This window comes from Eptesicus fuscus, chromosome 4, assembly GCF_027574615.1.
Source record: "Eptesicus fuscus isolate TK198812 chromosome 4, DD_ASM_mEF_20220401, whole genome shotgun sequence".
Lineage (NCBI taxonomy): Eukaryota > Metazoa > Chordata > Mammalia > Chiroptera > Vespertilionidae > Eptesicus > Eptesicus fuscus.
In genome coordinates this window covers 19109228-19237771 of record NC_072476.1, presented here as the reverse complement: position 1 = coordinate 19237771, position 128544 = coordinate 19109228, and the positions used below count along the sequence as shown (strand labels likewise).

The 128544-nt window shown below is 50.0% G+C and overlaps 3 protein-coding genes and 1 non-coding gene across 5 annotated transcripts; 2 read left to right on the top strand and 2 right to left on the bottom strand.

Annotated features, from left to right (window-relative positions):
• Window positions 1–13505: 13505 nt before the first annotated feature.
• LOC114231621 (U8 small nucleolar RNA) lies at window positions 13506–13641 on the bottom strand. Its single transcript, XR_003617605.2, has one exon. It is a non-coding gene; the product is annotated as a U8 small nucleolar RNA (small nucleolar RNA).
• Window positions 13642–30716: 17075 nt separating this feature from the next.
• On the top strand, window positions 30717–60570 carry TVP23A (trans-golgi network vesicle protein 23 homolog A). The gene is made up of 8 exons (XM_008141758.3): window positions 30717–30725; window positions 31010–31089; window positions 56703–56847; window positions 57377–57466; window positions 57654–57782; window positions 58770–58898; window positions 59772–59831; window positions 60545–60570. The coding sequence occupies exons 1-7, from the start codon at window positions 30717–30719 to the stop codon at window positions 59829–59831; spliced, it is 642 nt and encodes a 213-aa protein (XP_008139980.1). The 3' UTR covers window positions 60545–60570.
• Window positions 60571–60652: 82 nt separating this feature from the next.
• NUBP1 (NUBP iron-sulfur cluster assembly factor 1, cytosolic) lies at window positions 60653–76978 on the bottom strand. Of its 2 annotated transcripts, none has more exons than XM_008141760.3 (11): window positions 76852–76966; window positions 76670–76774; window positions 74241–74374; window positions 69407–69475; window positions 67368–67400; window positions 66665–66755; window positions 65928–66082; window positions 63327–63437; window positions 62993–63095; window positions 61664–61747; window positions 60653–60926 (listed from the first exon to the last, which is right to left on the bottom strand). In XM_008141760.3, exons 1-11 carry the CDS (start codon window positions 76868–76870, stop codon window positions 60820–60822), a joined length of 1011 nt encoding a protein of 336 aa, XP_008139982.1. In that variant the 5' UTR covers window positions 76871–76966; the 3' UTR covers window positions 60653–60819. The 2 variants fall into 2 exon arrangements, 1 of the variants encoding a protein (XP_008139982.1); XR_003617539.2 differs by having other exon boundaries at window positions 60839–60926; window positions 62989–63095; window positions 76852–76978.
• A 13166-nt stretch (window positions 76979–90144) lies between these two features.
• Window positions 90145–127772, top strand: TEKT5 (tektin 5). Its single transcript, XM_008141592.3, has 7 exons — window positions 90145–91144; window positions 94358–94441; window positions 95046–95116; window positions 99829–99972; window positions 103959–104181; window positions 124044–124198; window positions 127456–127772. Exons 1-7 carry the CDS (start codon window positions 90569–90571, stop codon window positions 127670–127672), a joined length of 1470 nt encoding a protein of 489 aa, XP_008139814.2. The 5' UTR covers window positions 90145–90568; the 3' UTR covers window positions 127673–127772.
• The last annotated feature ends 772 nt before the right edge of the window (window positions 127773–128544 follow it).

The following is a 128544-nucleotide window of genomic DNA, read 5'->3' as shown; positions in this document are numbered from 1 at the left end:
ATGTAAGACACATTTTAATAAAAATTTTGTAACTTAATTTTTATAATATCCCATTATACATAATTACTAATAATGAACTACAACGTTCGCTAGTGACTGATTACTATAATCGTGTTGCATTCATTTCCCTTATGCGCCTTATGTGCAGGCGCACCATTTCTCTCCACTAATACTAGCAGCGAATATTTTAGCAGCCGATTGCCACATCATTAGTCTTGGACTGACTTGTTTTGTGTGCACAACAGGAAATATTTTGTTTTCGGAGAACAAGAAAAATAGGTTTATTTGCGTTATGCATATTAATTTGTGCAGTTCTTCAGTGTCTGGTAAGTTAATGTTCAAGAAAAAATATTAATTTTTATTAAAATGTTCTATTATTTTATGTTAACAATTACTCATTTATTTCAGCCCTTTGTATTCAGCATGTCTCTATCGAAATAAACCTACGTTTCTATGAAAATTGAAGCTTTTGTTTTTTTGCGGCCCACATAAACTTAAACCTTGTTTATTTGGCCCGTGTTAGCCTTTGAGTTTGACATGCTTGCACTAGAATGTCTAAAATCAAGAGGATGAAGAATAGAGAGTGTGGATAAACTGGAACCTCCTACATTGCTGGTGGGGATGGAATGTGGCGCAGCTATTTTAGAAAACATTTTGGCAATTCCTCAAAAAGTTACATGGAGAGTTACCATGTGACCCAGCAATTCCACTCTTAGGCACATACCCAAGAGAAATGAAAACATGTACACACAAACATTTATACACAAATTCAAGAAGCTTGACATCTTACAACGTTTTTCACTGATCAGACAGCACACACTGGGGATGCTGGTAAACCTCTTCCAGGCTTTGTGACCTTGGGCAAGTTAATTGACTTCTCTGAGCTTTGTCTGTGAAATAGTAGCAGAAATAAGTCGCTGTCTCGTAGGGCTGCATGGGCTAAAATGAAGCATGGCAAATGAAACACCTGAGCCCAGCACATAGTAAGAGTCCAATACAGATTATTATTTATTACTAGAGGCCCGATGCACAAATTCATGCAGCGGTGGGGTCCCTTGGCCTGGCCTGCGGGATTGGGCCAAAACCAGCTCTCCGACATCCCCCGAGGGGTCCTGTATTGTGAGAGGGTGCAGGTCTGGCCAAGGGACCCCACCGGTGCACAATCAGGGCCCAGGAGGGACATGGGAGGTTGGCCAGCCGGGGATGGACCGCAGGAGGGCTCCAGAGCATGTCAAGCCCATCTCGCTCAGTCCCAATCGGCCGGACCTCAGCAGCAAGCTAACCTACCCTTCAGAGCTCTGTCCGCTGGTGGTCAGTGCACATCACAGCGAGTGGTTGAATGGCCTTAGCACATCATTAGCATATTATGCTTTGATTGGTTGAATGGACGACCGGACGCTTAGCATATTAGGCTTTTATCATATAGGATTATTATTATTATCTCCAAGTAATGCTGCCACATAGATCCTCGGACCTCCACTTTACAGAAGAGGCACTCGAGGAGCACAGGGATGGAGCAACGTGTGTAGACCACAGCAGCGAGCTGGAACACAAACCCAATTTCTGGCCTTTTGCTCTCCTTCCCCACGCCTTTTAGGGATTCTGTCTGTTTCTCACATTGTACTTTACGCGCACTGGCGTTTGTCCCATGTGTGAATTTTGAGTCATTCTCGGATTTCAGGTTTCACCAGCACCGATGACAATGCCGGGCTTTCCAGGCTTTCGTGACTTTTGAAAGCACACCCATCTAGGTTATTTACACTACACGGGGGGTAAGGGGAGTCCTCATTTCACAGACAGACAAACTGAGGCTCAGAGAGGCAGGGCCCCTTGCTCATGATCTCACAGCAAAAAAGTGGAAAACCCATCGTTAGAACGATCCCAGATTCACCCTCCACAAACCCGTGCCTTGCCTCTTCCCCTCTCCCTCAGCGGGCATGTAATTATTGAAAGGTGCCACCTGAGAGTGGGTGACAACGAACGTGCACAAGGCCAAGGACCATCTACAGAGACACCGAGGAAAACCCCAGAAAGGCAAGTGGGGGTGAGCTGTGCCTCAGACTCACTCGGCCTAGAAATTCTCCTGGCCCTCGCCAGGCCGGGCCGGGGCTCCTCCGGGCATCATCTGGACGGGGGAAGCTAGGAAATTCTAAGTATCCAACATTTTTTTGGGGGGAAAGTGTTTCGAAACAAGTTTTGGTTGTTTGTTCTTTCCGTGGAACTTCCTCCCAGGAGGGAGGAACCACAGGGTTAAGTTCTCCTTTCCAAGTAAATTCATTAATCTGCTTCTCCAAATTTGTCCTGAGCCTGGGACGAAGATCCACCCAAGTTCCAGCAGAGTCCAGCTCCTGTCATCGAGGAAGCAGCCTGGTTTATTGCTCACCGTCCTTTAATCAACAAACACAGGGTCTGCGAGCGTGCAGGGGGGCCTGTGCTTAGCATGCAAAGTGAAATGTTTTCATGCGAAGGACCGTGTTCTGGGGGAGAAGGAGGATGTTTTGGACTGAATTGGGCCCGCTCCCCAAATTCATATATTGAAGTGCTAGCCCCCAGCACCCCAGAATACGCCTGCATTTTTAGATGGGGGTTTTTTAAGAGGTAATTAAGTTAAAATGAGGTCATTGGTGTGGGCCCTAATCCAATGCGACAGGCGTCCTTAGGAGAAGAGGAGATTAGGACACAAAGGGAAAACCCTTGTGAAGACACTGGGAGAAGACGGCCATCCACAAGCCAAGGAAAGAGGCCTCAGGAGCAACCGACCCTGCTGACACCTTGATCTTGGACTTGTAGTCCCAGAATTGTGAAAACAAAATCCATTTCTGTTGTCTAAGCCACACGGTCTCTGGTACTTTGTTGTGGCAACCCCAGCAAGCTAATAGAGAGAGAATGCCCTCCTTAGCTGGACACAATCGCCACCACCCTCTATTGCCTTACACACGCCTGCTTTACTCACGTACACTGCCTCTTTTGTCCTGATGGTGTGTGAGTTCCTACCTGCTAAAGGGTTCCTTGTGGAAAGTTAAAAAAGTAGCTACTTTTTTCCTCCCAGTTTTTCATTCATTGTGGTAAAATGCACCTAATATAAAATGAATCATCTTAACCATTTTAAGTGATACTAGATACATTCATAATGTTGTGCTACCATCACTAGCATCCATCTCCAGAACTCTTTTCATCTTGTAAAACCGAAACTCTGTACCCATTAAGCAGTAACGTCCCACTCACCACTTCCCCTCGGCCCCTGGCAACCACTACCCTACTTTCTAGCTCTATGAATTTGACTATTCCAAGTACCTCATATAAGTGGAATCTTACAGTGCTTGTCCTTTTGTGACTAGTTTATTTCACTGAGCATGATGTCCTTAAGGTTCACCAGGTTGTAGCATGTGTCAGAATTCCCACCTCTTTTTTAAAGGCTAAATAATATCCATTATATGAATACACTACATTTTGCTCATTTACTCACTCATTGATAGACACAGGTTGCTTCCACATTTTAGCTCTTGTGAATAATGCTGCCACGGCCTTGTGGCTCAGTTGGTTGAGCACTGTCCCATGTACTGAGAGGTCACCGGTTCGATTCCTAGTCAGGGCATATGCCCAGGTTGTGAGTTCGATCCCAGGTCATGGTGCAGGTGGGAGGCAGCCCATTGATGCTTCTCTCTCATCTACATTTCTCTTTCTCTCTCTTCCTCTCTCTCTCTCTCTCTCTCTCTCTCTCTCTCTCTCTCTCTCTAAAAATCAATAAAAACATTTTAAAAAATAATGCTGCCGTGAACAGGGGTATACAAATATCTCTTTGAGATCCTGCTTTCAGTGCTTTTGGGGATATGTCTAGAAGTGAAACTGCTGGATCATAGGGTAATTCTGTTTTTCATTTCTTATGGAACTGCCATACTTGTGTTCCACAGCGGCTATACCATTTTACATTCTCACCAACACTGCACAAGGGGGCCAGTTTCTCCACATCCTCAGCTTCACTTGTTTTCTTTTTTTATAGCAGCCACCCTAATGGTATGAGGCGATGCCTCATTGCAACCTTGGTTTGCATTTCCTTACTGGTGAGTGACGCTGAGTGCCGTTCATGTGCTTACTGGCCATTGGCACACCCTCTCTGGAGAAATAGCTGTTTAAGTTCTTTGCTCTTTTGGATCAGGTTATTTTGTTGTTGAGTTTTCTATAGAGTTTGAATAGTAATCCCTTACCAGACACATGATTTGGAAATATTTTCTCCCCTTCTGTGGGTTGCCTTTTAAAACTGCTGGTAGTGTCTTTGATGCACAGTTTTTGTGTGTGAAGTACAATTTACCTATTTTTTCTTTTGTTGCCTGGGCCTTTGGTGTCATATTCAAGAAATCATTGCCAAATCCAGTGCTGTAAGGCTTTTGCCCTATGTTTTCTTTTAAGAGTTTTATAGGTTCAGGCCTTGCATTCAGGTCTTTTATCCATTTTGAGTTAGCTTTTGTAGATGGCATTAGGTAAGAATACAACTTCATTCTTTTGCATGTGGATATCCTAGTTTTCCCAGCACAATTTGTTAAAAAACAAAAAAAAAAACAAAAAAACAAACAAACCAGAACTGTCCTTTGTCCATTGAGTAGCAAGGGTTTTGACACCCTTGTCAAAAATCATTTGATCATATATATGAGGGTTTATTTTTGGGTGGTCTATTCTATTCCCTTGGTCTATATGTCTGTCTTTATACCAGTACCACACTTTTGATTACTGTAGCTTTGTAGTAAGTTTTAAAATTGGTAAGTGTGATTTGTTCCTTTTAAAGACTGATTTGGCTCTTTGGAGTCCTTTGATATTCCACATGAATTTTAGGATGGATTTTTCTATTTCTGTTTTTCTGCAAAATAACCCATTGGGAATTTTGATAGGGATTGTACTGAATCTGTAGATTGCTTTGGAGAATGCTGACATCTTAACAATATTAAGTCTTCCAGCCCATGAATATTTCTTTCCTCTTTAATTTCTTTCAGCCATGTTTTGCAGCTTTCAGCATACAAGTCTTCACCTCCTTTGTTAAGTTAATTCCTCAGTATTTTATTCCTATTGATGCTATTATAAATGGAATTCTCTTCTTAATTTCCTTTTGGGATCATTCATTATTAGTGCATAGAAATGCAACTGATTTGTGTGTATTGACTTTATACCCTGCTACTTTGCTGAATTCATTTATTAATTATAACAATTTTTATGTGGAATCTTTAGGGGTTTTTACATATAAGATAATATCATCTGCAAAGAGAGGTAAGTTTACTTCTTCCTTTCCAGTTTGGATGCCTTTATTTCTTTTCCTGGCCTGATTGACCTGGCTAGGACTTCCAGCACTATGTTGAATAGAAGTGGCAGAAGAGGGCATTCTTGACTTGTTCTGATCTTAAAGGAAAATCCTTCAGTCTTTTAACATTGAGTGTGATGTTCATTGTGGGTTTTTAATATATAATTGTTATTAATTTGAGGAAATTTCCTTCTATTCCTAGTTTGTTGAGTGTCTTTATCATAAAGGTTGCTGAACTTTGACAAATGCCTTTTCTGTATCAAATGAGATGATCATGTGATTTTTTCCCCTTCATTCTGCTAATATGGTGATTACATTGATCAATTGTTATATGTTGAACCATCCTTACATTCCAGGAATAAATTCCTGGAGTGGTATATAATCCTTATAATGTGCTGCTGAATTTGGTTTGCTAGTGTTTTGTTGAGGATTTTTGCATCAATGTTCATAAAGGATATGAGTCTGTACTTTTCTTTAAGTTTCTTTGGCTTTGGTATCAGGGTAATGCTGGCTTCAAGAAATGAGTTTGGGAGTATTTCCTCTTCCTCCATTTTTTTCAGAAACATTGAGGAGGATGGGTGTTAGTTCTTTAATTGTTATATTAGTTATAGAGATTAATTAATTATATAGGTCCAGAACTTTTCTTTGTTGGGAAATTTTTGTTTACTGATTTAATCTCCATATTCTATATAATAAAAGGGTAATATGCAAATTGACCATCACTCCACAACAAATATGGCGGTGCCCACAGCCAATAAGGAGGGAATATGCAAATTGATGCAACAAAGATGGTGGTGGCTGGGCCGGGATGCTTGCATGCAGGCATTTTGCCCCGCCCTGGCTGCTCCAGGCCTCTGGGCAGCACATACACACAGGCGCAGAGCGGCCAGGGCAGGGCGGGATGCCTGCTATGAGGAGGGGCTTGGGGTTGGAGTGAGCTACAGGAGGGCAGCAGGGCCAGAGCAAAGGTGGAAGGCAGCAGCCAGAGTGAAGGCCCGGGTCCCAGGTGCCAGAAGGAAGCTGGTGCCGGCAGCCAGGGGAAGGAAAGCCTTTTCTTGCACGAATCTTCGTGCATCAGGCCTCTAGTTAGTTATATTTCTTTATTATTTAGTCTTGGTAATTTTGTGTTTCTAGAAATTTGTCCTTTTTATATAGGTTGTCCAATTTGTTGGCATACAATTGTTCATAGTACTCTCTTATAATACCTTTTATTTCTGTAGAATTAGTAGTAATGCCACCATTTTAATTTCTAATTTAGTAATTTGAGTCTTCTTTTTTCTTAGTTCATCTAGTTAATGGTTTGTTGATTTTGCTGACTTTAAAAAACACATTTGGTTTCATTGATTTTTTTCTATTGTATTTCTATTTCCTATTTTGTCTATCTCTGCTCTAACTTTTATCATTTATTAAAATACTAGAGGCCCGGTGCACAAAATTCATGCACAGGGTGGAGAAGGGTGTCCCTCAGCCCAGCCTGCACACTCTCCAATCTGGGACCCCTTGGGAAATGTCCGAGTGTCGGACATCCCTCTCACAATCTGGGACTGCTGGCTCCCAACCACTCGCCTGCCTGCCAGCGTGATCACCCCCTAACTACTCCCCTACCAGCCTGATTGATGCCTAACTGCTCCCCTACCAGCCCGATTGCCCCCAACTGCTCTCCCCTGCCAGCCTGGTCCCCCCCAACTGCCTTCCCCTGCAGGTCTGTTCCCCCCCCCCAACTGCCCACCCCTGCAGGCCCAGTCACCCCTAACTGCCCTCCCCTGCTGGCCTGGTTTCCTCCAACTGCCCTCCCCTGCAGGCCCAATCACCCCCAACTGCCCTCCCCTGCAGGCCTGGTCCCCCCCAACTGCCCACCCCTGCAGGCCTGGTTGCCCCCAACTGCCCTCCCCTGCTGTCCTGGTCGCCCCCAACTGCCCTCCCATGCTGACCTGGTCACCCACAACTACTCTCCCCTGCCGGCCATCTTGTGGCGGCCATCTTTGACCACATGGGGGAGGCCATCTTTTGCAAGGGCATGAGGGTCAATTTGCATATTACCTCTTTATTATATAGGATATTTATTATAATGTTTACTATTAAAATATAATAATTTTAGTATTTTCTTCCTTCTTCTAGCTTTGGGTTTAGTTTTCCTAGTTCCTTAAGTTGTAAAGTTAGGCTATTGATTTGAGATTTTTTTTTAATGTAAATGTTTATAACTATAAATCTCCCCCTTAGCTCTGCTTTCACTGCATCCTATAAAGTTTTGATAAGAATTACTTTTTAAAAAAGTCTTCATCTGATGATATGTTTTTATTGATTTTGAGAGAGAGGAAGAGAGAGAGAAACATCAATGTGAGAGAGAAACTTTGATTGGTTGCCTCCCATACACACCCAAATAGGGATCGAACCCACAACTTGGGTATGTTCCCTGACTGGGAATCAAACCCGAAACCTTTTTTGGTGTATGGATGGACACTCCAACTGACTGAGCCACCCGGCCAGGGTGGTAAGAATTACTTTTGATCCTCCACCTCATAAGATTGCCGAACCCACTGTCTCCAGGGTGCTTTCTCACCACATTCACTGGAGCAAGCTATTATAAGAACCATTGTTCATCCACTACTCTGTTTCCTTCAGTTCCAGGAAATTTTCTTGTATTATTTCTTTGGTAATTTCCTCCCTTCTGTTTTTTCAGTTCTTAATTTCTGAAACCCCTTTTAGTCAGATAGCAGGCATCCTGGATCGTTCCTCTCATTATTTTACCCTTTCCTTCCTGTTTTCTGCATCTTTGTTCGTTTGTTCTACTTGCTGGGAGGTGAGATAACACCAACAGTGGCATCCCTTCACATCAGTTCTCAGATGGCCCCTTCCCCTGCCCTGCTAGTCAATCACCATCTATGAGCTTTTTACCTTCCAAAAATGTGTGGATTTCTCTTGCCTGCTTTTATCTCCTCTTCCATTCTCTTTTGCCCCCCTTCTCTCTCTGTTTTTTCTTTCCCCTTCCTTCCTTCCTTCCTTCCTTCCTTCCTTCCTTCCTTCCTTCCTTCCTTCCTTCCTTCCTTCCTTCTTTTTTTGCCGTCCATTCCTGTATAAGTTACGCTGATAAAATATGTTCACACAGAGGAAAAAAATGGGTAAAGAGGCCCACCTGTCTTATGTACCTGCTCAGGCTTCTGCCCCAGTCTCCCTCTTGCTCTATGTGGAAAGCGGAATGATGGAAAATAAATAAAGACGCCCCATGATATGTTCAAATCCTAACCCCCAGTACCTATGAATTTGACCTTATTTGGAAATAGGACTTTTGTAGATGTAATGAAGGATCGTGAGCTCAGCCTAGACTTAGAGTGGGCCCTAAATCCAAGGACTAGTACCCTATGAGAGAAAGGACAGGAAGATCTGAAACACAGAGACACAGAGAAGAAGGCCATATAAAGATGGAGGTAGAGACTGGAGCTATGGTGCCACAAGCCAAGGAATTCCAAGGGTTTCGGCAGACATCAGAACTGGAGGAGGCAGGGAAACACTTTTTCCTAGAACCATCACAGGAGGCATGGCCTTGCCGACTCCTTGGTTTTGGACTTCTGACCTCCAGAGAGAATACATTTCTGCTGTTATTACAGAATTTGCTATGGCAGCGCTGGAAGCTAAAGATAGAGCTAGAATCAAGTTTGTGGGACCGTGAGCAATTCACACTATTTTTTGATACATTAGTTCCCACCTCCACGAGATGGAAAGGGAGACAAGAATATTCCCTCCCAGGGTTGCTGGACTCTAGCATGCCATTGGATACCTCAGAGGGCTTGTTGAACCCCAGATTGCTGGTCTCCAACCCCAAACTTTCCGGATCAGTAGGTCTGGATGGGGCCTGAGAACCTGCATTTTAAACAAGTTTCTAGGTGATACTCATGCTGTGGGTCCTAGAACACACGTCGAGACTCGCGGCTACAGAGGATCCAAGAGCGGGGCCCATTAGGAAAATGTCAACCCCAGAAAAACGAAGAAGAGCTAAGAGAAGAAAAAGAGGGCACAAGCAGGAAAGCCAGTGGGTTGTGCTTTGGTAGGAGGTTTACGAGAGAATTTAGAAGAGTGGTTTTCCATCAGGGATGACTTTGCTCCCCCGAGGATATTGGCAATGTCTGGAGATATTTTTTGGTTAATAAAACTGGAGAATGTGGCACTACTGGTATCTAGTGGGTGGAGGCCACGGATGCTAAACATCCTTCGGGGCACAGGACAGCCCATGACCAAGGAGTATCTGGCTCTGAATGTCGGTGGTGCCAAGACTGAGAAACAGACTCAGGGCAATGGTTCTCACCCGCATGCATATAAGACCCACCTGGGGAGTTTTTAAAAGGTCTGATTCCCAGGACGTACCTCCACCCATTAATCAAACTCTCAGGAGTTGGGATCCAGGCACCTGGTGACTCCAATGAGCAGCCAAGGTGAGACCCACTGATTGAGAGTTGAAAGGGGAACGTATCCCCACAAAAATCTTGCAGGAACCTTGCTGAAAGCAGCTTTTAGCTCCGTGGGCCTGGCCTGAGGTTCTGCATTTCCCATAGGGGATGCCTGGCATGAGTGCCTTGGAGGTCATCCCTCAGAGCTGGGCTGTGGGCGGCCCTGAGCTCCAACTGAGGCTGGAGAAAAGTTTCTAACTCCTTTCTCTGACTTTTGAGATGCAAAGATTTCCACCCAAAACGGTCTCCTCCAGGACCTGAGTTGTCTATTTGAAATGCAAACATTCAAGGAGAGAGAAGGAGAAGGGCCTAACCTTGGCACCGGCTTCAACGTGCACACCGCCTCCAGTCATTACGATAGCAGAAGTTGTTTCTCCTCCAGACAAGCGTCATTTAGCAAACCCAAGTGACCTAGTCACATGGACAAACCCCCTTCCAATCCCTCAGTGCCTTTCCCTCAGCAGAACCCAGCCTTGCATCGCAGGGAAGTTGCGTCCAGTTCACCTGGCCCTCTGGCTGATGGCAATAGCATCACTGAATAAAACCCGGCCTCAGCACTTTATTAACTAGTTCCTCGTTTGTTGATTATCAATGGAGGGAGCCAGAGGAATAACTACCTCAAGCTCAGTCTCATCCACCTTCCCATCTCCTGTCTGGATCCCCATTGGCCAATGGAAGCCGAGGTCTTGGGAGCTAATCTTTTGATTGGTCCATGCGGGCCAGCCCCCTGTGCAGAGAGCAGGTGGGGAGGGGTGCAAAGGGCACTCTCTGCTTCCTCCGGGGTCTCCCCCTTGCAGTCTGACAACATCCTGCTATCGCTTTACCTCGGCACAGCCCGGGAAAGGCCTCCCTTCTGAAGAACGTGCTCCCAGGAACTGATCCCCCACTCCCACTCAGCCATGTCTCAGGCACACTGACATCCGGGCTCTCCAGGTGCCTTCTGAAGTCAGGAGGAAGGTGCACCATCCGTGCCTCTCTGGCCTGGCATGCTACGCCTTTGAAGCTCTTGTGTCCGGCCCAGGCCCAAATCCCAGCCAAGACAAGTAGCCGTCCAGTCCAGGCCCCAGCTTTCGGTTTCAGGCTGAGTGTGGGAGCTTGAGGCCAAGCTTAGACCAAGGACTAGAAATGTTTCCTGATTCCACAACCTGAGGAAATCCCCGAAAACTCCCAGCAGGTGGTTGGGTGCTCCAGACTTGGGGGTGTGGCTTCTCTCTTGGCACATCCCCAGCCTGAGGCCACCCAGCCTCCCTGGCTTTCCTACCTCCTTCCTGGGGCTTGGAAACAAGAAGAAGGGGTCCGTGGGAGAGGAGGTGGAAGTTGTTAATGAACAATGATCTGCCACTCCTCATCGTGTGGAGAACATTTTAAATCCAAAAAGAAAAACAAAACTGTGCCATTAGAAGGCAGGCAGGGTGCCCCTGGAGGGAGGGGCCTGAGGAGGGCCAGGAGGGCTGGGAGCCGCCTGGGTCTTGATCTGGGGGCGGGTTACACGGGACGGCTCAGTGTGTGAAAACGCATGGAGTTGTAGTTTGCACTTTTCTGTATGCAATGTTGTGCTCCCATTCATTATTTTTTTAAATTTACTAAGGCTCTGGAGAACAGTCTGGCAGTTCCTCAAAAGGTACAAAAGTTTGGAATAAATGGTGGTGGAAGGAGACTTGACTAGGGTGGTGGGCACACAGTACAATATACAGATGATGTATTATAGAACTGTACACCTGAAACCTACATCATGTTATTAACCAATGTCACCCCAATAAAGTCAATAAAAATACATAAGCAAATTTGAAGAAGAAAAAGACACAAAGAGTTACCATCTGACCCAGCGATTACATTGCTAAGTATTTACTGAAGAACAATGAATTTCCATGGCAGCGTATTCATAACAGCCCAAAGTGGACACAACCCAAATGTCCGTCAATGGGTGAACGGATAAATCAGGTGTGGTCTATCCATGCAGTGGAGTGTCATTTGGCGATAAAAAGGAACAAGTGCTGACATGCTACGCCATGGACGAACCTTGAACACATACGTACGTGGTGAGAGAAGCCTGACACAAAGGCCCACGTGGTGTGTAATTGCTTTTATATGAAATGTCCCGAGTGGCACATCCATGGAGACAGAGTGGACCGGTGGGTGCCTGAGGCCGGGGGAGGGGGAAGTGAGGAATCTCAGGAATAACGAAGAAGGGGTGCAGGGTATCCTGGGCTAATGGAATGTCCTAAAATTGATGGTGGTGCTGGTAGGACAACTCTGTTTATACACTAAAAGCCACTGAATTGTCCCCTTTAAATGGATGGATTGTGCGGTGTAGGAATTACATCTCAATAAAGCTGCTATAAAAAGGATACCCGACATCAGAATGAACACCAGCGCGGACCAGGTGACCCCAGCCATCGGGCAAGAACGGGTGGTCTGTTGGCTTCTCAGGCCCAGGAACACTTGGGAGTGCAAATGGGGTTGAGAATCCTGAATGCCGGGAAAGCAGCAAATTGGGCCCAATCCATGGGCCCTCTAGAAAGGGAACCTGAGATAAGCATGTGGGTGGAAACAGTTTATTTGGGAAGGGACTACAGGAAGAAAAGGAAGAAGGAAGCCAAACAGGAGATGAGTAACTGAGACTCAGTCCCAACTTAGGGCAAGGGAGCCGGCATATTTATCCTACACCCCAGTGTTGCTTGCGAAGCCTCACTGCTTCCCCCCCGCCCCCCCTGCCAACCACCTCCCCTCCGTCTCCCTCCCCCCCCCCCCCCCCCCCCGTCCCCATCCCCACATGGGCTGAGAGCCATGGGCGAGGAGTGGCTGGTATCTGCAGTGAGACGCTGGGCCTGTGCTAGGCTTGTATGTGCCGAGGGGTGTGGGAGGGCAGCCCTCAGCCGCGGGGAACCCTGGGTAAGCCCTGTCCTGCAGGCCTCCGTTTCCCTTTCTAGAAAGTACACAGAGAAGGTGATGAGGGCAGCGTTCTCCACCTTGGGATGCTGTGCCCCTCGGGGGACACTGGCCATCTCTGCAGACGTTTTTCCTTGTCACAACCGAGTGTGGGTGCTCCTGGCGTCTAGTGGGTAGAGGCCAGGGATGCTGGTGAACATTCCGCAACACACAGAACAGAACCCCGCGGCCGTGTTATCCGGCCCGTGTCCCAGGGCCGGTGGAGAAACCTGGGCTGGGGGAGCTAAGGGTGAGCTCCAGCTTGAACGTGCGGAGCCCTGAGTCACCCAGAGAAGCTGACCTCACGCTAGTCAGCAATGACCGTCCCCTCAGCCGTCCCGGGGCCCTGGGCTCCCAGCTGTAGACCTTTTCTGCCCGCCTACCCCCACGACACCAGAGACCCCCCAGTGGGCAATGAGGACAGAAGCGAGGACCATCGCTGGGGCCTGCAGCTGGTCCTGGAGGCCCCCACTCCTCAATCTGAGCCCCGACTTTGAGGCAAGTGCAGGCTTCGGGTCACACACGCCTGGGCTCAAGCCCCAACTCTGCCTCTTAGCAACCGGACGGTAGCCGTGTTGCTCAGCCCCTGGCCGTGGGAGAACAGCACAGCTGTAAGGCAGCTCTCAGGTTCCGGAGAGTCTGCCCTGGGGCTTTTGATGGGGACTCATGGAAACCTCGTGGTTTTTTTTTTTTGTGGCTAGCATCTTAATCCTGAAGATCCCTCTCTCCATCTGGCAGTCCCGAGAACCTCTCAACATGGCCGGGTTCTGCTCCCCTGGAGCCTGGGTGACTGCCTGTCTCTTTAAGAGGTGGCCCCAGACTTGGGTCATGGAGCCAACATTTTTTTTTTTTTTTTTTTGCAATCAGGGTGTCGCAAGTCCTAATTAAGCAGAGATGTTAATCACGAATCATGCGATCTCCAATCATCATGTTCCAATCTGCCCTCCAAAAAAAGGAACAGGTAAGGATTATCCTACCTGAGGGTAGGAGCCAACCTTTTGAACTCAAACCACCCCAGTGTAAGCTGGCAGTGGATGCATACCCACCTGGCCTCTTCTACGTGAGGCAGTGCACAGGCCATTCAGAACAAAGGAAGTGACTCCCCGGAGAAACCCAGGCCCGCTCTCTGGCTTGGCTTTCCCATCTTCTCTCATGGCCTCCACCTCGTGATCCAAAACGGCTGCTCCAGCTCCTGTCATCACAATTGCGTTCCACCAGAGGGAAAGGCATAACCCCAAAGCAGCACAGCTGACCTCTGCTAACTGGGTCACATGACCTCACTAACTGCAGGGGAGGCCGTGAAAGCTGGTGTTTAGCTGATGGGGGCATGAGCCAACTAAAAATTCTCTCTCAATGTAAGAAGATACTGGGGTTAGCGAGTCGTTTCTGCTGCATCTCACAGAAGAACAGAGACCATTTTACTTTTATTTGTGTGGCTGGATGAACACTCAGACCAGGTGGTGTGAGTAGAAGCCCCCAAACCCCAGCAGGGGAGTGGGCTGGAGGCAGGCGCAGGGCCTTTGGGGACCCTGTCAGTGCTTTTCTTGTGTCACCAACGTGCATCTACGTTGTACACAACCAGAGCAGGTGCTGGGTGTGAGGAGCGGGAGGAGGGGAAAAGCCTGGTTGTTTCTAGCTGACACGACTGCCAGCTACTCGTGTGCCTTTATTCGCTCCGCCTGCTTACTACTATGTGTACTACTATGTGTACTACTATAATGCCAGGCCGGGTGGAGGGTTCTGAGAAGGAAACAAACCCAATCTGACCCCGAAAGACTCTCACAATGAATCTGCAGCGCCCACAAGCCACCTGGGAAAGTCCTTCTGTTAAAATCATGCCTGCTGGGAGGTTGACAGGGGAAATGCCTGGCCTGATGCCTGGACCCCGCCCCACCTCCACACAGCCCAGCTGTGGCCCCGCCCCTTTTCTGACACGCCAGGCCTGGGGCAGGCACCCCTGAGTCTCTCCTGGAGGCAGTGGTAACCCCTTCCTCTAAAGTGGCCAGGACTAAGGGTGTGGCTGACAGAGTGGAATATCACGCAGGTGGCTTGGGGAACACCTAGGGTGACAGACTCCTCGTCTGCTGGGACAGCCCTGGTTTTAGGACCACAAGTCCTGAAGCCAGGAACCCACTCAGTCTGGTTAAACTGGGATTCTGGGTCACCCTGGAACTCGGACCCCTGTCTTGTTCCCTTACTCCCACCTCCCCCCAAACCAGTGCTTCTCAAGCCTGGCTGCACATTGGCATCACCTGGAAGAACCATTGAAAATGCTGCTGGGGTCCCACCTCGGCCCACTTCACTCAGAGCCTCAGGGGTGGGCCCCGGTTTTGTGAAAAAATCTGCAGGGGATTCTAACACGCAGCCAGGTTGAGAGCTCCTGGCTGGAGAGCGCAGCCGTGCCAAAGCCAGCTGGGGACGGTTTTTGTCTTCTATTTCTGTTGTTGTTGTTGTTGATCCTCATCGAGGATATTTTCCCATCGATCGTTCAGAGTGGGAGAGAGAGGGAAAGACAGAGAGAAACATCCCTGTGAGAGAAACACATCGATTGGTTGCCTCCCGCATGCAACCTGACCAGGGCCGGGGCCGGGGAGGAACCTGCAACCGAGGTACGTGCCCTGGACCAGAATCGAACCTGGGACCCTTTGGTCCGCAGGCCGATGCTCTACCCACTGAGCCAAACTGGCTAGGGCGGTATTTTGTCTTCTGGATGAGGTGGGAGCTGAGCAGGAGTGAGCAAGGACCACTGGACTGGGGTTCATTTGGGTTCACTGATCAGTTATGTAGAGAGGGCCTATCATGGATCCGGCACTGTCCTGGTCTGGAGATAGGGGTGGGGGGAAGGGGATAGTGAGGACCTCTTTCATTCTGGTGGGGGACACAGCAGATGCCACCTGGATACTTCCAGGGGAAGACGCTCAATCGAGCGATGTGCAGAGCAACAGGAATTCATTCTCCAATGGTTCTGGAGGTCAGGGCTCCAAAACCAAGGGGTCAAATGGGCTGGTTCCTCTGGGGCTCTGAGACAGAATCTGTCCCATGCCTGTCCTGACTTTCGGGGGCCACCATCAGTCCTTGACATTCCTTGGCTTGCAGAAGCGTCATTCCAACCTCAGCCTCTGTCTGCACACGGCGTTCTCCCGTGTCCTGGCATGGCCTCCCTCCCTCCCTCTGTGTCCTCTCCTTATAAGGACACCAGTCGCTAGATCCTGAATTACATCTGCAAAAAAACTTTATTCCAAATGAGGCCCCATTCTCAGGTTCCAGGGGTAAGATGTGGACACAGCTTTTCTGGGGCTACAATCAACCCCCTACAGACAGGGTGGGCAGGGAAGGACTTGAAGACGAGACTTGATGTGAATCTTTCCAGAAGCCAACTCCAAGGATGTGCGGAGACTGCAGAAGGTGATCAGGGCAGAAATAGAATGTTGGGGACCAGCTATAATGATAAGAAATCGTAATCGTGCTCTGTTAACCGTGACTGTTTTGTTCTGATTAAAGAAAGCACATTCTAACCTGGCTGGGAGTTGCACAAGGGACCTGGGAGCTCCCCAAGAAATGAGGCCCATCCTCCCCATCCGGGAGCTGCCTATTCTCATGGAACGTTAACAAGCTTGTTGCAGAAGCCAGAGCTGCCCGCCCTTTGAAGACCCCCACCCTTTGCATACCCACAGGCCTTTGCAAATCTCCAGCCTGCATTACTTGTAAACTGCCCATTTGGCATACCCTTTTGCCTATTTCCCCATGTAATCTTTGTCCTTTTCCCCAATATAAGCAGCTGGCTTATGACGGGGGTGGGGCACAGAGCAGATTTTGTGGGTGACCTGCTGCTCTCCCATCCTGATGGCAGTATGGGAATAAACATTCATCTATGATTCAACCCTGTCTCTGCTTAATTGGCTCAAGCAGTGACAGGCAGCCCGGACAGACCCCTTGGTTGTCTAGTTACATAATTTCTGTTGGGAGACAGGGAATGGGGGGGGGGGGAGCAAATTTGGGGTGTGTTATTGAGCAGATGACCACTGTGGGCAACTGGGGCTCAGTCCCACCGGGGACCTCTGGAAGTTTCCATAGAGCAGGAGCCTTGGAGCTACCCACCCCCTGGGGGACGAGGGTGCTAAGCAGTCAGACACCAACTGCTGCTAGTCATTGTGGGAGGAGCTCCCGGGGCTTTCCCACCCCCTGCTGGGCTGGCAGGTTCTGGAGGACAGAGCAAGTTCCCTGCAGAGAGTGGAGTGTGTTTGCGGGCCTGGGAACCGGGAGTGCTGAGAGGTCCGGGTGGGACCCAGCTGCAGCTGCCCCAGGAAGTACCGCTTGAGCTGCCATCTGAAGGAGATGGGTACAGAAGAGCCAGCGACATGTGCCCAGCATGCCGGGCATGTGGAGACAGCAGGGCCAAGTCCCCGAGGCAGGAGCAAGCGCACGTGCTCCAAGAACAGCAAGGATGGCGGCGTGGCGGCAGTGGGTGGGGTGGGGCCATGGCGGGAGGATGGGGGAAGTCTCTGCGGGCGCAGAGCTGGGGTTGGGTGTGGGACAATGAGGCCTTTGGAGAGTTGCAAGCAGGAGTGGACCGGATCTGGTCACTGTTTGGTCTGGAGGAAGCCTGCAGGGAGGGAGGCCAGGCAAAGCGGAGAAGCCGTGTGTGAAGCGCCTGGCTCCGTCTCTACCAGCTGCATGCCTCACCCTTCCCTCCCCTTCCCTGGCCTTCACTTCCCATTTGAAGAGTGAGGCCAACAAGCCTGGCCTGTTTCAGAAAGGTGCTGGTGACTGCTGAGATCACGTGAGCAAGAATCCCCCCTTGCTCAGGTGCGGGCCCCCTGGCAGTGGCCGGAGCAGAGGGAGGGGTCTTGGAGCCCCCCAAGCAGAAGTGGCCTTGCCTGGACCAATCCAGTCAGAGTGGGCCCTCCCCTGTGTGGCTGATTTTTGCCCAAAGTGAACTCAGCTAAAATTATGCATGACGAATGCCACGTCCTGGAGGCGTGAAGAACAAGCTAGTCTGAGAAATGAAGACTGAGTCTTCGGGCGCCTCGGCACGTCCTAAGAGCCCTGGGTGGCTGGTCGTCCTGTTCGGGGCTCTGAGGGGCAGGATCGGCAGCTGACATTCTCTGTAACTGGCAACACGGCGCTGACTCAGCACTCGCATCTGAACGTGGAGAACGTTGAACTGAATTCTCAGAGAGCTGTGTAACGGTCAGTTTCCCCCACAGCACCCAAATGGTCATGTTGCAGTTAATGCCCCAACTCCCAATATGCCCAGACCGTCCTGTTTGGCTACCAGGAGGTCCAGCCCTGTCCATGGTCCTCCCCAACTACATCCAAGAACCTCAAGGGTAGCTACAGGTCCCCGGTAATGCTGGGTACCCATCTCCCCAGGGTTTGCCCTGTGTTGGGTACTGTGCAAAGCATTTTGTATGAGGAAGGCTGGTCATCGTTCTCATTTTAGAGCGGAGGAAATGGAACCCCAGAGACATTAATTCACCTCGTGGAAGATGCTGATGGAAACCATCTCTTCCATCCTTTATAAAAATAGGATTATAGTCAAGCACACAACTAGACTACATTTCCCAGCCTCCCTTGCACTTGGGTGTGGTCATGTGCCCAAGTTCTCTCCAGTGGCACCTCTGCCTTTTCTGGGTCCCTTGAGAGAGTTGGGCCTACCTCCTCTGTATTCCTTTCCTCCACCACTTTCTGGGGATGGAAGACAACAGGGTCTTGGGGTACAGCGGACCCCCCTGATAGAAAGAGCCTGGGCTCTTCCCCGTGGAGAACTGCCCTGCCAGCTTGAACACTAACCGGGGGCTGTTAAGTGCTGTTCTGTTAAGGCCTGGAAAATATAAAGCCTGCATGCTACCGCCGCCAACCCAGGCGTTTCAACGCTCAGTGCCGGAGCCGGAGCGGGCTGTCAGGCTCCAGGAGTCGTGTCAGCTCCTACTTGCTGCGGTGCATGGTCGTGGGGATGGTCCTACAGCACTGGGCCCCAGCACTTCCAGCTGCGGTTCATTCTGTCAGTGCTGCTGGCCTCAGCCACGCTCCGCTGCTGGTGAGTCTGGAGTTAGGGGTTCCGAACTGCTGTCTCCCCCACACCCCCCCCTGCCCCGGCTCTGCAGAGGGAGGAGCCAGGACCATTTCACCTGCCCCCGTCGGGGGAGCTGGACAGGTCACCTGGCCGTGCTGCTTAGCAAGCTGGGACTTCCAGCTCAAGGCCTGGTGCTCTCGGGGGACGAGGCTGCCATCCGCCACCAGGCCGCCCGTTCCCTCTGGGGCACATCTGTGTGCTCTCCCAGACAGCAGCGCTGCCCTCTCCACGGTATGCTCCCGTCCCAGGAGGTGCCCCACCGCCACGCTGCCTGGGCCCCCAGATCCTGCAACAAGCACTGCGTGCCAGGAGACCGGAGCCACCTCCCCCGACCCCAGGCCGCCAGCTGAGTCAGATTCCGCACCAGAGGATCCCATTTCCGCCCTGTTATCCTCAGTCCTGGTGCCCTTTCCCGCGTACAGATGCCGCGTTTCACGAGTTGCGTTTGAACATCCCTGAGCATCCACAGGGCGGGGTTTCAGAGCCAGGGCACCCGTGTCTCCCAGGGCTCCTCGGCCCCTCTGTAAGTGAGGCCCACGGGTGTGAGGTCTCTGCACACCTCCACCTGCCCACAGTCCTGAGTGCCAGCCGGGTCAGGGTACACGTGGGTTGGGGTGAGTGGGTATGGTCACCCCAGTCCCCGGCAGCTCCAGTTCCAGTCTGTACATAGAGAAAGGAAGGCACCAAGAGGCCAGGGACTCATTTAGGGTCAAACCTCACCAAGCAAGTGGGTGGCAGGTGTGGGGTGAAGGCTCTGCCTTCAGTGCATCCAATGGATGGTGGGTAGCATCCTGCAGACCCCTTTCCCACCTTCATGCCCAGAGCCCTCTACCCCCTCAACAGCACCACCTGTGCCTCCACGATGAGGACAGCCCTCATGCCTGGCCTGTTGCCCAGAGCCAGAAGCACCGGGAATTCCTGTCCCTGGCGGGGACAGCCCTTGACCAGGGGCTGATGGTGAGGACGTATGACACCCCCACTCCCTCACCCGAGTAGAGACTCTGAGTGAGCCAGGGTGACCTTCCGCTTGGGGCTGCACCGTGCCCTCCCCGACCCCAATTCGCAGGTCGAAGTCCTAACCCCTCACCTCTCAGAACGCAACTGTATTTGGAAATAAGTCGTGGCCAATGTAACTAGTTACGATGAGGTAACGCTGGAGGAGGGTGGGCACGGCTGGTGTCCTCATGGGAGGGGAGGTGTGGGAGGCACTAGGGAGATGCCATGGGGAGGGGGGAGTGATGCTGCCACAGCTCCAGGCACCACCAGCGGCTGCGGGAGAGGCGGAGCAGCTCCTTCCCCGCTGCCCTCGGAGAAACCACGGCGCTGTCAGCACCTTGGCCTGGACTTCCAGGCTCCAGGACTAGGAGACAAACCATTTCTGACGTTTAACGCCTTCCATTTGTGCTGCTTTGTTTCGGCGGCACCGGGACGCTAATGCAGCTTCTGTGGGGCTTTACCCAATAGCCCGTGGCTGCGTGGCCTCTCTCCGTCCTGGCACACCTCCCCACACCCCACACCCCGGGGTGCTGCCTAGTACCTCCCGCTCACCTGAGTCATTGCCACAGGTGCCATCTGCTCCTGGGAAATGCCGCCTAAGACCGCGGGGCCTAAGGAGCGATGGCACTTTACCAGGGCAGATGGAGAATGTAAATGAGGGAGCTGGGTACCGGGGAGAGTGGACGGAAGGGGCCAGCCCGCTCAGCTCCTGCCATGGCGGCTGCAGACTCAATGTTGCCTGAGCTTCCAGTTTCTTAAGAGAAACCAAAAATGTGAATTTTTTAAAAATAGCGACATCTGGCTTTTAAGTATTGGCAATTAACTCCATTTGTTTGTTCGTTCTTTTAAGCTATTGCTCAGCTCCAACTCAAACATGTCTAGAGGTCAGGCCTCGGGTCAAGAGCTTGGCAGGGAGCGCACACCCGCCTTGTGTGGCAAGAAGAGCTCTGAGCCAGAGGCCCGAGACGGACTCAGGGGTCTCCCACCTGCTGGCCGGACACACACACAGACATGCACACACACACACCACTCCCTGAGCCTCAGGCACTTGTCTGTAACATAGGTACCATCTTGTGTAGCTTGCTTACTCCTGGGCTGGTCATGAGGGCAGATTGACGTAATTTCTTTTGCAAACACCACGTGCAAGCAGTGCTCTGAGCATGTGGTCAACTACTAAGTCTTGGGCTCCTCCCCCTCCCCCCCGCCCCACGCCCTTAGAAGGAGCCACCATAATCATCCCAGCTTCACACACAGAACTGAGGATGAGGGCTCACTGACTTGCCCAGGCCTCCAGCTCAGGAACCAGGTTCAGATCCAGGCAAGCTTCCTGCAGGTCAGTGCTCTCAGCCAGGGCACGTGGCTGCCCCTCGGGATGCATTAACATACTTTACCAATGGAGTCCTCTCTCTCCGCCCCCCGCCCCCGCCACCTCTCATAAATGGGGAGGAAGGAATGGGTGAGCGGCCCTGTCTCTTGGCCGGCAGCTGCTGCTCCAGGAGGAACTAGCGTTAGCTGATGTGGTTGGACAGGCTTCCTCACTGTCTGGACAGGGGCCAGTGTGAGGCCAAACTACCAGCCACCCTTTCTCCTCAGTCGAGCATTTCCCGTAAGTGGTGGCTCCCTGCCTGCTGGCTGGTCCGCAGCCAGGAGAGGCCTGGGGCTTGCACGCCGCCGGGCCCGGGCCGCCTGGCCCCCCCTGCCTGCCCATCCCCATCTGGGTCTGTGCTGTGTGTGTGTCTTAGAAAAGCCTGGATCCAGACCGAGCCCCAGGTGGGTGTCCAGGCCTCTGTCTCCCTGACCTGAAGAGTCCTCACTGCACGATGGGCAGAGCTTCGCTGCCCGCACACCTCAGAGCTGGTCATCTCGTCATTCAGTGGCTCCCAGGCACCTGTCCAACGCCGCTGGGAGCCCAGCGCGGAGCTAGGTGGGCGGAAGGGGCACCTGCTCTTATGAAGATAGTACCCTAGTGAGGGAGTGGGGAGAAGCAAGATTGCTACACTAATAAGAAAACAAGAGAATTATAGATCATGGAAAGTTTGAGAAAGAGGACAAAATACGGCTAGATCCCAGACCCCAGAGAGGGACTGAGTGATGGGCTGGGATGTGAGCTGGGGGTCAGGGAAGGGAGACCTCAGATTTTCAGTCCTAAGAAAATCTGGAGGGGAGGGGCATTCCTGGGGGGGAGAGGGGAAAGCAGAGGTTCCACAGCCCTGGGGCAGGGAGGGGTTGGGAGTTTCTGGAACTCTGACAGTCTGGCCTGGTGAGTGGGAAGGTGTGGGGTGGGACAGGTTGGCAGGTCCCAGCGAGCAGGGCCCAGTGGGGGCACGGTGGTGGGGGCCACCTTCCCTGGTCGGGGACTACCCAACAGGGCCTCCGGCTCCTAGGGGTGAGACCAGCGCTCTGATCTCCCCACAATGACCTGTCAGCGGGACCCGCCCAGCTCCTGCCACTCCAGGCGAGGCCAGAGCTGCAAGACGAACAGGAACCATGCCCACCCTTCGAGCTTCCAGAGAAGGCCCTGCTGTGGGCATGGCTTTCCTGCCCCTTGTCCCAGCCCCTGAGCGACACGGAGCTTTCTCTGGCCTGTTTGCCGACTCCTCTCTGGCCTGGCCGGGTGGCAGGTTGCTTGGGAGGCAGGCGGGACACAGCAAAGCTGGGCCGGTATTGCCCCTCTCTGGGGATGCCAGCTGGCCTAGCGGAGGCCTCCCACGGCGGGCAAGGGCAGTCTGGAAGGGGAGCAAGCTTCCAGCACAGATGGGCAGCATCGCGGGCCTGCAGGAGAGGAGGCCCCCAAGGGTGGGAGCCGGGAGAGGCCGCACGGAGGGGACAGCGGTGGCAGCTGCGGAAAGACCGAGCACGTCTGTCAGTGCCAGCACCTGACACAGACCAGCCCATCCATCCCCACGCAACCCCCCGGCAGGGCTCGTGTCCTTAGACCACCACCCGAAGGGAAACGGAGCCAGGGCTCCAAGACGCGCAGACATCCTGCTCTATGTGGGACACACTTATCCTGAAAAATACATCAATCGTTTATCTCCGGCTCATATGTATCTGCTGTCCTATCTTTCTTGTTTTTTAAAAATTATTTTTATTTTTATTTTTTTCAATTTCTTTATTGATTAAGGTGTTACATATGTGTCTTTATCCCCCCCCGCCCCCCCACTCATGCCCTCACCCTGCTGTCCTATCTTTCATGTGGCAGCCCTATGACTCCAGGCCAGGGTACATCCAGGCCCATGAAGCCTGGGGCTCCCCATCCCCCCCCCCCCACCCCCACTCCGGTGTGTGGGCAGCTGCCCCTGCCTCTCTCACCCTCCATCTCCTGCAGAATTGTGCCTCTGCCATAGTGTTCCTTCCACCTGACCCGGCCTCTGGCCTTCTCCTCACTGGCACCCAAGGCAGGGGGCCCAGGAAGGCAGCGCAGGTTGCCAAGAGAAGAAGGTGGGGTCCTCCCGTGGGCTGTCCTCAGGGCCCCCGTTCACCTTGCTGGGGACAGATGGTACATGGAGTGAGCCCTGGATTCTACCCCGATGGACCTCAGCTATGCCCGGGCCTCCACCTACCCATCTGTGAGGTGGGGAGAGAGTCACTGCCCTGCCCACCCAGGCTGGCTGGGGTCCTCACCCACTCACCCACCGATTCTGTGCTGGATACACTGGTCCAGGCACAGGGGTGCAGCCCTCAGTGAGGTACTGCCCGCTGAGGGCCAGGGTTCTAGTTGTAGGTGAGTAAAAACAACCAAGTGAAAAAAGAAGTCACGTGAGCTTTTAGAAACAAGCACTCAATGCCTCAAACAACGCTGAGCTGTGCAGTCGGGAGCCACAAGTCCCTGTGGGCCCTGGACATGCGGTGAGCTGTCCGTGTAAGCACACATGGCTGGAAGACCTCATAGAAAAATATAATATAAAATGCCCTTTTCGGAATTTTTAAATTGCTTACATGTGAAAATGATCATGTTTTGGATGCACTGGGTTAAAGAAAATTATGATTATAATCAATTTCTCCTGTTCCTTTTTACTTTTCTAGCGGTGGTTCCTAGGCGATTTAAAATGACACATGTGGTTCAAATTACATTTCTATTACTAGAGTGCCTGGTGGGAATCAAAAGGAAAACAACGTTGCTCTGAGCCTCAACATTTAAAAAAAATTTTGTGCTCAAATTTAAACAGTATAATAAAGCCCCACATACTCATCCCAATACAAAATTCTCAGCGTGCGCAGCCTCTTTCTTGGCATTAATACATTCCCTACTTCCCTCTCCTGTATGATTTTGAAGCAAACTCTAACATCATGTCACCTGAATTTTTTGGCATGTGGCTCTAAAAATGGATTCTTAAAAAAACAAAGCCATAAGCTATTCAACTCCCGGGAGGAACCCAACACAAAACCTTGCACAGGAATGTTCACAGCAGCATTATTCATAGTAGCCAAAAGGTAGAAGCAACCCAAATGCTCATCAATGAATCAAGAGATAAACAAGATGGGCTAGACCCGTACGATGAATATTGCTCTGCAATAAGAAGGAGTGAAGTACCAATGCATGCTACAACATGGATGCACCTTGCACACACCGTGCCCAGTAAACGTAGCCAGATGCAAAAAGCCACACATGATCCGATTCCACTTACATAAAACGTCCCAAACAAGCAAACCCATAGAGACAGAAAGCAGACTAGCGGTTGCCAGGGCCTGTTCTAATTGCTAATTAGTACAGTTTCTTTTTTTAGGGTGAAGAAGCATTTCTGGAATTAGATAGTGCTGATGGCTGCCCAACTTTGTGAATGTACTAAAAGCCACTGTATGTGACACTTTAAAAGGGTAAATTTTATTATATGAGAAATGACATTAAGTCCTCAACGCCTTTGATAGGTTCTTGACAACTGTGACTTTAAGTGAAACCACATATCATGAAAGCAATTTTCCCCTAGGTTAATTGATAGAAAAAAGAGTTACGTTCCTATGGTAAATTTCTAGTCACAAAAACATCACCAATCTTCTAAATAAAGACCCAACACGGCCCTGGACAGTTTGCTCAATGGTTAGAGCCTTGGCCTGTGGACCAAAGGGTCTTGGGTTCAATTCCCGTTCAAGGGCACGTGTCTGGGTTGCGGGTTTGATCCTGGGCCCTGGTCAGGACGCATTTGGGAGGCAACCAGTCAATGTGTCTCTCTCATGTTGATGTTTCTCTCTCTCTCTTCTCCTCCCTCCCTTTCACTCTCTCTAAAAATCAATGGAAAAAATATCCTGGGGTGAAGATTAACAAAAAAATAAAAAGACCTAAAACACTTCTAATATTAAACTTTGAAATCAGTGTGAGCTAAACATAAACTTACAAACGATTAATATAAACAAGTAAGGAAGGTCATGATTTTCCAACATGCTTATTCCACTTCAGGGCTATGTATGGGGGCGGGGGAGGGGCAGAATCTACCGCAGCAGCTCAGGGCCCCGTGAGGGACCCACCCTGGACAGGATGCCCGTCCACCGCAGGGCCACTCAGACACCCACAGGGGCTCAGCCTGGGGCAATGTGGACATGCCGTTCACCTCAGGTGCACGTCTTCGGGATGTGGGGGAAACCAGAGTCCCCCGAGAAAACCCACACAGGCATGGGGAGAACACGCCAACTCCACACAGATAGTGGCCTGGGCTGGGGATCCATTTTTTCTCCCTCATCAACGTTATAACAAAACGACGCTGCACGAAACAATGCTTTTTGAGGACCTGCTGTATATATCAATTTTTAAAAGCCACAATATCATGATCATGTCTTAAAAATGAATAATAGTCCTCAGTGTTACCCAACACCTCATCGGGGCTTATTCCCTGATTCCCTCATATTTTTACTTTCCCGTCTGTTCAAATCACATCGGAACCAGGCCCACACGTGGCGTGTGATAAATCTCTTTAAACCAGAAGGTTCCTCTCCCCAACCGTTTTCTTGCACCATGTTTAGGGGAGGACCTGGGCCCTTTGCATCTTGCCACAGGCTGCGTTCTGTTGCAGCCCTGGGGTGGGGGACCCCACATTCTCAGCCTGCAGGGAACCCCACCGCACCCCCAGGGGCAGCTGGCTAGATGGCAGACGACTTACCAAAGAAATGGCATATCCAGGTTGGGCCTGGGACGAGCCGGCGCAGGGGAAGGGGAAGGGGAAAGGGAAGGGGAAGGGCTGGGCCTTACCTGCTAACTGTTTGCAGAATGGATGGTGGTGGTTGTCAGACCAGGAGTCCCCAACACACAAGACCCTTCCCAGGCCCGTACCTTCCCAGGCCCCGTACCTCGCAGGGCCCACCCATCCTGCCAGAGCCCTCCCTGGTGCAGTGCGGGAGGTGGGGCGGAAACCTGAGTCTCTGTCCTCCATCAGGTGCTTCGACCTTCCCCCGCCCATCAGGTGGACGCCTAACTCCCCTCAGGCCCATAAGGCTTTGCGGGGCAGGCTCTGCCATGCACTCTGCTATGGTAGGCAGGCCAGATGCGATGATTCTGAAAGGCATCCAGGCCCTTCCCTCCTCAGAGCCTTTGCACCTGCTGTTCCCTCTGAATCAAAGCTCAGCTCCTCCACGTCATACACTCATTTTCCACGGGGCTGAAAAAGTAGAGGCTCAGAGCAGCTCTTCCTGACCTCCTCCCTAAGTCCCACCCACCACTGCCTCTACACCTCTGCTCTCTCTACTCTGAGTTCCTGAAAGACCTTTCAGTCTTTCCTAACTCTCTCTCTCTTTCTTTGCCAGGTTTGGCAATTCTTATTCTCTCTTAACTAGAATTTCATCCCACTGAGGGTGGGACTCTGTGCTTCGACTCCAGCACACAGTAGGTGGGTGAGTGGGTGAGCAAAGGCCCCCCGAGTGGGCAGGGCAGTGATTCTCTCCCCATCTCACAGGTACAGCTGAGGTCCATCTGGGTAGAATCCAGGGCTCACCCCATGTACCACCTGCCCCCCGGCAAGGTGACTGGTGATACCAAACAAGTTTGGCTGCCTGCCACTCTAAAGCCAATAATCAAGAGACAAGGGCTGGTGGAAGGAAAGTAAGTTTATTAAAGAGCCAGCGGCTTGAGAAGTGACTCAGGTCACCGACCATCTTAACATCACAGCACAGGCAGGTGTTTTTGTAAGGAGGGAGACAGAACGAAATAAAAACTAGAGGAATCAAAAGAGTTCTCCATTGAGGGATTACAGGCCAGCCAACATAGTCTGTCCTTCTGACAACTGGTTGAAGGTCAGCAAATCACCCTGAGCTAAAATGTCTGAAGGTCAGAGTCTGCTTCTTCTTTAAAAAAATACATTTTTTTGTTGATTTTTTCTTTTTTTTGAGAGAAAGAGAGGGAGAGAGAGAGAAATAGAAACATCAAGAACAGAGAAACATTGATCAGCTGCCTCCTGCACACCCCCTACTGGGGATCGAGCCCACAACCCAGGAATGTGCCCTGACCAGGAATCAAACAGGATGCATGGGATGATGCTCAACCACTAAGCCACACTGGCCAGGGCAGTTTGCTTCTTTTGAAGGTAGTTCCTAGAATCCTTAAGCAAACAGGCTATTTATCTGCAATCACATATTAGTTAACAGTCACCATTTACAGAAATAATGTTAAAAGACTGGTGGGCTGAGTTACTTGGGGATCCTGAGGGGAGCCCACGGGAGGGCCACACCTTCTTCCCTTGGCAATCTGCTCTGCCTTCCTGGGTGCCCGCGTGGCGAGAGACAGGACTGGTCAGGCGGAAGGAACAGGGGGACGTGAACTCAGCTTTTGCAGGAGGCGGAGAGTGAGAGAGGCAGGGGCAGCTGCCCAGACACCAGGGTGGGGGCCCCAGGCCTGGAGTCACAGGGCTGCCGGATGAAAGACAGGACAACAGGTAAATGTGAATTGGAGCCAATTGATGATTTTTTAGTATAAGTGTGTCCCAAATATTTCATGGGACATACTTACACTAAAAATTATGGTTGTTTATCTGAAGTTCCATTTCTCTGGGCTCCCCTAGTTTTATTTACTCGATCCGGCAACCGTATCGGTGGAGGGGGGATGGCAGGGCCTTTGCCAGGTGCCAGGTGGGCAGATCTGAGGGACTAGCGGGATCTTAGGGAGTGCCACCCCCGGGGAGCGCGAGGCTGAGGATGTGGAGAGGCTGCTGGCCCGGGAATGACAGGCCTGGGGTGCCACACCCAGCCGGCCTGAGGGGAGAATGGGTGTAGCTCAGGGCCTTTTCCAGCGCCAGGTCTGATCACACACACGTCCTGCTCTCACTATTGAACTCTGTGCCAAGTGCCCCTTTCCCACAGGATAAAGAGCAGAACATCTGTGTGGCCTGGACCCAGGCATGGTCCAGCCATGCCCACACCTCCTGCCTCCCCAGCCAGGGTCCGGGCTGCAGGACTCAGCCACATCAGTTCACACCCAAGCTCCTGCCTCCTGGTCCAGGGCGTCTGAGGTCCCATCTCGGGGGAAGGGCTGGGTATGACTCCCTGTCCCAGATGTGTTTGTCCCGGGTACAAGCAGTGTGGGGCCCATGGTCGGTGCTCAGGAAACAGCCCACTGAGCTGGATGTGCAGCGCCCATTCCTCTATGAAGACAGATGCCCTTCAGTGGGAGTGACTCCGGCATGAGGCTCACCCACTGTGTTCTGCAAGGCCCATGGGGGTTCCTAGGACCCCAGGCCTCTCTGCTGATGACCACAAGTCTCTGTCACCAAGGCCACTGTTCTCTGAGCCCCTACTTGGAGGAGGCATTTTACACGTGTTTTCTCTAGTCGAGGCAAAACCCCTGCTGGGTGGGGGTAGATACGGCCCCATTTTACAGATGTGGAGACTGGGGTCAGAGAGGTGAAATCTCCTCCTCAAGGCCACCCAACCAGGGAGTGGTGAAGCCACTTTCCCAGCCAGGCCTGCTCAACTACAGATGTTGCCCTTCAAGGGCCATCCAGAGGCCAGTGGCTGCCTAAGCCTGGAGCCCCTCCCCTGAGTGATTCTGGCTCCAGGGCCAGGGATCAGAGATGAGCTGCCCCTCACAGCTCTGCTCCCCAACCCCCTTCTGGGCCAAGACGAGCAGAGGGTGGCTTGTGTCAGGATCCCAGTGGCCATATTCAGTGGTACCAGTGTGAGGAGAGGTCGGTATTTCCTAAAAGCCTCTGATCCCAAGAATTCCCCGGGGCCCTATGAAAAGCAGATTCCCAGGCCTGGTCCTGTTGATTCTGAAGCTTGGAGTGAGGCCCAATCCACTGCAGCTGGTTTCAGAGTCAATGACGAATTCCCTGGAGAACCTCGGGCTCTCGGCCCACACCCCCAAATCCCGCAGAGACCCCCAGGGCCATCCTGGTGTGTGGGCAGGGAGGGTGCTTTCTCCTGGGAGGGGATACTGGGCCTCCCAGGTCTGGCCCCGCCATCTGCATCCTCAGCCTGTGCCCCCAGGTGGACAGGTTGGGGGTTGGAGAGAACGGCATGACCCATTGCCTGTGGGGTGACCTCCACGTGCTGGGAGCTGTGGCTGTTTCTTGAGGCACCCCTAACCCGATGGCTGACAATGACAGTTGGTCCCCAAAGGGGGCTTCCAAGGGGGTTTTCCTGCCTCTTCACCCCGTTGGGGACTCTCTGACCCCCAACTTAACAGATACCAACAGCTGGTGGTTCTCAGGGTAGGAGAAAAAGCCCCTAAATGTTCGGCAACGGCTTCTCACCTCCACCTGCCCCCGCAGCTCCTCCCAGGCAGCTGGGGCCCAGCTTCTCAGTATGACACTCCTCTGTGCCTGGAACCAGCTTTGGGTTAGAAGAGCCAACAGCCTTTCTAGGAGACCAGGCTTTGGCGGCCTAATCATTACAGTGGGAAGGGTGGTCCGGAGGCCAGCGGCATCAGCATCACCAGAGACCTTGTTAGAGCTGCAGCACCCAGGCCCCACCCAGACCCCCTGCCCCCTAAAGATGACATTCTAGCCCCACATACCCTCCCCCGACACATACCCGCGGGCCTTTTGTGGGGCAGTTGAGGGAATGAAGGGGAACCTACCCAGAGATCAGAACTTAGGCAGCTCTGCTTCCTCCTCTCCTCCTGGGCACATCCCCGGCCATCACTAGGGGGGCAGCAGAGGTTGAGGGTGTCAGACGCTTGTACCGGCAGCCCTTCTCTGGGTCACCAGGGATGGGGGACAGGGGCCTATTGCCTGTGGCAGGAGGGCAAAGGGCAGGACTAGGGTGTTGGCATCTGGACTCTCAGCTGGGCCAGGAAAGACTTTCAGGTGGCAAGCCTTCTTTCCTGGGAGATGCCTGGGAAGGCCCTCACACCCAGAAACACTGCTATTACAGCCAGTAATAGTTACTTGGTGCTCAGTGTGTGTCTGCACGGATGCATGCAGCTGTCACTGTGGTCAGCAGTGATTCCCAAGCTGTGGCTGCAGCAGAGTCTGCTGTAAAAGGCAGATTCCAGGACCCCACTCCCGGCTTCCGAATCTCCAGGGCCAGGCCTGGGAATCTGCTTTTACTAAGGAGCCTGGGAAATTCTTGGGATCAGAGACTTTTGGGAAACACTGACTTCTCCAAACTCTGAGTGGGGCTGCCCAACACTGACATTCATTCACTCATTCACTCATTCACTCGCTCATTGGAAACTTACGGAACATCCACCTCATTCATTGATCCAGCCCCTGTGTTCCTCCCAGGATCACTGTTCAAGGTCCCCAAGTCCCTCTCTGAGTCCAAATCCTTCCCTCCCTGCCACCGCTGTGTATGCGCCCCATCTCTCCACTCCCCAGTGAGTACCCTGGCCAGGGGCCCCCCAGGCCCCGCCCCATCCCGCGCGGGGAGCCCACCTCCCAGCCTGCGACTGCGCTCTGGGCCCGCGCGCCCCGCCCCCACAGGAGACCTGCGCGGAGGCGGCCCGCGGCCGCAGGCTGTGACCCCACCAGGTCTGCTGCCAGTGGCCTGAGGGGCAGCCCAGCTTTTCCGCGGCGAGAGGCGGCGCAGGAGCCTGGGGCTGGGCTCCAGGTGGGCTCCAGGGAGGATGAAGCAGGTAGGGCCGCGGGGATGCTGGGCGTGGAAGGATGATGGTGAGGATGGGAGGAGCCTGCGGGAGCGCAGAGGAAACAAGGAGGAGGAGGAGGAGGAGGGATACGCGAGGCGGCGGCCTGGGCCGGGCTGGACCCCAGATGGGCATGAGGGTGGAACCGGCCTTGAGTCGCAGCCGAAAGGGAGGGGCCCGGTCTGCAGGAAGGATGAGGGTGGGCTCTGCACCACGGGCGGGTCTGTCACTCGCCTTTGGTGTCCCCCCCACTCCCACCTCCACCCCCATCCCAGGCCCTGGTGGACGACACTGAGGATGTGTCCTTGGACTTTGGCAACGAAGAGGAGTTGGCCTTTCGGAAAGCCAAGATCAGGTATGTTTGGACTGGCTTTGGGCAAGCATCCCCTCAAAGCTGCAAATTCATTCCATGTTCATTCATTCATTCACTCACTCATTCATTCACTCACTCATTCATTCATTCAGAATGTATTGAGCACCATCCTAGTGTGTGCCAGGCATGGGTTAGAGAACACCCTGGACAGATATAAGTTCCTGCCCTCCTGGCAGGAGGCTGGAGAGGTGGACAGGGCTTGGAGCCTGCAGTCTGGGGTGGGGGAAGACCTAACATTGAACAGGCAAACAAAGATATTTGGGAGGAAGTCAGCAGTGTGACTGAAGAAAGAGAAAGTAACTGGGCAAGACCACTTGCCTTAGCACCGTCAGGGAGGGCATCTCTGGAGAGGTGACATTTGAGCTGGGACCTGAATGATTAGATTTCCACCCGGAAGGAACAGCAGGTACAAAGACCCTAAGGCCGTGTTGGAAGGTCATAGAAAATCATCTATGTCTGGAAGGTGATGGGAGAGGAGAAAGGGGTTGGCAGGAGGCTGGAGAGGTGGACAGCTTGGGTTTTTATTCTAATTCCTGCTTTAGTTCCAGCCAGCCAGCCAGAGTGTCCTGGGTCAAATCACTTCCTGCCTGAGGCTCAGCATCACAGGAAGTGGCAGGACTAAGGTGTGAAAAATGAGCCATAAACGTGATTGCTGATGACCCAGCAGCTGCCACATTAGAAACACCCAAAGCTCAGCCACACTCACTCACCTGCGCCCCATCTCTCCTTCCAGCATCAGAGCCAGCAGGCGTGGGGACCTGGCATCTACATGCCATTCCTTTTATGTTCTCTGATCCAACTCCAATAAAGCTCAGAATGGAATAGGACAGTCGTAGTTTCCCAGGGCCACAGTAACAAATCACCATAAACTTGTTGGCTTAAACCAACAGAAAGTATTCTCTGACAGTTCTGGAGGCCAGAAGTCCAAAATCAGTTTCTCGGGGCTGAAACCAAAGTGGGTCAGCAGGCCCCAGGGAGAAATCTGTTCGTTGTCTTTCCCAGATCTGGTGGCTGCCGGCTTGGGGCCCCTTCTTCCATCCTCAAGGCCAGCAGTGTAGCATCTTCAAATATTCTGTGCCCCATTTTCACATTACCTTTTCCCTCTGTGTCAAATCTCCCTTTGCCTTCCTCTTATAGGGTTAAAGGACCATCTGAATGATCTGGGATAACTTTCCTATCTCAACCAACTTAATCACATCTGCAAAGTCCCTTCTGCCATATGTGGTAACCCTCACAGGTTCCGGGGAGTAGGACCTGCATGTTTTGGGGGGCATTATTCAGCCTACCATAATGATCAGAGATTGTCTTTAAGGAAAGACATTGTGAAAGAACTGGGTTCCTGGGGCAAGAATCTTATACAGCATCTAAGCTCAGTCTTTATTGAGCACCTCCTGTATGCCAGACTCTGGGCTGGTGACTGGGACTGTGCGGTATAAGGACACCTCCCCCTGCCTTTATGGAGTTGCCCGGTCAAGAGCAGAGATGGTCAACCTCGACACTGCCAACATTCTGGGCCAGGCACTTCTTGCTGTAGGACGGTCCTGTAAGGGCCGTCCCGGGCATTGTAGGATGTTTAGCAGCATCTCTTGCTTCTACTCACCAGATGCCAGAAGCACCCACCAATAATGTCTCCAGGCACTGCCAGATGTCCCCCTGAAGGCAAACTTGTCCTCGTTGAAAACCAGTGGTGTGGGGTATAGGGTGTAGGTATGCCCATGGCTGCTACGACAGTGTTTCATGCTTGGGCACTTGTCCTGGGCAGGGGAAGAAGTGACAGCTGAGCTGAGACCTGAAGAATGGGGGTGGGGGGAAGTGGGAGTTAGCTAAAGCAGGGAAAAAGAATGGGGTGTCACATGCATAGGCCTAGAGTTAAGATGAGTTTAGGGAGCTGAGAGTGGTTTACTGGGGAGCAATCTGGGCAGAGACTGGAGCCCACACCCTGAAGAGAATGGGAATCTACCTTATCTGTGCTGTCAAATATGGTAGCCACCAGACACATGTGGCTGCTGACACTTGATCTGTGGCTGGTGTAACCAAGGGCCTCCAATGGGTCTTTTAGCATTAATATGCTAACTGCTGTTTGCTTTAGCCTCCGGCATTAAATAGCCACAGGCGGCTACCCTATTGCACAGTGCAGTTCTAGAGTTGGAATTCGTACAGGGCAGTGACATGATCAGAATCCTAGCTGGAACTAAAGAAGGATACAAGGCTGTGACACGGCATCTTCATCTCCTTGGGAGACCCAGCCCCCACCCCACACACATTCCTGGTGTCTGTTACCTACCTGGGCCAGGTTGGGCTGCCAGAGGCCAAAGCCAGGGTGTTGTGGGTCACCCGGAAGCCTAGAAGCTTCAACCTCTGTTTCCTGAAAACCTTTCTATGATTCTGTTCACCGAGACCCACGGCTGCCTGCCAGCCCAGCTCCTCCAACCCAGGGGCCGTTCCACGCAGGTCACTCCCAGGCAAGCCTGGTGTTTACCCTTTGTTTACAGTGACCTTGAACAAGTCAGGGCACCTTCCGGATCCCCATTTTCTCATTTGTAAAATGGGGACGATGTTAGTCCCATCGTAGGGTTGTGTAAAGAGGACTAAATCAGGTGACAAACGTATGTCACAAGACCAGCGGGAGCCCTGACACCCCTTGTGGGCTTCATACCTGTTATCTGACCCCAGTGGGGCTTCTGTGTCCTTGGGGCAGAGGCACGTCCTCAGCTGGAGCAGGACGTCGCCCTGGGGTTGTCCTTGGAGCGGGAGACTGTCCCTCCTGTGGAAAGTTTGTTTATGCTTTGAAGGCACTGGCTTCACAAATTCATTTAGACCCAAAGGTCATGGATTTCAGTGGATTCCCACCCAAAGCAGGATGGTCTCTTGCCTCAGTCAGGTCCCTTGGACCTGGTTTGGGTCTCAATTGTTAGGGTTGGTTTGGTCAGCGTTTTGTGGTTGGTCCTCATTCAGCCCAGGGGGCATCCAATGAGAAGAACGCCATGGGGAGTCACAGGTTAGTGGGGACCAGGTCCCTAGGCAAGACCCACATGAAATCAAAACTACCTTTGCAAATCCCTCACCAGCATCTCAAGTAGAATAACATTTTGTCTTTCAAGTAGTCTTGCATGTCAATTTATCTTCCCACATTGGTTACAAAAGCTGTTCCTCAAAATGAGCTGCTGATGAAATTGTTGGCTGTGTTTTAGGGGAAGTGATTTTGAATGAAAACAGTAATAGCAAACACTTTCCTAGCACTTATATGCAGGCACTATTCTAGGTGTTTTGCTTATTATAATTTATTTAATCTGTATTACAAACCTATGAGGTAGATACTATGATTTTTATTGGTTTCAGGATGAAAGAAATTGAAGGAAAGAGTTGAGTGACTTGCCGAACATCACACAGCTGTTAAGTGGCAGGGTGGGGAGTTAGGCTCTAGAGCAAGCATGTCAAACTCAAAGCGAACACGGGCCAAATAAACAAGATTTAAGTTTATGTGGGTCACAAAAAACAAAGCTTCAATTTTCATAGAAACATAGGTGTATTTCGATAGAGATATGCTGAATACAAAGGGCTGAAATAAATGAGTAATCTTTAACATAAAATAATAGAACATTTTAATAAAAATTAATATTTTTTTCTTGAACATTGACTTACCAGACACTGAATAACTGCACAAATTAATGAGCGTAATGCAAATAAACCTATTTTTCTTGTTCTCCGAAAGCGAAATACTTCCTGTTGCATACACTAAACAAGTCAGTCCAAGACGAATGTGGCAATCGGCTGCTAAAATATTCGCTGCTGGTATTAGTGGAGAGAAATGGTGCGCCTGCGCGTAAGGCATGTAAGAGAAATTAATGCAACACAATTATAGTCATCAGTCATTAGCGAACGTTGTAGTTAGTTATTAGTAATAATGTATAACAGGATATTGTAACAATTAAGTTATGAATTTTTATTAAAACATTTCTTGCATACCGTTATATTGGCTGGGCCACAAAAATATTTGTTGTGGGCCGCATGTGGCCCGCGGGCCGCAAGTTTGACATGCTTGCTCTAGAGTCCGACCTTATATTACACTGTGCTTAGGAGCGACACGGGGGTGAGCGCTGCAGTGGGAGCAGCATTTCCAGGGCTTCAGTCTTATGCCTCGCCCCCTCCCCTTTTAGAAGAGGCTTTCTAAGCCTTGGCTCTGTTTATATTCGGGGCTGGGTAGTCCTCTGTGTGGGGCTGTCCTGTGCACTGCAGGGCTTCACAGGATCCCTGGTCTCTACCACTAAGTGCCAGCAGCAGCGCTCCCCCTTTTCCAGAGTTGTGAGGGGAGGTGTATTCCTAGGGGCAAAGTGGACCCTGGTTGAGAATCCTGACTTAGGTTATTATCTCTTTCTCTAGGGCAGTGATGGGCAACCTTTTGAGCTTGGTGTGTCAAACTTCTCCAAAAAACTGAGCATAACTCGGGTAGTGTGTCACTTTGAGGAAAAAACATTATTTCGCAAATGTTTCATCCTCAGGAGCAGCAAATGTTTCATCCTCGGCATGCGGCCGCCTCAGCGGCTGCGTGTCATCAGAAATGGCTACGCGTGTCAGTGCTGACACGCGTGTCATAGGTTCGCCATCACTGCTCTAGGGTGTGGATTTGGATAAGTAAAATTTGCGTTTAAAGGAACTCCTTGCATTCCTGACACCTCTGTGTTTGACACTGACCCAGGGAAGCCGCTGGGGTGGGGGGCAAGGAAGGAGAGGGGACAGGTTATGGTACAGATGTTACATTAGTGGCTGCCCATCATTCTCAGAAATCAACATAGGCACACAGGCACACGCAGACACACACAGGAATATACACAGGCACACACACACACAAGCACACACACAGACATCATGCTCCAACACACTGAAGAGAAGATTTTGGTTGTTATTTGTTGTTATTCCAGGAAGTGTGTTTGCCTCAATAAGTGAGGACCCCTTGCCCTCTGGGTTCCCTCTGTTCCCGTTGACTTTGGGGAACAAGTCATCCTGCCCCTCTCTCACTCTAAAAATACATTTTAAAAATATAGAAATGTGACACATAAGCAGGTCTCACCAAGAGCTGATTATTTAATTTTAAGGAAGGCCTATGGTTACCAAGGAAAAGAACCCATAAAATCAGGGAACTAGACAAATTTCAGTTCTCTTTGATTAAGGCACGGAATTACACATTTTGAAATTAACTCCTTATATTTACAGCTGCTTAGCTTCCTCTTATTTATATTTCTTGTTAACATGAAATTGAACGCTGTCCCAGCAATCAAATCACTGAAGAGGGATTTCTGGTGAATTGTGACCTACACAATTAAAAGGAAGTTGGTGGTCAGAGGGGACATTGGTCAAGTTCTTTGATGTTTGATATTGGACAGCTTGACTGCATGCACCCGGAGGATTTAACTCATTCATTCATTCATTCCAGTGTTGACGCTACTGACGTTCTGGACTGAACATCCTTGGTTGCGAGGGCCGTCCTGTGCACTGTAAGATGTTTAGCAGCATCCCTGGCCTCCACCCACTAAATGTTAGGGGCAGCCTCCCAGTTGTGACAACCAAAAGTGTTTCCAGACATTGCTGGGGACGCCCCAAATCAGCTGCCTTTTGAGAACCACTGGTTCGTTCTTTTTCCCACCCATTTACTCTTTGAATCAACAAAAATGTTCAAGGACCTTTGTGTGTCAAACACAGTTCCAGGGGACACAGAGGCCCCTGCCCTCCTGGAGCTGACATTTTAATTAGGGGTAAGACAGTGAACATGTAAGTAAAGATCCAAACAAAGTAACATCAAAGAGTGGTAAGTGCCACGAAGAGGAATGCGAGAAAAAGGGGTCCTGGGCCAGGGGGCTTCTCTAGGTCATGGAGGGCTCAGAGGAGGCCCGAGGAGGTGCATTTGGACTGAGACCTAACTGCGAAGGAGGAGCCAGGCATGGAAAAGATCCACAGGAAGAGAGTTCTGGCAGAGGAAACAGCAAGTGCAAAAGCCCGGAGGTGAGGAATATTCCAGGGACCGTGGGAATCAGGCCAGGGGGAGAGTGGGAGGAAGAGGCACAGTTTGAGGTTTGTTAGGGGAAAGGATGTGGAGGGCTTTGAGGATTCCCCTGGAGGGTTTGGAATTTTGCCTGCTTTTGACGGACAATCTTTGTAGATGAGCAGGGGGTGGTCAGATCTGATTGACACTTGAGAAAGCTGCCATGTGGCCTGTCGGGCAAGAAAGGAAGCAGTGAGGTCTGTTAGGCGGCCCATGAAGGGTGAAAGATGCCGGTGGGTGGGACTGGTTGTGTTCCAGGGATGCACAAGGGAACTCGGTTCATGCTGACCTTTGTCCAGATTCTTCCAGGTGCCGGTCTGGGGCTTCTGAGGTTGGAGAGAGGTGGTGGAAGGCAGGGTCCCAGATGCAGGTCTCAGGTCTGCATTCCTAGAAAGTCTCACCTTCATCAGCATTCCCAGGGAACTCAAACAAAGGAAGGGCCGGAACTTCTCTATGGGAACATGCTGACTCAGCAGGTGTTGGTGTGAAAGGCTCCTGCTGTGAGATTCTGCTGTGCTCCCAGGGGCTTGGAACATTTTTCCAGGCTGTCTATTTCTGGGTAAATCCTAGTCTGGAATGCTCACACTGGTGCGTGTGTTTCACTTTCGTTGGGGTGGGGGTAGGTTTAGCCATATATTCTGGCAAGTGATGATGCCAATGACATTTCCTTAGTAAAGACCAACTCAATGAATACGGGTTGGAATCCAAGGGGAAAAGCCTAGGGCTGGCCCTTTGCCCGCCCCAAGGAAATGCTCACAGGGGCTCACCCTGGAGTGTTCCATGGCCAATGAATCACTCCTCACTCATCACAGGAGCAAGGAGGCTTCCAGAATGACTCAGAAATAGCCACAAATACGTTAATAGAGTCTCACATTTTTCCTGCATCTCAATACAGATAGATGTATCTGTCCCCTGAATTTTGAAATACTTTAGAATAGAAACTGCAAAAAAACAGTCAGCTGACTGCCTCTAAGCCTCAGAGATACTCTTAGTCCAGGGAAGTATTTTAAATGAATGTGAATTTAAATCTAAAAATTGGAATGGGTCACATTTGAAATCTGACTCAGCACAGAGACAAAAGGCAGACTGGTGGTTTTCAGGGGTTGCAGAGGGAAGAATGGGGGAAAGTGCAGCTATGTGTGGGGTTTTACTCGGGACTGATGGAAATGTTTTAGAACAACATTGTGAAGTACTAAATGCCACTGAATTGTTCACTTAAAATGGTTAATTTATGTGATGTGAATTTCACCTCAATAAATTTTTTGTTGTATTATTTTTATTTTCTAAACTTTCTTTTTTAAGTAGTTTTGGGTTCACAGCAAAATTAAGGTGAAAGAACAGAGATTTCCCATATACCTTCCTGCCTCTTCCCACACATAGCCTCCCCCATTATCAACATCTGCACCAGATGAAACATTTGCTACAATTGATGAATCTACATTGACACATCATAATCACCCAAAGCCCATAGTTTACATTAGGGTTCACCCTTGGTGGTGTACATTCTATGAGTTTGGACAAATATAATGATATGCACCTACCATTACAGTATCACATAAACTATTTCCATTGTACCCCCCCTCCCCCGAATCCTCTGTACTCCACTTGTTCACTACCCCCTCCAACCCCCGGCAACCACTGATCCACTGTCTCCTTCGTTTTGCCTTTTCCAGCATGCCATATATTTGGAATCATATAGTATACTAGAGGCTCGGTGCACGAAATTCATGCATGGGGGGCCCTCAGCCCAGCCTGCACTCTCTCCAATCCAGAACCCCTTGGGGGATGTCCGACTGCCAGTTTATGCCTGATCCCGGGGATTGGACCTAAACCGGCAGTCGGACATCCCTCTCATAATCCTGGACCATTGGCTCCTAATCACTCACCTGCCTGCCTGTCTGGTTGCCCCTAACTCCCCCCCCCCCTCGTGCCGGCCTGATCGCCCCTCACTGCCTCTGCATTCCAGCCTGATTGCCCCTAACTGCCCCCCACTGCCAGCCAGGTCGCCCCCAACTGCCCCCTCCGTGCCGGCCTGGTTGCCCCCAACTGCCCCCTCCCTGCTGGCCTGGTCGCTCCTAACTGACCCCCTTGCCAGCCTGGTCACCCCTTACTGCCCCCCCTGCTGGCCTGGTCACCCCAAACTGCCCCCTTCACCAGCCTAGTCACCCCTCACTGTCCCCCCTGCTAGCCTAATCGCCCCCAACAGCCTCCCCTGCTGGCCTGGTTGCCCCCAACTGCACCCCCCTTCCCCCACCAGCCTGGTCACCCCTAACTGCCCCTCCGCCAGCCTGGTCACCTCTTACTGTCCCTCCTACTGGCCTGGTTGCCCCCAACTGCCCCCCTCTGCCAGCCTGGTCGCCCCTAACTGCCCCCCCCCCCCCGCCAGCCTGGTTGCTCCTCACGGCCCCCCCACTGGCCTGGTTGCCCCACACAGCCTGCTGTTCAGTCATTTGGTCGTCCCTCACTAAGCCCCTGCCATCCTGGTCACCCCATGCAGCCTGTTTGTTCAATCATTTGGTCGTCCCTCACTAACCCCCCTGCCGGCCTGGTCGCCCCATGCAGCCTGCTTGTTCAGTCGTTTGATTGTCCCTCACTAACCCCCTGCCAGCCTGGTTGTAGGCAGCCATCTTGTGAGGGTGTGAGGGTTAATTTGCATATTACCTCTTTATTATATAGGATAGCCTTTGCATATTACCTCTTTATTATATAGGATAGGCTTCTTCCACTTAGTAGTATGCAATTCAATAATTTTTAAAAATCTGGACTTCTTTTGAGAAGCCATTAGAGTTGAGAGGGTGGGCTGAGTTGAGTTGTGGGGCCTGCCCCTTCTGGGTGAGCCCCAGCCCTCACCCACCCAGTTGACTCATTTACCAGCTCAGGTTGGCCCTGTAAGCACCTGCGTTTGCAGCCTCCCTACCCCCACTCCACCTCTTGAGGACAGTGAGGAGCAAATATTACTCCATCGATAGCATCTCTACACTTTCAAGGGGTACGAGGGGCTTGGAGTTCGAATTCCTCTCTAATGCCATGGTTTTCTCCCCAGACCTCCAGAAGCTGTGGCCAGGGAAGGGAGGGGCCTGTCTGTGAGGGCCCGACCTCAGGGGTCAGGCTGTGCCTGGCCATTCGAGGCTACTTACCCTGAGCCCCCATGTTCCTGCTCATCCCCCAGTCTTTGTATACCCTTTGCTCTCTGCTGCCTAAATTTGTCCTTTAGATCTTAAAATGTCTTTAAAACTTTGTTTTTAATTAACATATAATCCACACACCATAAAAGTCACCCCTTTGAAGTCTACAACTCAGTGGTTTTTTAGTACATTCAAAAGGTTATACAACCATCGTCACTGTCCAATTGCAGAACATTTTAATCACCCGCTCCCGAAGAAATCCCATATCCTTTAGATCTTAATCCTCATCACTGCTAAGAAGCACCCCCTATCCTGAGCCATGTGCCCCTTCTCCCAGCCCCAGCAGCCCCGTGTCTGACTCCAGGCCCAATGACTGACTGTTGTGTCCACATCTTGGGTTTTCTTAAAAATGTCAGTAACGACCAAGAACCGTGTAGGTGCCCTGCCTTACTCCCATACTGAAGGGTTGGCACCTGGAACAGTATGGACAGCTGGTGGGACGCTGCACCACCATTCTGATTGGACAGTGGCCATGCTGTGTGAGTTGTTGGAAATTCTGATGGTGACTCTTCTTACCCCATTAGTGACACTTTTCACACTGAGTTGAAATTGCCCGTTTGCTTCTCTGCCCCTTCCTCCTCCAGAGACTGGTGATGTCCGCGAGGGCAGGACTGGGTCCATTTTGTTCACAGCACTTGGACCTAGCACAGTGCCTGGTTAAATATTAGGGTTTTTTTAATGTGGTGCTGCTGCTTTACGCTCCATTTATTAAAATTGCATACTTCTAAAACGATTTTGAAAATCAACTGAAGACATCTATGTGTTGATTACAAATTCAGTCCTATATCCTTAGACAATGTCAACTACAGTTTCAATTGCAGTGTTAGTCATTGTTTTGACTACCAGATTCATCTGCAAACAATAAGTTCGCGTGCACGGCAATTATACAATGTTCTGCTTTCAGTGTTTTGGGAGTGTTGGTGGCTAATGGATCCACAGATGAAAGAACTGTAAAATACAGCAACAAAATATGTGAAGTTGGAAAATAATATTTTGAATCAATGTCCTTGTAAAGACTTAAAAAAAAAACACCCTCTTTTTTTGGAAATAGTTTCAGACTTACCAGAAAATAGCAAGAATAGTACAAAGAACTGACAAGTGTTAACACTTTGGTGTATGTGAGTGTATGTTTTCTGAAGCATTTAAAAGTAAGTTGCACATACCATGCTTCCTGACCCCTAAATACTTCACTGTGTGTTACAAGAACAAGGCACTCTCTTATATAAGCAAAGTATGATGGAAACTGAGAAATATACCTAATCTAGAATTCATAGTCCAGTGTCTTTTCCCCCAGTTCAAGATCCAATCCAGGCTTGCCCATTGCAAATCGTCATTCTGGAACAGTTATCAGCCTTTCTTCTTTATCTTTCATGACATGAACAGCTCTGAAGAGTGGTGGCCAGCTATTTTGAGGCATGTATCTGAAGTTGGGTCTGTCTGATGTTTCTCATGGTTGGATCCAACTCATGATTTTGGGAAGAAACACTAGAAATGATGTTCTGTTCTAAAAGAACATGTGTTTTCCAGATCTGTCACTCTGTCACTCTAAAGGTAGCCCAGGAATGGCACTTTTTTTTTTTTTTTTTTTTTTTTTGCCCTCCACTACTTCTTATCTGCATCTCAGCCCCCAGGTTTTGGTCTATTTTATTTATTTGAGAGAGAGAGAGAGAGAGAGAGAGAGAGAGAGAGAGAGAGAGAGAGAGAGAGGAAGGGAGAGGGAGAGAAACACTGATGTGAGAGTGAAACATTGTTCACCTGCCTCTTGCACACCCCCTACTGGGGATCGAGCCTGAAACCTGGGCATATGCACTGACCAGGAATCAAACAGCAACCTTTTGATGTATGGGATGTCACTTAACCAACTGAGCTGGATTTTGGTCTTTGGTTCTCTTTACCACCCAAAGAATCCACGACTCCTTAAAGAGGAGTCAGTTCCAAGTTTTGGGGCAGAAACCAGTCGGCTGGATTTGGAACATCGTTTTGTTATCAGAAAGCACATTTATTTCTTAAAATGTCACAGACTGTTATGAAGAATGAAGACAGCAGTTTAATGGGACCCCACAGGCCAGGCTGTGGTAGTGATCAGTATTTGCTGAATGAATTAATAGGAGTTCACTCAGTTCTCCCATTAAATAATTTATAAGTTGGGCTCTTTGTTCCTAAGGTGCTATCGTTTTAAAGTGCCCTGGTTCAGTTATAGTTTTGGGAGGTAGAAAATAAATACCTTATTAATATTTGCAACCATTAGTGGATGTATCCTGATTCCCAAAATATTAAAATGGTAAAAAAAAAAAAAAAAAAAAAGAAATGCAATTTAAGGCAGGATTCTCTCCACTTTGCAAATGAGGAAACGGAAGCTCCCAAGAGCCAAGTAATAGATCCAAGCCCACACGAGAGCTAATATTCGATGCCTTTAAATCCTGCCCACTTTCTAGCAGAATCTAGCAGCTCTTCAGAAACAAAAGCACATAAATGGGTGAATTCTACTTTTTACTTACAGTGCAAACAAACAGCACCCTACTCACAACAAGGGTGAAAACAAGCAGGAATCCAGGTTCCTTACCTCCTTCAGCCTCTCCAGGTTGTCACCTGCTCTGCACACCCTCCTGCCGGCTGACTTCCTCCCTGGCCTTCTGGAAAGTCAGTCCTTGGCTGCTCTGCTCTCTTTCTCTCCCTCAGTTAGTAGCTCCAAGTCTCCTGTTTAAAAGAGGTGAGTGTAACCGCAGCTGGCCTCATGCTCTCCTCCCACCGCAGCTGTCTTTAAGTAAGCCTGGGATTCTTCATTTTACCACCCTGATTCTTAGAGGAACCCAATCTCCTTGTCCTTCCTGCCGTTGGGAATCACCTGACAAAACAGAACGTGGGTTTTACACAGTTCAAAGTCTTCAGCATTAGAGCCTGGAGTAGTTAGCTACTGCTGCATAACAAATTACCCCCAAACTTAAAAAGGTAATAAGTATTTCTTACCTCACACTGAGCCTAAAGGTCAGGGTCTGGGAGCAGCTGGGCTGGATGGTTCTAGTGTGTTCTTCCATCAGGGAGCTCCTAATGCCTGGGTGTCCTCAGCTGCTACTCTTTAACATTGGGGGGTGCATCATGGGGGCATTCTAATTCTATCATTCTGTCTTCATTAGTGAGCCGAAGAAATCTAGAAAGAGAAACCCTCCTTCTTCAAATATATAGTCATTACAAGACATACTTTATAGAAAAATAGCATAATAGATACTTGATTCTTATCCTTTCTTTTTGTTCAAGTAATGAGATCATTCCCCAACATCCCCTACAGCTGACCACTGAGGGTTTAGTTTAAGAATCACATGACTGGCTGGCCAGCCTGGCTCAGTGGTTGAGTGTCAACCTATGAACCAGGAGGTCATGGTTTGATTCCTGGTCAGGGCACATGCCGGGGTCGCTGGCTCGACCCCCAGTGTGGGGTATGCAGAAAGCAGCCAATCAATGATTCTCTCTCACCATTGATGTTTCTTCTCTCTCCCTCTCTTCCTCTCTGAAATCAAGATATTTAAAAAAGAATCACATGACTCATGGATAAGACAGTCTTATTGCTGCTTAAATTGTCGAACCTCTGGCCAGTGGGAACGCCTTCCTGTGGGCTTCTGAGTCTTTCTGACCCGACTCTGGTGTCTCTGGCAGCTTCCTTGCTACCTGTGGTGTGTCAAAGGCCCAGCCTCCTTGTATGCATTTCTCCACCTGCCCCTGGAATCGCCTTTTCTCCAAGGAACCCTGGCTCCTTTGGAGAATGGAGTTTAGAAGCCCCAGCAGGGGTTCATCTCCTGTGTCAGCCCTCAGGCTGTAGGGCTAGGAAGTGCATCAAGCAGGGCCACTAAAGCAGCTGTGAGCCATACTTTTCTGCGACCCAGAAAAGATGACCCTTCCTCAGGGAGTCGGTTCCTCCAGAACGTGCAGCTGGCCGGTAGCGCATGCGCCTGATGCCAGCAGCACATCACCTGTGTAAGCACCTCTGCGCCAACCCTCGGCAGTTCACTGCACTCTCCCAGCACCCGGTCCTCTGCAGAGCAGCTCTCCGTCCCCCTCTTAGCTCACTTCCTTTCTTTGGGTGCCTTTGTCCCAAGGCAGGTGTTATAGGTTGACAGGTTCTGGTGCTGATTCTGCTATCAGAGCAGCCACTAGTCTGTACTTCCTGCGGACTAGAAAAGATGTCCCTTCCCCAGGGTCATCTTCCCCCAAAAGGTATGTTCAAGTCCTAGCCTCAGTATCTTGAAATGGGACCTTACTTGGAACAGGGTCTTGGCAGATGTAATTAGTTAAGATGAGGTCATACTGCAGTAGGGTGGGCCCCTAATCCAATATGGCTGGCATCCTTATGAAAAGACAGCCGTGTGAAGACAGGCGGGTGGAGAAGGCCATTTGACAATGGGGCAGAGATCGGAATGATGCGGCTACAAGCCGTGAACTGCAAGGGTGCCAGCTGTCATCGGAAGGCAGGAGGGAGGCCTGGGACAGAGGGTCCCTCACAGCCCGTAGAAGGAACCAACCCTACTGACACGTCATTTTGGACTGCTGGCCTCCAGACTGTGAGAGAAAGTTCTGTTGTTTTAAGTCACCTAGTTTGTGGTGCTTTGTTACTGCTGCCTGGAAACTCACACAGCCTGCGACAGCTTCCCTCTCTCCCCTGAGGTTGGTCTCTGGACCAGCCGCACTGGCTTCTCCTGGGAACTCATTTAAATGCAGACGCTCAGCCCCCTCCCCACCCACCAAGCTCCTGAATCAGAAGCTTCATTTCAACTAGACTCCAGCATGTCAAATTCGGCGAGTTTGACATGCTTGAACCAGGTGATTCCCATGTGGAGCACTGCCTTACACAAAAGGAGGGTGGTGGGATGGTCACTCCCATTAATTAGCTGGCACTAACAGGACCCTTGCTGCCCACCAGGCAGTGTCCTAAGCCCTTTTGCATGCACTCCCATTCTCATGTAATCTTCCCAGCAAGCACATGCCAGCGGTACTGTCACCAGTGTATATGGCCACGCAGGCGTGCACTGCATGACTCCAGGGAACATGACAGTGATCGAAAGGCACCCCCTGGGGTTGTGCACTGTAGTACCTCTGGCCCTTACCCCATTTGCGGATGAGGAAACTGGAACACACACATGATACAGATCCTCCCTTCCCCCAACTGGTGGGCGGAGTATGTCGTAACCTGCACCTGCGGCCTGGACATTCCTGAGCACCTAACCAGGCACCTTATATGGACTATACATTGAACCACCAATCAGCACCTGCCAAATACCCTAAGCCAGGGGTCCTCAAACTTGTTAAACAGGGGGCCAGTTCACTGTCCCTCAGACCGTTGGAGGGCTGGACTATAGTTTAAAAAAAACTAGGAACAAATTCCTATGCCCACTGCACATATCTTATTTTGAAGTAAAAAAACAAAAACGGCAAAACCACCCGCATGTGGCCCGCGGGCCGTAGTTTGAGGATGCCTGCCCTAAGCTCTTGATTCCTAAGTACCTAAGTGCCTAATCATGTGCCTTATATGAAACCACCAATCAGCACGTGCCGAGTACCCTAAGCCCCATCCCTTCCCATTCCTCCCCTCAAAAGGCGTGTTCACCTCTGCACGTGTTGCTGTTCTCCCCTTGCAAGACAGCCGGGCAGGATCCTTCTCCTCTAATAAAGCCTGTAGTCCTGGTTTTCGGCCCTCTGTCTCATCTTTAACACAGAGGTTAAGTCACTTGCCCAAGTCACACAGGTCCTCAGTGACACCCACACCCCACAACCTCACCCCTGCTCTGCTGCCTTCTTTCTAAAGGGGTTATTGAAGGCAGTGTCTCTTATTACCCCCTTTATTTTCTCTCTTAAAATGTGGTAAAATACACACAATGTAAAACTGACCATTTTAACCTTTTTAAAGTGAACAACTCCAGTGGCACTTAATACATCCACAATGTTGTGCAACCATTACCATCAGTCAGTTCCAGAACATGTTCATCTTCCCAAAAGGGAAACCCCATGGCCATTAGATAATCAGTTCCTACTCTCCCCTCACCCCTCCCCGCAGCCCTGGCAACCACTAATCACTTCCTGTCTTTATGGATTTGTCTATTCTGGATATTTCATATGAATGGAATACTATAGGATGTGACCTTTTGTGTCTGGCTTTGTTCACTTAGCAGAATGTTTTCAAGCTTCCTTCATGTTGTAGCATGTACTCATTGCTTTTTCCATAGTTTTAAAATCATGGTTAAATATGCATAACATCAAATGTACCATTTTAACCATTTTCAAGTATACTGTTCAGTGTCATTAAATACGTTCGTTCACACTGTAGTATAACCATCACCACCATCCATCTCCAGAACTTTTTTGATCACCCCAAACTGAAACCCTGTACAGTCAAACCTTAGTTCTCAAACGTCTCCCATCTGGACCAAATTCAGTTCTTGGCCAAGTTGTTCAGGAAGGAGAGAGGGGGCGGGCGCTGGGAATGTCTCAGTTGTGTAACAAAACTTCAGTCACTGACCTGACAAAGCATTTCTCTGGCCACAAACAAAGGGGAGAGAATTCAGTCAGTTTACCACTAAACCTTGAATTAACATCTCAGAAAATTGTGCTGTGAATATTTTTATTTTTTCTTTTGTTGCTGGCAAAATGGGCAATTAGCACAATTTTAAAACATAAAGAGGCCATCAAGAGTGCTAATGTTGCCTCGAGGTGTAGATCAGTGGTTGAGGGTCAACCCATGAACCAGGAGGTCAAGGTTCGATTCTGGTCAGGGCATATGCCCAGGTTGCAGGCTGGATCCCCAGAAGAGGGCATGCAGGAAGCAGCTAATCAGTGATTCTCTCTCATCATTGATGTTTCTTTCCCTCTCCCTTCCTCTCTCTAAAATTCAACACTAATGTTGCTAAGGTGTTGAAAGAAACAATGACCATGGGCAGGTGAAGAGGTAGAAGAACTGTTGTTGATTTGGATAAACAAAAAGCAGTTAGCCAGTGATGGCATTTCAGAGGCAATGGCATGTGAAAAGGCAAAGATGCTGTATACTGACTTCCTGAAAGGGACCCCTGGACCAAGTGCTGAAAGTGATTGCTTTAAGGCTAGTAGGGGTGGGTCCATAAATTTAAGAAAAGGAGTGTTTGTTTATAGATTAAATAGTAGCCCGTTTGCACGAAGATTCGTGCAATAGACCTTCATTCACCTGGCTGCCTGCACCAGTTTTCTGCCGGCACCGGGGACCCAGGCCTTGGCGGTGGCCACTGACCTCTACCTTCTTTCAGGGTCCGGGCTTGGCCCTGGCCCCGGGCGGTGGCCTTGGGCTCAGCTGCACCCAGCATCCCTGCGACCTGATTGCAGAAGCAGACCCCCAGGTCGGCTCGCTCCTGCCATCGGAGCAGGCACGCACCCGGCTGGCGCCCGAGGCATGTGGCCCGTGGGCCGTGAGTTTGACATGCTTGGTCTAGAACGAATTAATTCAATTTACATGGCTTCTAATGGAAAAAATGATTCAGTTTTTGAACAAATCACTTCTTGCACAGCCTTCTGGAATGAATTAAGGTCTAGAACCAAAGTTCCACTGTATTACCTTAACTTCCTATTCCCTCCTCCCTCCCAGCCCCTTGTAGCCTCTATTCCACGTCCTGCCTCTATAAATTTGCCTATTCTAGGTACCTAAGTGGAGTCATACAATATCTGAGTTTTGGGTTGGGCTTCTTTTACTTACCCTAATGTTTTCAAGGTTCATCCACATTGTAGCAGGTATCAGTGCTTCATTCCTTTTTATGATTGAACTAGAGGCCCAGTGCATGTATATGGGTGCAGTCCCTAGGCCTGGCTGGTGATCCAAGTGTGAGCTTCTGGCGTGGAAGGGCAGGTCCCAGCTGACCTCTGGGCACTGGGCAGCACCTGGGCCCCCCTCCACCTGAGTCATTGGGCCCCTGCCCAGCTCCCTCAGCGCCTGGGAGCCAGGCGGCGCCCCCCCCCCCCACCACTGGTCTCCATCTGCAGGGCAATGGGGCCTTGCTCGCACCTGCCTTGGCCTGGCGCCACCTGCTCCACTATCCTGCTGCGGTCCCGCTCTCATTGGGGCCCATGGGGAGGCAGTGCCTACATTGCCACCCGCTGCCAGTGCCGTGTCGCTGACACTCGCCATGTTCCGCGCCACCCCCTAGTGGTCAGCGCACGTCATAGCGAGCGGTCGAACTCCCGGTCAAAGGGACAATTTGCATATTAGGCTTTTAGTATCTATACATATAAAGAGGTAATATGCTAATTTGTCCATTACAGTGTCCCAGTCACGACCAGTCTGTGGGCGGAGACAGGGGCGGGGACTTCCACCCCTAGCACTAATGTCACGCTGCCTGCCTGCGTGCGTCCCCACCCAGTGCTGAGGTGAAGCTGCCTGCCTGCATCCCCGGCTAGGGACATGACACTGCCTGCGTGCGTCCCCGTTCAGCGCTGACGTGACGCTGTAGGGGGAGGGATGGGCTTGATGGGGGACCTCAGGCTGCACCCCTCACCCGGCGGGCTTGACAGGGGACCTCAGGCCGCTTCACCCCAGCTCTAGGCCGGGACACCTCAGGCCGTGCACCCTGCCCCCGGGACCAAGCCAGGATACCTCAGGCGGCACCCCTGCCCCGACATCAGGCCAGGAGACCTCAGACCGTGTCCCCCACCCCGGTACCGGGCCGGGAGACCTCAGGCCATGTCCCCCACCCAGCAGGGCTTTACAGGGGACCTGAGACTGCGCCCCCGCACCCGGCCGGGGGACCTGAGGCTGCACCCCCCACCCGGAGGGGCTTGATGGGAGTGGGGCCGGCTGGGTCTGGGTTTCCTGCATTTTTAAAGTGCGTGCAGGTGGTGGGCAGGGACTTGACTCTAGGTCCCGCGGCGTGCCCCAGACTCTGACAGGAGGGAGATTTTATATACATTTTACTAATTTTCTTTCATCTCTGACACTTCTATTATAGAGAAAGGGCAAATAGCAATATTAAAATATTTCCTCTAATTAATTCCTTTTTCATATGCATGAATTTCGTGCACCAGGCCACTAGTATAGGATAATATTCCATGGTATGGATGTGCTACATTTTGTTCATCCACTCACCTGTGGATGGACATTTGAGCTGTTTCCACCTTTTGGTGACTGTAAATAGTACTACTCTGATCATGTACTCAAAACCTCTGGGTCTTTAGCTAAGGAATCTGATCCCTGAGTCCAGCAGCAGCAGGAAGGTGTGGCCTGGGTGGGGATCAGCGGGTTCTCCGGGTAGAGGGGAGAGGGTTCCACACAGGGCCCAGCCTGGGCCATGTGGCCAGGGGCCCATGGACTTGTCCCTCGGGTTCACTTTCATTTTGTAGCCTGAGCATATACAGCCTCTAAGGTTGGGAAGTCTCTTTAAAAAAAATAAAGAACAGAAACAAGAGGGAATACGGTGGTGACCAGAGGGAAGTCTGTTCTTTTACTCATTTCCACACTCAAACCTCTGTTGTGCTGACCTTTGAATCAAAGCTGTGAGGACTTAGCAATCAGCATCGACTCAGACATCCCAACAGTCTGAAAACTTGGCGCTCTCCGGCTCAGATGTCCGGGAGGAGGAGGATGTGCTGTTGTTTGAAGCAGGAAGCCAGGGTCTGAAGAATGATGGTGCTAGCATTGCTGTGGAGCATTCTAGAGAAAAAAAGTCACATTCCACCCAGGTGTTTCATCCTTGGAGCATGGGGTTTCTGAAGGCTTGCAGGGGTCTCTGCCTTTTCAGGCATGGGATCCTTCCGTCCCTTTCTGCTTTCCTGGAACTGGTTTATCTTGAAAAGGGAACCGAGAAAGGCTCATCAATTGTAATGAGCATAGGAATCACCTAGGGCAGTGATGGCGAACCTCTGACACGCATGTCAGTGCCATTCCCTTTATTATGAACATCTTGCATGCTGAGGATGAAACATTTATGTTATTTAAACTATAAATATCGTGAAATAATGTTTTTTCCTCAAAGGAACACACTACGCGAGTTATGCTCAGTTTTTTGGCAAAGTTTGAAACACCAAGCTCAAAAGGTTGCCCATCACTGACCTAGGGTCTTGTTAAAATGAAGATTTGGGCTCAGGAGGTCTGGGGTGGGGCTGCCGGTCCTGCATTCCTAACAAGCTCCAGGGCACGAAGGAGCTGGCAGATGGAGAATGGCTGAAGGAGGCAGATGTCATCCTAGCTGTCTTCCTCTCACACTGGAGGTCCCCTTCTGCCCACATCTTCATGATGGCATACTGCTGCTAGCAGAAGAGCCACCTGACTCCAAGTGGGTGTCAGGGCTGAAGAAATAAATAGTAGCACCCTCCTCACTTTTAACAATGGGAAAAAGCATGTCTGACATCACTGGTCAAGGCTTTTTCGTATTTTCTTCTATTCTCAAAAATCTTGACTGTTAATGAGTCAAACAGAGAGATTACTATTAGCCACAACCACCCTCTGGTCTGGCATCCTGGGTATTTTTATCTCCTGGAAGCCTCAGACATCTGAGGTAAATGGTCTCCCATTTGATAGGTGAGTAAACTGAGGCTCTGAGTTTAGTAGCTTGTCCAGGGTGGTACACAGCAAGGATGGGGCTCAAATGTGGATTTAGCCTCCCTGGACTTCACTGTACCCACTGTCCAGGTGGGGACTGGGGTGGGGGTGGGGGGCAAGGAGGCATTTGTACTCCATATAGCAGTGGCCCTTTTTTTGCAGAGGGACCAGTAAGTGCAGAAGAAAGGACCTCCTTTCTGGAATTTTCCTCATGCATTCAACCGTAACGGCTAATTACTCAATTGGAGAATTTTAGGTCTGGATTTTTTTTAATTTTTATTTTATTTTTTTAACCACACATAACCCCCAGAATATCAACCCGTGGGCTTGGTTTATTCTGAAAGGTGTTTGGCCTCAATGCAAAGTTGAGGCTGCCTTGATGATTTATTTTTCTACTTTTTAATTCAAATTTACATAAAAGTACAGAGAACAATGACGTGGTGTTCCGGTTGCCCGGGTTCAGTCGTGATCAGCACATGGCCATCCAGTTTCATCTTCACCCACCCACTCCCGCCCGAATTCCTCTGAAGCAGATGCTAAGTGTCATCGCAGATGCTCTTTTTGTGGTGGCAAAGTAAACCCCAGACCTTTGCCGCAGGGAAAAGCAGAAAGCTTTCCAGAGTGTCTGAAAGATGATGAAGAATTTAAAATAGGATGTTGGGCGAGGAATGCAAGCCAGAGACAGTCTTAAAAATCAAGAGTCCAGTTTTCAAATTGAGTCCAGTTTTCTTATCCGTTTAACAAATTAAATAAAAGGCAAATTTTAAAGATACCGTTAGATCACTGCTAATCTAACCAGCCGGCCTCCCTCCCGCCCCCCTGCCCGTGCGCCGCCCCCAACCCTCCCCCCCCGCCCCCAAATCAATCGTGACTTAGAAGTTTGTGGGAAAGGGGTATGTGTCTATTCTAGACAGAATACCCCTCCCTGACCCATATCCATTTTTTTAGAGTGGTTTTAGGTTTATAGAAAAATTGAGCAAAAATACAGTTCTCACAAGCCCCTCCCCACCCCAAATTTCCCTTTATTATGAACATCTTGCATTAGTGTCATAATTTGGTACAATTGATGAACCCATATATTATTACTAACTAACGTCCATAGTTTACATCAGGGTTCACGCTCTGCGTGTACAAATGTATAATGACATGTGTCCACCATTACAGTATCATACAGACTAGTTTCATTGCCCCCCAAATCCTGTGTGTCCCCCCTAGTCAACCTCCCTCCCCCAACCCCTGGCAAGCACTGACCTTTTTACTATCTCTGTAGTTTAGTCTTTTCCAGAATGTCATATAGCTGGAATCAAACAGTGTGTAGTCTTTCCAGAGTGGCTTCCTTAGCTTAGTCATATGCACTTAGGGTTCCTCCGTGACTTCTCATGGCTTGATGGCCCATTTCTCTTTAGTGCTGAGCAATATTCCTTTGTGTAGATGTGCCACAGTTTATCCATTCACCTACTAAAGGACATCTTAGCTGCTTCCTATTTTGGACAATTATGAATAAAGGTGCTAATAAATATCTGTGTGCAGACGTACGTTTTCACCTCTGGGTAAATCCTGAGGAGTGCACTTGCTGGATTGTATCACACGTAGAATTTTTAGTGTGACTTGCACATGTTTTTCCTTAGTCAGTGGCTTCATATAGTCAAGTACACGAATCTTAAGCATACGGTTTGATGAATTTGTACACGTGTGTACACACAGTCAAGATGTGGACCATCTCAGCACCCAGAAGGCTCCTTGCGCACCTTCCCCGTCACCGCCCCTCAGCCGTCCAGAAACGGCTACTCTCCCAGCATAATCGCTGGTCCTGCTGGTCAGGCAGCGCCCACGCTGCCACTATTGAAAGCAGATTTTTTTAGGGGAAAAGTGGCCGTTGGGAGCAGTTTGTTTCCTTTTTGGTTTGTTTTGAGTGGAGCCTGATTTCGTCACCAAATGGTTCCTGCTGGTCTGGACCAGGGGTTGGCACACTTTCTGGGTAAATATTTTAGCTTTGCCGGCCAGCGAATGAGTGAGCATGACTGCGTTCCAATAAAACTTTAGTTACAGAGATGGGAAGTGAGCCTGATGTGGCGCTGGGCCTGCGTTTGCGAACCAGGGCAGAGCGGAGCTTTCAAAGCTTTGTGAAGCCAGCCCAGGCCCCACGCTCAGCCGGCACCCGCGTGTCGGGACGGGCGCCGTGCACATTTGCAGGCCCCTCGGGAGACTTTCGTGCACTTTCCAGGTTGAGAAATCTCAGTGTTTCCTTCTAAGGAGGAAGAGAATAGGAGTTCTGGGACCAAGAACTCCACAAGTAGGTTTAAATGTAAACAAAAGCCCATTGAGCCTCCTCCCACCTTAACACTTTGATGAAAGCCTCATTTCCCCTTTCACCACCTGTCATTCTTCCCGCCTCCTCTGCTGAGAGAACAGGCTTCAAGGGCCAGGTGGATCCAGTGGAAAACTCTCCGTGTTCAAGTTGAGGAATGAAGGCGGTTCTTCAGCAAAAGCAACGGGGCAGGGGAATATGGAATCTGGAGTCTTGGGGGAATCCTGAGATGAAAAGTGCCCCGGGGAATGAGAGGGGGAAAGTTGTGGTCAGAGGGGGAATTTTGCAGTGTGGCTCCTCGAGGTGGAACAGTTTCGAGTGACTCCGGGGGCTGAGGTAACAACAGCTGCTTGCAGTTACGAAGCACGGCGTGTGTTTCTAGAACTTCATACTCGCCAGCTTCACTTGATCTGTTCAGGATCCTGGGAAGTGGCTGCTGCTGGCACTCCCATTGTACAGAAGCAGAGACTGAGGCTGAGGGGTTACGTAGCTTAGGGAGCACCATGGAGCGACTCTGAGGTAGGAGCCAGGACTGGAGCCCTGGCAGTTGGGCACCTCTCAAGGGACGACCAGGTGGGTGCCTGGGAGGGTGGAATTGGAAGCCAGTGGCATTGAGGTGGAGGTGCTGTCGGTGTGTGTGCTTGCCCTGCAGCTGCGGAGGTGGCAGGAGAGAATGCTGGCAGGATGGAGGACCCCATGGCAGGGAAGAATGGACAGGCTTAAGCCATAGCCTTCAAAACTCTCAAAACTAGAAAACTGGTCTGCGGCCACATTAGTGCTAGCTGGGGGCAAAGGCTGGGCAAATTCCAGAGAGAGACTGCATCAGGCTTTGGAGGGTTGAGCAGAGAGCAACCTGCATAAGACAGGATTAAAGCAATATTTGAAAGTGCAACAGGCATCATTTTCTACTTGCTTTGGGCGTTGTGTGAATAATAATAATTTGATTGAATGACAATAATAATACCTCCCAACTAAGCAGAACTTTCCAACAATTGGAATTTTTTGTGTTTTATTTCAGGAAACCACAGCCTAAAAAGAAAGAAAAAGAAGTGGTGGGCAGGGGATTTATTCAATTACACCAACTTCCAGATTTTACTGCACACTTGGGTCTCTCTTACATCTTTTAAGTCTATATTTGTCCTACAAAGAGGACAGATGTCCCAGTGGGCCTTAAAGGACTTGATTACAAGTTTCAACACAACCAATATTTGCTGCGAATTTTAAAAGTCATGTACTGTTGGGGCTATAAAAGTATCCAAAACATGGTTTCTGCCTTCGAAGAACTTTCCAATATGGTGAGATGATTCATTTATCCTCAGTGTGAGGGGAAAATTGTATAGAGACAGTTTATTGAAAATCCTCAATATGATTTAAGGCAAAAAAGGGTTTAAGAGATTCCCAAAAGTCTTGTCTTCTGGAACAGTCCATATTTGGAAGTTCTGTGTGATCATGTCTAATTCTTTTTAATTTATTTTTTCAATCGTCACCTGGGATGTATTTTTGATTTGAGAGAAACATCAATGGGTTGCCTCCCGTATATGGCCCATCCAGGGATCAAACCCGAAACCTAGGTATGTGCACTGACTGGGAATCAAACCCATGACCTTTTGGTGTATGGGATGATGCTTCAACCAACTGAGCCACCCTGGCCAGGGCATCACATCTAATTCTTAAGTGCGAGGTACTCTATCCAGGCCGGCCTTTCACCAGGCTGCCAGGAGAGCTCAGTGTCTGAAAGGCACCGATGAGAAACGTTCTGGCGCACAGCTGGTGTTTGGGCATGGCCCCCTGCTTCCTCTGGAGCTTCCTTTGGAACATCAGGAGTACATGCAGAAGTCACAAATTCTGCTTCTGAATCTTAGTCCACGTTCCCTTGGGAGTTTGAAACCACACCATCCTATAGGAGCCCCTAGTTGACTTATTCTGACCCTGCTTCTTTTTGGGAAGTCCCTTGCAGGTGTGCTGGCTGCCTCTTTGTCATCCCAGATGTTGCAAGCTGGCAGCTGGCGGGCCAGGGTGATACACAGCCTGCATTATTTTATTAACAGAATTAGTAGCCATCACTTAAAATCCTATTTGCCATCCAAGTCTGGATTTCTAGCTTCTTGTGAAATGTTGAATCTGGCAGTACAAGGGCAGATGTGCCGAGTACAGTCCCCTGCCCTGGAGGGAGGCCTGCCCCCCACCTCCCTAGCAATGGGTGGCACTTTCATTGCCATCATCACTGGCCCTGCCCTGTTGCTTTCTTGATCTGGATTGAGTGTTTTTCTCTACCTGAGCTCTATCAAAAGTGGATTCCTAAAGAAAGAAATAGAAAGCCATGAGTGTCTTCTCTTCTGCCTGGCCCATGTCACCACGGCTGTCGCCTGCCTGACCCCTACAGGTGATGGTTATCTATCTGCTCCGACAAATGGGTGTCCCTCGTTATTGATTACCCTCGGGTCTCTCATCTTCCAGATTAATTTTTAAAGCATTTTTCCAAGAACCAATTGCAACATGTAATAATTACAAGAGTTTCACCAAAAGGTTGGTGAAGCTTGGGGAGCTCAACAGGGTTGAGTCACATGTAGTTTACCTGTTGGAAAGGGTAAACAGCACTTCCCCCAAATCTGAATAGGATTGTTAACTGCCAGACAGCTCAGGGCATTTTATTGCCTCCTGTTGGCCAAACACCTGAACAGCTGCAGGCTATTCCCCACACTGACAATACTTCCGTACCCTTTGATACCTTACCCTTTGAAGTGTGTATTTCCACCTTGCCTTGGGACAAATTGTGTTATAATAAATATCACGGGGTCCTAGACAAGGAGAGTCTTTAGCTCCCTTTAGCTGAAGCTCCTCTGACCCCCAATGCCTTTCAAAATTATCTTTCGTCCTTGGACTCTTGAATCATCTACACGCAGCCCCTTTCTCCAGAATGCTGAACCCTTTTAAGGCTGGGAAAAGAACCCCAACAGCATCTGGTGTAGGATGAGCACATTCCCCTTGGCTCTGTGTCTTCTTTTGTGCCTAGGGGCTCAGTGAACAAAACCCATCTCCCCCTAGACTCCATTTCATCGTTTAAGTCCCACTCATCATGAGCAATCACGAGTTAGACCTGTCGTTGGCACGTCATTCTCATTTCCCTCTATCCAGGAACATGTATTCCCCGATGACTCGAGACAGCACCCGTGAGCTGCACGTGGACCCACTGCTCCACGACTGGGTGACAGCCCAACCTTTGCTTTAGGGAACTAGTCCCTGATGCTGCGAGGTGGGAAGGCAGTGAGTGACCATGGTCACATTTCACTTCAAAGGTGACCCAGTTTCAAAGAGGGCAAGCGATGTTTGTTATCAAAGGAGGGGAAAGTACGGGATTCTTCAAGAGGGGAAAAATCGTGTACAATGCTGACTGTTGCGGGCCTTCTAATTTAGTGCTAGCCGCCCTTGGAGCTGCAGCCTGGCTGAGTTTGGTGTGAAATGTGCCAGGGAGAGCGTGGGAAGTCAGACACCATGGAGTGAGGGGCCTCCTGGGTTCTTTCCTAGGCACCCCTTGGCCACGTTCTTCCACCTGTTTTTCCGAGTGAGCGCCATCGTCACTTACGTGGGCTGCGACTGGTTCAGCAGGAGCTTTGTGGGCTGCTTCGTCACCGTGCTCCTCCTCCTCTCCTTCGACTTCTGGTCTGTGAAGGTGAGGCCCCCTCTGATGCCGCTGCTGCCGCTGCTCCTGGAACACGTGGGCTGCGCCCGGATGGTGACTGTCCTGATGCAGGTGGCGAAGAGGTGCTCTGGCTGGAACTGCTGATACATCCTTAGGAATACGGAGCCAGAGTCACTTAAAATTAGAGGGAAAATACATTGTTTAGTGTTGGGTAAATGGCTTCAGGATATCAACTGTTGCAAATATGTGCCATGTGAGATGACAACTCCATATGGCTTTGATTTTTATTAAAGTTTACATATAATATACAGAGATTTGAATGTCCTACCTACTGTGGATATATATATATATATATATATTTGGGGAGTCTGTCACTTTTTAAGGTAAGCTTAATTAAAAATTAGAAGCCTCGAAAACTGACTGAGAACCCACCGCAGTCCAGTTCCCCTCCTCTCTGCTCCTAGTACAAGTTTAACTTTTGTTTTATTCGCCAACAAACAGGTGACGACCTGCCCTTTGCCCAAGGTGCGCTGAGCGTCATTTTGTCCCTTTTCCTCAGAACGTAACTGGGAGGCTCATGGTGGGCCTCCGCTGGTGGAACCAGGTCGACGAAGATGGGAAAAGCCACTGGATTTTTGAAGCCAGAAAGGTATTCTCCATGACGAGGCGAACCAGCGCGGGGCGAGCGGCTGTGGGAAGAGTCCGTGGGTTCCTTTCGGGCTCTGGGCAGCTCTGATCCTGCCCTACCCAAAGCCCACGGGGGCCGGCGCCCAGCGCGTAACAGAAGCACATGTAAAGCCAATGAAAATGATGGCATGAATCCCTTTCCCACACAGGTCTCTCCTAATAATGTCGCCACCACCGAAGCAGAAGCGCGAATCTTCTGGCTTGGCCTCATTATCTGCCCGATCATTTGGATTGTGTTCTTTTTCAGTACCTTGTTTTCCTTGAAGCTAAAGTGGCTGGTAAGGCAACACCTGACCCTGACGTTGCTTTGACATCTGCACAGAACCAGGGGTCCCAGGAGTGGATTGTTATTTATTGGTAGATTTATTAAAATAGCTGTATTGAGATAATTCACACGCCATACAGCTCACCTATATAATGTGTATAATTCAATGGCTTCCCTGTATTCAGTTGTGCAACCATCACCACAATCACTTTCAGGATTTTTCATCACCCGCAAAGACACCCTGCAACCTTCAGCCATCACTCCCTCCTCAATGCCCCTGTTCACGCAGCCCGACACCCCCTCATCTTTGTTTCTATAGGTTTGTCTATTCTGAACATTTCCTATAAGTGGAATCATACAATATGTGGTCTTTTGTGACTGACTTCTTTCACGTAACGTAGTATTTTCAAGGTTTATCCATGCTAGAGCATGTATCAATACATCTTTCCTTTTCAGGCTGAATAATATTCCATTGTATGGATAGGCCACACTTTACTTATCCCTCCATCCATTGATGGCTATTTTGGCTGTCTCCACCTTTGGTGCATGAATAATGCTGCTAAGAGAGGAGTTACAGAAAATGCCTATGACATCCTACCTTGGACAGGGAACCCTTCCTAGGTAGGAATAAGCTAGCCTCAGAGTTCTGAAGTTTTATTTCAGAGTTACTGTATTGTGTTGCCATGACCCGTTTCATTCACTGAGAAAACAAAGTATCTATAGACGGTACAAGCAACAGCGTGATTACAGGTATGGACTCTGGAGTTTGGGTCCTGGTCTGGCCTTGCATCAGCTCCTGGTCTTTGGGCAACTTTCGTGTCTCTGGGATGATAATGGCACCGACTTCTCAGGCCGTTGATTAAAAGGTGTCCAGGAGCCTTGGAAGGTGCTCGTAAAGGTTGGCCGCTACGTTAGGTGCAGCCAGAGCCACCGCTACGGGGTGTGGGAGGAACATGTCCATGGAAGCTCAGGAGCCTGACCTTTCTTTGTCTGAGCGCAGGCTCTCGTGATAGCGGGGATCTCCCTCCAGGCCGCTAACCTGTATGGCTACATCCTTTGTAAGATGGGAGGCGAGAGTGACATCAGCAAAGCCGCAGCCAGCTTTCTGTCCCAGACAGTGTTCCAGACGGTGAGTGACTGAAGCTCAGGGAGGGGGCCTGTTGGCAACTGCAGTGTTGAATGTTTTCCTTGTCAGTCAGGCTGCCACTGTTACTTTTTTAACATTGCGGTGAAATACACACAACATAAAAATTTTAACCAGTTATTTATTTTTAATCTTCACCTGAGGGTATTTTTTCATTGCTTTTTCAGAGAGTGGGAGGGAGGAAAAGAGGGGGGGAATAAGGGGAGAGAGACAGACAGACAGACATCGACTGGTTGCCTCCCGCACGCTCCTGAACAGCAACCCAGGTGTGTGCCCTTGACCAGGAATCGAATCTGTGACCCTTCAGTGAGCAGGCTGATGCTCTAACCACTGAAAAATGCTGGTCAGGGCCATCTTAACTATTTTCAAGTGCACAGTTCAGTGTCATCTAGTACATTTACATTGTTGTGTGACCATCCATCCCCAACCACCATCCATCTCCATCCAGAACCTTCCATCTTCCCAAACTGAAACTCTGTACCCATTAAACAGCAACTCCCTGTTGCCTGACCCCCAGCCCCTGGAAATCACTATTCTACTTTCTGTTCCTATGAATATGATGACTCCAGGGACCTCACACAAGTGGAATCATACAGTATTTCTCCTTCTGTGACTACCATCATTAGTCTTCAGTGATTTTAAAAACGATAGAATTTAGAAGCACACACATTTTTTTAACCTCACATACAAATGCAGTGAAATAAATGTGACCAGGCTCATCCTGAAATGGTGTGAACCGTGTTAAATGTTCATAGCGCTACTGTATGCTCTTGGCACGTGGTGGGTTTGCCCTGGCCTCGAGTGGGAATCGGGCCAGCACAGGTGGGACCAAACACCATGGCTGCCTTTCCCTTGCAGGCCTGCCCACGTGACTTTGAGAAGCCTGGCCTTGAGGGGCTGGAGATCCACAAGTGTTAGGTGAGAGGCGGGATCAAGGCAGGGGTCTGGACCGGGGCTGGAGGCTTGTGAGGAGTGCAGCTCCCCTGTGCTCGGCTGTGCCCGTGGCCTGGGCCGCCTACCACAGTGCCCTGAGTGGCCAGGGGCACAGCCACGTAGGGGAACCAGCCCATGCACTGGGCATCCCTGGGCTTTGTGACTTCATCACCCTTTACTGGGGTCCCCCCCACCCCCCACACGTTGGACATGTACAAATTCGACCATATGCAGGCATGAAGGGGAGCAGGGAGGGAAATGAGAGGAAAGAACAAGGGAATTTGCCCACGTACCACTTACACTCGGGTAAGATGGAAAACAGGAATTTCCTCTTCCCTCAGCTGTCTCATTCCTGTGCATCTTAGAGGGAGCCTCTCTTGGCAGTGTCCATTATTCTAGAGTTCACACCAGTCTTTCCTGTGAAATGTCTTGGATGGCACCGGAAGTTACTGGGGTAGTGTCATGTGACTATTCAGGGCAGACACAGACCCCAGTTTGGTTTAGTGGGTGATCTCAGGGCTGCTCAGGGGTGTTCTGACCACATGCAGCTGCATCGATGCTAACCTCAGAACAAGCCCTGGCTTGAGGCTCCATCGATGTTCCTTTTCCCCAATCTGGAGAGTAACTGGACAACTACTAAAACCGTGACCGTGTGCTCTGCACCGAAGCCATACATCATCCCTCTGCTTCCCTTTCAGGCATATCTCCAGAGGCAGCAGTAGTGAGGTGAGGATTTCTGCAGTCAAGCAAGCTCCAGCAGGCATTCCCGACCAACAAGCCGTGGGTTTTCAGTGAAGCAGGGGACGTTTGAGGAGACGCTTTTATTTTTTAAACGGCACATTTGTAAAGAACGCCCTTTACATGTGATCTAAAGAAAACTGTACAAGTATCAGATGATTAAAGTGTCTGCAAAAGTGACTTCACACCAGAGTCTGGTCCCTCTCTGCCTTGAGCCCACTGTGTGCCCGAGCGGTCAGGACGCACTGGCCGTGCTGCTCGCGTCCATGTCCCCCCGTGTTTCAGGAACTAACGAGGTCCTCTCTCCTTTTGGCTGATGGAGACTACAATACTCCCGGATTCCTGGAAAACAAGGCGCAGGCAGAGAAACACTGGCAGCTCCTCAGGGCCCCGGGCAGCCCTGCCTGTGCCAGCCTGGGCGCTTCCAGGCTGGGGTGGAATCCCCAGATGCTGAACTCCCTAAAAAGCCCCATTTCTGTTGATGCCCCGAATCTTCCGTGACCTGAATACCACAAACTGCCCATCCGTGGTGAGAACCAGGCTGGAGGCCCGTCCTGGGTTCATTCTTCAGAGCCCGGGAGTGATGTTACTTCCCCCAACACTACTTCACCAGGCAGAAAGCTCCCGCACAGACCAGGACCAGAGGCCTTTGACGACTGTCGCCGTGGCTGCTGGGTGGGAACTAGAGCTGCACGTGAGTTTGGTGTGGCTCACTAGGCTTTGTGTCTTTTCTTCTTAATTTTCTTTTGACAGCTTTACCAAGATGTATTTCCTATGCCATAAAATCCCCCTCACTGTGTCTTTTAAACTACGACTTAGCCCACGACATTGACTTAGCCCACGACATTGACGTACTGACAGGTTTCTCATAGACTCCCGGTCCCTGGGTGGAGGGAGGCGCTCTCCAGGTCATCCCAGACCCCGCTGGCCTGAATGCCCAGCCGAGGCTGCGAGGCTGCGTGGCAGTGACCACTTATGATCCTAAATGGGTTCTCCTCACACCCAGCCCACTTTGCTCACTTATGTCGCCTCCTGGCCCCACAGCCATCTGGATTCACAAAGCTGACATAAACACTTACTTTGAATTATACTTCTGTAGGCTAACGTAGCTGGTGAATCCGGCGCGTCAGCCAGAAAAGACCGTCCTTCATCACAACTCTTCCCTTAAGGAAACAAATGAAAGGGAATTAAATCCCCGAAGAAAACCAAGTGGCAACATGGCCTTGGGGCTCTTTCTGTGCCTGTGACATTAGGAAGCTCCTGAACCTGCTGCAATCATAATGGACAATGCCAAGGAAGATGGCGGGGGCCTCACAGGACCCCCTGCCTCCCTCCATCCAAAGGAGCCCTGCCCTGGCCAAGGGTGTTGTGTGTGTGCCTACAATTCCTCTGGGTGGTGTGGCAATGCAGGTTCCAGGGCCCCACACAGGACAGATTCAGCAGCTCCTGGGTGGGCCCAGGAACTGAGTTTTCAAAGATTACTTAGTTCCTTTGAGTAAAAAGATCATGAATGCACATGGAGAAAAAGTATGGGATACAAAATGTACCATAAAGGGGGAGGCTATCGGTGTTACAGATGTCTTTCTGGAAACTGTATGTGCATCTAAATGTGGCACGTATGTGCACACACACCCATATACTTAGAAAAGAAGAATGGCAGCATATGACACACATGTTCTGCCCACTGCTTTTTCCATGGATACTCGCATCCTGAAGGTCATTCCACCTCGGCATCAACCTGTCTGCTAATCTTTCATAAGACTGTCCACCCGGTGTCCTCCGGCGGATACGAAGGTTGTCTCTAGGACCTCATGTCAACCCAGTGGGCGCAGGGCCTTCTTGCCTCCTCCATCTGTCTGCCCACCCCCATTCCTGCGGAGACCCCTGCGGTCGGCGTTTCTGCCCCTGCCCCCAGATGTTGAGCACTGCTGGAGAAGCAGGCTCAGTGATTCCCCACCCACAGCTGCTCCCCAATCTCAGGGGACCCTGGTGAGTAACCTGAAACTGTCATTTCCTCGACTCCCCCACGGGACAGGGAAACCCGAGCGAGGGGAGGAGCCGGGTGAGGGGGCACAGAGGTGGAGCTTCCGTGGGAACGTGTGGAAACAGCTCGGGAAGCCCGCCGGAGTTCACGGCAGCAGAACCAAGTCTGTCCCCTAAGGGTCCCTTTGTTCATTTCCTAGTGCCCTCCCTGCACCCGGCATCACCTGACCAATCTCTCCTCCATTCTTCCAGCCCTGCCTCAACCAGCCCTCCTCCCTGAGGTCTGCCTGCTCCCCTGGCCACCTGCCCGCCTAGTTCACTGCCTCTCTCTGCTGCAGGGGGAGCTCCTGGAGGTGGGCCGGGGGCCGGGCCCAGTGTATGAAGGCCCCACTCAGCGACGGAACTGGGCGTGGAGACTCACCCACCTATGTGTGGGTCCAGAGGCACTTTGCCGAGGAGCGGTATCTTCAGGTCCTGGCACATGGCCTCTGCTCCCCCCGTTGTGGGCGGGAATATCTGAGACTCCTTCTGTGAGGCAAGGTAAATGGGGAAGAATCATGACTTTGTTTCAGGATCACAAGACGGGACCACATTTTAAAGAAACTTTTCAAAAACGTCCATTCTGAACGTGAAACACTAACTACCAAAGACTTTTCATTAAACCAGCAGTGCAGAACTGTCATTGTGATCCCACTTCTGGAAACAACGGGGAAAGCAACTGGATTCAGAGACCCGCGCAAGGGGCTGGTCAGCACTCACCTTGCACTTGGGGCAGACGAAGCCGCTCATGTTCTCCACCACCCCGATGATGGGCAGCTTCACCTTGTGACAGAAGCTGATTTCTTTCCGGACATCCTGCAGGGACACCTCCTATCACGGTTCAAAAGACCAGTTATTGTAAAGTCAAAGTACAAGAAAGAGAATGTGTGAGGTCGAGGGCCGATTGCAATGCAGTGGATCGCCCTCAGAAAGCTTAGGGATGTGAGCGTTTATCCAATGAGTATTTACTTAGTGCCGACTATGTGCTAAGTCCTGTCCAGGGACTATTCATTCCCACGAAACCCAGAAAGGATGAACCCGAACAGCCAAACATCAAATATATAATGAATCTGTGGAAAAGTGACCTTTTAGCATATCTTTTTTTTCCTTTTTATTGGATTTATTGAGGTGACTAAATTATACAGGTTCATGTGTGCAATTCCACAACACATCATCTCTACACTGTATTGTGTGAGCACTACCACAGTCAGGCCTCCTCGCATCACCATGTATCCCCCTACACCCTCCTCCACCTCCCCAACTAGCATGTCCCAATGTTTACTTCCTTTTCAACATACTATGCTGAGCCAAAGTGAGCACTATTTTTTAGTTCAGGGGATAGGGAACTAGGCCTGTGGCGAAATCTGGCTGGCTGCCTGTTTTTGTCAAGTTCTTCTGAAACCCAGCCATGCCCATTCTTTACATACTGTCTCCAGTAGCTTCCACCCTACGTGGTACAGCTGAGTGTCTATGAAAGGACCACATGATCCCCAAAGGCTAAAATATGTACTATCTGGGCCTTCGCAGAAAAAGTTTGCTAACCTCTGATCTAGATTACTATGAACACAAACAACTTTGCAGACAGAAAGAAAATAAGATCTTTGGATCACTTAAAATTCACTTCTGAACTCTGCATGTATACTTCACGGTGTGGGTACTGAGTATGATCATTGCTTAGTATCCTCCCCATTCCCCGGTTAATGTTATTGCAGACACATGTCCTCACTCGCTGTCGTCAAGTATGGCTACTCCTTAGCACGTGTGACTAACAGTCACGGCTCCCGAAGGATCACAGCTCGAGTCATCTATTCTCCAGAGGCACACATTTGGCTCTAGGCCTCTGTGAGGCTGGGGTGCAGGCATGTAGCTAGAACATAAACAGGCTCTGACTTTGTGCATCTCATTGCGCCTCTGGTTCTCTCCGTGGTGTCCTGTAATTCAAAGCCTGCCGGTCCAGATGTGAAGGGCTCTGAGAAAGTGGGTGTCCACAGCCCTAAGTTACATTCTCCAGAGAGGCTCTATACAAAGGCACACGTGTGGCGCGTGCCCGCTCCCCATGGCTTCCTGGGGAAGGGCCAGCACCTGTTGGTCCGTCTCCTCTTCTTGAACCCTCAGGGACTCCATGTTTCCATTCACAACAAATGTGGCCTGGAGAAGCCATCTTTGGGCCAACTAGACTTCTGCTAATAGACTTACTTTTTAGAGCAGCTTTATGTTCACAGCAAACCTGAGCGGAAAGTACAGGGACTTCTCATAGACCCTTTGCCTCCACACACGGAAAACATTCCCCACCATCAACATCCCGGGTGGTGTATTCCATCCAGACTGTTTCCTTCTGGTAATTACATTGGGAACAATCCATCTTCTCTCCACCTCCACCCGGGCCAGTGCCCCAGGTGGCCTCTAGCCACCCAAGCGGTGTCTTCCTCCTCCACATGCCCCGACATCTCTCTGCACAGGGAACCAGAGGGATCCGAAGACATGAACCCTGTCACACCACTGACAGCAGCCTGCGTGTGTCCGTATGCACAGCGCCCACGCTCCTCCGTGACCGCATGGGCCACGAGGGAGGACCGGTATGTTTTACTGTCCTGGTGCCTGGCCCGGGGCCTGCATGTAGTGATGCTCAGTGAAGGCGTGGTGAAGGATGGGGCCGGGCTGCCTGATTCAGAGTCCTGCTTTCTTAGGGGTGGGGAAGAATACTGTGAGAAGCATAACTGAAGAGAACCAGCTGTTGGTTTCTTGGGACCCTTAAGATCAGCCGCAATGATAAAGCACAACCCAGGCCTGATGCATTTACTGCCTGCCGGACTTACCCAGTGTGGGTTCCTCACAGCCCCGTGGCACAGCCTCTGTGACTGGTACACGAGGAGCTGGCAAGGCCCGCGGCAGCTTCCCCAGAAATCCCCGCCTACGCCGGGGCTTGTGCTGTCGAAAACTGGGGAGAGTTCCAAAGTGTCCTGCAATGCGAGTGAGGGGGCCCTGCAGAATGCGGACTTGATGCACGAGCGTGGTAAGGGTGAGGTGACCATGGCGGACAATCTGAATTGTAACAGCACCATCGCTCTCGCTGACTTTGTGAGAGGAAATTAAAAAGGCAATTTTGAACCACTACTGGACCAAAAAAACCAGTAGTTTATAACCAGTGGAATGCTTATTTGTCAAACGCAAATGCCCGGTCCAAAGATAAACGGGGTTTCTGCAGAGACAAAACAGGGCTGCTCGTCCCGAAGGGCCCGTGGTAGACCGGGTCTCAGGGCCTGCGAGGAAGAGAGCTTCTGGCGGCGCAGCTCCCACCCGGCTCCCTCCGCACTCGCTCACCTGGGGGGTGGTGATGATCACGGCCCCATCGATGTGCGCGGCGGCCAGGTACTGGACGACCGAGAGGTGCTCGTCCGACGTCCCAGGTGGGGTGTCCACGATGAGGTAGTCGACCTCTCCCCAGTCCACATCGCGGAGGAACTGCTTGATCATGCCTGAGAGGAGGGACCACACTGAGGCCAGGCCTCCCTTTCCCCAGGCCGGGCTGGGGGCTCCACAGAAACAGTCTGTGACCCTCACGTGCAGACTCTCAGTCACGGCATCTGGAAATGCCTGGAGACATTGGTGGCTGCCACGTCGAGGGAGGGGGTGCTGCTGGCATCCAGCGCAGAGGCCAGGCTGCCCCTGACATCCGTGGTGTAGAGCACTGTCCACCCCTCCCCTAACGACTACGGTCCCAAATGTCCCAGTGCCGAGTTTGAGGAATCTGCCTAAGCCTGTGACCACTCAGGCTGGTATCGATTTAAGTTCAGACACTTCTCTCTCTGACACAAATAAGCCACTACAAAACCACAATAAATATGGATAATTTCAGGGTTATATAGGTTTTCAGAAGGAAAAACCCCCACAATAGATATTAAAAACTATAAAACAAAAACTGGTATTTCTTCAACCAGTGAAGACAGAGGCAACTGAACACTTAAAAATCCTGCCGCGGCGTCCCGACAGCAGGGGGGCAGGGGAGCCCCAGCAGTCCTGCCTGGGAGAGAGCGACAGACAGAAAACGGAGCACAAACCGTTCTTCTTGGGTCCTCTCCAGATGACAGCGTCGTCGGGGCTGCTGAGTAAGAAACCCACTGACATCACCCCCAGGTTGTCTTCCAGGAACTGGAGAGGATGAGGCAAGAAACATTTTCCTTAAAGCCACAGCACAAGGCACTTCCCTATGTCTCATCTGGCTGAAAAAAAACCGTTTGGGGGTAATATTACTGTGATCTATGAGTACATTCACTCTTAGAATCCTCAAATCGTTTTGAGGGGGAAAAAGTTACCATATGGTGGGATTGAAAGAGGTACCATTGGCCCTCAGCCACAATGACAAGTGACTTGGCTGAAATAAATGAGCATCATGTCCTCAACGGGCTGAGCCTGGGCTGGGCTGTGGCCCCTGGGCCAAACCTGGCCACCATCTGCTTTTGTACATGAACTTTCACCGGAATACAGCCATGGTCATTCATTTACGTATCACTGCTTTTGAGCTACAATAATGGAGAGCGTATGGCCCACAAACAGAAAATGTTCACTGTCTGACTCTACAGAAGCGGTCTGCCAAGCCCTGGTCTTAAATGGAGGCCCTAAGCTAGAAACGTGCCCGGGTAAATGCCTGCTGACTGATGCGCAGGCGGGCTGAGAGCAGTGTCGCCAGCCACCACATACCCACTATGCATACCTGGCCCAGCTCCACTCGGTTGAAAATAACGCAAAAACGTGAGCACTCACCACTGGAGACCAGCCCGAGCCGCTCTGGTGCACCTGTGTGAACACGGGCATCGAGTCACTTGTAAATCCCGCACCCTGGTCACACTTCATGCGGACACATTTTACACAGCAAGAAGACAGTTTCACAAAATAGAATTAATCTAAAATGCCACTAGTTAATGCTTAATAGGAAGTGAACAGCTGCGGGGGGGTGGTTAATGAAAGCAATAATTCAATATCCTTTTCCCCATCAAATTGGGCTGTTTTGAAACTGCGTAGCCATCTAGTCAGGGAACCAGTTACCCAAGTCAAATACAATTTGGGGTCAGGTATTTTTAAAGAGTGACAGGAATTGCTTGTGGGTTACTGAGAAAATGCAGTGACTGTGGAGCAGCGGGGTTGCCCCTCAAAGCCCGGAAGTGAAGAAAGTACTGTGAGTGAGCCAGGTGACACAGCACCGCCCTGCCCGTGGCCTGAGCTTCCGCTGGGGCCTGCTGTCCCCAGGGAGCAAGCACTGGGAGGAAGGTGTCAGGGAGACGCTCCCGGGGGACTTCAAGATTGACTCTCCATCATGGGTGTTCATCAATAGCCAGGGCTCAACTTCGCACCACCTGTTACGAAGCTAGAACTTAAGCAACTCCCAATTACATGTCAATCTTAGCCGTTAGAGCAGCGCAGGAGCCAAAACGGAAAGTCTGCTTTTCTTAATGAAGACTTACTTTTTGAAATAGCTCTATGGAGACATCGTCACATAGCATACAATGCACGTACTGAAAGTGTACAGTTCAATGGCTTTCAGGATAGTCACATGATCGTACATCCACCACCACAATCAACCTTAGAGGACACCCTGCACCTCTCCCGTCGCCCCCAATCCTGACACTTCCCTCCAGAACTAGGTGACCACAGATCTGCTCTGTCTCTGCACGCTGCCTGTTTCAGACAGTCATAGAAGTGCAATCATGTAACATGTGGTCCTTTGTGTCTAGGTTGGAAGTCTCATGAAAAACAACACAACAAAACCATTTGTGCCCTGGCTGGTGTGGCTCTGTCGGTTGGAGTGTCATCTGTGCACTGAAAAGTTGCTGGTTCAATGCCTGGTCAGGGCACATACGGGGGTTGAAGGCTTGATCCCCGACAGAGGGTGTGCAGGAGGCACCCAACTGATGTTTCACTCTCACATCAACGTTTCTCTCTCTCTTTCCCTCTTCCATCCCCTCTCTCTAAAGATAATATATACATATAAAATAATAGATACATATAATAGTATACTAATATACATATATAAATAAAAAAAATCATTCCTACTTATCCAATAAAAAAAAGAAAACCTCCCCAAAGAGCAGCTCCCAGGCCTGCCCTGCTCCATGCTGTCTGCCACCTCACCCTGCTTTAGTTTTCTATTACCTATCGTCTGTCCCGTCTGTCCCCTCCCACGAGGGCCAGGGTCTGTATCTGCCTTGCTCACCACTGGGTCCCAGCGCACAGAACAGTGCCAGCACGTAAGTAAGAATGCACCACTCCCAGAACAGCCCAGCCCTCCAGCCAGATTCAATGCACTGCCCCGGGGGAGGGAACCCTTCCGGGATTGCTTCTTGCAGCTCGGAAGGGAGAGACTAGCACCTGCTCAGACCACTGCGGCCCGCCCCCACCCCACATCACTCTCCCACTTCAGTCTCAGTTCCCCAGAGGTAACCACAGGGCAGAAATATTCCCTTGCTTCCAGGGTACAAGCCCCCAGCCAACTCTGGTCTGGCTTTCCCAGTCAGCTACGTTCCTGTGTCTTACTTCTGCATTTTACTTGCTGTTTCCCTTCTCCTCTGAGAAGGCATGGAAACCAACACTTCTTTAATGGTTTAGCTGAACTTTATAAATAATCCCCCCGCTCAATTCACAGTTACTGTTGAAGTAGAAAGATGGATCAGCAAACATTTACCTGGTTTTATCACGTCCATGTAAAAATGTGTGGGCTGTGCTAATCCTTCGTTTAGGCTGAGTAGCTCAGCACAGTAGTTTGCTGTAAGAGACCACTCCACTGCATTTTATATCATAGCTCTTACCTGTTCTCCTTCCAATCCCATTATCTTGGGAATGGACGGCCCACATATATCAATGTCTAGAAGAGCAACCTGTGGAACAAGAAGAGACCAGAGCTGTAACATAACTGGAAGTACAATCCTCCAGACACACACAGTTGGGAGGGGAACAGGGTTAGAGGAAAAGGAGGGAGGGGAGAAGAGGAAAGAAACTGGGTCAAACATGGACCAAGGAGAATCTCACGAGGAAGAGTTACAGCACTTATCCTCCAGCCACGGAGACACAGTCCAAGACTCCCAAAGAGAACTCGGCAGAGCGCGTCAGCACGGACTCCCTCCCTCCCGCCCGCCCAGACTGACCAGGCTCGGGGTGCTCCTGTGGACCTGGGTGTCAAGTCACGTGGAAATTCAGGTCTTGGCACTGTTTACTTGGCCCTGACCATGTGCCTGGGGGTGGGGATCATTATCTCTGCTTTACGGAAGAGGAAACTAAGGTTCAGGGGCCCCCAGGACCTGTTCAATGAGCCAGGACAGAGCTGGGACATAAATCGAGGTCTCTGACTCCAAAGCCAGGGCTCTCTCCACTACCTCAGGGGGCCTGGCAAGGAGGTGAGCTCTGACCAAACCCCATTTTCCTGTGATCCCGAGGCTAGTGATAGCCTAGGCTCAGCTTCCAGAAAAGAAAGTGAAAATAAGAAGGAAATCTAGAGAACCTTTATGCTAGTGGTAAGCACAGCCGTGGTTGACTCCTTTCACGCCAAACGCCCTGCTTTCCTGGAGGTAGATGAGGTCTGAACCGGCCTTCGGGAACTCTGAAAGGCAGCTAATATTCATCTTGAAAGCTCTAATGCGTTGCATACAAAGTGCAGCATCTCTGGGTAACTTTTTAACTTGCCCCAAATTCGCTTTTTGCTTCCCTCTTCAAGGCTCTCAACAAGCACCAACCTACTTCCTCACCTGCTCTCAGACCCTGGGCAGGAAAGCTTTTCATACATTAGATCAGCCGTTTACCTCACACGCCCTCTGCTAGACTAAGCCAGGAGTGCAACAGAATGACAAATTGATCTGTGAAACAAGTGTTGAGGGCAGTGGTCAGCAAACCGCTGCTCGCGAGCCACATGCGGCTCTTTGGCCCCTTGAGTGTGGCTTTTCCACAAAATACCATGTACGGGCGCGCACGTACAGTGCGACTGAAACTTCGTGGCCCACACGCAGAAGTCGGTTTTCGGCTCTCAAAAGAAATTTCACAATCATTGTACTGTTGATATTTGGCTCTGTTGACTAATGAGTTTGCCGACCACTGGTTTAGGGAGATTGTTAGGGCCCTTCTAGCTTTAGAGTCTACAAACCCCACAGATGGGCCTAAAAACTCAACAGGTCTAAAGCACCTAGCGTGGACCTTTTACTGGTCAAGTTCATCTTTTAGAGCACAAAGCAAGATGACGAAGTGGTGCTTCAGAGAAGCTGGTGACTTGTGGTGGAAAGATGGCGTGAGAGCTTTTGATGTCAGAGGCTGGGCTCCTCCGCCTCCCTTCACCACAACTTACACATTTCCCAGTCTGTGATTGGTCAGGAGCTTCCCAATTCTGCTGCCTCCCAGTGCAAAGCCCTTTGCAAACAAGTTGTCAGATACCTGCCTGCCTTGAGCGCAGACACGAACAGCCTTGCTCGGGGTTAGAAAAGGGACAGGGTGCTTCCCACCATCCTGCTGAATTCAGGGCAGAGAGGAATGTGTGTGACTGGAGTGTAATCTACGAGACACACTGAGCATCTACTATATGCCCACACTGGGCACCTTTTGCAAAGTGATACACTTTCCCAAGTACTGACGTTTTTAAAAAGCACCGCTGCATGAAGAAATTCAGCTTATCTAGCCCTATTTCCACAGCGAATGGTGTGCTTTCCTTCAGGATACTGCAAAGTCTAGACGTGTGTGCAGTGGGAATTTCTGAACATAATTTATGGACGCGCAATTCTATGTAAACAGCTGTTGAGTCACAAGTGGTTACTTGCAACTGGCCCGGTGAAAGCCCACCTCCAGAGAGCTGAGAAGAATATGCCCGGCAGCTTCAGAAAGCCACGATGACTCTGGGTAACCTGGACCGTGAGAAAACAGACTTCTTGGCTGGCCAACTGGACCATACAAATTTGCAAGAGATTGGTGACTGATAAAACAAATTGACAAATATGTTTTGAATCTGCTCAGCACTGTTCAGGTAGGCTATAAATCGTTATCACTGAAGCAAAAATTTCATCACCACCCCTATTTCAGTTAGTGGAATAAAGTAATAATGATGACTGCTATCAAGGACACTCACTGAGCACTTACTGTATGTCAGGTACTCTGTTAAGCACTTTACGTTTACATGTATCATCTCACTCAGCCTGAGTCCATTTTACCTACCTGAGGTCACAGCAGTGGTGTGGGTGGGGCTGGGTGACGCCAGGGCCTGTGCTCTTGGCCACCACGCTAGATTGCACCCCAAATGCTCAACTACTAGTAGAGTTCCAACTCCTCTCTCCTCCAAAAGTTGGGAGGTTCTGCTCTGTCTCCCCGACTTTGCCCTCATTTGTTCCCTGCCGTTTGCTCCAATCCCTGCCCTAGTTTGGACCCTTGGGGCCTCTCCTGGAGACATGCCTTCGCCCTCTCACGGTACTCAACCACACACTCGCTGGCTGTCACGTGGTGCTCCTAAAGCACAGGTCTGGCTCAGCCTCAGCCTTGGGCCCCCTTCCCCGGAGCAGTCCCCCAGACTGCCTGCCTCTCCGTGTCTGCCCTGGCGGCCCCACCTCTGCGCCTTGGTTCCCCCTCCCCCATCCATCAGTCGCCATCAGTCCTGATGCCCCCTTCGCCAAGCCAGTCGTCTCTCCTTTCCCCCAAATCCCTAGAGAACATCTTGATGCAGACACAGATTCTAGAGAAGCCCACGTCAGCCACGTACATAGGCCAGTGACAGCAGCTCCATGGGATACACAATGATCGGAACAGAAATGAGGGATAAGGCAGAATTCAGAGCCCTAATGACTGACAGGAACACGGAGCTTCACAGGTCACGTAGTCCAGCTACTTCACTGCCCCAGGAAGGCTATGCCCTGCCCAAGGTTCCAGTCCTCCAAAGAAGTTCTTCCCAAGCCTGGTGTTAAAAAACAAACAGGTGCTTCTGGTGTTAAAAAATAAACCAGGGCCCAGCAAACTACACCCTGGGGGCCAAATCCAGCCTGCCACCTGTTTTCGTACAGCCCACAAGCTAAAAACGGTTATCACATTTTTAGAGGTCTGGAAAAATCAAAATCAAAAGACTACTTTTGTCATGTTGTAAAAATTATGTGAAATTCAAATTTCAGTAACAATAAAGTTTTATTAGAACACAGACATGCTTGTGGTGCACAGGTTGTTGATGGCTGCCTTCATGTTTAAGGGCAGACTGAATAGTTGGTACAGAAACTGTATGGCTGGCAAAGCCTAAAATATTTGCCATCTGGCTCTTGACATGAAATGTTTGTCAACTCCTGAAGCAAACTCTAATTTTGTAATCCAATGACTTAAAAAAATGTATTTCTGGAGTTCTTAGATACTGGTGAGGTGTCTTGGGGGCCACTGTGTGTGTGTATGTGTTTGTATGTTGAGGGCATATCAGAATGGTGGCTTGATCTGTAGCTGGCTTTGTTAGTGTGGTTTGTGTGTGTGTGTGTGAAATAAAGCCTTTACTATAGTAAGGTCTTAGGGTGCTATTGCTCACTGAAGTAGAATGGTTTATCTCACACAAATAGAAAGTACTGAAATTTATCCAGCTTTTAGAGTTTTAAAATATAATAGGCAACATGTGGCAGTTTTGAAATTTCAAGAATAAATATCCCTCTATAGTCCCTCTAGAACTATCTTACTTTCTAAAAAAGTCAAACAAAAGTAAAGGGCTATTTGTCAACAAGTAAGAAAAGAAAGTTGAAGTGAAAGTGTTAGCCCTTGTATATAAAAATAACTTTCAATATTCAGAATGTTAGAAAAGTAATGTTCAGAAATAAAACAATGCACAAAGACCATGGAAAGAACACACGAAGACCATGGAAAGAACACACAAAGACCATGGAAAGAACTGAAATGGCAGGAAATGGCTTTCAACACAAACAAAATAAGATGGTTTCTAGGTTACACTGAGGTCTTCTGCAGGCCCCAGAAAGTGCTCTGGTGGAGAAAACAGCATTTAGCTGGCGACTGAAATAGTGACCAGCAAGTTCTCTAACCCAGAGCACACACAGTGCCAATTCACAAGTCCTCACGAGGTCTCTCATTTCAGGGGTCAACACAGCGGGAGGCTGGGTTTTAGAGACACCCATGCCACTCTAGCAGTTCTGGTATGTCCAGGTTTCTTTCACTGGAATTTTGGGCAAAATTTTATTTTGGAATAAACAACAGGTCATTTTAGAATGTGACCTGTGTTAAAACAAAACAAAACTGAAAAACACAATTGTCATGGTTTTATTAGATATAAAATGATAAAGTGAATATTGGGATCATTTTCTAAGGTCAATGCAAAATGACCATGAGTCCCAATGAATAACCTAATGTATTTTAAAAATCACAGGTACTGCAAATTTCCATTTGACCTTTCGGTAAAAAGTATTTTTTTCTTCCATCGGAAAACACAGATATTTACATTACAATTCATTAACATTAGCAAAATTACAGTTATGAAGTAGCAATAAAAATAATTTTATGGTTGGAGGTCACAACAACATGAGGAACTGTATTAAAGGGTCGCGGCATTAGAAAGGTTGAGAACCACTGGTCTAAGGGAACCACTTCTCCACAAGCCATCATGAGCCCTCAGACAGGAGCCTCTCCCCCGTTTTCCCCTACCTGCGTGTTTTCATCCTCCGCTAGGGCGTGAGCAAGGTGGGCGCTGAACGTGCTTTTCCCAACGCCGCCTTTCCCAGACAACACCAAGATTTTGTGTTTCACGGTCTTCATTTTCTCTTTGATTTCCTCTATGGCTGCAAAGAAAGCAATTCGGGTGATGACATCCTCCAACTAAATCCCAAATGTCACTCTTCCAATGGGCTAGAAGGGATTGTGTGTGAAATACCACCCAGTCAATGGTAGTAATAAGTGCTACAAAGAAAATAGGGCTATTATCACATGTGACATTTTCTTACTTATTGACTTACTTATTTCTCATATCTTACTAGAATATAAGCTCCATGTGGGTGAGACTCTGTCCTGAAGTGTTCACCACGTTATTCCCGGCTCCATAACAGAGCTATGAATCATACACCACTTAACAACAGGGAAACATTCTGAGAAACGTGTCATTAGGCAATTTTGTCCCGCAATCATCATAGAGTGCACTCACACAAACCTAGATGGCAGAGCCTATTATACACCTAGGCCAGTGATGGCGAACCTATGACACGCGTGTCAGCACTGACACGCGTAGCCATTTCTGATGACACGCGGCCGCATGCCGAGGATGAAACATTTGCTGCTCCTGAGGATGAAACATTTGCGACTAGAGTCTTGGAGTTAGTTTTTTCCTCAAAGTGACACACTACCCGAGTTATGCTCAGTTTTTTGGCGAAGTTTGACACACCAAGCTCAAAAGGTTGCCCATCACTGACCTAGGCTATACGATATGGCCCACTGCTCCCAGGTTACAAGACTATAGAGCATGTTACTGTATGAAACAGCACGAGATTAAATCAAGCACAAGAGAAGATAATATAATCAAAAGATAAACATGAGATATATGAGGCAGCTGTCAGTGTAACACAGTATACTATTTTACAGCAAACTCTTATTAAGTAGAAAGAGTACATTTAAAATAAGTATAATATGCAGTAGTAAATATATAAGCTAATTAACATAATAGTTTATTATCACGTATTATGTGCCGTATATAATTATATGTGCTGTACTTTTATATGACATAGGTTTATTCACACTAGCATTACCACAAACATCTGAGGAATGCTTTGCACTGTAAAGTTAGGACAGTGACTAACTGGTGATGGGAATTTCTCAGCTCCCTTATAATCTCATGGGACCACGGTCACATATGCAGACTAAGGTTGATCCAAATATTATTATTTGGTGCATGAGTGTAGTAATGATTCTCAAACTAGCGGGCAAAATCTGCCAGGGGACATGTGGTAATGTTTGAGGACATTTTTAGTTGTCACAAGGAAGGGGTGCTCCTGGCATGTAGTAAGCAGAGGCCAGGGATGCTGCTAAATGCCCGACAATGCTGAGGACAGCCCTCACCACACAGAACTGTCAGCTCCCAAAGTCAGTAAGTGCCCAGGTTGAGAAACCTGACCATCAGCAGGCACTTGGTAAGTACCCGTCACTGATGACTATCACGTATTAGACATTTGCTGTGCTTTCACGATTTCACCTTCTTTCAAACCCTTCAAACAACACTGTGAGGTAACTAATTTTCTCCCCCATTACTGATGAGGAAATAGAGGCCCAGAAAGGTTAAGACTCTTGCTCAAGGTCAATACTGTTTTTGAGGGAACCACAAATCAAACCCAAGACTCTCTTTGAACTCCTTCAAAATTCTTCTCCCAGCTTCCTGCCTTTTAAGTTCCAGAGTCCTCCCCACTCTCCAATGTGACCCCCCTAGTGCTTATCGCTGTGATGACTTATTGCTTGCTTGGTTACTGTGGGTCTCCCCTACTAAACTAAAATCCGCTAGAGCAGCCACCTCTCTCTTTCACAGCTGTATCCCCAGCACAGAGCACTGTGCCTAGGAGGCGATTAATACATATTTCTGTTGAATGAATGGAAGAATCGCTCCTCAAAAGGAAGAAATTCTGTCCAAAGAAAGTAGCTGAGGGCGCCAGGATTTAAGCTCAAGCTCCCTGACTTCAGAGTTTATAGCCTATTCCATTGCTGGTGGCCTCCTCCAGACCAGTCACTGTCACTCAAACTTCTGGCCACACCCCTCAACCCAGCCAACTTATCCCGTGCCCCGCCCTTCTTAAGACCCCTTTTGACTTCAGGCAAGTCACTGAACCTTAGGCTCCACGGCAGCCGGCCCCTTTCCTCGCTCCTGGCCTTTTAAAGGCCCTGCCCCTCGGGCCCCGCCGCTGTCATTCATTCCTCAAGTCCCGCCCCTCGTCGCCTCCCCTCCCCCCCCAGACTTCACCAAGCCCCGCCTCCTCCGGCCCCCGTACCTGCAACGCATCCTTTAAGTCACGCCCACATCCCCGCCCAGTTTCGCCATAAGCTCCGCCTCTTCCGGCTCACGCCTTTCACGTTCCGTGCAGAGCTAGCCCCGTCCTTACCTGGGTCCGGAGCTTCGCCGGCGCCTGAAGCGCACAGCCGCTGGTTGGGGCACCCTTGGCATGCGGCCCCTCGGCCGGCCTGGGCGCTGCCGGTCCCGGGACAGTCTGCGCGGAGACAGAATCACAGTTAGAGCGGCTCCTGTCTCCCAGCCCCGCCACCCACGCCCCTCCCGCGCGCTCACTGTGAGGCGTCTCCTCCATTTCGCCGCCTTAGTCGCCGGAACCTGCGCGACACCGGAACCCCTTTTGCGTATTTCCGGCTCGTGGCACTCAATGACCCTCCCGTTGCGTCGGAAAGAGAGCAGTGCGCACGCGCGAACCTTGTGCGGGAAGCCTGGGGCCGTTTTATTACTCTCCGCATTGGAACTGCTGCAAATATCAAATACTTAAGCATGTATCTCCTAGGAACAAAGGCGTTATCTTACATGACCTCCATACCACCTTGATAACCAAGAAATTTACCCTTGGTGCAAAATTACTAGCCAATGTGTCTTTAGTCTCAGTACAGCCCTCCTCCCTGCCCCTTCCCTCCCCTGGCCACATGTATTGTCTTTGTGAGGTTAATAAGTTTGAACAGTTCAGGCCAATTGTTTTATAGACTATCCCATAATCTTTGTTTGATTCCCCCACCCCTCGTGATCAGATTCAGGTTGAAAGTTTTTGGCAGAAGACAAATAACATGCGCTACTAGTATCACAGCAGGAGGGACATATGCCAATTGGTCCCATTGTTGGTATAAAAAAACAAAAGTCAGATGAGTAAACTTTAAAAATCTTACTGGCTTTGTCAACCAATGGTCTTTGGCACCAACTTTACACAAACGGGAACCCCCAGTTTGGGGGTGTGGTGAAGAAGCAAACTTTATTCAGTGCAAAACAGCTCAATTGTAATACAAAGCACGGCTTTGAAAGCAGCACACAGGTCCCTCTCAGGTTAGAGAGCTCTGCTCTGCTTCTCAGGGGTCTGTTTTGTGCTGTGCAGTCAGCTCTGGCCTGTGCCAGTCTGCTATGCTGCAGTGAGAGACAGCTCGTGTTTCAGCTTCACTGCGGAAACACAAACCCCGACCTCAAGTGTAAAAGAAAAGTGTACTTCCAAAATCAGAGGGGAGCTGGCTTATATAGACAGAAGTCCCCACCCCTACTCCCTGATTGGTCAGTGCTCCAAAGCTTCAAAGTTTGATTGGTCAGAATAGAGCCACTCTGATTGGTTGGAACTCTCAGCCCTAATGGGATGAGGAAAGCCTCAGTTCTATTGGTCCTTTATATGGGCTGACTCAGATGGCAGAAACAATGCAGGCAGGCAAGCCAGTGCAGAGGCAGGTAGATCAGTGCAGGCTTCTCCCAGAAGTGCAGTTTGTGTGAGAGACCCCATGTGCAGAAATGGCTGTTGCTTAAAATTTGAGCCCAGTTAGCCACCAGGAGCCCTTCCTAGTAGGTGTCTTCTTTCTCTTGGTTCACAGCTTTATTTAATGATTTACTAATCAGGCAGCATCCCATCTAGCAGACAGAAAGGAGAGCTGAGGAGCTGTATAAAACGAAAGATTTGCAGACTTACATGGTGGGGATGGGTGAGATGGGTGAGGGTAGATTACATAGGAGTTTATGGAGCTCTGAAGTCAGATGACTCGTATTTAAATTTTGACTCCAACCAACCCTTATAAGCTGAAAACACTGGGCAAGACCCTTTATGTCCCCAGCCTCTTTTTGCTTTAAAATGGGATAATGAAAACATTGCCCTGTGAAGTTGCTGTGGAGATAAAATAATTTACCTCATGCAAAACACGAAGCACAGAACATCCAGAGAACGAAGCTCCAATACAGGCATAGCTCGGAGATACTGCAGGTTCAGTTCCAGAACACCATAATAAATCGAGTATCGCAATACAATGACTCGTAAACTTGTTTGCCTTCAATCTGTGTAAAACGTAACACCTGTGAAGTGCACTAAAGCGAAGAGCAATAAAACAAAGGTCTGCCCGTACAGCTTGTAGGGTTGTAGTGACAGTTGCAGAAATGATTTCCTGCACTCTTATTTACAGATGGGGGGACTGAGCCTACACAGGGAAAGTTGCCCCAGATCACGTGGCAGGTTAGTGGAGGAAACAAGACTAACACATGGGGCAAACTAGTTAAACTAGATGCTGATTCAGCAGGACAGGAGCATTTTAACACAGGTGGTGAAAACTAAGTGCACAGGAGGGATCTGTGGTTTTTGCATTTCACCACTAGATGGTGGCCTTCCCCTATCTATGAAGAAAGTAGTCAGGAAATTGGAAGAAAAAGAAGTTAGAGCCCTAGCTGGTTTGGCTCAGTGGATAGAGCGTTGGCCTGTGAGCTGATGGGTCCCGGGTTTGATTCCAGTCAAGAGCACATGCCTGAGTTGCAGACTTGATCCCCAGTGTGGGGTGTGCAGAAGGCAGCCAGCCAATCAATGATTCTCATCATTGATGTTTCTATCTCTCCCTCTCCCTTCCCCTCTGAAATCAACCACAAAAAATTAGACAATTTTCTACCTCTTCCCTTATCCAGCAAAGATAACTAACAAAGGGCTATACACCACAGGTACTTAATATATAGTTGAGATGAGAAATGAAGTTCCATTTTATTATTATAATAGAGGCCCAGTGTCACGGGTAGGGTCCCTAGGCCTGGCAGGTGATCAGGGCTGATTGGGGCCTTGATCTTCCCCGGCTGCCAGCAGCCAGCCGCCAGCCAGGGCCTTCCTTCGTTCCACGTCACCCCCTGGTGGTCAGCACACATCATAGCAAGTGATTGAACTCCCAGTCTCCCAGTCGAACTCCCAAGGGGACACTTTACATATTAGCCTTTTATATACAGTATATACTAGAGGCCCAGTGCATGAAATTTGTGCATTGGTGGGGGGGGGGGGGTCCCGGTTCCCTCAGCCCAGCCTGCACCCTCTCCAATCCAGGACCCCTCACAATCTGGGACCACTGGCTCCTAACTGCTTACCTGCCTGCCTGCCTGATTGCCCCTAACTGCCCCACCAGCAGGCCTAGTTGCCCCTAACTCCCCCCCTCACCACCACCACCCCAAGCTGACCTGGTCGCCCCTTACTGCTCCCCCTGCCAGCCTGATCACCCCCAACTGCCTCCCCCACCAGCCTGGTCACCCCCAACTGCCCTCCATGCTGGCCTGGTCACCCCTCACTGCCCCTTCCCCCCCCTCCCCCCCCGTCAGCCTGGTCGCCCCCAACTGCCCCCGCTGTGGGCCTGGTTGCCCCATGCAGTCTGCTGTTCGGTCATTTGGTCACCCTTCACTAACCCCCCTGCCGGCCTGGTCACCCCACGCAGCCTGTTCAGTTGTCTGTTCAGTTTCGATGGTCGCTTAGGCTTTTATATAGATAAAAAGATGGAGAAACCAACATCTGTTGGTTAAGAACATGGGTTCTTGAATGCCAGCTGTCTGCGCTCAAGTCCCAGATCCCCATTCACCAGATTTCCATCTTTTCTTCTTGCCTCAGTTTCCTCCTCTGTAAAATGGCAATAGTAATTTTAACTTTAATCCTCCCACCAATAACCTCAAAGGGTTATTGGTGAGAGGATTAAATAAGTTAACATGAGTGACACGGTTTTTTAAAAGTGACACATTTGAGCCTGCTTGTGCTTGCAGTGATTAGTTTAGTTCTAAGCTTTATTAAAACCATCACAATTAAGACAGTGAACACATGTGTCATCTTCCAACGTTTCCTCATGACCTTTTGCAAACCTCTCCTGACCCCATTTTCAGGCAATCACTCATCTGTTTATTGTCTCCATAGATTAGCCTGGGTTTTCTAGAATTTTATACAAATGGGACCTTGTATATGCTCTTTCTGATCTGGCTTCTCTCACTCAGCATATTTATTTTAGATTCATCCGTGTTGTTGTGTGTGTGAAGTTCATTTCTCCTGGTTGCTATGTAGTATTTCATTGTCAGATTACACCATAACTTGTTTATACATTCACCTGTGGATGGGTATTTGGATTGCTTCCAGTTTGGGCAGGTTACTGATAAAGCTGCCAGGAACATTGTTGTGAAAGTCTTGGTAATGACATATATTTTCTTTTCTCTGGAGTAAACACGTTAAGAGTGGAATGGTGCAATGGTAGGAAACAGCCAAGCTGTTTGCCAAAGTGGTTGGACACTCTCACCCGCAGTGGGAATGGCCGGTCTTTTGGTTTTTTGACCCTTTATTTAAAGGTGCGTAGTGATATCTTATTGTGGTTTTAATTTGCATTTTTCTAGTGAATAATTGTGTTGAATGCTAGGTGTCTGTGTTCAAGTCCTAGATCCCCATTCACTAGCTTTCCATGTGTTCATTCACCATCATCATGTCTTCTTTGCTGAAGGACTCCTCAAATCTGAAGCCCATCAAAAAACTTTTTTTTTTTGTTATTGAGTTTTGAAAATATTACATATTTTCTGGGTACACGTCCTCAATCAGTTATATGTTTGGCAAATATGTTCTTCTAGTCTTTGGCTTGTCTTTTCCTTCTCTTAAAAATGTATTTTTAAGAGCTATTCTTTGATGAGGTCCAGTTTATCAATTTTTAAAATTGATCATATCTAAATCTTTGCTGAACACAAAGAAATCTTTGCCTAACAAAGATTTCCTCCTATGTTTCCTTCTAGAATATTTATAATTTTAGACTTACATTTAGGTCTATGACCTATTTGGAGTTAATTTTTGTATGTAATTTTTTTATACGATGCAAGGTATGGGTTGAAATTCATTTTTTACTTATGGATACCCAATTGTCCCAGCACCTTTTATTGAAAAGACTATCCTTTCTCCATAGAATTAATTTTGTACCTTTGCTGAAACTCTACTGATCTTAAATATATGGATATATTTTATTTCTGGATTTTTATTCTGTTCCACTGATCATTGTTTATCTTTATGCCAATACTATGCTGTAGCTTTAGAATAGTCTTGAAATCAGAAAGTCTAAATCTTACAACTTTATTTTCCTTTTCAAAGTTGTTTTTGGCTATTCCAGGCCCTTTGGATTTTTATATAAATGTTAGAGTTGGTTTATTAATTTCTACCAAAAAAAAAAAAAAAGTGCCTGTTGGGATTTTGATTAAGTTTGCCCTGAATCTAACCTTTGATTTGGGAAAAAGTGACATCTTAAAAATATTGAGTTTTCCAATTCACACACATGACATATTTCTCTATTTAGGTCCTTTTGAGGCAAGATAGTAAGAAGCCAGGGAAATTCTTTGGCAAGGGAAATGGGGAAACTGAGACAGGTAGCTGATTCACATCGGCCTCCTCCAGTACCCAAACTCACCTGCCTCCTTCTCCCTTGCACTGCTACTTCCTTAAGCCCTCAGGACAATGAGGTTCCGATCAACATCAAATAACCTTAGGAACAAAGCCTCAGGTCTGTTGACCACAGAGACAGCGTTTTGATCAAACTAGAGATAACTAGGCTTCCGTTGTGTTTCAGCTCCAGGCTCAGAAAAGCAGCAACACCACAGCTGGCACCAGGACCAGATGCAATGTCCAATGACCCTCTACCCTAGTGTTGACCAATCAGTAGAGACCACAGCCCTGATTCCATACACCCATTTGGATGCATCAGCATATTAAAGGACATTCCTGGCACGCTGATGAGTATTCTGAGATCCTCCCCTGAGACCTCCCTTAAATTCCCACCTTTAGAAAACATAAAAATCCTTAAGACAAAGGACCCCTGGGAGCTCTTTCTGGAGTGCACCTGTGCCTTCCCTCTTCTTTCTTCAGGCACAAAGGTTTGCTTTTTTCCCCCTAAGTTCTAAAGGTTTCCAGATACTTGCAACCAGGGGAGCAGGAGGCAGCAGCAGCTAGTAGGGGGCTAACCCCCTGAACCTGTCTCTAAGGGCCCTCCGTTTGCCTCTGTAACTTGTTTCCTGAGTCCACCCAGCCCAGCTGGCTTGCTTCTTCTGCCTCTGTGGCTTTCTATCTAAAAGGCCCAGGCAACTCTCAAGAAGCCCGCTCAAATCTTCTCTTCAAGTGTACTTTATCTTTGAAAGCTAAATAGATTAACTTTCTCTTGGCTCTGAATTCTTTCTTTGCCAAACTCAAGAACTGAGAGCCGACATTGCCACTAACACTTTTAAATTTATTTCAGCAATATTTTATAATTACTTTTTTTCAGTCTTTTTTCTTTTGTAATGTCTAGCGTGCCATGTCACAGACCGAATGTTTGTGTCCCCTCAATCCCAAATTCCTATGTTGAAGCCCTAACTCCCACGGTGGGGGTATTAGGAAGTGGGGCCTTTGGGAGGTATTAGGATTAGATGATTTCATGAGGGTGCGGTTTCATGATGGGATTAGTGCTTTGTAAGAAGGGACACCAGAGAGCTTGCTCTCTCGCCACACTCAGAAAGGCCAGGTGAGGACACAAAGAGAAGGCGCTCATCTATAAGCCAGCAAGCGAGACCTCACCAGAACCCAACCGTGCTGGGAACTTGATCTTGGACTTCCAGTTTCCAAAACTGTGAGAAATGAATTTCTGTTGTTTATTAGATACCAGTATTTTGTTATGGCAGCCTAGGCTGACTAAAACATGCCTTCAATCCCATCTTGTGTAGTTTCCATCTTTGCAAGTCCATTGCAGGTATTGTGTATTTTTAAAAAAATATCTTCCATGTCTCCATTTAATGTGTCCAATTTCTCCTCTAGCTTCTTGAACATGTAGAATGCAGTTATACAACGTTTTAGATGTCCTTGTCTACTAATTCTATTGTCTCTGTTATTCCTGGTTTGGTTTCAATTCATTGGTTCCCTCCTCCCTGCATTACAGGTCATATATATATATATATATATATATATATATATATATATTGCTCCTTTGCATGACTGATCATTTATTATTGAATGCCAGACATTGTAAATTTTACCAATTGAGTACTAAAAATTTTTGTGTTTTTACAAATATACTTGATTTTTTTTTTTTTTTCTGGGACAGAGCTAATTGACTAGAGACGCTTTTATCTTTGGGGATCTTACTCTTCAGCTTTGTTAGGCAGGACAAGATTGGTATTAGGTTTGGGGCTTATGTTGGCCTGATCCTGAGGCAAAACCCTTCTGGGTATTTGACTTGGTGCTGCACAAATTATGAAATTCTCCACTGTGGTTGGCAGGATGGGAGCTCTGGGGCTTGTTCCATTTAATCCTTTTGGGTTGTTTCCTCACATGCAGGCACTGATCCTGCTCAGCTGAAAACCCAGGGACCCCTCTGCAAACCTCCAGAGCTCTCTCTGGGTAACTCTCTCCTCTTCCCTGCTCTGTCCTTCAGACTCGGGCTGCATTGGTGTCCCGCCCTCCTGGTTCTGTCTCCTTAACTCAAGGAGTGACTGACCCCTCCTGACTCCTTCCTGTGCCAAAGCCTGGAAACTTTGCCCAGGTGGAGAGCTGGGGCAATCGTAGGAGTTACCGCATTTGTTTCCCATCTCAGGGATGACCATCCTCCACAGCCTGATGCCATGGCTACCACCAATATGGCAATGAACACACACACGCATGCATGTTAGCACATGTGCATGTGTGTGTCTGCAGGGACATTTCCAGAGACATTACTGGGTCACTAGACGCCAGCCAGGGCCAGTGCTCTAAGCACCAAAAAGATACCTTTGGAAATTCAAAGTGAAAAATAAATGCTTTATTGTAAAGAACAGTTTTTGAATGATACAAACCGACATGGGTGCTGAATTCAAAGCAGCTTTTCTCTGTCTTTCCTGTGTGTGTCCTTATTTTGCTGGTTTTCTAAGCACCGCTTGGAGCCACCTTAGTTACAAATGTTGGCTGCTAGGTGGGCGCAGGTGAAAGATTCCTGCCTCCCCACAGGGGGCACCCAAGGAATGCTTGCTGCCGTGATGAGTTGATTGGGTGGCTGCAGGAAGCTCTATCAGCCAGCGCTCCAGCCATCACCTTTCTTCTGCAGACAGATTGGTTTTGCATTAAATTCACAGACAGGGAGCCTTCCCGTCACAGACCACAGAAGTCAGGCTGCCAAAACAGCAGATTCCAGACAGAGATTGCAATAAAATAGAGTCAGTGCAGTCCTGGGCCTGGAGGCTCCAAAAGTTGGGAGGAGGAGCTGTGGAGGAGGATTGGGAGCTCCACTGTGGCGGGGGAGGGGGGCTGGGTGTCAGTCAGGTCTCCCATCTCTATCTCCCCAGCCTCTCCTACTCCACCTCCCATGGAGGTTTCAGAAAGAGAATGAGTTTTCTATGGGCGGGGTTTAAAAGAGATTGAAAATGACTGTCTGGTGGGAACTCTAAGCAGTGATGTGCCTGATGACACAGAGTAGATAATTTTATCACACACACACACACACGCACACACCCCTCCCATACAATAATATTTCCAGAATCATTGTGCTCCTGGTTAGTTTTTTAGTTTTGATACACTTGGCAAATACAAAGATTACATATTCAAAGGGCCTTGCTTTTAGTATTTTCACTTTCTAAATATTTAGACGTTGATTTCCTTGAGTCTTCTGGACTGAGTTGTCAGGCTTTACTATTCTTTTTTGGTTGAGCTGTGGCCAACTACTTTCAATTTATTTTTCTCATTTAATGGCATTTGAAGTTCTATCGCTTTATTCATTCATTCGTTCATTCATTCATTCATTCATTCATTCATCCACCCACTTATCTACTCACTGACTAATCCATCCATTCTCCATCCATTTTTTCATTCATTCAGCAAACCAAAATTGTGCACCTACTATGTTCCAGATACTCTACTCCGTGCTGTGAGTAAATGATGAGCAAAATCAAACAAGGAACCTCCTCTCATAGAATTTATTTCAGGATCTCGCTATTCCAGGGATGGCAAGTACCAGTCTCAGCTGGGAGCTTGTAAGAAATGCAACATCTCTGGTCAGCCTCAGCCCTACTCAATCAGAATTTGCATTTTAGCATGCTCCCACCCCCCACCCCACCCCCACCCCCGTGATCTGAGGTCACATTAACATATGAGAGGCACAGATCTGGGAACTTAAGTTTGGATGAGCCAGAGTATTATTTTTTAAGACTTAAAGCAAATCCATCGTAAATAAACGAGACCTTGGGAACAGCAGTGATTTAGGAGATGCTTCAATTTGCCCCGCCACCCCTGAGTCTCTTCACAGTACTTCTGCCTGACTATTTATTCCCCAGCCTGCTTTCATATTGTTTATGGTGGTGGAAAGGATAAATGTCCCCCAAAGATGTCCATGTCCTAATGTCCTAATGTGGGTATGCCTTACCAGGCAAAGGGGACTTGACAGATGTGAATAAGTTAAAGATCTTCAGACGGGAAGATTATCCTGGAATATCTGGGTGAACCTGATGTGATCAGAAGGGTCTTGTAAGAGGGAGACAGGAGGTCAGAGGAGAGAGAAGTTGCTGTACTGCTGGGTTTGAAGATGGAGGAAGGGGCCTCGAGCCGAAGGATGTAGGCAGCCTCTGGAAGCTGGAAAGGCAAGGAAATGGATTCATCCTTGGAGCCTCCAGAAGGAAGCAGCCCAGCCTACACCTTGATTTGAGCCCCATAAGGCTCTCTTTAGAATAAATTTGTGTTGTTTTAAGCCACAAACTCTGTGAGGATTTGTGACAGGAGCCATGAGAAACGAAAACAGCCACACTCATCCACAGCATAATTGCAAATTCAACAGAATGCTTTTTGGTTACTATAGCAATCAAATCCTTTCTCTAACAGTTAGTCTGACTTTAAAAAACTTGGACATGGAGGCTGTCTTTTCCCCTTCTTGGGTAGGTGACCTTCATTTGAGAAATGGGGCAGGGAGTGGACTAAATCAGGGGCTTCCGCTGAGCTCCATGGAGCCCGTGGACTCATGGGTAAGGCCCACCCCCACTTCCAATCCCTCCGGCCAGAGCACCTCAGAGCTCTTTGTGCCACATGCCCTGCTTCTGTGGGAGTTTATTTGAAGACAACCTTTCACATCAGAAAACGTGTTTGAAAACCACTGAGTTTTTTAAATTGTTTGTAACTTGGGGATATAGAGACCTGACTTCACTGAGATGTTCTCTGAGCTCCCTGCCAGCCCCACTAGAAGCAAATCCAGGATTTTTATCTGGTTCAACTTTTCCCCTTGGGAAACAGAGAGGGTGTTACCTGAGCCGTTTCCAGAGACCGGCTGTGTGCCCCTGGGCAAACAAATTCACCTCTCTGAGCCTCACTTTGCCCACTGTAAAATGAGGGAGTGAATAATGCCCAACTCCCAGCATTTTCAAAGATAAAAACATAAAAGGACGTGGCAACGTGTGGTGTCATGATAACAATACCAATAACAATTGTTTAACGCCTACTATGTGCTAAGTGCCTTTCTGTGCCCTACTTGGCTCTCACTACTCCCGTCCACCGCACACAGGCTGGGAAGGAGGCGGAGCTGGGATTCCACTGGAAGGAAAGGCCACCTCGACCTGAACAGCATGGACCAGATTTCCCTGTGTGCATCCTTCCTGGCCAGGGAGGCCCTCTGCCCATGGCCACTGATGACTGCGGCTGATGTTTTTGTAAACAGGCGGAAGTGGAAGAGCAAGTACTTAACAAGTCTGAGAAAACAGATTTGTTTGTGTCAAACCTCTTGCCAACTTTCCACTTCTAACATGACATATTCTTCTCTCTCTTTACAGCAGGAAAAAAAATGCATGAGTCATATATATATATATATATATAAATATATATATATATAATATATATGTATATATACAATATGTATATATATATTCATGTACAATATATATATAAATATATATATTCGTGTACAATATGTATGTTAAAAAAATGTACAGGTAGTATGGATGAAAAAGAGGCACAGTAATAAATCTAACTGAAAGTAACCTCATAGGGTGATCTGGTCATAAATTTCTAACTGGGCAGGTCCTGGTGGCTAGTCACCTCCCAGACCTATAACTTTTTAGTAAAAGGTTGATTTTTGCCCTCAGCAAGCCCTTTCACCATAATTCTTATGCATCTAGGTTAACACACCTTTGAGATGCCAGAGTAATCCTCTTCTTCAGACCCCTCTGAAGAACCACCACCCTCAAGGGAGCACAAAATCTTATTAACTATTCAGTAATCCGATCCCTGCCTTACGTTCCCCCACCCTCGGGTCACCTTCCTTCCTTAAGTCCAAATGTACAAACGAAACAGCAGCACTGTTATTCTTCAGAACATCTGAGATCTTGCTTCCCAGCAATGTTCCTCAGTTTGGCACAAATAAAATCTTATAAAAATTCTCTACAGGTTTGGACATTTCTTATGTCAACAATAGTCAAATGTCAGGACTTGGAGATCCGCTCTTTTCTTCAAGGGAGTCCTGCCTCGCTTAGGGAAATCAAGCCCGAGCCCAAAGCGCTGAAAGGCAGATGGGCTGGTTTCTCTGGTGGCAGTTTAACTCTGTGGGGGGCTGACTTTCAATGGGGTTTGTCCTCCCACATTTCGCCAGATCAGTCAAGCAGGCCACCTGGAGCCCAGGGGAGTGAGGCCACAGATCCTTCCGGCCTGCTTGGAGTTGTCCACACTAGAGGTCAGCAAGGGACTTATTTCACAAGTTCCCGGATTTTTCTAAGACCCTGCTCCCCTTCTACAGCAGTCCTGTAACTGGTGCCAGGTGGGGGGCCTTGGTGTTCACGTCTGAGCCACCCACACCTACGCACTGGGCTTGTGGCCAAGGCAAACAGGCAGGAGCAGCCACCCCTGACTAATGCCCCTCAGTGTCTGAATTGAAAGCCGTTGCCAGGGTTCAAGGAAAACCCTGCCTGCTCCCCCTCCTTTCCCCCCGCCCCCCCTCAATGCCAACAGGACAGGAAAACCTTCAGGACAAGATACATGCACATAAAAATACATCTAGTAATAAAGTATATTTCTAGGGGCCCCCAGGAAAGGGGAAACCTTCATGAATATACACTGAGTGGCCAGATTATTATGATCTCCGAATGCATAATAATCTGGCCACCCAGTATATATCCTATATAATAAAAGGCTAATATGCAAATTGTCCCCTCAACCAGGAGTTTGACCAGCAGGCAGGCCGGCCAATCGCCCATGTCCCCTCCCCCTGGCCAGACTGGCTGGATCCCACCCATGCACGAATTCATGCACCGGGCCTCTAATACACACACACACACACACACACACACACACACACACACACACACATATACACACACACACCCTGAATGGCCAGATTATTATGCATTCAGAGATCATAATAATCTGGCCACTCTGTATATATCCAAGGAAAAAATATACATGTGCTTCCATCTGGTAACTTCTTCCAGAAGTTATGCTCAGACTTGCCCAGAAATGTATGCGGAGGGTTACAGATTGCATTTAGCTTCCTGCTAAGGAAGAGAGGCCGGCCCAAAGGACTGCGTGCTGCATGATCCCGTTTATACGGCATTCTGTGGGGGCAGCGACAACAGAGGACACGCGTGGTTGCCGGGGCTAGGGGCACAGGGACAGCACAGACCTCTTCCTGGGGGATGGAAATGTGCTCATCCTGGTGGTGGGGCGACTGTGTGCCTGTCAAACTCATGAGACCGGCGTGCGGAGAGGGAGAGGTGAGCTGGGTGAAAACTGGACCCCCACTAACCTGCTTAAAGGCGTGCACGTGGAAGGCCATTTGTTGAAGCAATGTTTGTAACAGCAAGAAACAGGAAAGAAGTCAAATGCCTAGGCATAGAGAATGGTCAAATACACAACAGTAACTCATAGAATGCAGGCCCGCGCAGCTACTAACAGGAAAAGATCGAAGTGCTGTCCAAGAGTTATGGTTGTGTGGAAAATGGCATGCATATTTATCATTTACGTAAAAAGATATAGATTTATGTATGCTTGTATATGCATAAAGTATTTCTGGAAAGATACAAAAATCTGAGAATGGCAGTTATAGCTGAGGAGATAAAAGTAGCTAGGGGTGATGAGAAAGTCTAAATTGTACTTCCTACCCGTAGCTAGTGCTTGTCTTACTGTTTTTACCTTGAATGATAAAACTCTCATCCTGGATGCCCATCCATTCATTCAATGGTTTGCTGGGACTTACTGGTGAAGCAATTAGACATGGTCTCTGCTGAGTCGTGGAGCTCAGAGCCCCTCCCCTCAAGATCAGGTTTACTGAAGTATAATTTAGGGACCGTAAGATTCACCTTTTCTACTGGTTTTGACAAATACATTTAGTTGTGTAACCCCCACCACCATCAATACGTAGAGCAGTACTATCGCCATCCCCGAACTTTCTTGTCCTCCCAGCCGCAGCCCCTGGTAACCACTGATCTGTCTGCTGTCCACAGGGACCCGCCTTCTCCAGAATGTCATCCAAGTGGAGCTCACAGGATGCGCCTTTGGAGCCTCGCTGCTTCCCTCGGCTGAATGCAGGTGAGATTGACTCGGAGATTTGCGACTGTTTTGTGTGCCAAGAGCCCGTTCCTTCTGGCTGCCGAGGAATAGTCCCTGCTGTGGACGTACTGTGTTGGTGCCATCTTGGGGACAAAGACAGAAGGAGAACGAGTAACCTTGACCCAGCTGGCCTGACTGTGTGCACCGGCATGGACTACATCAAATGTTCTCCCACAGGCAGAGTTAGTAACATTCGATTACTAACTCGATTAGTAAATTCGATTGTTATGGAAAAACAGACAAATGTCACTTCTTGCACCTCCAACTGTGGATTGAGAAACTCACATCGACTTTGTTGGTTTTGTGTGTTTTGATCGGGACAATATGGCCCCCGCAGGCCTGAAAGGGAGCGAGGGCCCCAGGAAAGCCCTGTCCCCTGGGCTTTATGACAACAGTGCCGAGTCATAGAGGCCCTGCGGGTCCCTAAGGGATACCGGTTCTCCTTGCTGTGGCCTTGGCTCTCCTGGGCGGAGTTTTGCCCTTGTGGGCTAATGGGAAATGATGGAGTTTCTTGGAACCACTCAGAACGCCAGTTACTGTAGCCCCAGGAAAACCTGTAGCTTCAATGAGCCTCTGGATGTGCAGGCCCCAGTGATGCAGGAATGTTACCAGCCCTATTACCTGCCGGGGTACCGCTACCTCAACACATGGAGACCCAGCCTCTTCCACAAGGTCTCCACCGCCCAGATCTGCCCGGAGGAGGGGGCCACATGCCAGGGCGTTCAGAAGCCGCCCACCATCCTGCCCTCACTCCGCTCAGGGCTCTTCTGTCGCTACAGCCCCCACGACTGGGACAGGTCCCACGAGATGCAGATGCGCGGGGCGGAGGCTTCTCGGCTGTGGGCTGGCCGGCTGATCGGTGACTCCATGCGGCTCATGCAGGACAAGGACCAGCTGACGCACCAGATGCAGGAGGGGACCTGCCGGAACCTGGGCCAGAGGCTGTCGGACATCGGTTTCTGGAAGTCTGAGCTGAACTACGAGCTGGAGAGGCTTCTTAACGAGAACCGAGGCTTGGACGCAGTCAGGAAGCGGCTGGAGTGTGCAGCGGACGAGGTGAACTGCCCATTGCAGGTGAGTGTGGGGTGGGGAGAGGGGCGGTGGCTGCTGCGATGCAGCCCCATCACGTCCCTTGAGCGATCACGTGACAGGCACCTTGCAGGTTGGTTTGTGCTGCAACATCATCTGTAATCTGTTTATAACATAAAAAATATAATCTTAGCCTGGCAGGCGTGGCTCAGTGGTTGAGCGTTGACCTGTGAACCAGGAGGCCATGGTTCAATTCCCAGTCAGGGCACGATCCCCAGTGCGGGGCATGCAAGAGGCAGCCAATCAGTGATTCTCTCTCATTATTGATGTTTTTTTCTCTCTCTCTCTCCCCCTCTCCCTTCCTCTCTGAAATCAATAAAAATATATTTTTAAAATATATAACCTTAGTCAATTTAGGACAATCCCAGTCAAATCAGGGTTCCTCGCACTGAATAGAATGCCTTCTTCTCCTTGGGGTTATATCAACATTAAAGAGTTTCATCAAGATATTACAAGCATGCGGGGGCCTGCATGTGTGTGATGAATGGGCACACTTAAAATAACCGCTTCATTTTCCTCCAAAGCTCTTAACACCTCTTACAACTCTAGAACATTCTCTCTTATTTATTTACTGTGTTTCTCCCCACACTAGAACATAGGTGCCACGAGGGCAGGGAATTGTGTCTGCTTTGTCACCAGCGTGTTCAAGACATACTCATGTGTCTATGCCTGACTAGACCAGTGGCTGGAATGTCTTCCCAGCCCAGCTCAGTGTTTGGCACATAGTAGGCACTCATAAGTATCTGTTGAATAAATGAATATCAATATCTCAATGTGGACACTTGTGACACTTCCTTGGCCTCCAGGTCTCCCGTCATATCCTGGAACGGTGAGGATGGCTTTGGGCTGCATGTAAACAAATAGGTGGCCACAGCGACTCAACCAAATAGGAGCTGCTTTGTCTGTCATAGTGAGAATTCTAGAGGGAAGCACATCAGGCATCCACTTGATGCCAGAAGGCAGCCAGGCTCTGATCTTTCTGCTCGGCCACCCTTAGCATGTGCTGCTGTCCTACTGCTCCCGCCTGCAAGGAGCGCTGTGATGTTCTCATTCGAGGCAGGGAGGTGCGGGTAGGGCAGTGCGCCCACTGGGTCTGTCCCTTTTTATGGGGAAGATCCGTTTTCCCGAAGGCCCCTCATGGGATTCCATTTTTAGCCCATTTGCCAGAACTCACCTGGGCTCCCTGGCTCAGAGGAGTCTGGGTGAGTGAGTGTTTTTCTCGGGGTCCTGGAGTGGACATTGGGTAAGGAACCGGCAGTGTCTGCCTCAGGCTGGGGAGCTCATCTCGGCCACACAGATGATGTTCTGGGGCCCCCTGGAGTGTGTGGGGACTCGGAACCTCCTACCTGGTAACCACGTCAGGTGTGGGGACTTCTGCAGGAGAGGTCTTGTCTCCAGACCCCTCGGGAGTCATGGCACAGGGTCCGTCCACTCTGGTGGGGTGGGGGCGGGGTCCTACTATCTCCCCACATCCCTAAGTTTCTCCCCTGGGAGGAGAGTGGGCAGGGATGCTGCTCAGAGACCCAGGGCAGCGTCCCACATCTGTGTTCTCCTCTCCCACAGTCTCCTACCCCCAGCCTGTGTGGAAAGCCCAGCTCTGCCCATCACATGTGCCGCCTCAGGCAGCCACGTGGTGGCACAGGCACCAGAGTCATCTCAGTTCTGTCCGCTTCTCTCCGTCTCCATGGTTACCACCTCAGTGCGGGTGTCACTCACTGGACAGTGGTGACGGCCTCCCCCCTGGCTTTCCCACTCCTGCTCCCCTCTAACCCCTTTCCCAGACAGCAGCCAGAGGGGTGATTTTCAATATTGACCTGGATTTCCCCACTCCCCTGCTAAAGCCACCTCAATGGCTTCCTCGTGCTCCCGAATTAACATCGACATTCCTAGTCACAGCCTCTAGCGCTGCATGACCCAGCTTCTGCTCATCCTTCCAGCCTCGCTTTCTCCACTCCAGCCACAGTGGCTTTCTGTCTGCTCCTCCTCCTCCTCTAACTCCTCCTCCTCCTCCTCCTCCGACCTAGGCCTTTGCACCTGCTGCTCCCTCTTCCTGGCGCATTGGCCCCATTCATCGCTGCTTCTTCTCATGATTCAGGTCATGGTTTGTCACCTCCGAGAAGTCCTCCCTGACCACCCTGATACCCTGACTCCCCACCCACACATCACCCTGTTTTCATCACAGCTCTCATCACTGTCAGAAATTACTGCATTTATGTGTTTACGTGTGTGTGTTCTCTTCCTGCTGTGAGAACTCCATTAAGCTGGGGCCACCTGTTTGGCTTACTGAGGTATCCCTCGTACCATGACTGAGGGGGACACAGAAGGGGGGTGCTCAGGAAATCCTCGTGGAATCCATGAATCCCTCACCTTCCTGAGTTCCCAGGTGCTGTGGCATCCCCACACCAGGATGCCGAGCTCCCCACTGCCTGCTCCCCCGCTGCTCTTTGTGACATCACAGGCTAGTGGCCCCTCCCTGTTCTTTCCCGGTGTCATTGCAGGGGCCACCTGAGCTGCCACTTGTCCTGTCTTCCATTCCGCTCTGCTCACGTCCCCACGACAGTTATAGGTCCATTGCTGTGTGGCAGGCTTGCCTGGGTCTCGGCCCTGGTCACTTTGCAATGCTTTCCCCCCTTTTAGAGATCTCCACATCCAGCTGGCCCCCGGACACTGATGGGGTGAGGGGCACTGGTGCCCATGCAGCCAAAAATCCACGTATAACTTTTCCCCAAAACTTTACTACTGATGGCACACTGTTGACTGGAGGCCTTACTGATAACATAAACAGTCAATTAACACATAAATTGTATGTTATATGTATAATATACTGTATTGTTACAATAAAGTAAGCTAGAGAAAAGAGATGTTATTAAGAAAATCATAATGGAGAGAAAACACATTTACAGTATTTATTGGGGAAAAAAGTCCTCATATAAGTGGACCCGTGTGGTTGAAACCCGTGTTGTTCAAGGGTCAGCTGTATGTTCAGAGTCATATTCACCTGCACAGCAAACCTGTGAGATACGCACCAATATTGCACCCCCTGCGGCCGTGATATCTCGCCGCTGTGGCGAGGAGGCAGAAACCCACTCAGACGCACGATGGTGAGGCTGCATGAAGCATCCAGGTTTCCCTGGGGAATAAATCAGATCACGGCCAAGATAGACCGGAATTCCTCTGATTTCCCGCTGCTTCCTACAGGTGGCACTGGAGTGTCTGTACCATCGAGAGAAAAGGATCGGGATCGATTTGGTCCATGACAATGTGGAGAAAAACCTCATCCAGGTAAGGTGCCTCCTGGTGAGCCCAGTCCCCGCTAAGGGAGGAGGGAGGGCCAGCTGGTCAGAGAGCTTTCTGAGCAGAAGCCACCTGTCAGCCCACGCAAAGTCAGGGCTCAGAAAGCCAGGGTGGGGGCCCAGGTTGCAGTTTAGGGACAGGGAGAAAGATCATTGGACCCTCAGTCTTTTCATCTCTAAAATGGGCATCATCATCGTTACACCAGTAAAAAATAACTTAAAAATAACAAAAATAGCATTTATTGAGCACCTACTGTATGTTATTATGCACTGTACCACTTAGTATGCCTTATTTAATTTAACGATCAAACAATCTATGAGTAGTTGGCACAGAGTAGGTGCTAGCTGTCCTTTTAACCTGGAAGTATATAAAAAGAGAAGAAAGTGGGTGAGGAATATTGAAGCTCCACAATCGACCCTTATCTGTCTGGCCCGGGGATCACGTGGGGTGAGGCAGGACGTGGGCCCCACCCTTGTGTCTCAGCTTGTGGGGCCGAGGGTGGGCAATGAGAGGGGAGGGGTGGTCACTGGCCTGGGGGCCAGGCTGCATGCGTTTCTAAGGGGCGCCGCTGTTTCTGACATTTTCATTCAAGGAGGTGGATTTGCTGAAATGCTGCCAAGAACAGATGAGAAAACTAGCTCAAAGAATTGAAATCCAGCTGCGGTAAGGGCTGCTTTCTCTCCCTCTTGCAGCTTGTTTGCGGCCCCCCCACCCCTCGGTTGTGGGGGGCAAGCCAGATGGACCCCGGCACCCGGTGGTTCTTTTGGTCAGTGGTGTAGTGGTGTTTAACAACCAGCTCCCTAGGAAAGAAAAAAAAAAAAATCCCGATTTGGAGCATTTGTCAATGTCCGCTGCCCCGATAGCGGATTCCATGCTACCAATAGGGGGTTACTGAGATGTGCACATTGATTTCCCTGAGTCAGCACATCACTGGTGGTTCCTGTTTGCAATGGGGGCCGCAGCACAAGAAACCGCTCTCACGGTGGCCCCCCCTCACCTGCGGCTCCCCCGCTGTGAGCCCTGAACCTGGGGCGATGGCAGAGTGGGTGGCAGTCGGCATCAAGGCGAGGGGCCGGGCATCTCCAGAGGGGAGCTGGTGGACGCCTGAGCCATGTGTCTTCAAAAGGAATCAGCTTTTCGTTCTTGGAAGATTATGTAACTGGTCTCATGACAAGCCAGGAGGCTCCCCCATAATTAAAGGGAGGCTCGAGTTTTACGGGGCTTGGGACCCACAGCTAAGCTCTTGGCACCCAGCTCTTCCAGAGGCAGCCTTCCCGCCCGGCCCTTGACCGGGGCACTTGCCTTTAAGTCACGCAGGGCACGCTGCTCTGCTCGCTTCTCCTCTCCATTTCCTCAGACCCAGGTGGCAGGAGGCAGGATGGCAGCCTTTTCAGGGCACCCCTTCCTGCTGTGGGGGGCACAGGGGCAGCCTGATGGGCTGCTAAGAGGCCAGGCAGCTTGCCGACAGGGCCCGGGGGTTTGGTGCCCTGGCTTGCTATACCCCAGGAACAGCAGTAACCCCCCCAACACACACACACTCCCTACAGCAGCCCCTCAACTCCACCGCAGTGAGAACTGGGTGGCAGGGATTGGAGAGAATCACCCAGGACAAAAAGCACCTGAGCAGTGTTGAAAAGCTACCCCCAGAACATGAGGGCATGGTCAGGGGCAGATTCAGGGAGCTGCCCGAGAGAGTGGTTGGAAATGAGGTGCAGACTCAGCAGTGGGTGAAGGGCCCGTTGAATGGCTGAGGTGGGGTTAAGTTCTGTGTCTGACGCCTCGTCCTGATTTCTGACGGATTTAAACAGGAACGTTAGGGCAGGCAAGCATCTCTATTATATTTGTATTGCTCTTATTTTTACAATTATATATTTCTGGCAAGAGAGATGATTTTCCGTTTGGTGTTGACATAAGGCTGTGACAGAACTTGGTGTTGGGGTGACGGGAGGGCTGAAGTTTGGGGAACGGGACAGTTTGAACCAGCAGAGTGAATAAAAGCCCAGACTTGAAATTGGGGAGCTGGACCCTGAAAGAGAAATTCCGAGACTAGGGTGGGGAGGGGGTGCTGCTTTGCAACCCCAGGCAATGAAGGCTGAGGTGGGAGAATTGGGGGATCCAGAGAGACCGAGACAGACCAAGAAACCAAGAAAGTCCCATCCACTGGGAGACACAGAGGGGGCCCAATGTCCGAGGGAGAGAGACAGAACAAGAATGACATGAAGCGAAGGACAGAGATGTGTGTGTGTGTGTGTGTCGCGGGGGGGGGGGGGGGGGGGGCGTAGAGAACGGGTCAGAGAGACACAGATGTGCCAGACAAAGAGAGAAAGCAGGAGGGGCATCAGAGACAGAGAACTGAGATGGAGAGGGACATAGAGAAAGAGGCTGGGAAGGACACAGACGAAGCAGCCGAGGCAGAGGAGGTGGGAGGGAATGAGCAGGTGTAGGGGGCATTCCCTTGGCAGGACCAGAGGCCGGGCCACCTGGATAGAGGCTCTTGGATCTTGAGGAGCAGCCGTTCGCCAGAGCTTCAATACCGTGTGTGCTGGCCGCCTGTGGGAGGCTCTGCCGCTGACCCCCTCAGGTGGCCAACCTGGCACTGGCAGGCCTGGGCTGGCTGCTGACTTGTGGTTTTGTGGGTGAGGCTGAGGCCCCCACCTGGGCAGGATCGTGTCCTCGGCTCACCAGCTCTCTAACAAAGCAGAAGGCTCTTCCTGATGGGCCGGAGCCAAGTTCCGGCTTTTCCTGGTGGACCTACAGCCGGGTGAGCCTCGACAAGGGCTGGGCTCTTCGTCACGGGCCCACAAAGGGAGACAGGGGCTGTCCATCCTTCCCTGGGCATCGCCAGCGAGGGCCCGGAGTCTGGGCCAGCTGGCCAGGGATTCTGAGGCCCCAGGTGCCCCTCCAATACTCTGGCAGGTTCTTTCTACATTCTGGTCTTTCTTCGCATGCCAGTTCATTAGATAAGATGGGGCTCTATTTCTCCACGGCGCTGCCCATTCCGAAGGCTCCAGGATGGTTCCTCCTGCCCAACATCGCCCCCGAGTATCCTGATAGGCGGGGGCCCACCATCAGGATTTCATTTTCTGGCTCCTGGCCTGTTTGAAGCCCTCACCAGCTCCCAGTGTCGGTAGCAGAAAAAGGAAGTGACAAAGAGACAGAGACACACTGGGGAGAGGGAGAGAGGGACGGGGAGGGGAAGGGGGAAAGGAGGGGGAGGGGCCCTAAGACTTAGAGAAAGCAAGAAAGATGAGAGAAAGAGAAAAAGATGTCAGAAAGAGATATAGCAATGGAGAGACAGAAGAAGAGAGAGAAAAAGAGAGAGAATGGGAGGATGCAGAAGGGGGAAGAGAGACCAATGTAAGATGTGCACCCATCACTGTAGTTGGTGTCTGGACCTCAACTTGCTTAGTCAGAGTTGGTCCCTTATTATTGTTCAGTTCTTCAAGGCAAAAGTCCCAGTCGACGCTTAGGTGTCTGTCTTTAACTGACTAATCCACTCTTTTCAATCAAGAGAGAAACAGAAAAAGGTACAGGCCTGGAACCTTCTAGAGACGTGGATTCTGCTGGGATTCTGTCAGTGCTTGCTTAGTGTTTATGTTGGAGGTGTCCTATGGAAAGATTTATTGGTTTTCCTTTAAAGACCGTGGTGGAGGTTTTTCTTTTACATTTATTTATATTCTAAAAGTTATTTCATAAAAAGACAAGTAGCAAGTAAGTAATAGTATATACACGTTGGGAATATGACAAGAATCATGAAAGTGGTTCTCCTATGTTCAGAGTTTGGCAAATAGTGGCCTTTATGTCTAAACTTCTTAGCCAAGAAACCAGCCCTGGAGGTTCAAGTCCTGGGCCCTCCCTATTGTCCTCTCCTTACCTCCGCCCAGTCCCTGACCATCCAGTCCCTGAGTGCCCAGTCCCTGACCACCCAGTCCCTGACCACCCAGTCCCTGACCACCCAATCCCTGAGTGCCCAGTCCCTGAGTGCCCAGTCCCTGACCATCCAGTCCCTGACCATCCAGTCCCTGACCACCCAGTCCCTGACCACCCAGTCCCTGACCACCCAGTCCCTGACCACCCAGTCCCTGACCGCCCAGTCCCTGACCACCCAGTCCCTGACCATCCAGTCCCTGACCACCCAGTCCCTGACCATCCAGTCCCTGAGTGCCCAGTCCCTGACCATCCAGTCCCTGAGTGCCCAGTCCCTGACCATCCAGTCCCTGAGTGCCCAGTCCCTGACCATCCAGTCCCTGACCACCCAGTCCCTGAGTGCCCAGTCCCTGAGTGCCCAGTCCCTGACCATCCAGTCCCTGACCGCCCAGTCCCTGACCATCCAGTCCCTGACCACCCAGTCCCTGAGTGCCCAGTCCCTGACCATCCAGTCCCTGAGTGCCCAGTCCCTGAGTGCCCAGTCCCTGACCATCCAGTCCCTGGCTCCACCCAGTCCTGGACTCTGCCTGGCCCCTGGTTCTGACAACCTTACTGAGCTGCTTCTAGGTCCCTAAACACTTACAGGTCTCTAGCTCCTCTGCTTTTGCACACGAGGTGTCCTCAGCTTGGAATTCTCACCCCCCATCCAACTTTGTCCGGAATGTCTGCTCCTGTTATTATGAAATCCCAGCCCAGACACGTCCCTGGGAAGCCTGCCCTGGTTACCCCCGCACCCTGAGCTGATGGCTTCCTCCTGAGTGTTACTGTCTATCCTTTACAAACCTGCACTGTTGCCCTTGCCACTCTGTACCATATGTAGTTTTACTGTATTTATTTACACAAATCTGTGAGCAGCGTGAAGGTAAGCGACTGGGTCTTATTCATGTCTTCTCCCTCTGTGCTTGGCATGAGGGGGATGAGACACATGGTTTAAAGCGATACCAGGCTTTGTCCAAAGTGTGAATTCGTAGCTTCTCAATCAGGTTAGCCAACTACAGCTGGAGGGACAAATCTGGCCCACCACTTGTTTTTGTAAATAAAGTTTTATTGGAATGCAGCCATACCCATAACTTATTATCTATGACGGCCTTCTGCATAGCTGAGTCGTTGCTACAGAGACCATATGACTGACAAAGCGTAAATATTTAGTATTTGACCCTTTACAGTAAATGTTTGCTCACACCTGTTCTAATGGCAACAGGTTTGTTTGGATTGGGGGGAGGTTGAGGGGTTGCGGGGAGGTCCTGGGTATGTGGTGGGGGCATCGAAGTGGGAAGAGGCCTGAGAAGCTGCTGGGTGGACAGAGCACCCTCCTGGGAGTCCAAAGACTTGGCTTTCAGCCGTGGCTCAGCACCGACCTCCCATGAGACCTCGGGGGAGGGACTCTGGATAAGGGCACAGTCCAGGAATAAATCCTTGACCACCCCCCCCCTTCCCCTCCACCCCAGGGATAATCGAGATGCTCAGCATGCTCTGGAGAGGGACCTTGAGGACAAAAACTCAGCCCAGTTTATTGACGAAAAGTGTTTTAACCTGAGGAACACATCCGACTGCATCAGCTTCTTCCATGGCGTGGAGAAGGTCGATGGCACGTAAGTACTGGGCTCTGGGTCCCCACCTGACCCTGTCCAATGGGAGAGGGGGCCTCTGAGTGTGCTCCCGCCAAGCAGCCTTAAAGGGGCATCGATCGTGCGCCAGTCAAGTGAGAGGCAGTGTGGTTCAACGGGGACTCTTGGTTGCAACCCATAGCATTCAATTCTGGCTAAAAAACTTGAGACAAGATGAAATTTACTGGAAGGCTGTGGAGAGCCACAGACTCAAGGGGAAGGCTGGAGGGGAAGGCTCTGGCAGCTTGAACGAGCCAGGAAGTGAGAGCTAATCAGAGCGCCACCAATCCTGCCATTCTTGCCCCACTTTGCCCAAGATTCAAATTCCAGCAAGACAGAGCAAGCGATCGGCTGAGTGAGGGTCACCCGGCCACTACTGCTGGGCCAGGACATGCTGGGGCACCTTGATTGGCAATGCCACCAAACCAACCCCAAAACAACATGGCTGTAGCCAGAGGGAGAGGAATTCAAGCTCGGCTGGGAGCCGATGGATGTCCACCTGCGCTGGTAGTGGTCACGAGTGGACCCCGGCTGCCCGGCCTCAAATCCAGCCTCAACACTGGCACGTGGGGTGAATTACTTAAACCTCTGGGCCTGTTTCCTTCCCCTGGGCTAATCATAGCGCCACTGCCCAGAGTTGGTATGAGTATAAAACGGTGGGCATGTGAAGTGCTGAGCACAGAGCCTCGTGTATGACAACAGCCAACATTTATGAAGTGCTTGCCGTATGACCTCACTGTCTCAGCCCAGCAGCTATGAGGTACGTGCCCTCTGCATGCTGGGCACTGTTGTGGGCTTGTCACAGCATCCCGGAACTTCATGTAGAACTGAGGCATGCTTTCGCACTCGGTAGCTTGAAGGCTGGAGAGAGAGACACACACATACAGAGAGAGAGAAAGAGGGAGACTCGGGGGTACAGGCAGGGGTGGTGTCCATCTTGGGCCATTAAAAAAAAAATCTCTTGCCTATAGATTTGTGCTTGTCATATAGTAGGTGTGCAATAAATATTGGTTGAATGAAAGAATGAATGAAAGGGGGAAGAGAGGGAAAGAAGGACGAAAGGAAGGGAGAGAGAAGGAAAGAAGGGAGAGAAGGCGTTTGTTGGCAGTCTCCTGGACCACCTTCTGGATCTTAAAATACACGTGTTGAGAGGACCCTTTGGCGTTTCCAGCGATGGCAGCTCCTGGGGGCCTTTCTTTTCCTGACAAGGTGGCCTCCCCTATGGCACTGGCAAGGTAAGCAGGGCTCAGGGGGCTTGGTGCCCTCACCCACACCTGCCCATCAGGACAGGGAGTGGGAGGACTGCCTTCCCACATGGATGCCTCCCTGAAACCCGGGCAGCCAGGCCGGCTGTGCTGGTGGAGACTCCGGCTTCCGTGCCCAGGAGGCCTCTATTTAAGTCCCTCAGCCAGCACCTCCACTGCTGTTTGTGGTGACTAATCGCTCCTCAGGTGTGCTAGCTCAGGGCTTTTACTTGGGTTTCTTTTTTAAAAAAGTCTTTGTTGTTGAGAGTATTACAGATGTCCCCATTGCCCCCACCCCGTTACCCCCTCCACCTGGTTCCCGCCCCACCCCAGTCTTTCACCCCCTGTTGTCTGTGTCCATGGGCAATGCACATATGCATAGACGTTCTTTGGAGAAAGCAGGGCTGTGACTGGGCAGCTTAAAGGTTGTTTGGAGACTCTGAATTGCAGTTGTCTCTGTTCAACTCAGTTCTCTTTGCCACAGGTTAACTGATGGTGGTGGTGGTGATGATGGTGATGGTGGGTGTCTTTTACCTGATGTTTACTATGCCCCAGCCCCCTGCTGAGAGCTTTACACACAGTGTCTCATGAATCATAAATACCTTATCGAGTGTTTACTATCGCCGGGTGCTGTGATGGGGGCTTCACATTTAGTCACTCAACAACCACGGGCTTAGGCACCATTATTATCCCCATTGACAATGAGGAAACTAAGGCTCAGAGAGGGGAAGCTCCCGGCCGAAACTCACACAGTGAGGGGCCGAGCCGTGACCTGAGCCCGCACTGGATGGACACCGAGTCTGTGCGTGTTATCCAGGCGCCTTTCTGCCTCCCCAGCAAAGCCTGCTATCTCTGTCTTTAAGTCTTCAGAGGACACAGGCTACAGAAAGCACGGCCCGCCTCCCACCGGGGCACACCGCCTGCCAGGAGACAGGCTGCCCCTGGCAGGGCTCCCCAGGGAGAATGTGCTTAGTGGGTCATTTTCTTGGGAGCCGAGCTGCCTGCTCCCGAGGAGGGCGAGGGCTCCGAGGTGGCTGCTGCTGACATTGACGGTACCCCGTTCAGCAGCGGGTGAAGCTGCTGCTCTCCTCTGCTGTCCTTGTGCCTCCTCCTCCCTCATCTGATGGCGAGGAGCTGTGTGACCTTGGAAAAGACACTTCCCTTCTCTGAGCCTCAGGTCTTTGTTGGATGACAGCTCTGCAGGCACGGTGCCTCTCCCATCCCCAGAAGCCCGAGACCCCTGTCTACTGCTGGACGTTAATGCCTGCGAACGCCAGGACAAAACAACCACCTATGACATGTGCTTGAAAATGTCTACCCACCATGCAATCCAAGTGTGCTTTAAAACGTCTGGAATGAGACTTCTATTTCAGACAATTCAGTCTCTTTTTCCTACTGCCCGAGAATAGAAAGGGACTTTATTTAATGACTGGACAGACCTCCTGGCTAGAAAAGGCCTTGAAAAGATATCCCGTCTGGTTTACGCAGGAGCTGAAGCCAGCTTGAAGGCCCCCCAGAGGACAACACTCTCGCTCGTCGTGGCTGCATGTGAGGTTTTTGTATCTACAGGAAGGCCTTTCTGTTGCCTAAACTGAATCCCTGATGAGTCGCCGCCTCTGAAAAGCCTTCCCTGCCCGCCCTTTCCAAGGCAGCCTGGGTCTCCATTCCGCCCCTACCTACCTCCATTCCTTAGCTGTAGAGGCGGCTGCCCTTTGCAGACTGGCTCTTTGCCATCTGGTTTCCGGTTGAGTTCAGCCAATAGGAGGGACAGCAGCAGGAGACGGAGGGAGGAAGGAGAAGGATGTGGGGGCTTATCCTCCCTTGCTCCCGCTCTCCGCCCCCCCTCTCTCCAAGCCTCCTCCTCTCCTGCCTGTCCCTCTTCTTCTGCCCTTCAGAGCTGAGTGGTAACAACTTTGTGCAAGAGCTAATCCATGAGCACCTCAACACCCTCAGAGTATAAATTCCATTTCTTTCTTTCTATGATCTTGACACCTGATGGCCCCGCTCCCTTTGTCTCTCTTTCATCATCCTGCTCCTGAATTCCTTCATAGCCCAAACACCCTGTGTAAGCATCTTTATTTATTGTCTGTCTCCCTCCACTGGAAATGTATCGATCGCCACGAGGTCAGGGATATTGCTGTTCTTGTGTCTGGCTCTCTCTATCCGAGTGTCTAGAACAAGGCTTGCCATGTAGTCAGTGTTCAAAGAACATTTGTTGAACAAGTAAGTCAGTGCAAATAGCAAGGCCACATGCACATCCTGAATGGAAGGGACCCCGCAGCCTGCATGGTGCCCTGTCTCTGTGTTTTGGTGGGGGGGGGGGGGGCGCGGGCGTGTTATGGGGAAGAGACTTTCTGGGACTCTCCCTCTCCCATAACTCACCCCAGAAAGCAGCTGCCCTCTCTATACTGCAGTGGCCTCACCTGTGAAATGAGGGGGTTGGATTAGCCCAGGGGTTCTCAACTGGGGACCATTGTGCAATGTCTAGAGACCTTTTTTGTTTGTCACACTGGAGGGCATTGCTGGGCATTACTGGCATCTGGTAGGCAGAGGCCAGGGCTGCAGCTAAACATCTACTAGTACATGGGACAGTCTCCCACCACAGAGTCTGACCCCGACCACAGGTCAAGAGAGCCGAGGCTCAGCGACCCTGGATTCGGAGGTCCCCGAGGCCTGCCACACAGCCCTGGTCCTCACCTGTGTTGAATTCCCTTGTGCCTCTTGCAGGATCTCCGTGCCTGAGACCTGGGCCAAGTTCAGTAATGACAACATCAGGCACTCGCAGAACATGCGGGCCAACTCCATCCGGCTGCAGGAGGAGGCCAAGAACCTCTTTGAGACCCTGTCGGATCAGATGTGGAAACAGTTCACCAACACCAACCTGGCTTTCAACGCCCGCATCTCCGAGGTGACCGATGTGAAGAATAAGCTGCAGATGCAGCTCGCGAAGGTCAGTAAGCGAGAGGCGTCTCAGGACCGTTGTCCACTCTGCCACACCCTCACCTTCCTCCCGTGGTCCCAGCAGCATCTGGCCATGCTATCCACCCACCCCTGCCGCTGACATGCTGCCACCTGTCACACAGTCTGTGAGCATGCCCAGCCCAGAGGAGGGCAGGGGCCGTGAGCTTCCTAGGAGGATTCGAGCATCTAGGGGTAAATCTCCCTTGCTCCCTGGATGTTGGAGCTGGGCTGTCCCCACAGCACCCAAAGGCGGCTGATGGCTGAGGATGGGTGTGGATATTAGAGTCCCAGGAACCAGGTCTGAGCAAACCTACTCCCCTCACATCAGCATCTTTGAAAATGTGACCTTTTGATCTTCAAGGGCTTCAAAGCAGCAGGATGCTGCGTTGAAGGGTGAGGTGCTTTTGGAATTTGAGGAGTAGGCAGCACTGTCAAGTTCTGTCACTATCTCCTGCCACTTCCATACTCACATGCCCCTTTCGCTACTCCCTTATTCCGATGTGTCATGCTGTTCCACACCTCCAGGAAGTCTTCTCTGCATGGAATTTATCCTTCCTGCCCCATATAAATTTAGACAGCTCCTGGTCCCCCACTGCTTAGCATACTGTCTGGCACACAGTAGACACTCCTTAAATCTTTGTGCGACGAATGAAAGGAATTACAATGATAACTTTTGAACTGATGTTTTTAAGAGAATGATGCATGAATGAGTGAATGCTTTTAATTTCAAGTATCTTCTTTCTGTCTTTCTCTTTTTTGTAGGGAAAAATTGTTTTTATATTGTGGTAAAATATACATAAAAAATTGCTATTGTCACCCTAGCCAGTGTAGCTGAATGATTAGAGCATCGGCCTGCACACTGAAGGGTTGTGGGTTAGATTCCCAGTCAAGGCCATGTACCTGGATTGCAGGTTCAATCCCCGGCCCTGGTCAGGCTGCGTGCAGGAAGTAACCGATGGATATTTCTCATATCTCTTTCTCTCTCCCTTTCCTTCCCCCTCTTTCTTCCTCTCTTAAAAATCAATAAAAAAACATATCCTCAGGTGAGGTTTAAAAAGCAGGAAGAATTCCTACTTGACATTTTTGTGAGGATTAATGAGTGGATCTCTGTGGAGCTTGTAAAACAGAACTTAGCACATGGTTAACACTCAATAAAAAGGTAACAAATATAAATACTATTACCAACAGAAAGAAAAAGGACCTTCTGGGTGGAGGTGGGGAGCAAAACCTTTTCCCTTTCCAAATTTCTCTGGGGAAGTTTTGAATGATTACTAACAGCCTCATCACTGCTGATCAGAGTTTTTGCAACTGCATGGATTTTTATTAATAGGCATTATATAACCACCAGCTGCTTTGCAAACAAGCCAGCACCCATTTGAGGTCTACCAAACGCCAACACGACACTACTGACAACACTGCCTGACCGAGAACTTGTCTTTGGTTTTGTTAAGACGGTAAAAGAAGGAGTTGATGTAATGAAGATAAATATATAGCACCCATTTCCCCTTTTCACAGTTTCAGCCGGGGGGTTTGAAATGCTCCCCTTAAAAACTTTAACTGTTAATTGTTGGGCTTGGTCTGATCCCCTTGGCAAAAGGCATTTCTGGAAATTCTAGGCCCTCATCCTCACCTGTGCTGGAAAGCAATTAAATTATTGCCCAAGTGGTCATGGGAACCCACTTGAAAGGCCAGGTCTATACAGCTTCCCATTTGGACATTGAAACACCCTCCCCCCTGCCCCCCGCCCAATGGTTGGGGATGCGTACCCAGCCTTAGCTGTTCACCACGATCCTGGGGTTCCATCCCCCAGGCCACACCCCAAACCTTACAACTTGTCCTGGCCTCTCATCCCTGTACTTTGTCCTTGCACTGGGGGGTATGTGTTGATCATGTTGCCAATGGCTAGGAAAGGGGCTGGTAGCTTCTCTGGGCTGAAGCAGTTGATGACCAGCAAGCAGGAGACTGCCCTTGAGGACTGATCTGTCCTGAGAGCCAGGGTCTAGGGTCTCCAGATAAACATAAGTCCCCACTTGCATCCACTTACCTGGTTGAATGTGCCTTTTAGGGGGAGGATTCTAGATGAGGGGAAAAGATGCAAGGATTTACGGGGAGGAGGTATGGGGCAGGGACAGTGCAATAGAACAGCGCTTATTCTAAAGGTGTAGGAAGGAGCTCGCCTGACAGGGGGAATGACAGCAGGTGAGTGACCTGGACATAGTGTTGATATCATTGAATCACACAGTGAGAAAGCTATTCCTTCTTCAGTCTTTTTACAATCCTTGTGATGACCTCAATGTTACCGGACAGGGACAGACCTGGAGCGGGGCTGCCTCAGGCCAACCTGTAGTGTGTGGGTTCTTGACTTCATGTTGGAAAGATTTCACAACCTGAGTCGAGGTGGGTTTGAGAGTCTATTTATTAATGCCTGGGACAGTGAAACAAAGGAAGAAATTAGGGCGGAAGAAACAGTGGGGTAAGTCTAGGCAGCACTTTGCTTTGACTCCCTAGAAATGTTGTAGGAAAGAAGTGAGCCAGGGCAAGTGAAGGTCATGGTGATAGAAGTGAGCAAGGCGGGGCTGCTTTAGCTCACGGGGAAGTCAGAGAAATGGGGGTCCTTGGAGGCAGGATCAGGGGGTGAGCCTTGGTCAACTTGCTGCTGCCCTTCACTCCCCTAGTTGCAAGTCTTGTGGGGGACCCTTAGAGTTCAGGAAGAGATAAAAAGTTCACGTCTGGGAAGGGGCCTGGGCGTGCTAGAGCAAGCCTGTACTGAGTCTTGGTCCTGAGGGCGTTAGTTCCCCTTTTTTCCTGCAGGTGAGAACCTTAGGGGAGGGTTTCAGTAGAATATTCATCAGCTTTCCAGGTGCATTTTAATAGGCTGACGCATCAAAATGAGCGTGTAGGGGAATTTGGGATTATTCTTTGGTCTGTTTTATTTTTTATCTTGGGTGTGTCTGGCTTTAATAGTTTTTTTGTTATTTATTCCCCAACTTCATCTGTCCTTGGGCTTAGCTGGCACAAATGGCATTAATAGGGTCTTTGTTCTCTATTTTCCCAGGCCAGGGTGATTTAAGCTCTGTATTCTCTGGTTAGGGCGGGGAGGTAGTAACCATTGGCTCTCAAGTGTCCTTGGTTGGGGAGATAAGGTCTTGCCATTTGCCAGCTAGCTGTAAAAAGTTCAAATTGTTTGGTCTTGTTTTATTTTCTTGTCTTAGTTTCCCCATTCCACTTGCCCATGGATTTTCCTAGCTTCTCACTATCTTGCCTCATCAAGAGGAAGGTCTTGGTTGGATGCTACAATGCCTCCCTCATCCCTTTAACATGGGCTGATTTCCCTTTTACACAAAGTGAGGACCTCAGGCTAGGAAGGCTGGGCAGGCAGCAGTAGCCAGCCAGAGCTGAAACAGCATTGTTTTACTTGCATCTTGTTTCATGCATTTTTATGGTGATTTCCACTTATGACAGATGATGCCAATTTTCCGCTGAGGATAGTGATATAAAGTGTTATTTTTTTAAAATATATTTTTATTGATTTCAGAGAGGAAGGGAGAGGGAAAGATAGAAACATCAGTGATGAGAGAGAATCATTGATTGGCTGCCTCCTGCATGCCCCCTACTGGGGATCGGGCCAGGGCATGTGCTCTGGCCAGGAATCGAACCCATGACCTCCTGGTTCATAGGACAACGCTCACCACTGAGCCACCTTGGCCAGGCTAAGTGTTATTTTTAAATAAACACATTTAAGTCTTTTTGCAAAATGAATTGACTTGAAGATTGTTAATCATGTTACAAGTGGTGTGAGGGGATATGGCAAACATGGTAAAGATGGTTGGTGGATGCCTGACATTTAGAAAACAGCAGTGTAGGCCTGCGTGTCTCAAACATTACTGCGTGCATGGTAATCACCAGTGTCACCTGGGGACTGAATCACAATGCAGACTCTGATTGAGCAGGTCTGGGGTCGGGCCTGAGAACCTGCATTTGAACTGGGTGGTAGGAAATAGCGGGAGTGTGGGTTGTAGAGTGCTCTTTGTCTTTGACAAACATTGGGTAAGCAGCTGTCTCTTTCCCTTCTCTCCCTCCCTCTCCCTCCTCCTCCCTCATCCTTCCTCCCTTCCAGGCTCAGAATACTCAGAGAACCAAATCCTTCTTAAAGGCAATCCTGGGTCATTTAATTCTCATCAGATTTTCTCTAATTGCATTTTGCTTCCGAGCTTCCGAGCCAAGTCCTGTCACTCCTCCTGCACGGGGCCAGCCCAGCTTGCCCCATCGCACAGACGGTGCTCCATTCCATTTGTGAGGATGCAAACGCCCCTCTGTGGTGCCTGCCACCCTCTGCAATGTGTGCCCTTGAGTCACATTGCATTTTCCCACCTTGGTGGTTAATGTGGTTGGAGCAAATTACGTTATTAGCTGGGGGATCAGGACAAGCCAGGAGCACCGCCTGGATTAGGTTGTCAGTGTATCAGATAAGCTGGATTTCTCTGCCCCCGCCCCCTCCCCCCTTTGTAGGCTCTCTCAGAGGCAGCCGACAGGAGGAGCCAGCTCCCACCCTCAGACTTTCACCCTCCCACCTGCTCTACTTGGAGCCCTCTCATCTCAGTTGGTGGCTCTGACTTCCAGATGCTTCTAGGGGCTTCCAGGGGCGTTGACTTCCAGGTGCTCCATCCCAAACCTTGGAGTCCACTTAGATGCCTCTCTACCTCCCACCCCACATCCACTCCCTCAGCAAATGTGATTGGTTCTATGCTCGAATGTCATCACTTCTCACTCTCTCCCCTGCTCCCTGCTGGCCGGGTGTCCACCACCTCTTGCCTGGATTATTGCTGTGGTCTCCTAACTGCTCTGTTTGCTTTTGATGTTGCCAATGATTAGCTGGCAGCTAGTTCCCAGGGCATTCGGTCCTTGAGCAGGCCAACTAGATTCACAGAGGAAGAAAATTCAAATCTTTAGGTTCTTCAAAAAACCTCAAGAGTTTAGCCGCAGAGTGAGGGCAGAGGCTCTCTCTGGGCCATGCCTGCCCGTGTCTGTGGGTCTCCATCTTCATCGCGGCCAGGCCGGCTTGCAACACTGCTGTCATGAGAACTTCAGCACCGCCCACCTTTGCAACCTCAGTGCCTCCCAAAATGCACAGTGAATTCCAAGGAAATGGTGGTGGAGCGGTTTAAATCAGAGGATCAACACCAGTAGTCCACATGTTATTTGGCTCCTCACATTTTTCTCTTAATGGCTTTATTTTTCCTTGACCCATAATTAGATGCATGTATTTCAAGTGTACAATTTGAGGAGTTTTGACATTTTTGTCATGAGGTCATCGCCTCAATCAAGGTAATGAACAAATGAAAGGTTTCCTTGTGCCCCTTTGTCATCTCTCCCTCCTGTCCTGCCCTCCCCCCCCCCCCGCCATTCCCACACAGCCCCTAATCTACTGTCACTATAGGTTTGCATTTTCTAGAATTTTCTACGAAGGGAGAAATATCCTATGCACTATTTTATTTTTTAACTAGGGGCCCAGTGCATGAATTCGTGCACCTTGAAAGGAACTGTGGGCTGCGATGCTGCAGTGGGCACAGGAGCGGGTCTCAGCTCATCTCCATGACCCTGCCCACCCCCTCCCACCACAGCCCCCAGTCCTTTGTCTACTGGCAGCCCCACTCCCGCCCCGCTGCTCCCATGCACTGACAGCGCTGACCCCTCTCGCACCCACTCACAGCGTGCAGCGGTTGGGGCTGGGGCCAGCAGCGGGTGTAAGTGGCGGCTGCTGCCCCGATGGCATCTCAGGAGCAGGGGGAGGTGGAGAAGCCCTGAGGGGGATTGGGACTGGCAGCCGCTGCTTGCACGCACTGACAGCGCTGAGCGATCAGGGCCAGCACCAGGCGCTGACAGCAGGTGCAAGCAGGGCCAGTGCCAGCAGCAGGTGCGAGTACCAGGCGGGACCATGGCGCTCAGGAGCAAATTTTCAGTAACCACCAGAGGCTAGCCCCAATGACAGTGACTGGCGCCTGCCTTGGTCTGGCGCGCCCGCTCACCTGCTCCCCAATCCCACTGTGGCTGACACCCGCCATGTTCCGCGCATGCCCCCTGGTGGTCAGTGAACTTATAGCGACCGGTTGTTCGGTTCGGTTGTTCCGCTGTTCGGTCTATTTACATTTTAGCCTTTTATTATATAGGATTTGGCATCTTTCACTAAGCATAATTGAGATTTTTAGTTTATTCCTTCTTATTATTGAGGAGTATTGTATGGTATTGTATTGTACAATACACCCTAGTATGTATGGTGCCCATATGCCATCATTTGTTTATCCATTCACCTGCTAATGCATAGTAGAGTTGTTGCGAGTTTGGGGCTGCTATGAACATTTGTATACAGATTTCCAGAATCTCTAGAAAAATTGTTAGCTAATTGGTGGAAAGCAGGTGGTAGCTCTAGCAAATTTTTTTAAAAATTGATTTTAGGGTATAGGATGATGCTCCAACCAAAGGAGCCACACCAGCCAGGGCTCTAGCAACTCCAAGCCTCCTGTTTTGCAGGCAGGAGTTGAGTGGCCACTGAGTCTCTTTGGCACTGTCTGCTCTGCATCAGAGGAAATGCAGGAAAGCAGGTGTATAACAGCGGCCATGAAAAGAGTCTAACAGAACACAGAGGGGCTGTGAGTTTTCACCTTGCAAGGCTTTGCTCTTAACCCTGAAGTTTCTTTAGGGTTTTGACTTCTAATGGTCATTAACCCCGGCAGAACCACCCCTGCCCTGGGAGGCAATGCCAGGGCAGGAAGGCGTGGTGTCTGAGGGGTGAGGGCCAGCGATGAGAGGGCCCCAGTGCCTGCGCCAGCCCCTCTTTTTGTCCAGGGAGGTCTGGAACCCATTGTGGAGTGGGAAATGCTTTTGTGCTTTGCAAGCAGCCGGATCCTTTCCAGTGCCGGTGCCGCAGCCAAGCTACTGACTGGCTCGCTTCTAAAACTGGCTCAGCCCAGGGGAAGCGGAGCCCCTGTGTCCCGTGGGCAGTCTGGTGAGGAAGGGCAGGGGCCAGGCCTTAAACACCATTGCGTCTTGGTGAGAAAATTCTCTTCAGAAGTTTTCCTTCTGAGAATGTCCAGGAGCAAGAAGGATTGATCCAATTTGTCAGTTACCTCTCTCTTTCATGTGTGATCTCCCTTTCTAACAGCAAGGCATCCCCCCTCAGGCAGGCTCTGAAACTTTGAAAGACAACAGAACCTAGTTAGAAATTACTTCTTTTTCCCATTTTCTCTATTGTTACGGGACTCTGTTAATGGCAAGGGATATTAGCTTTCCACTTGCATATAAACATTCCATTTCTAATACATTTGTCAAAGGCTGAAACAGGAGATGATTTGAAGAAAAATATTAACTAAGTGTATAGGTTGTACGTGGGTTGGCAAGCTAACGCTCAGGAAGAGCCGCGGGGCCTCATGTGGTAGGTCTCTTAGGCTGGTGCTCACCTGAGTGCCAAGAGGAATCAAAGGCTCTGCAGTGTCACAGGTCTCATCACTGTCCCCGGGTGGTATGTGCGTGGGGACACTCAGCATGAGGGGGTCCGTGAGAGCTGAGGGGGGTGAATCACCAGTGTTTGCTCACAATGACACTGTGCCCAATGCGAGGGGAGCTGCTGGACTCAGGGAAACAGAGCCAAGGTCCAGAGCTGGGAAGGTAGCCAACAAATACAGGAAGTAGAAGGGACCAGGCAGGATGGGGAGGAGCAAGGGTCAGCATGGCACAGGTGGGGGGAGGGCGTACAAATGAGGCTGTATTGAGCTCATTTTGGGTACATACACCACTGCTACTCAAGGGAGCCATTACTTCCCCCTTCCCACTGCGCTGTACAGTTGGTGTTAGCCCATCATATGCTTTGACTGGACGCCTTGGGCCGGGCAATCATTGGAATTGGTTATTGCTGAGACAAGAATATAAATTGCAGCATGGGCGAGGCAGAGGGTTACATGGGCATCTCCTGGGTATAGGTATGTCCCAGCGCTCTCCTAGCTTCTTCCAAGTTGTGACTTGTCCACCTTTGGGGCCGCAGCTGCCTGCCCGCGCGGGACCTGCAGCCCACCCTTGCCCACACTCCCGGCTTCCGCATGTGCTTGTCCCATGCTGGTCCAGATTCCCCTTCCATCCCGACATGCTTCCTCCCCCATGCATGAGCCCCCCGGTGCAGTGCAGACAGCTGGGTTCAATTCTGGCTCTAGCACTTCCTGGCTAAGTGACCAAGGTCGGGTTGCCCCACCTCTGTGCCTCAGTTTCAACCTCTTTCAAATGGCAGTAATAGCGATAGGCAAATATTTGTTGTCAGAATAAGGACAGCAGCCATGGTCACTTTGTAAGTGCTCAGTGAATATTAGCTCTAAAGAGGGGGGAAAAGCCAGGACTGATTTTTGACCTGCTGAAGGGGAAGGACAAGCAAAGTGACTGAAAGGACATGGTGCCTGGAATCGAAGGACCAGGGTTGAATTTTGGCACAGCTAAGGGATCTTGGGAAAGATCTGAATCTCAGTTTCTTAATTTCTAAGAATGGAATGCTCGTACGGGCTGTGAGGGTTGCATGAGAAGGTAAATCGGAGCAGTCTTCGTCACTAGACCATAAGGCAGAGGGCAGAGCTTGGCTGCACACTGGAGTCACCCAGATGCCGGGTCCCGTCTCTAGGGATTCTGATTTCATTGGTTGGGGTGTGGCCCGGGCATCCAGCCTTTGAACTCTCCCAAGTCAAGAGTGAGAGCCAGAGGTTCAGGGTTCAGACCTGTGGTTCTCAAGCTGTGTGGTCCTGGGACCAGCAGCCACAGCGTCACCTGGGAACTTGTTAGAAATGCAAATTCTTGGGCCCCACCCCAGACCTGCTGAATCAGAAACTCTGGGGCCCAGCCATCTGTGTTGTAAGCAGCCCTCCAGGTGTGTCTCCCAGCTGTGGGCATGCAACAGATGCTGGTTAATTTCCTCCCTCTCTCCCTCCCTCCCTCCCTGAAGCAGATATTCACTTAGTACATCCTGTGTACCGGACTCTGAGTTAGTTGCTGGGGCTATGTCACGAATAGGACAAGAGTCTGTGCCCTCAAGGGGCTTATGTTCTAGTTGTGAAGACTGGTTTTAAAAAAATAAGTAGATGCACAATTAAAAATTGTGATGTGTTAAGGAGACCCTCCAAGGCCCAATAGTGAATTACAGGTGTTATCTCTTATCCAGCACGGAGCCCCCACCCGTTTCCAACTCCCTCCAGGACTTTCAGGACCTCTGATCCCAGATGGCTTCTAAGCAGCTGAGATTTTTATTGACAGGCAGCTGGCCACCTCTGGACAGAAACAGCTGCGAGCAGGGCTTACACATGTGTCCTCCAGAGTCGTTCTCCCCCAGGGTGAATTTACTGCTCAGTGGCGTTTGCCAGCGTCTGAGACATTTTTGTTGTCACACCTCAGCAGTGGTTGGGGGCGGGGGGGCAGTGTGCTACAGGTAGTGGGCAGAGGCCAGAGATGCAGCTGAACGCAAGGCACAGGACAGCCCCCAAAGAAGGTGTGGCCCAAAAAGTCAAGAGTGGGCCTGGCCAGTGTGGCTCAGTGGTTGAACGTTGACCTATGAACCAGGAGGTCAAGGTTTGATTCCCAGTAAGGGCACGTGCCCAGGTTGCAGTCTCTATCCCCAGTGGAGGGTGTGCTGGAGGCAGCCGATCAATGATTCTCTCATCATTGATGTTTCTATCTTTCTCTCCCTCTCCCTTCTTCTCTGAAATAAAAAAAAAAAAATTAAAAATAGAGTGCCAAGTTTGGGATACCCTGCTCCGGAGCCGCCCAGGTGAGGTTCCTCCAGAGCACCCCTCTCCGCCTTGCTCTCCTTGCCCCCGGGCTTGGTGGCACTCAAAAACCTTCCACCATTTGACCAGAAAAAGGATTCCAAGCTGCCTTCTCACTTCCTGAGCTGGGGAGGCTGCGCTGAGCCAGGCATCTCCTTGGAAACTCCTTGGCTCCGTGCAATTTGGAAAACAATAAATTTGCAAGGTTGCACAAAGCATCCAGAAACTGAAAAGCCGGCTGGGACTGCTAAATCCATTTTTCCCCTCCACATCAAAAATAATTTCCTGGCCTTGGATTTTCACTGCTGTCACAAGGCAAGACGCAGGCAGATAGTTTTACATGGCAAACAACCCAGCCAAACACATCTCCCCTTTCAAAGGCTTTTTTTGGGTGGATTTCCATTCCAGCCAGGAATATCCGTGCACTTTTCTGCTGAGCCGAGCTTGGTTTCATCCTAGGCAGACCTGGCAATTGCCAGACGTGGCCAGAGACCATTTCCAGAGCAGACCTCAGCCTTTCCCGACACTGGGGACTGGGGTTTGCCCTCAGCTGGTCCCCAGCAAGGGCCGAGGGAGGATGGCCACGGTCTAGTTTGCCATCCTCCACAAGTGGAAAGAGAAAGAAGTGAAAAATTACCCATAACCACAGAATACATATTAACCTTATTATGTGCAGCCAGAGTTCCAAGTGCTTTTCTTTGGTTAACTCATCTTTGCCTCCTACAACCCGATGAAGAAGGGGCCATTATTAGCCCAATTTTACAGACGAGGAAACCAAGGACAAGTGATTTGCCTCAAGCGTACCCTCACCTGGGCCCAGCCAGTAAGTGGCAAAGCCAGGACTGGAATCTAGGTGTCTTGCTTCAGAGTTCATGCTGTCAGTTAATGTGAACCTCTCCCCCACTCCCACCAGCACGGTCTAGTGGTAATATATAGGTAACATCCAGATGGGTGGTTCTGGAATGGGACAATTTTGCACCCAGGGGACATTTGACACTGTCTAAAGACGCTATTGCAGGGGTATTACTAGCATCTATTGTATAGAGTCGGGGAGGCTGCTAATCCTACAGTGCACAGGACGGCCCCACCACAGAGAATTATCAGTCCAAGATGTCAGTAGTCCCCAAACCGAGAAGCCCTGGTCTCCCGGCATTAAGGTTTGATTTTAAAAAGGAAAGAAAGGAGAAAAGGCAAAAAATAGAAAGATAGATGGACACGAGGATAGGTGGCTAGATGGACGAATGGAGAGCAAGTGCTGAGGTTGAGAAACCCAGATCTATGCGTGCCGGCCGTAGCGCGAGTACCTAAATCATCATCCTCACAGTCACCCTCTGAGGTAGAGACTGTGGTTACCTCCATTACACAGATGGGGAAACTGAGGTGCGAAGAGGTCTGGAGCTTCCAAGCCTTTCTTCTAGGAGGGCCCTCCTGATTCAGGGGCTGGGCCGGCTGAAGTCTGTGAAGTCTGACCTCTCCTGACAGGGCACACTCCATGGTGACGTGCACACCGCTTTGCCTGCTGTATACACTGTGACCTTGCTCCTCTGCTTGGAGTGGGTCCTTCCGCCTCTCAGCTCTCTCTGGCCTCCTGCTCCCTGACTGTCCGCTCTGTTCAGTCTCCAAATGACAGCCGTAGGGATCGGCCTCCAACTGCACATCCAGCCATGTCCTTCTCTGCCTTAAAACTTTAATGTGCATGTGATCCGCATTTTAAATCTTTTAAGATGCAGATTTTGTTGGTAGATCCGACTGGGATAGGGCCTGAGAGTCTGCATTTCCAACAAGGGCTCAGAGTCCCATGATGTTGGTCCCTGGGCCACACTTTGAGTAGCAAGGTGCAGCCTGGAGTGAGATGGGCTGCTTGAAGGGAATCCGACTTCCTCTGTGCTGGGCTACAGCAGGGGTCTCAAACTACTGGCCCCAGGGCTAAATGGCCCCCTACCTGTTTTTATAAATAAAGTTTATTGGAACACAGACCCCTCCCCTCCCCCATATATTTATGTATTGTCTGTGTTTGTGCTACAATGGCCAAGTTGAGTAGTGTGAGACCCTATGGCTCATAAAGCCTAAGACATCTACCACCCAGACCTTTACAGAAAATTGTGTACATTGTGTAGCACATCTTCACGATGCTCTGCAAGGCTGTGTATTGGGACTGCAGCCATCTGAAGGGGGTTCACACACACACACACACACACACACACACACACACACACACACACACCAGTCATACCTGCAGCTGACGGGTCTCAGGATGGTCTCTGAGGATGAGGCTCGGGGGCGCATGGGAGATTGATGAAGGACTGGAGCAGGTATAGGGCCTTTAGTCACACCCAGGAGCACTTGCAACACCCGCCAGAGAGGAAGCACAGGCCCTGAGCCCCCGTTTTCTGGATAAGGAAATAGGGGCTCGCGCAGCCCAGGACTCTGAGTGGGCCTGTGAGTTCCTCAGCTGGTTTGTGTTAGCGCTTGGATGGGAACCCTGGTCTCCTGACTTCCTGCCCAGGGCTTCTACCTCCAAGCACCCTGTGTGGAGGCCCCTTCGGCTGGGAATCTGCCTGGTTAACAAAAAGAACTTCAGTTTGGGGACGGGGTGGCCCACCATAAGGAGACTCTCCCGCCTCCATTGCACAGACGACCCCTACATCCAAGTAAGTTGATGAATTTTAAGCCCAAGCCCTGGACTGGAGGGCTGAGGGGGTTTAAGTTGCCTATAGAGATAAATTCCATCAAATGAATCTGAGTTTCCTATTGTCTTCCATAAATATAACAAAAAAAGACCAATGATCCCAAAGGAAAAATCTAACAGACTAAACATTACAGGGTGAGGGTTGGCTTAGGATGCAGGACAGTCTCATGGCACAAGCCAGGCACTAGACCAAGCACTTCACACACATTATCTCATTTAATCCTCACAGCAACCCCGTGGGTGAGCTGTTATGATGATGATGTGGGTTTTACAGACAAGAGAATAAGTGCCCCACTTATTCTCAACAGAAGGGGCTGCTGCTTGAGGGGGCTCAGTAGATGCTGAGTTCATGACTGCATGAGGCACAGAGAAGCTAAGAGAACGGCTTGAGGTCACTCAGCAGGGAAGAGCAGGAGCTGGAATTTGAACCTAGAGCTGTGTGACTATAGAGGGGCTCAGTCAGCAGAAGTGACCGGCTCCTTCCCACCCCCCTCCGCAGGGCAGGCGGGAGGCTTAGGACCCCCACCCCCTCCCCTGCCCTCCATCTGGCAGCCTGGACTGGCAGACAGCCTGCAGCAGGCAGAGCAGGGAGTGGAGGCCTGGGGAGCAAAGTGAGGTGGGAACTCCACTCCCAATTGAGTTCCTGCTCGCTGAGGCTGCAGAGACTCCTCCCATGGGGTGACCCCCTGGGCCAATCTCCCAGCGGCCCTGCCCAGCTGCTGGGTGAGCCAGGCTGAGCCCTGCCCCAAGCAGCCTTTCCCTCTAGCACTTTGGCTTTGTGAGAACAGAAAGTAGACCAAGGAGAGGGGGGCCTCTAGGGCTCAGGACAGCCATTCAGAACTCAAGGTCTGGGGGGGGGGGGGGGGGCGGGGACAGGAGGAGAGAGGGAGGAAGAATGGGAGGATTACTCTAACTGGTCAAGGGAAGGCGGGGGGAGGGGCATATGACTTCCTTGTGGCCCTTTCCAGGGTGTGTTTGTGGGGAAATCGTGCACACACAGCACATACTAGTACACACTTGGTTTTTGGAGAGCAGACTCCGCACCGCTGCTCTGTGTGTGACCACAGCAGTGCCTGCCTCTCCCCAGCTGTGTCCCAGCAGCGAAGGGTCACTAAGGTGTCCTAGAGCTCCTTCTCTCAGGCCTGGCGCTGATCGCCTAATTTCCACCCTATGGACTGGAAATGATGACTATGATCCCTATTTTTTTTTTTTTTTTCCGGAAAGGCTCAGAGAGCTTCAGACACTTGCCTAAGGTCACACAGTGTGGAGATGTTAGGTCTGGCAGTCTGATGCCAACATCTGTACTCTTGTTTTAACCAAACACCCAGGGAGCAAGTGGTCATTGAACACCTACTGACTGGTCAATAAAATCTGCCGTCCCCAGTGGCCCTGGTGAAGACACCCTCCAGTATGAACCCAGGAGTGGATGTGCTAGGATATGGGGTCACCCTTTTAGAATTGGGGCTCTTCTCCCAGGGAACATCATGGAATTTGAGGCCCAGGCTGGCCTGGAGCTAAGAGTGCGGTGGGCCCAGCTGGCAGTTGGAGCCTGTGTTGGCACCAAGCAAATCCTTTGCTGCCTCCTGAGCATGAAGGTCAAGGCTGCTCTGTCTCAGCCCCTGCCCCTGGTCAGCCACCTCTGTCTCTGCCTCCTGGCCCTTGGGGGTTGCATTCCTCAAATTCTAGAGGTGAGTCCCCACACCTGGGCTTCTGGAGGTACACCCTGGCAGGACTGGGAGGTACACCCTGGCAGGACTGGGTTGGGTGGCAGGGCCTGCCCCTAGGACAGAGTGTATGTGGCTTTTTCCTCCCCTCTAATGAAGAGGACCCTAGCTGTGAGTTACGGAGGTTGGACAAGAGGTTATAGGGAACATTTCTGGCAGAGCACACACCCACCTGCTCACTGATTGGTTCTAGAGCAGCCTATTCTGGAACACCACAGGCAGATCTGCTCAAGAAATGCCAGCAGTTGCCAGGGGGTGGTGGCATGGAGAAACAAGCAACCGTCAGTTCTAGTCTCCCCACCCCCAACCCCGTCCCCAGACACACACACACACACACACACACACACACGCACACGCACACGCACACGCACACGCACACGCACACCACCAGATGCTGCCCTAAGAGGGAGATGGGAGGCTAGGGACTTCCCGGTGGTCCCCCCTCGATTCTCTCACCCTCTGTACCTAAGTTCCTGAAGCACCTGGGAGACACTGTAATATCGGGTTTCCCAAAGTCAGCACTCCTGGGCCACATCCCCAATTTTGCCATTTCCATGTGCCACCTGGGCTGTTATTTACTTTATTTCTGTTTAAATTGAGTCACTTAAAAATGCATTCATTCAAAATGTGTTTATAAAGATACACTTAAAACATTAAAATTAAAAAACCACACACAAAAAAACCGAAATGTGTTTATATTACTTCTATCAATGGAAAACCTACAGCACTTGCCCTAAGTAGAAAGATACATACAAGGAAAGCAGAGCAAATGTGTAGGAATGCAGCTGGAACCTGCTGTCTGCAGAAGTCTCTTAAAAAAATTTTTTTTTAATTTCATGGAGGAAAGAAGAGGGAGAGAGAGATAGAAACATCCATGATGAGAGAGAATCATTGATTGGCTGCCTCCTGCATTCCCCCTACTGGAGACCGAGCCCCGAATCCGGGCACGTGCCTCAATTGGGAATCAGCTGTGACCTCCTGGTTCATGGGTTGACACTCAACCACTGAGCCACACCAGCCAGGCAAGAAGCCTCTTGAATCCATAGCTCTCCTTTGTCAATCAAGAGACACGGCATGTGTTGGAGAGGCCGTGCCCAATACTGGCTTCATGCTGGAGTTCCATCTGGGAGTTCCCATTCCTTGTGCTGCTGGGTCCCTGTTCCTCCGCTGTACTCAAGTAGGAGCTCCTGGAGAACTGAAAATGAACATGTGTTGGATGCCTTGTATGTGGCCACATCCCCCAACAATGTCCTGCACACTGACGGCGTCTGTAATGCTGAAGAAAGCACTGACGACATTGTAGTAAGGGCTTGGCGGTGAATAACAGACATTTGTTGCATAAAGGTGCAAATGAATGCATTTACCCTAGAATGTAAACTCCACGTGGACAGGGTTTTCTGTCTGTTCTATTCCCTGCTCTGTCCACTGCCTACAGTAGTGCTTGGCCCTTAGTAGGTGCTCAGTGAGTATTTGTTGAGTCAATGAGAGAATCAATGAATCCATAAATGAATGAATGAGTGGATGAAGAAATGGCTGAGCACATGAATTACTGTCAACTCCCCCCACTCCTTCCCCCCCCCCCCCCCCGCACTCCAGAAACAGGCATTTTGTAAAGTTGCAGACCCCGGTGAGGCTGGCCAAGCCTTGAGCTGGGAACCAGGGGGTGGAAGAGCAAAGAGAAGAAACCAAGATAAGGGCAGCCTCACTGGCTGTGGCATCCGAAGGTGCCCCTAGAAGCAGCCCTTACTGGCAGCTGCCTTCCACGGGCTGAGGTTGGGGCAGGGCTGACAGTACGACCAGCAGCTAAACTCCCAGTAATGCCCTCCTCCCACCACCTCAGCAATAGCCCTCCCCAACCCCAGCTAGGGTCATCTAGATGGTAAAGTGAGGGACTGTTTTCCACACCGGCAATGTGGTACCAAGAAGCATTTTTCATCTATAAAAGTGTTAACATAAAAAACATTCAAACCTGTAAAGAATAGTGGTTTTATTTGAGCCAAACTGTTGATAATTGCTAGGAAGCAGAATCTCAACATATTGGGATAATGCTCCAGAGAAAGATTTTTTTTTTACCTTGTTTTATACATTACAATCAAAAGAGGAGATGTACCAAGGATCTTTTCATATTTGCTTTTTATTTTTTCCAAAAAAAAATTGGTCCTTAAAAAAAAAAAAAGAGGCGATGTAAGTGGGTTACATGAACTCCATTGGTGATAGATCAGGGAGGCGGGAGTAAGCAAAGTGGGGAAACCTCTGGGATTGGATAAAAAGTAAAATGATAGACACTTGCTTCTTTTACTTCGGTGGGAGCAGGATAGTTAACAGTCAACAATTACCTCAATAACAGTGAGGGCCTGTGGTCTCCGCAGAGCAGTGCCTGTGCTTTGAGGGGTCTGGAAAAAGGAAAAGTGCTTTGAAATTCCAACCATATGTTATCATAGATGCAAAAAGACAATAGGTTCAGTTAAGGTAAAGATTGACCTTTGTCAGGGAAGATACCGGCCTAGGATGTGACTGCCCACCATAATTGCTTTTAGTTAAAGGTTTAATTTCAGACCATCCTTTGTGGTGACTTTAGGTCTTTGAGTTCACAAGACCACCATGCAGGCCTTCCCTGAGCTTGTTGTGTTAGCACAGTGGTCGGCAAACTCAGTCAACAGAGTCAAATATCAACAGTACAATGATTGAAATTTCTTTTGAGAGCCAAATTTTTTAAACTTCTTCTAACGCCACTTCTTCAAAATAGACTCGCCCAGGCTGTGGAATTTTGTGGAAGAGCCACACTCAAGGGACCAAAGAGCCGCATGTGGCTCGCGAGCCGTGGTTTGCTGACCACTGGGTTAGCATGTGGCCCCTTTTATGTCCAGAGAAGGCTTGGTTTTCTTCTCCACTCGGTTGGTGCTTTCTGAGCTTGGCATACCCTCCACACGCTCCCCTTGCGAAGGGCGGGTTTCTGAAGAAATTCTCCAGGGCTTCTAGAGAGGTGTTCCCACTGGAGTGTTCCCACGCCAGCTCAGGTGCTGGACCAGAGCATTTCCGTGGGGTAATGTCTAACCGGCGAGAAGCAGCATCGTGCTGGTCTGTGCAGCTCACTGAGGCCGGTGAGGCCAGCCCTCCTCCTCTGTGGTCTCCGAAGGAGGCACAGCAGGCCCCCTGCCTCCCATTGCTCTGCAGCCCGTGTCTCACCCCAACAGGAAAGGGGCATCCTTTCATCCTCCTGAAGCAGCGAAATGCTCTCTTTCTAGGCTTTTGTCCTAAGCTAATAGGAAAGCCTGGACTTTAGTTCTTTGGAAAAAATTCTTTTAAGCAATTTCTTGGTGCCCATCGAATATGAGCCCAACCCAGCTAAAGTAGTCATCCTAGTAGCTATTATGATTTGTGAATATTTCATAACTCACAAAAAAGGGGAAAACAACATGACTGTAAAGTCCTCGAAGGCGGAGGTTGGGTCTGGTACTTGTAGGGCCAACCCGTCAGGAGCACTGGCGCATTCATGTGGAAGCAGTTTTCCCTGATGTCGAAATCTGAGAGAGACAGGACCATGGAAACTTTAGGCCACACAGTTCCCAAACCTTAGTGTGCAGAGGGACCATTGGGAAGCTAGCTAAAAATCGAGACTTCCAGATCCCACTGTGACTCACTCACTCATTCATTCATTCATTCATTCATTATCATGGAGCTCCTACTATGAATAGAGTTGCCAGTTTTAGCAAGTAAAAATGCGGGATGCTCAGTTAAACTTGAATTTCAGATCATGCAGTCGTTGAGACATATACTAAAAAATGCTTCATTGTCAATCTGAAACCCACATTTAACTGGGCATCTTGTGTTTTACCTAGCAGCCCTCACTCTGCACCAAGCACTGTTCCTGGTGATCAGGACACAGCATGGCTGACACAAAGCCCCTGACTTCTTGGAGCTTACATGCCAGTGAGCGTGACAGGCAAGCAAACAGCTGAGGGAAGGACGTTGAGGGCACCGTGGCAGGAACCACTTCTAGGCTTGCCAGGAACAGAGCACATTTAACCTCGCTATTGGGCCTGGCCAAGTCTTGGAGGGGGGTGTTGGCACCCACTAAAAGAGTTCTCCTAGCCCTAACCGGTTTGGCTCAGTGGATAGAGCATCGGCCTGCAGACTTTGAAGGGTCCCAGGTTCAATTCCAGTCAAGGGCATGTACCTTGGTTGCAGGCACATCCCCAGGAGGGGGTGTGCAGGAGGCAGCTGGTGGATGTTTCTCTCTCATTGATGTTTCTAACTCTCTATCCCTCTCCCTTCCTCTCTGTAAAAAAATCAATTATATACATATAATTATATATATATATATATATATATATATATATATATATATATATATATAATTTATTTTTTAAAGAGTTCTCCTAGCAAAGGGGCATGAAAATGAGAACTGCTCACAGATCCAGGGCTGCTGGTGATGGTGGGAGGAGAAGGGATGTTTCAGTTATAGCAAGGTGACATCTGTTTAGTACTCTCAGTTCTGGATGTGCTTAATCTTGGCTAAATTCAAGATCAGGTTCCTCCGGGTAATGGGCTGTGCTTCCCTCTTTATTCACCCTCTCATGCTTTTATCTTTTATTATGGAAAATTTTAAACACAGAATACAGAGCCATATAAAAGATCCCCATATACCCAACATGGATATTAACATGTTGCCAATCTTTTCCTGTGATTCACCTTTTTCTGATTTTAGTTTTATTTTCTATTGAGGTATAACAGTCTTATAATAAAAGCCTGATGAATTTCAATGCTGCTTCCCCCCTCACCCCATGTTTACACCTGTGAAACCTCCACCTAGAGCAAGATATAGACCATTTCTATCCCCAGCTGGCGCCCTCCTGTGCCTTCCTGGCATCTGTACTTTGGTCAATTGTAGTGCACATTAGTGGTATTACATTGGGGGAAACATGTCTATAGACAAATAGAAAACTTTGAATCTCTCTCCCTTCTTCCTTTCCTTTCCTTTTTTTTTTTTTTTTTCTAGTTTATTTACTGACCTAGTTATTAGGAAGGTAAACTCTGGATTGTAAAAAGATATAGAACAACCAAGATTAAGATTAAAGTGGATTTAGAAATTAGCTATTTTGGGGGGGGTTATATGTGTTAATCTTAAAAACCTCCCTCCCTCCAATTACTTTGCCTCCCTTCACTGAACATTAATGGGCTGGCTCAGTGGATATATATTTCTTAAAATACATTTTTATTGACTTCAGAGAGGAAGGGAGAAGGGGAGAGAGAGAGAGAAACATCAATGATGAAAGAGAATCATTAATCGGTTGCCTCCTGCATACCCCACACTGGGGATCAAGCCTACAACCTGGGCATGTGCCCTGACTAGGAATTGAACTGTGACCTCCTGGTTCCTAGGTCGATGCCCAACCAGTGAACCACACTGGCTGGACAACTCCAGTGGATATTGGAGATAGAAAACAGACCTGACCTTGGCCCCTGCCCCTCCCCAGCATTCACCGTGGCCTGGGTAGTGAGAGAATCTGAAGCAATTTCCCAAGACTGTGTTAGGAGGAACAAGGTGCCCTCCCCTCCAGTTGGGGAAGGGGCCACTGAAACACGTGAGTGGATGCTGAGCTGGTCGGCTCCACGCTCCCTCTGTGACATTACATGTTCCCTGCAGACACTGCAGGAGATCTTTCAGGCTGAGAGCACCATCGCGCTGCTGGAGAGGTCCATCATGGCCAAGGAGTGCCCACTGAAGGTGGCACAGACGCGGCTGGAGTGCAGGACCCGGCGCCCCAACGTGGAGCTGTGCAGGGACATCCCACAGTTCAAGTGAGCGGGGAGGCTGGAAGGGGTGGGAGCTCCCAGGAAACCTGGGTCTGAGAAGGGTCTTCCACCAACCAGGGCATCTAGTCTCACAAGTCAACAGGGCCCTGGGCGGGGGGTGGTGTCTGAAATTCTGGGGGTCCCCTTAAAAGCCGCCCATCATGCGGAAGGCCAGACGCTCTGCACTGCACTGAAGCCTTCCCAACTGCCTAAGCCAGGGAACCGGGGTGGGGAATGTCCGGCCCGAGGGCCGTTTAAGGCCTTCGAAACCATTTGGCCTGGCCCTGGGGGAGTTCATTAAATGTTTGACCAAGTATAGCAGGCAAGTTTTTAAGTTGATAATCTTGTATGGCCTGTGAATGATGTTATAAATATTCAAATGGCCCTTAGCAGAAAGAAGGTCTCTCCCCATTCCTCCCTCCCCGCCCCCCCACTCTCTACCCCCGCCCTAAACCATGGATGGGAAAAACCAACCATGGCTTCATATCCCCACTGTGCTCTGGGAAGCCCCCACTTTCCCTGAAAGCTGAGAGGTACCCTCCGGCAGAGATGTGGCCTTTGGCCCATGGTTTCTCCGCCCAGGCTCCCATACAAGAGGCTCCCAGCTGGCACCTCCTTCTCTCTTGCTGTCTGTGTTCAGTTCTCACCTGTGAACCATTAAACAGCTTCCTGCTCAGGGATGGAAGGGCTGCTTCTGTTGAGAAAGGGCCTCCTCACAGCAGGGGGTGAAAGCGCTTCTGGGGTGAAAACCCAGAAGCAGGGTTTGTGAGCTGGAGGAGGAGCTTGGGAGGTGATGCCGGCCAGGTGAGGGAGGGCCATCACACAGGGCTTGTTTCCCCATGACGGGCTGTGGAGCTGGCGCAGGCCACCTGGCTGCCCAGTTCCCCCGTGCTGCGGGCACTGCCGCAGTCTCTGTTGCTGTGTAACAAATTCCCCCACAACTCCGGGGCTGGATATGGAGAAGAGAGCTGAACGAAAGAGAGGGAGGGACATACTGAGGGAAGACGCTGGCGGTCCCATGTGGTGATGCTTGCACGGCCCCAGCGACGGCCTGAGATACTCAGGAAACAAAAGCTGGGCGTGTGTGTTGTGGGGGTGGGTGGCTTTGAATATGACGGCCTGGCCACCTGCTGCTCCTCAGCCTGCTGCTGGCCTGGAAAGTTCCCACGCCTGGAAGTGGGTGCAGTGTGGCCAGGGTCCCACCCTGCTGGGCTGCAAGGGGCCCGGGTCCCAGGGGAGGGCTGGAGGAGGCTCTCCTGATCCTTCCTCCATGCGGTTCAAGCCTCTTAGTCCCTCAGGTTGGGCTCCTGTCCCTCCTGGGGCTCTGATAACCCCCTTGTCCACCCAGGGGCTCACACAGAGCAGGCCTTTAGGGAGTGACCAGATGTCCCGGAGGACCTACTGCTCTTGGACAAGCTCCTGCCCCTCACCCACCAGCTGGGCCACCCACAGGGGTAGAGAGGGAGCATGAATGGGAGCCCCAGGCAGTGTGTGTGTGTGTGTATCTCTGTATTTATGTGCATAGTATGTATAGGTATGTGTGTGCATGCGATGTGCATGTGTGCGTGTATATGTGGTGTGTGTATGAATGTGTGTGCACAGTGTGTTGGGAGCTGAGCAGATGATGGGACTCGAGCTGTCTGCCTTCTCCAGCAGCTGAAGTGCCCAATCTGTGCATTGTCTTCCTTACCTGCATTCCCTCTCACCACTGCTGGGCCTCCATCCTCATCTTCCTACAGGTGGCCTCTCCTCTCCTGAGCCCCTCTAATCACTCAGGCCTCATCGGAGCGGAGTCCCCAGAATGAATGCACATTTAAATTTAAATGAATTAAAATAAAATAAAACTTAAAGTCCAGTTCCTCATTCACGCGAACCACATTTCAAGTGGTCAGTGGTCAGTGGCTTCGGGCTGCTGTATCGGGGAGCACAGAACAGGACATTTCCGTCACCGCAGAAAGTGTGGCAGGACAGTGCTGGCCTAGAGATCCCCAAGGAGAAAAGGGTGTCCTGCTGCTCCCGCCACCCTCTCATTCCGTCACAGTGCAGCTCCGGTCCTGGTACCCACTCAAGGCCTCCCAGTGCGTCCTCCGGGCCGCAGCACAGTTGCATTGCCCTTCCCCCTGCAGGTGGGCCTTTCGCAGTCACTCCCTATGCGCTTCCCTCCTGCCCTTGGTCACCACTAATTTCCCTTCTGACTCTATTCTGGACATTTCATATAAATGGGGTCATCTATACTAATAAAAGGGTAATATGCTAATTAGACTGGGTCGACCAGCCATCTTCCGGACGTCCGACTTCCTTCCGGACAAAGCCATGGTGGTGGGGGCTGAGGCAGAGAGGGCAGTTGGGGGTGAGATCAGGCTGGTAAAGGAGGGTATTGGGGGGTGAGATCAGGCCAGCAGGGGAGGGCAGTTAGGGGTGATCAGGCAGGCAGAGGCAGATAGGGGCGATCAGGCCAGCAGGGGAGAGCAGTTGGGGGCAAGATCAGGCCGGCAGGGGAGGGCAGTTAGGGGCAATCAGGCAGAGGCAGTTAGGGGTGATCAGGCAGGCAGGCAGGTGAGCAGTTATGAGCCAGTGGTCCCAGATTTAGGCCCACAGGGATTAGGCCTAAACTGGCAGTTGGACATCCCCCAAGGGGTTCCCAATTGGAGAGGGTGCAGGCTGGGCTGAGGGAACCACCCCCTGCGCCGTGCACGAATTTCATGCACAGGGCCACTAGTACAACATATAACCTCTTATGACTGGTTTCTTTCACTGAGCACAATGTCTTCAAGGTCCCTCTGTGCCATCACATGTATCCTGCTTCATTCCTTTTTTATGGCCGAATAATATTGTATGGACAGACCACCTTGGCTTATCCACTCAGCTGTTGATGGATATCTGGGTTGTTTCTACCTTTTGACTCCCGTGATTGATGCTGCTATGAGCATTCATGTACAAGTGTTTGTTTGAGTGTCTGTTTTCAGTTCTCAGGGGGAGATAATCAGGAGCAGAATTGCTGGGTCATGATAAGTCTACATTTAACTTCCTGAGCAGCAGCCAGATTGTTTTCCTAAACATCCTGACGGTTTCTTCCTATCACCCCTGGGAGCTCTGTCCTGCCTTTACTTCCCTGTCTCTTCCACCCCTGTCTTCCCTGTCGGCTGAGCCTCCCCAGTCTGGCTTACCGCAGTCTCCCAGAGCCTGGCACAATTCCTGGCACATAGTAGGTGCACCTGTGTTGAACAACTGAGTGAACTGTGCCTTCTCTGCTCTCGCCCCAGGCTCGTGAACGAGGTGTTCACCATTGATGACACGCTGCAGACCCTCAAGCTGAGGCTGCGGGAGACGCAGGACACGCTGCAGCTGCTGGTAATGACCAAGTGCCGGCTGGAGCACGAGCTGGCCATCAAGGCCAACACCCTCTGCATCGACAAGGAGAAGTGCATGTGCATGCGCAGGACCTTCCCCAGCACCCCGCGCCTGGTGGGCTACACGTGAGCTGACACTGCCTGCGGTGCCTGCTCCGTGTCGGTTCCTTATGTAACATAAACTTTGAAAAGGCAGACAAGTGAAATAAACAAAAGTGTTTTCTCCCTTTCCTCCTATCATAGAAAAAACAAATATATATATATATCCCAAATAAATGTGCCCTAAACCAAGGATCCTGGCGCTCGTTCCTTGCTGTAGAACGGGCCTCGGGGCAGATCCAGAGAGGAGACAGGTTGTGACCCTCAGACAGAGCAATGTGAGGCTGTCAGCATCCCCAGGAACAGAGGAGGCTGTGTTTTATAAAACCTGATTGTCCACTTAGGAGCACAATATAGACAGGCTGTTGTGCCCAGAGACTGGACAGGAGCGGAGAGTCCACAGCCCACCTATCAGGAGCTGTGGGCCTTGAACAAGCGTCCAACCTGAGCATCCTTATCCATCCAGTGAGGTCAGTCCCTGGAGGAGGTGACTCAGCTGTGTGAGGCGGTGCCAAGAAATAGGATTTGGGTCAGAAGTCCTAGGGCTGAAACTCAGCTTTGTTAGGTGGGGTGTTTTAGAGATTGATATGGGAGAAGGCAGAGGCAGGTAAGGGTTCAAAGAAAGCTCTCTGAAGAAGTGAGATCACTTCAAAAGGTTAATTGTAGAATTACCAAACGACCCAGAAATTCTACTCCTGGGTATATAAGCAACAGCATTGAAAACAAACAAAAATGAGCACATGAATGTTCATAGCAGCACTAGTCATAATAGTCAAGAGGTGGAAACAACCCAAATGTCCATGAATGGGTAAGTGGGAAAACAAGATGTGATCTAGCCACACAACGGAATACTATTCAGCCTTAATAAAGGAATGAATGACAGAAATGTACACTTGAAATCCA

Excerpts from the sequence above, each read along its gene's own strand:
- TEKT5 (XM_008141592.3), top strand. The coding sequence starts at position 90,569 with ATGATGGAGTTTCTTGGAACCACTCAGAACGCCAGTTACTGTAGCCCC. Across the intron at positions 94,442-95,045 it reads TGGAGAAAAACCTCATCCAG|GAGGTGGATTTGCTGAAATG; the intron begins GTAAGGTGCCTC and ends TTTTCATTCAAG. Across the intron at positions 99,973-103,958 it reads GTGGAGAAGGTCGATGGCAC|GATCTCCGTGCCTGAGACCT; the intron begins GTAAGTACTGGG and ends TGCCTCTTGCAG.
- TVP23A (XM_008141758.3), top strand. Across the intron at positions 57,467-57,653 it reads GGATTTTTGAAGCCAGAAAG|GTCTCTCCTAATAATGTCGC; the intron begins GTATTCTCCATG and ends TTTCCCACACAG. Across the intron at positions 58,899-59,771 it reads CCCAGACAGTGTTCCAGACG|GCCTGCCCACGTGACTTTGA; the intron begins GTGAGTGACTGA and ends TTTCCCTTGCAG.
- NUBP1 (XM_008141760.3), bottom strand. Across the intron at positions 66,083-66,664 it reads GAGAGGACCCAAGAAGAACG|GCATGATCAAGCAGTTCCTC; the intron begins GTTTGTGCTCCG and ends CCCTCCTCTCAG. Across the intron at positions 63,438-65,927 it reads TGATCATCACCACCCCCCAG|GAGGTGTCCCTGCAGGATGT; the intron begins GTGAGCGAGTGC and ends GAACCGTGATAG.